Genomic DNA, 144179 nt, shown 5'->3' with positions numbered 1-144179 from the left:
ATCATCTCTTCATTGTATTTCCTGTGCCTGACTTGGTTTTGGGAAGGGCTGAGCACCAGTCTGATGCCATGTCACTAGAGCAGCTCAGTAAGGTTTGCTGTCTGAAGACTAATCTGGTTTTGTGTACAGTAATTCCATGTTCTGCACTTGCAGGAATGTGTTTTTGAGGCGATTCAGGCTGGGCTTCTGGCCTCTCCTTACCTAAAGGACAATGAAGATAAATTTTCTTGGCTCTTCTCTGCCTTTTGACTTCTCCATGGGTGAAACCTGGTTTTGTTAGTTGCTTTGTCCACAACCAGTAGCTTTAAGAATAGCTTTACTGAATAGGGCATTATTTATATTTAAGTTGTTAATTATCATGTGAAATGTCTTGCTTCAGTAATTCTTGAGATTGCTTTTATCCCAAGAAAAGTACTCAGCATAATTTGCAGCAATGCACATTATTTATTTGGTGGGGAACAACAGATGGTGAGGGATTTTATACACATGGAAAAAACTGTACAGTGTGTGTTGCTATGGGAGTTTTATGGTTCTTGCTCTGTCCAGGAACTGCCAGCCTTGCTGCTGTTGCTGGGCAGTGTCCAAGTACCTTCACACGTCCTTATGTAAGACATGAATTGAGAATCTGCTTAGCAAGCTCTTACACTGAGCTCCTGACAAAATGGGGCTGGTCTGCTCCATTCTTGCCATGTGGGCTCTGCCCTTTGCCTTTGAAGTTTTACAGATTTGGGTTGGTTTAGGTTATGCTTTTTCGAAAAGAAATTGTGTTGTATCACATGTATCAGCAACCAGCTTGGCTCCTTCCATAGCAACAGAATGGCAAGACTTTTTATGACTTTAGGGATAGAGCAAAGGAGAGCAGGGAATATTTTGACATCATGATGATATCAGCTTAGCATGTACTTAGCATCACAGCTAAGCTATATTAAAAGGCAGTGCCTGAGCTGGTAGTATATCACAGTGATCTTAAATTAAAGAAGGGCCTGGTGGATGATGTGGGTCTTTACCTTGCTGTTACCCCCACAGACCCACAAGTATCTAGTGCTGTTGCTGCAGGGTTTCAGTTTGGGTTTTTTTCCCCTCTAACCAGAGTCAAAACATTGTGGGTCCAGGTTTGGCCTAGTTATTGTTGACTGGCCTTTTAAAATGACCTTTTTAAAATGACTGAAGACACAAATGAACTTGTGCTGTCTTTCCAGCCTCAATATTGATCATAGAATGAGCGACAGAATTGGTGATGCTCCCCTGCCCTCCTTAGAAGGTGATATGCTACCAACAGTGAAAAGGAGGATATATTTTGCAAATGCTCCAACTCATGTTCTACTTGATTATATCTAGGTATATGTGTTGACTTCGATGTAGGAGGAAAGCTCCACTTCCTAGGCTTTTAGCAGAGCCATGGGGCAGGAGTTAATAAGATCTTCTCTAACTATAGAAGCATGTCACACATAGTTCAGTTTCCTGTTAAGGAGTGCAGTTTTTAAAGTACGTGTTAAAAATTTGCAATGTGGTGACTTGTTCAGGTTTTTTGTGGATTGTTTTTTTTTCTTTTTTTGATACTGCTTTCTAGTGCTAGGCTATAAATAGGGTTTGGTTTGTGATAGTGCAGGGAGAAAATTTGCTCTTTGTATCCTTAAAAGTGCCTTGTAAGTGGCAAACTGCAAAGGGAAGACTTTTGTAGCTGTAAAGTGAATTATCAGAATTAGGAAAATAAGTTGGTTTTTGGTTCAGATTTACTTAGATGAGGTGACAACAATTTATTAGTGGCAAGATAAAATTCTCATTCCTTTGTAAGTCAGATTTATCAGTCTGAGGAAGCATGATGGTGTGAGTGACTCCTATAGGTCTCAAGGATGCTGCACTGTCTTGGTTAATATGAAACTATTTCTTATGTCATTATTCTGTGATGTTAAACAGTCTTCTACAGTGACCTAAACAGAAGAAAAAATAAAAATTGATAGAATTAAGAACTAGGAAAAAAAAAAACAAACAAAAAACACAACAAAATGAACAATTTCTTTGTGCAGAGCTACTAATTCCAGGGCAGAAGGCAAGCCCCTTGTGATTAAAGTCTACTTTCCAAATACTGTAGAAGCTAGAATGATTCATTCTGCTGTACAGGGAGGTAGATGAAACTCCAATATCTGTAAATTACTGTTTGAAGCATCACATGACTTCTGAAATGTCTTCACTAGATGTCTGCTCCTGGATTTTGTTTGGGGTTGCATGTTTGGAGGCGGGGAAAAAAAATCTAGGTGTTGCTCCACAACTGGCAGCCACTTTGTGATGTAGTTTACTGGGACAGGTACTAAAAAGTTGATTAAGATGGCATCTTTGGCACTTCTCACTTCTGTCTAGAAGACTGAACAAGCCATAACAGAGACCCACTTGTACAAACACTGTGAAGAAGTCATGAAGAATTAGTCAGAATTAGTTTTAGTGTTCATTTGTAAAGCTTGAAAACAAACCTTCACACTACCTGTGCACTGATTTTGAACTAGTTAAAATCCATGGAAACAGAGTGCATTTAAGGTTATTGAGAAGTGATGTTTAGTCTGTGCACAGTCTGTTCTTTCATCTGGATTAAAAATGCCAAGATAATTCAATTAAGATCATAATCTTGTTTGGATCTCTGATCTTGCGTCACAAAAAATGCATCAGTGTTCAAGTGAGCACTGGTACACAAAAGGTACACAAATAAAGGAGGCTGTGAATGCCTCAAATGTTATCTTAAGGTTGAATATGACAGATTGGGATTTCAAAGAGTTGCAGACTGAGGTAGAGGATGAAATTCAAGAAAAGCATAGTCCTAGATGCCATGGTGCTGTGTCACTGTACCCTGGGGCAGCTGGAAAATGAGCTGCTTGGGTGAAGATGCTGTCTCTGCACTTCAGCAAGTGGGTCCACAGGTAGCAGGTGGGGTTTGGCTTAATGGGCAAACTCTCTTCTCCTGTCCTGAAGACAAAGGATAGTGAGGGCTGTTATAGCTTCTAATAATGTTTTTGCTGGCTGGAGCTTCACAAGGAAGGTGAGCCTGGAGCAGCTACAGCTTCTTGGCTAGATTGCTGGTGCCTGCTGCAAACGATCACAAATCCTTGGTAAACCCCAGTCTGTGGTGGATCAGCTTCTGCCAGTCTTTGCTTTATGCTCTCTGGTACAGTGCAGACCAAGATACACTGCCTTTTCACTCTTTGTTCTGTTACTGACTTTGCTAAGGTAGGGATATTTCATTGACTCTGAAACTTTTTTTTGGAGATTTGTTACTTCTCAGTTTTTTTCCTATTTACTACTGAATTTTCAATTTGAGGTTTTTCTAATAAGCAAAAAATTTATATTGGAGTTGCAGTTTCTCTGCCAAGGTACAGATTGTGTTACAGGAGCTTCTTTGGATGTGCATTATTTTGGTAGGTACTGATGATTTTGATTGTTGGTTGTACTTTTTTGATGAATTTTCTGTTCACCATGCCTTTGGTCACTCAGAAGCATGCCAGGTAAAAGACATGTTCATGTTCATGAATTTGTTGATCATGAGCTTGGTATCTATCCACATTGTAACTGGTCGTGTGTTGAATTGTTCCACCTCTAAGTCCAGCCAGTCATTGCCCACTGTTCAAGCTACTGATAATTTATCTGCCATCTCAGGGCTAAAGTGAGATGTGCTGATAAGGTATGTGCAGATCCCTCAGTCCATTACGTGAATAAAGAGACCTGTTCCAAGACATTTGGTGTATAAGGTTACAGCTGGATATACCAAGTAGAACTGAAGTCTCAGATTTTTAAAATTAATCTGGAGTCTCATCCTAGATCACTCATATACCAGGCTCTGGGAAAGCTTTGGGGGTTGATTTGTAGTTTGTGAAGGAAGGAATGAAGGAAGGTTAGAAGGAGGTTTCCCTTTACCACAAATGTTTGTTTTGTGGTGTTCAGAGAACATTGAAATTGGGAGCTCATGCAAGAAAGCAGTTCAAACTGAGAACCTTATGCTTAACTCTTGTTATACTGTCAAGGAAAAGTAAGGTGTAAAGGACAGTCTGAAAGATTCACACATGAGCAAAATGCTTCTGCACCCCTGTCACACATGTAGGACTTTGTTCAGTTTTCAGGGCACATGTGTTATGGGATAGTCACTTTTTTTTAAATTAATTTTTCTTGGCTTTTTTTCCTAGGATCACATGATTCTTTCAGCTACTGGGTTGATGAGAAATCTCCTGTGGGACCAGACCAAGCAACAGCCATCAAACATTTGGCCAGAATTTCCTTGGTTAGAAAGATCATGAAGAAATGGTCAGTGACTCAAAATTTGACTTTCAAAGAGCAGTTGGAAGGCGGGATCCGCTACTTTGATCTTCGTGTATCTTCCAAACCTGGGGAAATAGGACAAGAGATTTACTTCATACATGGCTTGTTTGGCATCAAAGTATGGGATGGCCTGAAGGAGATTAATAGTTTTCTTGAGCAGCACCCCAAGGAAGTAATCTTCTTGGATTTCAATCATTTCTATGCCATGGATGACAGCCATCACCACTTCTTGATTAACAGGATCCGCTCAGCATTTGAATCCAAACTTTGTTGTGTAGAATGTGTAGAATATGTGACGTTACTGTACATGTGGAAGAAGAAACACCAGGTAGGGAAAGGATGTTTAATGTTTTTCAAACCCAAGATGTTAAGATTTTAAAGAGACAAGCCTGGTGTAGCTCCTACTCACATATATTGGACCAAAGATGCTGCTGATGGTCAGGTTAAAGCCCAGTAGGGCCTCCTCTATGTGGTGTGCACGTTTGCCTCCATTTATATATAGCTGTGTATACCCTCATCCATGGTGTGGCCAGTCTGTCCTGCTCCCAAGCACATTTGTTAAATAATTAAACTATGGTGTTCTTGGAGCCTTGTGCTCCTTACAAAGGGTTTTCTCTTGTGGAAGGGCATGTAATGCAGACAGGTGTTGGTGAGGATTTGGTTAACTGTTGTCTTTCTGGCCAGTGTGAAGCATATAAGATTTAGCATGACTAAGGTTTGGACTGAATTTCTTACCTCCTTTGCAGCCATCCAGATCTGCAGAGATGAGGTTAATGCCTCTTCTCCCTGGTAACTGCTCCCATAGGTACACAAAAACTGAGAACAGGAATGGGTTTCAGCAGCAGCACATAATTCTTAAACTGGAAATGAGGCTTTGAGGAATTGTTCTGAACTAGTGCTGTCAGTGTTAAGCTTCAAGATGAATCTTGTGTAAGTGTGGGTGTTTGTAAAAAACATTGCCTCTTTGTGCTGTAGAGAAGCACCTTACAAGGTAAAAAATATTTACTTTGGATTTGACAGTTTTGCTGACAGCAGGACTGGCTTTGGTTTCTCATGCAGCAAGTGTGAGCACAATGCCAGTATGTCAGTCATGTGCCAATCAGTCCAGCAAGCTTTGCCCTCTTAGAAGGAGGTATTCAGAAGATGGCAAGACTGTTAAAATCTTTAACTTCAAGTACAGATACAGTATTTTCTGGCATTAAGAAGTTGCAATGCTTTTAAGCTGAGCTCTTTAAATGACAGAGGCAACTTTGTCATTTTAAACTGATGACCCATAAAGCCTGAAGCAATCCTGTCCTCAAAGCTGAACAAAATTACCTCCATCTCCTTTGGCAGTAGTGCAGCAAATATACTGACACTCATGACTCAAGAGCAACTTTTTTGCTTGGTCCTCTTCACTGCTATGCTAGCTGCAACAGCCTGTTCAAATAAAAATACAGTAATTGTGATCTTTTTGTTTTGGTTTGTGGTGGTTTTTTTTGGGGGGGGGGTTTTTGTTTGTTTGTTTTTTGGTTTTTGTTTGTTTGTGGTGGTTTTTTTTTTTTTTTTTTTTTGTTCTCTTAGGTTCTCATATTTTACCATCACCCTTTGTATCACGAATATCCCTTCCTGTGGCCGGGTAATAAAATGCCAGCACCATGGGCTAATACAACTAATGTGCACAAATTGCTGCAGTTCCTGGAGACCACACTTGGGGAACGAAGTCGTTATGGGACTTTCCATGTATCTCAAGCAATTCTCACACCTCGAGTGAAAACGATTGCACAGCATCTAATTCGTGGTCTGAAGAACACACTTGTTCATAGGTAAGGACTAATCTTGATTGTCTCCGTTCTTTATTTAACATGTCTCATATTGAAAGAGCAAGAAAGAAACTAGGAAATGTTTGCTTAGGGTTGCTGAAAGGCTGCAGTTTTGCTCAGTACTGTTGTTCATGAGAGATATTTGCAATCATTAAAAATAAAGAATTAATGCAAATAATAAAGCAACAGGCTATATATATGTTTCCTGGTAATTGGAGCTTTTTCTGAATATGATATGATTTCATAAAATGTAGGATGGATGTGTTGCTTCAAACCAATAATTCATTTCAAACTGGTTGAAGTTGGATTTGGGAGGGCAGGGGTGTTAAAAAAGCTTGTGCCACAGAGGAAAATTGTTAATTTCTGGACTTAGTGTTGCATTTGTCCATACAAATGTCTCAGTAATTTCAGTAACAGCCAGAGATGTATGACGTAGGGCAGTATTTTAAGGAGGCCGGGGGGAGGTTTTCCAAAAATAAGATTCACCATTTGACATTTTTAATACTACTGACCATTGTACAATTAATTTTCCTATGAGTAAGGTCACTGTAAGAGGGTTTTGCTTTGATTAGCACAAGAGTGCCAGTGATTTTTTTTAATAGCATTAACAGCATGACCAGGGTAGTTCCATATGACTTATTTTATAGAATTATTACCTGGTAGCCAGTTTGCTAAAAATTACCATAACTGTAAAAGTCTTCTTGGATATTAGGAAGAAATCTTTACTGTGAGAGTGGTGAGGCGCTGGTACAGGTTGCTTAGAGAAGTTGTGGATGCCTCATTCCCTGGAAGTGTTGAAGGCCACGTTGGGTTGGGCGCTGAGCAACCTGGTCTAGTGGAAAGTATCCCTGCAAACGGCAGGGGCTGTTGGAATGCGATGATATTTAAGGTCCTTTCCAACTCAGGCCATTCAGTGATGCTGTGAATAAGAAAACCGCAGGTTAGGTATAAATCTCGGCATTCTCAGTCCCGTTGCAGTTTAGAGGCGTTAGTCTGGCCCAATCCCGGTTGCCCCCGCTGCTGTTGGGTTCGGTGTCGGGGCCGCGCTCGGCACCAGGTGGCGCTGGGGGCCCGCGAGCGCCGGGCCCTGCGCGGCATCCGCTCCAGGGCCGGGCGGAATTCCCGGGCCAAAACTACCGAAGGATCGTTGCGTTTCGTGGAATGGGCGAGCAGCTCTATTTCGAGGGACTCCTGGCACAGATCTGTGCTCTAAGCCACTGTTAGCGGGAAGCCTGCCTTCACTCCATCCCTTTCCTTCATCCTTACCATTTGTTTGCAACAAGACCGAAAGTTGCAGATAGATGCTGATGTTTGCATAAGCATGGTTACTTTTGTGCATTTGCACAAGCTAGCTGATATGCAAATCTGTCCATGCAGTTTTATGTAGATGCCTGCCTTCTTGCTTGGAAATTTTGCCCTGGATTTAAATATTTAAATGTACTCAGCTCTTGCTAAAGGAGACTTGCAATAAGTCACACTTAGCTGGCTGAAGTCTGGTGTGTCCCTTGGCAGTAATTATGCCTTCATTCATAATTCTTGATAAGTTTTTTTTATTGTCCTGATGCAGCAGGAGTGAAGTGTTTTTAAGTTTTTTGGGTTTGCTTTTTTCTCTTCATCACCCTGTCAGCTAATTTGCTAGCCTACCATCTTCTCAAATAATGTATACATGTTACAGCACTAATCTAAATAAGGCTAACATATTTAGCCATTTTGTCTAACTACTGAAAAGCGTGGTGTTTCTTGTTGGAGTGCAAGAAAGCTGGTGCAGACTCCTGACTTGCACTGTTGTCCAAGAAATACTTGAAATTTCTCTTCATGGTAGAATTTCTAACTTGATTTATCTCAGTTCCTGACCCACCTCTCCTTTATCCAGTTATAGTGATGTATAGCAGGATGTTCAACCCCTATGGAGCGGACAGCTTAATTCTAGGTTTGGTTTCCCTGACCCCATTGCTCTGAGTGGGTCTGGAGGCTGGAGAGAGTTTGGGAGAAATGCAATGTGCTGCCTCCAACAACTTTTTCCTGCCCACCCTGAGGCAGAGAACGGGAAGGGAGCATCTTGGGCCATGTATAACCTTGCTTTGTGTTACACTGGTCTGCTGTGAAATTGAGCGTTTGACTTAATGTGTACTTGGGTGAAAACAAACCACGGTGGAGAAAATTGTAGTGCAGTGCTAAATCCTGAAGCACAGACTACCCAGTGACTATAGAGGGGTTTTGTCTGCCCACTAGTTGGGATTGATGACTGACTAATATGTCTGTTTGATAGCCAATGACCACGTGCTGGGTTAAGCACTCATTAGCCAGTTGCATTTAGGGTGACAGCCCTGATCACAAATATGAGATAATATATTTTGTAAACAGCATATTGGGTTTGAAATGAGTAGAGTATGTATAGAAAAGTGCCTCCTTTAAAGAGTTTAATTTTCTTTATTTCAATTTCTTTAGGAACCTGCCCATGATTTTGAATTGGGTGAAAGCACAGAAGCCTGGTGTTATGGGTGTTAACATAATTACATCAGACTTCGTGGAGCTGGTTGATTTTGCTGCGACAGTTATTGCATTGAACGACCTTCTTTTGGAAGAGGACGAATTTACAACTTAAATCCTGATTGCTGTGTTCCACATGTGCTCCTTAGTGGACATCTTTGAACTATGCTTAATGTTTTACTTGTCAAGTGAAACCTATTGTAATCTATGACAAAAAGTTTCCTTTAGGAAATGTGGTTAAGCATCACGTACAGCCAGGTCCCTTCTCCTGGAGTCTGTGGACCTGAGTGAGCCAAGTGCTGTGTGCATGCTGCTGTGTCCGTCTGTCTGTCTGTGTGTGCTCTGTTTGGCTGAGCTGTGCACACAACTGCTGCTGACAGGGGCTGGCCTCTGGAGCAGATGTACCCCATTGTGGCACACATCTCCCTGGTGACCACACTCCCAGTGCCCCTGTGTGTGCATCCTGGCCCCTTCCCATGGCCAGGGCTCACTCCAGGGATCACTGCTGATCCCATGGCAGTGTGACCAGGATGGTCTGCTGGCATTGTTCTTGGGCCACCTCTGGCATAGCTGGGCTTGGCTGGAGGCTGCTGCTCTGTTCATTATGCTGTTTTAGACACTACCTCTGACTTACTTTAAGAGACAATACTGCTGTTATTCAGGGGGAAGCTGTTAACACTGTGTTAAATATCCAAACTGTCCTTTGGGCCTGAGAGGTGAAGGCTTGGCACAATTTTTCTTCCTGACCTCTCTATTTTCCTTTATTACTTAAATAAATTAGTTGCAACTGTGCTTAAGTATATTTCTTTTCGCATTAATTTGAAGAATATTTCAGTCTTCAGATTTTGAGGATTATAACTCAAGTGTGAATTCCTGTTTCCTGTGACATATAGGAAACATTAATTTTCCTGAATTCCTGGGAAACTTAGGAAACTACAGCTCTTGGGTTTTTTTAGTCCATCAAATTTTCTTTGGGGAAGTCTGTTACCCAGGCAGCCCTTCTCTGGAAGGAGGTGGGCCAAGTGGGGGTTTGCTTGATATTCAGAGAACTGGAGCTGACATGGACTGCTCAAAGCCCAAATATTGGATCACTGTGATTTGTAATGGGACAGTGAATTCTGCAGTCAGACCTGAAAACTGTGCTTTTAGATAGAGAGCCACATCTTTTAAGGGAGAAATTTTTCAAGCCTTCAGCTGCTTGTGACAGAGTAAGCAATAATCACAGAAGCACAGGTGGGTGTTAGTACTGCTTCTTTCGTCACACTTATTTTTGTGCTGGTTCACAATGAAATGTGACCATGTATGTTTGAGCCAATGCAATCATATGTTGGTACGTATCAGCACTTAATTTACTAGCTGGTAGTATCCTATGGTCTGATTTATCATTGTTGTTTTTTTTTTTTAAAAGCACAAAAGGGACTGATTAGCAGATACTTCTCTGCTCAGTCATCTTCCCAAGAAACTATTGGTGCACCAATTATTCCTGATTATGAATTTGTATTTATCTCTAAGCTTATTTATTATAGAATGGATTGCCTTTATACCTATTTAATTCAAAGGAAAAATTCATCTCCAGATTTATTATTTCTTTTTTTGTTTTATTCTGTATCTGCCATCATGGTTTGACAGCTGTGAAAAATCCCAACCTTCTTTGTTTGCTTGTCACAACTCAGGAGAAATGTAAAGGTTTGCAAACCTACCATGTGAACCTTGGCCGAGTTCAGAGCAGGCTGTAATCTGATTTATCTGTTGTTTGCATGGCTTTCATTAGAGTTCCTTGAATTTTTTAACTGAATCGTTTCTCAGAGGGAGTTGGGGGTGGGGGAAGTGCTTGTCACTCATTGTCTTTCTCCTTTCCACTTGTGTCTCAGTGATAGGGGACAGGTCATAAAAATCAGGGTTTGGGAACTATGTTGAAATTTCTAGTTTAATACTTCCTTTTAAAACCACAGCAGAAGGTTTTTATTGGGTTTGGTACTTTTTTTTTTCTTTATTGATGAAACCATCAGAACCTGTTTTGAACAGTTCTGTTCAGTATGCAAGTTTATTTAAATACCTGGATCTCCCTTAGCTGAATTTTATGTTTACTTTACTACTGCTTTACTCATGCCCCCAACTTGAAAGTCCATGTGGATTTGGTTTAATTGATTTTCTTTTGCAAATTGTTTTGGTGCTCAGAGCTCAGTTGGGTGTTAACACCAAGGCTGTGGGTTTGATCCCTGTATGGGCCATTCATTTAAGAGCTGGATTCATGACCCTTCCAACCCAGAATATTCTGTGATTCTGTAACTTGGCTTGAATGCCAGTGAGGCAGAAATATTACCTTTGCAAGGTTCCCCTGCAGAACCGGAAGACAAAGCAAGATGAAGTGAGTATGATGTTTGTATTTGACCCTTAATATATTTTGTGCTGTACATATATATATATATATATATATATATATATATATGTATCTGCCTCAAAAGAAACTATTATTAGTCTTTCTGCTGTATTTATTTGAATAGAGATGGGATGGGCTCAGGGCTTTGGTTAGACATTTTTAAGTGCAAACTCAGAAGTTTCTCTAACCTGTTGGCTGTTAGTTCTTGCCTCTTGAAACATGCTGTGTGTTAAGAGTGTTAGCAGAGAGAAAAGAAATGAAAAATAGATTTAGTATTAATGATTTAAGTATGTGAGGGGGAACATTTCTGGAAGTTTGGCCTGTCAGAAGAGACTTGTGTGTCATTTCAGAGCAGTTCTTGGTGGTGTGCTTCCAGTGTGAGGAACCTGACAGTCTTAAATGGTGAGTTGGGCAATTGGCAGGTAACATTTGTCTATGACATGACATCTCCCTTGGCTACTCTGGCCAGCATTCATGCTGGTGTTTAGAACTGGTCCTGGGGTTGTCTGAAACCATCCCAAGCAATATGAACTACCTTTCATCTATTCTGTTACACAGAGAAAAGCTATCCATTATCTTGCTTACTCAACACCAAAACATATCCAGACTTCCTCATGCTTTGCAAAATTGAGCTCATCTAGGCTTGGACTTTGGGCTGTGGACTCTTATTTTCCAGCATTACAAAATTAAAAGGTGTGCTGGGCAGGAAGGGAGGATCAAGGAAGTAGGGCAGTAGTTTGCATCCAGTGCCCACATGGAAGGTGTGGAAGTGCTTAGCCCAGTTCTGGGCAGCAGAGTGGAGCAGGTCTGGCAGGTGAGTGACAGCACTGCAGGTCACACTGAGGTGCTTAGCCAAGTCTGGCCCCTGAACAGTCTGCCCCTGAGATCAGCAAATAACAGCCTGCAGGGTCAGGATGTGTGAGCTTGAGGAGAATAAAGATGGGTATGAGCACAGGAGAAGGCAGGGGGTTCTCCTGTGAATACAGGTGGTTTTAGTCTTGCTTGTATATCCCCAAAGCAGTAGAGTTCACTTTTAAACAGGCTGGGAGGAAAACCTCCCCAGAAGAATTGTTCTGACCTCTTCACCATTTGGTAGGTGCTGGGAGAGCAGAAGCCAGAAAACAAGCAGCTGTTTGAGGCAAAGTATTTAAACTGTATTATTGAATAATTATGCATATGGTTTGTTATTAAAGATCCAGGTTAGTTTATACTGTTTTATAACTGTTATTTCTCTTCCTGGTGTGCAGTCTCTGAATGCCAAGCACACTGGTGGCATTCTTCTTCTCACACTGATGGCTGCCATGTGCAATTGAAGGGCACATTTGAGGCACAGTAGACCTCTGTGTGTATCTCTGATAGGAAGTAGCCAGTGCTTGTTATGGAGCATCTATGAGGTTTTTAGCCTCTTACTGTGTCCTATAGGTGAAAACAAAGAGGAGTTAGTACTAGATTTTGCAGACTGACAGTCTGTTGGCTTTTACTTGGGGACAACTGTCATAATGTATTGAACTGCATAGGGAAATGGTGGAGTCACCATCTCTGGAAGTGTTCAACAGTGTGTGGATATGGCACTTGAGGATATACTGTAGTAATGAAAACAGCAGTGATAGACTTGATGGTCTTGGAGGTCTTGTCCAAGCTTTACAAATCTGTGATTCAGAGTAGAAATGCTGACTGCTCATATTCTGTTAAAAAGCCTCTTTGGAGGAAAGAATAATAGGGAAATGGTGTCTTTGCTCCTAACACATGCTGTGTCTCTTTGGAGAAAAGAATAATAGGGAAATGGTATCTTTGGTCCTAACACATGCTGGGTTTTGCTGTTGTTGCTACTGACTTAACTGAATGTTGGAGTTTAAAAGCACCTGAACTGTGAGGTTGAAAAACACTTTTGAGCAGGGATTTTGGCTCAAACAGGAATAGGGCTTCTCTCAACATGTTCATCTATTCTCATCTGACTAAGCCTTTGGAAATAATTTCTTTGTGTACCTTTCTCAGGTGTCAGAGATCATTGATGCATCATTTAGCAGACCAAGATTTAGGACTTTGGAGATAGAGGGCATTGATATTTTGATTTAGAATTGGGTTGCCTATGGAAGTCTTACTGAGCATTGTGTGGTTTACTTTGAGGTTTACTTGAATATGCAGTATTTAATATGGCATCCATATCTGTTTTCATAAGTCTTTCATCTTGACTTGAACACGTATTCACCCAATGCTAATAAGCAAATTTTTTGGTCAGAGGAGCACTGTTTGGGACAAAACTTCAGGCAAATTTTCAATGCTTGTTAAAGCACAGAGAAATTGTCTAATGTGGGGAACAGAACTGATTCAAAAAATTGAAGTATAGATTAGGTTTAAATGAAGTCCTTTTGGCAATGAAAAGTAAGAATTTTTTTCCTTCTTTGACAAATTCTTGTTCCAGCTTTGGTTTTTAGCTCAGCAGATAGGTAGAAGAGCCAGAGCATATGGTAAAAAGCAAATCAATTTTATGCTAGAGACATGTATGTAGGACTAACTGTGGTAAGAGTATGATATTTACTTAATAACACCTTTAATGGTAATCCTATCAGCTCTTTGGTTTAGGTTGTTAAATCAGTCTCTCTTTTGCATTTAAAATAATCAGTCCCACTAATTCAATACATCTGTTCTGTTGAAGTGTGTTTACTTCTGTATGCATATTTATTTTTCTAAAAGTCTTACCAAGTAAACTGTTAATTGTAGGGACTGGAATAGGAATGTGAACTATAGAACTGTATGGTGAATCTGCTTACATTTTGTATCCCTGAATATTTATGCGTTGTGTGTTGTCCATTTAAATAGTACTTCTCTTACCCTTTGTTAGACCTGTCATACCATTTACATTGAACTGCAATATATTCTTAATTTTGAAAGAAATTTTGATCAGCACATCCTATATTAAGGTAATTTAGAAGGTTCTTTGATTTTTCTCAATGTCAAATGTATTTTCCAGATGGATTTTTTAGAATTATTATTATTTATACTGTGGAAGGGTGCACAGGGGGCCAGGTGAAGAGGAGTTACCAATTCTCAGTATTTATTTTGTGCAGTTTGTTTTCTTTTGGCAGTTTGTGCTTTACTCACCTGTGTGATTCAGTTTTGTGAAACCAAGATGCCTCATCTGAACTGCACATAAATTTGGGGTTTACATCTGTTTCTTCTGCTTCATATCATTGGGGGTTTTAATCCTGAAAATAAAAAGTACAACTTGAGCTAATCATCTTTGAGGTGTGTTCTGTACTGCTGACATGATGATTACGTTGTGAGTCAGCTAACATCAGTTGAGCTGAGTAGCTTCTCTGATGCAGAATGGTGTAATGGAAGGTTGATTTGGGATTTTTTTTTAAGTGCTACATCTTGCTGTACTTGTGTCTGCTGAGTAGGCAGACCCAGACAACATCCTTATTTTTAGGATGTGCTGACAACTTCTCAGTGCAAGTAGTAGAGCAAAATAATTAGAAATTGGTGCGTGCTTGCACTTGTGTGTACACACAGCTAACGTCTTTGCCTGATTGCACTGAGACAAAAGCATGCTAATCCATGGATCCAGTTCTGTCCCGGAAGGCAAGTACCACTTCTGTGCAGCCTCTGCTGCTGTAGCACAGGTGCTGAAGCTCTATTGTAATACTTGATCAGGAAACAAAGCATTGATAATGATTCTTGGAGCCTGGGCTAATGTCGGATGCTTGTAACCCAATGAAATCAGACACACCCTTCTTTCAGCGTGCCTGTCTTAAAGATGTGGGAGTACTGGGGGTGGGGAGAGGGAGAGAATGGATGGTCCTGATTCCCTCATATTTTCAGACAGTGGTGACTGAGAGAAAGCTATCTGTAGATTTATTTTTTTAAATTTCAAAGTTAGGGCTGGAAATTCTGAGCTAATCACTACCTGTTGTTTCAGACCTCCAAGTAGGTGTTTGCAAAAGAGCCTTCATTAGCAGTGACTCACACAAAGCTAACCAGTGCTGTCAGTAATGTCTGCAGTGTGCTGTAGGCAGTGAGTGTGCCACTAGTTTTTCCAGAATATACATATGCAGCATGAATCTAAAGTGACTGCCATAAGCTGCCAGTGTGTAAAAAGTTGATGGTTAAATAGCTTGGAGTGGCACTATTGCTTCCACCCCCCACTCCCATATACTGTTTCCCCAGGCGAGGAAAATTATGTACCATAGAAGGGACTTCAGGTGCAAGAGTAAGCATGATTTCATCATATTGCTTCCCCAAGGGATTGAATGGATTTTTTTTTTTTTACTCTCTGTGCCTTTAGCAATGCTGGACAAGGTCACACGTGTATATACATGCACATATATGCATGGAATAAATTGTTATTTTGAAGCTTGCAATGGGACAGCAAAAACTAGAAGCATGTTCTGTGACAAATTTATGCACGCCCTTTATACCAAGTTTCCCTGTTGCCACAAACCTGTGATTAGTTGTCCAGTCATTCCTGAATTGCATGTCTCTTGCTATTCACCTCTTAGGGGATGTTGCTGAACCTGCATGCATTTTTGTTTTTTTTTAGCTGTGGAGGATAAACTTCTCCATGCTGTCTGAAGGACAGACAGTTTGGAACCTGGTGTATGCTGCCAGCAGCTCTCGTTACATGTCCAGCTGGAAGGTGAGCAAAATGCTGGCAGGCTCTGGAGCTGAGTAATGGTAAAGTCACTGATTCTTCTCATCAGTTAGGTGACATACTTGCATTAGAGTAGAAGAGCATTTGACCAAAAGCCTGTCTCCAATTTAAATGTACTAAGTGGGGTCAGTTTGTCACGCTCTTGGGTGAGCAGATGCTGGAAAAAGAAGCCAAGTGAATTTTGAACTACTGCTGGTTTGTGAGCCCAGCTACTCTTCTTGTGGATCAGGGTTTGATCGACTCAGCTGATTGTGCCACTGCCTCAAGACAAGACAAAGTGGATTCTGCTGGAAAAGATGGTGAGTGTGACCAGGATCATTAACAGGTAACTTGCTGTATGGATAAGCTGTTAATACAATCACACTGAAAATCAACTTTCCCTCAGTTTAGGGATTTGTTTAAACGAAAAGCAAAATTTGCTTAGAGTAGAACACGGTTTGTTGTTTTTGTTCTTTCTTGTATATCTCTTATCTGCAGTAGAAATAAAAATAGCTCGGGGGAAGTACTTTGGGATGGTGCAGAGTCTGCTCAAGGGAGAAGCTACTGTTGTACACATAACTGTGTACAGGTTTATATCTGCAAGTTCAACAAAAATTTGGCCTCAGAGTCACTACTGTTCCTTTCAGCAGCCAGTGAGAATGCATGCCCACAGCAGAACTGCTTACATGGCCAAATTTGTGGATTCAAGTTTCCAACATAATCTGTGGGCTGAAATTGCATAGGGCTATAAGTTGGGTAGTGCTTCAGAGAGGTGAATGCTTCTCATGTCTGCTTTGAGATGATTTTTTGTTCTCTATAGTTTAAAAGTAAAACAACCTCATTTGTTCTAAGATATGATTTCTTAGCCTGGCTTCTCACCTAAAATTGGTGCAAGGGTAATTTTCTGCTGCCTTATCTGTAGTGGGCCATTTCTTAGTGGAAAAAAGGAAGCAACTGGCAGTACCTTAGGCACTAGAGCATCAAGGGAGCTTAGCTGGTAGCTGCATAAAGTGAGAAATGTATGGTACAATGCCAGCACAGACTGTCCCTTTATGAGGGAGATGGATGAACCTTTAAAGAGTTCTAATGGCTTAGAAGATGCTGAACAATGTGTTGGTCTTCATGCAAAGTCTTCCAGGTTTCTGTGAAATGGCATAAAAGCTTGGCTGGTGCATGAAAAGTCCAGATGTTATCTCATGCTTGGGTTTGAAACGGTATTTTCTGTTTGACCAAAGTTGCAGGTGCCATTGTGGTTTCAATTCTATTATAATCATGAGGACGTTTTGATACAGTTTGTGCAGATGCTGTTTGTGTGACTCAGCAGAGGGACAGGAAAATGGCTGGCCCAGCCATGTCCCCCCAGCCCCTCACTTTATACTGTGGGACAGCACCTTGCCACTTCAGGTGTGTTTGCAACTCTAATACCAAATTCTTCTTGGACTGGACATTTGTGAATGCAAAATACAGAAGAAATTGAGAGCTGAGTTACTTCTATTGTGTTTCTTCTTGCAAATACTCTCTAAGAAAGGGAAAACAAAACACTGCCTAGGAGGTGTTGCTCCCTGCATCAAAGTCATCCTTTAGCAGATTGGGTGGAGAAGAATACATTGTTAATTTGTCTGTGTAAATGTGAATTAAAGGTGGCAAAAATATTTTTCGTTAATTTTTTTTACTGAACATTCATTTTTCATTTTGTTCATAGTAACTGAGCAAAGGGTTGGGTTTTGGAATTCCTGGGTTTTCTTCCAGCTTGAAATTGCAAAACCTAAAATCATGAATGCAAGAAAGAAACAAACTATCCAGAGAGGCTGGAGCAGTAGAAAGGGAGGAAGAAAGGTATGCAGCAGTGATAGTGCTGTAACTTGCCCTTTGAAACAGAAAATAAAGCTCTTGGTTTGGAATGCCTTTTTTTGAGACAGAGCAAATTATTACACCAAGTTCACTCTTTGAACCATATCCAGTACAAAGTTCATTTGATACGTTAAATGCAGTTCCACATTTGCAAATATGTTGAATTTTATTTGATTGTATCTTTTGGAAGGCTACACTGGCATGGCAGCAAATATATGTGCCAGGCATTTCTCTTGAGAAAAATAACATTTGCTAGTATTTCAGCCTAAATATCTCAAATGCCAACAGTTCTAGTTCTTTATTTCTGCTTTTCTTGAAGAATCATAACTTGAACTCTGAAGCAATGGAAGCAGCCAACTCATCCCGTGTGATAGTGGATAGTGCTGGAAAATGTGCTTTTGGTCATTGCCAAAACAAAAAATAAAGTGTGTACTGCAAAGATAATCCCCTTCTGGCCCTCCATCAATCTGTCTTGAAAATTGCCCTTAGTAACAGGGTTGTCTAAAGATCAGTGACAGACACTGTCTCACCAGGCTGACTCCTTTGCTGTACTGCACACCACAACCCATACAGGGAGTGATGAACTGGTATTTCTCAAGGCTGGTTTTTCCCCTGTCTGCTGGGTATGTTCACTGTGCAGGCATGCACATTGCTAGCAAAAACACTTGAAGCCAGACATTTCCTTCCAGGCATTAAGATCCAGAATTAATCTGAAACTCAGTGTATGTTTCCTGAAATATATCCACAAAGGAAGAGCAAGGCTGCTGCAAGAAGATTTTACACTAGCAGAGTCTATGTAATTTGGAGGATCCTAGAAATTCCTACCAAGTAATTGCTTGTTTGCACAGTGCTAGTTCTGGAGAAAGTTATGGTGGTGCCAAATGGGGAGAGAAAATTGGGGTTGTTCAGCCTGGAAATGAGAAGGCTTGGGGTGACCCAATTGTGGCCTTCCAGTACTTGAAGGGAATCTACGAGAAACATGGAGAGGGACTTTCTTTCCTGTGGTGACAGGACAAGGGGGTAATGACTTGAAACTGCCAGTAGGTTTACATTAGACGCTAAGAAGAAATTCTTTACTCTGAGGGTGGTGAGGCTCTGGCTCCCCAGAGAAGCTGTGGCTGCCCCATCCCTGGAAGTGTTCAAGGCCAGCTTCCATGAGGCTTTGAGCAACCTGGTCTAGTGGAATGTGTCCCTGCCTGTGGCAGAGGGACTTGTACTAAATGTGCTTTAAGGTCACTTCTACCTCAAGCCATTCTGTGATCTTCATATCACCTGGATTTTGTGCACAAAGGAGATTGCTTTCTCAGTTACCTGTCATGTCCTGGAAAGATTTACTGAAAACTAAGCTACTAAAAAAATTGGTTATTTATGGCAATAAACTAGATAATTGCAATCTTGTCTTCTTGCATTTTATTGCCAAGAACAAGAACTCTTAAGTAGCTTAATTTCCCTTCCACATGTTCCTTCCTTCTGTCTTGAGGTTAAGTTTGTCCCCTTTCCAAGGCTGAAGGATAATGTAGGCAGCATTAATAAATGTACCAGGGAACTTGCTTCTCAAGATCAGGATTATACTGCAATTCTGTTTACCCAAAACTAAAATGAGAGACTTGGCCAGTGACTTTTTTCTCTGCTGGTACAATGCTGTAACTCTTGGAGCAGAAGAGGGTGTTAGACCAAGATTTTTAGCAGAGACTGAGGAAAACAGCTGAAAATCAAGCTTCCAGAGAACACTGGAGTACCCACTAAACCTGTGTGCTTTTGTAGATGGCTAACAAGTAATCAGCTTGAAATCCTTGTTTTTATGCCCCACTCTCTGTGAGTGGTTGGTCAGGACACTTTAGAAAAAAAGAAAAGAAAAATCCTTCTCACTGTCCTTATACCTACTGAAATGCAGTATTTAGTAGACAGGTCTGTGCTGCTGTCCCCTCTGCTTATTGGGGTCCTGGGCTGGCAGATGCCCAGGCTCACCAGTGCCTGCCAGTGTCCCAGGTGCCTGCCATGTGTTCTGTTGTTGTTGATGTGCAGTTGCCCCGTTCTGTTCCTGGGGCCTTGCTTTGGGAACCGGTATGGCTTTAGCTGTTATCACACACCCTTTGTGTCTGTGGAATGGATAGGCAGGATTTCTTTCATGGGTCTCAAGCCTTACAAAACTACAAAAGGTTTTGGAAGTGACAAACTGAAAACCTGTGTTATTATGCTTGTTTAGAAGAAAACACTGACTGCCTTCTCATATGCTGCAAATGGCAGTGGTGATCATTATACCTGCTGAGATGACAGAGGTGTTGCACTACATTCATTAAAGCCTGAGGAACACTTCTGCTCCAGTGCTGAGTACTGCAAATCCGTAGCCTGACACAGGCACTAATCTGAGCAGACCGAAACTAAACTTCCACTTACAAACTCGAGAACACCCTCTGTGAAATGCTGGGGTGCTGTCTCACCTGTCTCTTCCTGTGACACACCTCCCTGGGGAATTCAGACCTCCAGGGTCAAACTTAGGCTCAAGCATGTGTTTTGAGATACCATCTCTAACATTTAAGGGCACCACACCTTATTCTTCTTTTCTTTAAGACTCCTGGATGTGGTAGGACAGGAGAAGGATGAGCAGACACTACCTGCTGGCCTAGCTCAAGCTTAGATGTCTGTCTTATTTCTGTCTATCAGAGTCAATCTGCTCTGTCCAGCAAGTCTCATCATTAATGCTGGTGTAGTTCCTTTCCTAACTCAAAGTTAGCTGGCACGTGTAACTGTGTCCCGCAAGAAAATTTAATGAGGTATGGCTTTCAGGCTCCAAGCTGAGACAGTATTTGGGCTGACTCGGTTTTTTCCAGATCTGATTGGTCTAGGAATAGAGTTGAAAGCTGCTTTTTAGTTTCAAAACACTTAACCATCCTATTAAATTATTAGCATTGGCAAGATGCCACCAAGTGGGACAGAGTCCAGTTCTGGCAAGGTGGTAGAACTGCTCTCTTACTTAGGTGTTTTTTATTGAATAACAACCACAAAAGACCACCTAATACTCAGCCAATTTTTTCCTTCTGATCTGATGGGAGCAGGGTGTATAAATAGCACTGAGTCTGAGGGAAATGTGGGTTCTTCTCTCCCATGCCTTTCTCTTTTGTGTGTGCCAAGTTAAGGAAGAGGACAATTCAGAAAATGCAAGGAATTCTCATTTCACTTTTCTCCTTGCTTGTTTTAAAGTGGTAGAGTGAGTGGTACCTTAACATGTCTTCCATTTATTGCCCTAGACACACTTCTTTGTGATTTTGATACCTGGAGAGGGAACATCCTTTCCCAGGGGTATTTTGTACTCCTGATATTGTATTTGCTGATGTTTGTAATACTCCATTTGTTGTCCTGTCTGTTAGTTGTTCTGTTTCAACACATCTGTAGCTGACCTGTGCTCCAGAGAACTGTTAAACATCGCAGGCATGCTTGAGGAAGGAAACGAATCTTTCTTTCAACTTGGAGCACAGCACTTAAACTCACTAGTGTGGCAGAAGGAGCAGTAGATGTGCTGTGGGTGGTGCTAAACTGGTTTGGAGAGAGTTGCGAACAGCATGAAGAGTAGAACAAAAAACTTTGTGATGGTATGGATAAGTTGGCATCTATGTGCTGGCAGACTTTGTTGTGTGGGGGTGTTAGAGCTTTAAAAGTATTGTGGGCTATAGAAGGAACACTTTGGAAAGTCTTTGAGCCACGGCTATGCCTTTGCCTTGGAGAAGGCAAAGGAGAAGGTCACCAGAGATGGTTAATAAAGCTTTAGCTGCTGAGCTCACTAAACATTCTTCCAGTTCAATGGCCTATGCAGAATGATGTGTTTAGTCAATGTTTAATTCCTAAGCAGCAAATGGTGATTGTCATACTAGAAGGCCCTTGTGGTGTTGACTGAAGCAATGGAGGCCAAGGATTTAAAAGGTCATGCAGGGAGATCACTTTGGAAGCCTCAAAGCTCTCACCTCTAGGTCAGGTCCCTTCTCAGCAGGAGAAAACAAGGAGAAGTTCATGCTCCCTTAAGGCCAAAAAAGGTTTTCCAATAAGAAAATAAACTAGCTGTTTAATAAAAAAATAATTTGCTGTAGGAAACAAAACAAAGGGAAATGTGAACTGTGCATAGCTGAGGGAAGGCAGGGGAAAGCACGAAATGAAGAGGTGTTTGCTCTTTCCCTGGTGATGGGAGAGCAGGAGTGGAGTGTGTAGCTGGTCAGCAGAGGCAGGCTGTGACTGACAGCAGGAGGAGAAATTGGCAGCAACTGTTGAGGAGGTTGAGGGCTGCTTTAATAGTTCAGATCTGGAGAAGAGATGAGAGAATTGCAAACAATGCCTTCACGGAGCAGGAGAAGACCTGGATGGGATGTCAGGCAGAAAATTCAATAAACTTTCTTGTTAAATGAGTCAGAAATGAGAAGAACCCTCTCAGCTGAGAGCATCTAACCCCATGTCACCTTCTGCCTTCTCCAATATCTGACTGCCAAGGCCTTGACCTTGGGCTCTGAGCAGCCACCAGGACTGTTTATTTCCAAGCCTGGCCGGGTTTTGTCTGAAGCTGCTTTATCCAAGGATTCTGTTAACTCAAGCTTGAAGGGGGGGCTGGGGGGCAGCATGTGACATTGCTGCCTCCTATGACACTAACTCAAATCATGTGAAGTTTACAAGCCTTTATAAAGTTTGGTCCAGGCCAATGAGACTATCTTGGCTGTTTCCTACATATAGCAGTTCACTTCTGTATCAGTGCTAGGAGGATTGGCATAATTTGCCCTTTATTGTTCTTTATTTTCCATGTTTTATACATCAACATGCAGAATAGCAATTATTTTGTGCTTTTCCCACTCTGCTGGGTAAAGTACACGGGGATTTTGTGATACAGACAGACAAAGAGAAAATGCTGTTCAAACCACTGCACTTTCCAGGTTGTGACTCATTCCTCGGGATTGCTTTGTCTTAAAGACAGATAGAGCTATAACCAATTTTTTGTTTTGTTTTGTTTTATTAGGCTGTTGCTGAGCCTAGAGATGTGTAATGCAGACCAGAGTTCTGCTTCAGTTTCAGAAGATTAAGGCAAGATTGAGTAGATTTTCTTTGATCTACCAAGACCTCCACTGCTGATCTACTAAGAGAGGGCAAGATTGCAAGCTAATAATAGGGCTTACTTGTGGCAGGACACACTGCTTCTTCCAAGCTGGATATTGATTCCAGCACTTATTTACTGGGCACAAGGAATAAGTTTTTGCCCATGCTATTTCCAGCTGCAAGATGGGTTGAGTTCTAAATTACTGATCTGTGATGATTTCAGTCATGGCAATGATGAATTTTGCTGATGAATTGATGGTTTTGTAAACATGTAGGGTAGCTCTGCAAAAGCTATTGTTTATGAGGTAATTGCTGCTTTTCCTTTTCAAATGTCATGCTGTTTACCTTGAGAATGAAGAATGAATGCTGTATAAAAGTTGCATGTCCTATGAGCCAGTATTACTTTGCTCAGTGTTAGCAGGGCTGAGCTGTTCCAGCAGTAAGGGTGCACATTCCAAAGCAAATAGAGCAGTTTCATAAGTAAATACTGCTCAGCAGCTGATAAAATGCCTTTCAGATGTCTTCATAAAATAGATTCAGGTGACCAGTAAAGAACTACTTTCTTTAATCTTTGCAGTCAAATGTGAAAATAGTTATTTTGTTTCTTAACAGCTTTTTCATTTGAAAATTGCTGTGAATTGAAAGTAGTTAATTTGTCTTGTAGAAATAACCTGCAACTGAGTCACAGGGAAAAGAAATGGTGACAATCATGGATTCCCCACCCTATGTGCTTCGTCAGGGTCTCTTCCCTCTCTGAGCCTAACCACACATTGAAATAATTTCATGCTTGGCTTACTGTGAGTATAAAGTCTTCTAGGGAGGAGGAAGAACAAGTGGGAGGGTGGAAACCTAAACAAAATTATTTCCTCTGCCTATAAACTGGTGTACAAAATTGCAATTAATCTGGGAAGCTCTGCAAACTGAAGCATGCCTGTTTTCTGCTCAGAACAAGCATGGCTTCGGTCTGCAGCACTGATTCCCAAACTTCTTGGACCAGCTTTTACCCATATTATCCCTTGTCGTTGAGCTTTGAATTCGCAACCTCAGAACAGGGGTGTAGTCTCCAGGCCCCTTTGCAGGCTCACCAGCTATCTGTATTTCCAGCTGTGAGAACACCTGCCCTAGGGCACACTTTGGGTAAATGCATAGGATGTTGTCCATTATGTATGACAAGACCAAAGCTAAAGATCTTTTTCTAGAAGCATTCTTTCAGAAACTAAACAAAACAGTCTTTTAGATGTGGGTTTGCTTTTCTGTTTCATTACCCCTGTTTTCCTGATTTTCATTCTCTATCTTTCATACCTCTTGGCTAGTGTTACTTTCTGGGGATTGTTTCCTTTTGTTTAGTCATAAAATAAATGGACCTTTAAAGGCTATCTAGTCAAAAACTCCTGGAATAAGCAGGGACATTCTCAACCAGGCCAGGTTGCTCAGACACCTGTCTAGCCTAACCTTGAATGTTTCCAAGAATGAGGTATCCACCACCTTTCTGGGCAACCTGCTCCAGTGTTTAATCACAGTCATTATTAAAAAACTTGCTCTTTATAGCTGATCTAAATCAGCCTTCTTCTCATTTAAAACTGTCACCCCTCGGCCTATCACAACAGTCCCTGCTAAAAAGTTTGTCCTTATCTTTCTTATAATCAGAGAATCATCAAGGCTGGAAGAGACCTCTAAGATTATCAAGTCCAACCATTAACCCAGCACTGCTAAGACCCCCTTAAGTTCTGAAAGGCTGCTCTAAGGCTTCCCCAGAGCCTTCTTCTCCCAGGAAAAACAACCACAACTCTTTTGCTTATCCTCACAGGAGAGGTGCTCCAGCCCTTAGATCACTTTCATGGCTTCTGTGCACAAGAAGGCAGGCAAGGGGGAAGGCAGGGCACTCACTGGAAACTCCATCTGCAAGGATGAAGGAGGCCAAACGTGAAGGATGTGTAGGGCTGAGTGCTGAGCCTAAGGAGCTCTAGAGAGTGGAGGTGGGCCTCAGGCAAAGACAGCTGAAGTTCAGCCTGGGCAGTGCATGAGCCAAACCCTAAATCTGTTTGTTTTGACTGGGTAACTTAAGACCTGCGCTTGGACTCTGTGGTCCAGGCCCTGGCTAAGCATATGGAGCATTAGCCTGTGTGAGTATGAGGAAGAAATAATCAGCTTTGGCAGTCCCAAGTTCCAAGCCTGTGCTTTAAGCACACCCTGAACTTTAAACCTATGTGTAGCCCTTTTTCCAGTACAGCATTTGAAAATGTGTCTATGCTCCAATCCTTCACCCTGATGAAGAAAACAGAATTTATAAAGAAGATTTTAAGCATAAAGTTGCCTTTTGTTCTGTATTGTACTGGAGCAGACAGATAGTAATCATACACAAAGATCTGTTTAATTTCATTTACTCCAGTTAGCATGTGTTTTTGTATTGGTCTTGTTCTGTTTTCCTGGGGGTGGTTGGATGTGATGTGGTAGCATGAGAATTGTCAGTCAAAGAACTGGCTTGGCAGTTTTCTGTGGATATCCAGGAGGTTGCTAATGGCATGTATCTGGCGAGGTTTCAGATGTGATCAACTATCAGAAGATATTCCTCCTGATTCTTGCCCAGATGCTTTCCTCCCCTTGCTACCCCTTCAAACTTTCTTCCAGAACAGGAGCTCATACTTATACTTGGTAAAGCCCATTTCTGCTGAAAACCTTGGCCAGCTCTGTAGAGTACCTCCAGCCTGATGTGATATCCAGGTGAGTCAAATCCACTTTTTATCTTCCTGCCTCTCAAGTCTAAATATAAAAATCTGTGTTTCCATGTAGTGTTTCTTTTATAATCCCAAGTTAAACTAAATAGAGAATCCTGTTGATTATGCTGTGCAGTTGGATTTATGGCATGATTGTCTTCCTCAGCTAGACTCAGCTTTTTAAAAATATAAAACAACGAACCAAGTATTTCCAGAATGAGGCGTCTAAAGCTTTCCAACACCTCTGGGGCCTTCAGTTCACAAAAAGTGTCCTGATCCTGGTTTGCTGTGAGTTAAAACCTAAACAAAATCTTAGGTCAACCTTACTTCCACTGCTGATCTCCACTACATTAGAGGCAAAGGTACAAATTTTACCTGGATTATTTACTTGGAAGAGCTTTAAAGGACCTTCCTCAGTTTGGAATTCTTGTGGAAAAAGTAAATTACGTTTAGTTTCAAGCAGGAGTCAGAGCCTTCATGGTATTTTCTGGCTTTGGTTTGGAAAGGGAGCTGCTTCAGCTATCAGCCAGCTGGCACGGGATAGCTTTCAGCCCTCCCCATGGAGCCCTGCTCTCTGCAGGTCAGCAGCTGAGCCACAGAGTCTGGCCACAGGCAGGAGAGTTGGGTCCTGGCCAACTTGGCATGCTACAGCTCTGCTGGGTAAGGATGCAGCAGGCCAAGAACTGAGCCTCTGGGAATCAGGAGAGGGCCTGTAAGGAGCCTACCCCTGCCTCCCTTGGGGGGGTGCTGCTGCTTCATACCAGCAACAGTGTGGCAGGAAGGAGTTGTCTACATCATTCAGGACTGGATGGGAGGATTTTTACGTCTCTTGTTTCCTAATCCCACACTAAGTGAAACAGGGTTGAAATCTGCAGCAAAATTAGATCTGAGTCCTACAACTCTGAGTGATATTCAGATTGTTAAAAAAAATTTAAGTCCTGTCATGGTTCTTAAAATGTGTTCTTACCTACTTCAAAGTTCTGGTGTTGGCATGACCAGCAGAAGTCCTATATGTGATCCCATATGACGAGCATTGTGATTCGCCTCCTGAGGAGGAACCTTCAAAGTCCTCTTCTGCTATAGAAACAGAATCATAGAATGGCTCAGGTTGGAAGGGACCTTAAAGATAATTTAGTTTCAACACCTGTGCTATGGGCAGAGATACCACCCACTAGACCTTGTTGCTCAGTTCTCCATCCAAGGTGGCCTTGAACACTTCAGTAGATGGGACAGGCTTCCCTAGGCAGCCTATTCCAGTGCCTCGCCACTCTCACATGAAACAATTTCTTCTTTCACTTTAAACCATTGCCCCTTGTCTTGTCACTATCTGTTCTTATAAAAACTCCATCTCCCTCCTTTTTATAAGCCTGCATAAGGTACTGGAAGGCTGCAATTAGGTGTCCCTTGAGGCCTTCTCTTCTCCAGGCTAAACAGCCTGGAGAACGGGCTCTCTCAGCCTGTCTTTGTAGGAGAAGTGCTCCATCCCTCTGACAGTCTTCACAACCCTCCTCTGGATTTGCTCCAACAGGCTGGTGCCTCTCCTGTGCTGGGGACCCCAGAGCTGGATGCTCCCACCCCAGGTGGGGTCTCAATCCCCTCCCTTGAGCTGCTGGCCAGGCTGCTTTGGATGCTTCTGGGCTGTGAGAGCACATTGCCAGGTCATGTCCAGTTTTTTTGTCCATGAGAACCCCCAAATCCTTCTCCACAGGGCTGCTCTCAATGATTGCTTCTTCCAGTCTGTGATTTTGTCTGGGATTGCCCAATACTCCATTACTTGAAACCTGGATTGTCCTGGTGGATCAATGTTGCTGTTTTGTTCTTTGCTGTGGGCCACAGTCTTGACTCAAGTACAAAAGTGTGTGGTGAGATCTGCAGCTTTGGAAGTCTGAGTGTGGTTACCCCAGCTAAACCTGGCCTGTGTTCCTTGTGCCTTGAATGCAATGGTAGATCTTTCTCATTTTTAAACTTGTTGGTTTTCCACTTTGGTATGTTTCTGTTTGAATTGTTTCCTGGGAATGAGAATGTTAAAAGCTGCTCTTTCACCTTCAATTTGGTAAAGTAGGCTGAGTGCTGCTAATATGACAATGCTTAAAAGGATTAGTTAGCACATTAACAGTTTCAGTTGCTAATCTTCTGTAGAACACAGAGGTTTAGAAGGGAATAACTGCTTCTCCCTAGTGACTTTCAATTGCTTGTTCTGCATGGATACAGGTATTTCCTCAGTCTCTGCAGAAGGCTAGCAAGCAGTGTGCTGAGGTAACAAATTGTGTGATGCTTCCACAAAAATTGTTAGTTGGCTGAGGTGCTGAGTTAGCGTTAAAATCATCCTATGGAAGACCACTGGTCATGGTCAAAAATACAAAATGCTTCAGGGCATAAGAATGTCTTCACTTATCAGGAAAGCCAAGAGCAGCTTCTCAGTCACACAAGGCCCATGATGCCTAATCACGTCTCATGACTAAGTTAGAACAAAGAGCAAAAATCAATTTCTTCTGAATTGCTGCTTTCACTTCCAGCTGGTTGAAAAATCTGTGCTTCCCACAGCCCCTTGAATTTGGTCCATGCATGCATGAACTAAATGGTGTTACTTTGCAGTTGCTTTATGTAAAGCTACATAGCTTCTGCATACACATTTTTCAGCTGGGATGGTAGAAAACTGCTCACTTTTCTCCATGTCCTAGATGCTTTTAGTTTCAAAGCACAATGATAATGGGGATCTTGAATCTCTGGGTTCCTGTGGAACAGCTGCCTGCTGCTCAGAGGTGATAGATCATGAAGCAGAGTGTTGGAGGGCAGGATACATTTGTGGTGGAAGATGGACAGAGGAAAATGAAGTCAAAGTTCCCTACTTAAAGAAGTCTTTACATGGTGTTTACATGTAGACACAAATTATTCACCCTATCTCTTCTGCCTTAAATGTGTAATATTTTTTTTTCCATTAGAGAAACAGACATCTCTGACTACTCTTTCAGAAGGAAGGTAGTGAACTTCACTGGGAAGCCAGAATTAAAATCCTCTTGAGATGTGGAGTGTGTTATGTAACCTCCTGGATTCCTTCTTATGTGCATTTCAGAAGAGTGTTTTCCTGTAATCCAGAGAATGTCCAATCAGTATCTCTCTGTGAATTGCACCATTTTTATTTTGGGTGAAGCTTTAACACTGTTTTCTCCAGTATTGTTTCCTGTTACTTCTCTCAGCCGTGGTCTCCTACTACTTCATCTCCTTAAAGCTCACTTGTGTTACAAAATACTTCACTGGAAATTAAATATTCAGGGAAAAGTGATAAAATGAAGGCCTTGCAGCACCTTCTGATGTTTAACAAAAGGTTAACAAATGCAAAAATGGCTCCTGAAAGCTGCGGGCAATTTCACGACAGGTTTGCATTTTTCAAATTCTTACTTTACCTTATTTGGCCATGCAAAATGGGATCCAGCAGTCCCCAGGGATTTGGCTTCACAGAGATTGGGCTTTGTTAAGAAGTATGTGTTTTTTCCTTGGGAGACACATAGCTAAATATGGGCTGTGTTAATAACAAATGAGTCTGTTCGCTGGCAGAGTTACAGATTCCCAATGTCCTCCAAGTTAAAAAGGCAGGCACACAGCAGCCCTCTAGAATCAGGCTTTTTGACTTTGACTGCGGCTGAATTGAAAGGTGGAGGAGTGGAAGGATGTGCTAACTATCATGGACCTTGGGAAGTAGTTTGGGAACAAGACAGCTACAGTTGTTTAAAACAACTTGAAATTAAACCAAACAGGTCAGAGAGTCAGAGTTGAGTGATTTTTGTGAGCTGGGGCTATTTATCTTCTTTTCTTCTTTTTTGCAAAATTTTTCTTTTTTTTAATAGTCTTTCCTGTGAACAATTCGTCTGAAAAATACAAGTAGATAAAGCAAGCTGGCCAAATAATATGCATAGTTTTAGGGAATAAATATTGATTTCGTATCTGATATTCGTCAAGTGACATGTTTGAGGTGTGCCCTATAAAATGTAGCTCTTGGGACAGGAGTGGTATCAGATCAAAAGCTCTGCTGACTGCAGGTTTTATTTACCTATTCACAAGGGTTCACCTCAGTGCTTTGTTAGGCATGAAACATGTTGATGCTTGGGCTGAGGTGAAGAGTGTATGGTGGACAGCAATGGAGAAGTATTGATTAAAGTATGTGCTGCATAAAGCAGTAACTATATAACCACTTTGTTAAAATCTAACAAAAGGTTAAAGAAATCTTGCAGGAACAGGGGGAGTCATAGGCAGTCAGGGAGCTATCAGGACCAAGGCAGACATTAGGAAAAAGGTGTAAGTAGTTAAAAAGCTCCTGCTGCTTACTTACAGGGCACTGCTGATGGGACAATATGAACTAGATCCTCTTGCTAGTTGGGCAATTTTTAGCTCTTCAGAAATGATTACAGGCCAAAATCCTTATAGATGATTATCTGCTCACAAAACCAAAACCCAGACCAACCCAACATATGAAAAAAGGCCGAAAACAAAAACCAGTGAAAGTTTAACTTTTCTATTAAGTGCAACTTGAGGCGAATCATGGAAGAAAGGCAGAGAGCGTAGGTCCCACTGAGACTTTGATTAGGAACACACTACATTTCAAGCTCAGTCACTTCACAAGCCGAGGGGATGAAAACATAAATTATCCAAAATGTTTTTTGAAGATGTTGGGAACAGGACAGCCCTCTTTTGATATCTGTTCTTTGTAAAGTAATTCTAAACCTGCTACAGTCTCCTCATTTGTTTATATATTACCACCTGGATTGTTTTCACTAGAGCTGCTTGAAATTTTCTTGTAGCCTTGCAGAAAAGGATTTTACTGAAAAATAAAAATTTCACAGGGAAAAGGAAAACTCTTCCTGGGACATTGCTTTGGACTATTCTTGCTATCTCTGTTCAAAATGTTTTCTGTGAAAAGAGAAGGATTTTAAAGTTAAGGAGTCTTGCTTTCTGACTTCCTGTGAATATTTGTACTTTGTGGTGGGATGGAGGGGAATATTGGTTCCCATAAGTGTTGTGTGGATTAAAGACTTGGCAGACCTGTGAACATGTGAAGCATTACAAAACTTCTTTTATTTTTGATGTGAATGACATTCTTAATTATCATGCAAATGGTTTTGAAAGCCAGAGAGCAAAGAGCTCCAAAAAAACCAAGTGTATTTGCATGTCCAAGGGAAACATAACTACCGACCACTGATCTTTTTGTTTGTTTGTTTGTTTTTTGGTGCTCAGGTTTGTACCTGAATATTTGTAAGAGTGAATTACTTTGGTTGGAGTTGAAGGTGGTTCAGGATTATCTCAAGTTATGCTGTGGCATCTCAAGCTCCACACCTGGACCAGGGATATTGCCCTGGAAGTTTTACTGCAATTTTTCCTCATAGCTGGTGCTGGGTTTTTACATCACTGTTTCAGGATAGTGAGATGATATTTGGAGAAGATGGCTGTGTCTACTGAGGACTAGTTTCACTTGGCTGTATGATTGTTATAATTTGGAAATGTGTGACCGGTTCTGGACTGAGGTCCTGAGGTAGCTGGAGAATGGGTGAATGAAGGGCTGAGAGCTGAAGACAGTCAAATACCCTTGAAATGGTGGCTTGTTTTACTCCCTATGGCCTATACCCAAGGCTAACAAATCTGACAATTTCTTCTGCATCCTTTCTATGGACAAGGTATAGGATTTTGATAAGCTCAATCTTCTCATGCCCTTGGAGACTGTCAAGGAACTAAGTACCTGTGCAAAAGTGGGGATGCAGCAGGCTTGTGGCTTTTCACAAGAGCCAATCTATTCCTCTAGCTCAGGCAAGATGTGCTACAGGAATGAAACCACTCCTGCAGTCCCTGTGGGCTTCTTAGTAAGATTCAGTCAGGCAGATATCAGATTTCTGCAATACTGATGTTATCACTGTTCACGCTGCCTCTGTTTTGATTCCGAGCACCTCCCACATTCTCAGAGATGGTTTGTGAGGCTTTCACCGCCATCTGCCTGTGCCAACATTCTGGGGTATGTTGGGACAAGGCTGGGATTCGTGCCTGAAATGCCTGGTGCATACCAACAAATCCACTCCCACTGCCTGTCTTTTTGGAGGAGGCACTGGCAGACCAAAGGGCTCTCGTGGCCTCGATAAGCTAATTACTGGTGGCTTAAATGTTTGTGGGGTGGAATGTGCCTCCCATTCAGCATCTGACCTGTGCTGAGAAGCTGCCTTTAACATCTTGTTTCATGGATGAATGGTTTAAAGTGTCTGTACAAAGCTGAAAGTTGTTTGAATGATGTCTTATCAGTGCTCCTTTACAACACTGAAGCTTCTTTGCTGTCTGATTTAAAATATGAATAAGCCAAATAGATTGGAGCTGGGGATGTAAGCTCATCTGGCATAAGGGTTTCTCTGAAGCAGTCGTGTAGCCCCTTCAAACCCAGTATTTTTTGTGTGTAATTGTGTTGTTGCTAATTACAAGGTAGTCATTGTTTCTATCCTCATCTGCCCTTCCGGCTTCCTCTTGGAAGAATGGGCACAGCTCCAATCTCCCTGAGGCAACTGGAGGCTGTGGCTGATGGTGGTTGGTGGCACCAGCCAAAGCATGACACTTGCGAGGGGAATGTCTGAGTTGGGACCCAGCAGTTGCCCTCCAGATCATCCTAACCCAGAGCAGGACACAGAGGAACGGCCCCCCATGTGGAAGGGGAGACTTCCAGGGTGAGCAGTAGCCTTAGGGAATGAGGTCTTGTGCAATGTACAAAGCCCTCTTATTCTGCAGTAAAATAGAATATGGATGCCATCAGAACAGCTAATTTGAGATAAATCAGTGGATAATTGATTTGAATTCTTTAATCAGGGAGTAGTTTTGATTTTAGTTTTTCCTAAAAAAAAAAATTGTTTTTAAGGAAATGGGAAGAAAGAAGGGAAGCATGCTTTTCCTTTGGAAACAATAATGAGGGATTTGGATTATTAAATAGCAGCTGTGTTGATGCAGACACAATAGCTGTCTGTCAACAGCTTGCAGACAGCTTACGGATGAAATTGCTGTGCTTCAATTTCCCAGCAAACACTGGTATCCACTGTGGAATAAACCGATGATGCCATGGATGAGGCACTTCCTTAGTAGGTTTCTCCAGCATTATAGCTTAATATGCTGGGAAATATTTTGATGAAAAGATTTTCTGTAGAATAGAGAATTCAGTTTTATCAAAACTAAAATACCTTCTATGAAACTGTGGATCCTGGGAAAAAAATTATTTGGAAAAAAAAAGAGTGATTTGTTTCCTCTGTTTGGTGAAAGTGAAATGTATATACCTAATCAACTGTGTTTTGGGAAAGCAGTGTGTTTCATTTGGTTTGTTGAAGAGTATACTCAACCCCAACTGCAATGGGTATCTTAAGGTAGATTTGAAAGTGAAGAAATAATGTTTGCCACAAGGTTTTGATTGACTGAAATCAAAAATGTGAATCTAAAAGATTTTTACTGATCTTAGAATTGGGAATTTTTCAGTCTTTTTTGCTTGTTAAGACTGAATTATTCTTCAACATCACAATGATTTTCAAGTACAAAACCTGATTCTTGACTGGCTTATCCACCATGAATCATTTCATTCAAGTAGCTACCTAAGTGCTAAACAGCTTTCAGGACACTAGTCCTGAAAAGCTGTTTATTTCCTTAATTATTTCATTTAGGCTTCTAACCCCTTCACTTGAAATAACACCCCCTCTCCCATCACAGTGTTTTGCCAGGAGCTTTTTGTACCACATGCAACAGGCAGAGAAGACAAAAGCACCCCAACATCACATCTGAGCTTGACTTGCTTTAGATTATTGGAAGAAAAAGCCTAAATAGTGCTGCTCTGGCAAGCTGTGAAAGATCAAACCCCCCACTTGTGTTAATGTGACTAGAACTCCCTTTTAGCAGCATCCTGCAACACAAGGGAACATAAAAATCATCACGTTTGTGGGCACCTCTTTGTATACTTGATATGCTCATTGTCCTCAGAGCATAGAAAAGACAGCATGGATGCAGGTCCTCTGTTGTGCTGCACTGGTCATGGAGGATGCCCCAGTCAGATGGAATAGCCATGAGAAGAAAATATTCAAAGTATGTTTGTGATGGGGAAATGAAATGTGAGAGACAGAGCAGGAGGGGAAAGAAGTCCCTGACCAGCATACATTGTGTAGAAGGAGTCAGTAGAGACTCCCTGGCAGCAGGACCCCTGGCTTCCAGCAGATTGAAAAAATATTATGGACTGAGAAAACACAGGGCCTGGGAAAGGGCATATTCTTCAGTAGGTTTGGGACAGTTATTTCCCTATGTCTATTCCTATCTTGCAAAAATACTTTAAACTGGCACCAGTCTGTAGCCAGTTGCAGTCGATGTTGCATATTTTTCATGTACCACATTTTGAAAATGTGACTCAGAACTGCCTTGATCTGAAATGTATGTTTAATTTTAAAACAGGAAGGAATGGCTTATAAGGCTTTGTGTAAAAGGAAATGTTTTAGGACACTGTTATTTTTAAAGATGTTATAGCATTGCAAAGTAGTGTGAATCAAGTGCTGATTCTCATGTTGTACCTAGAAATAGGAAAGTCTGTATTGAAGAGTCAAATAACACTGAAATGTAAAAGGTTAAACTAGGAGCAAAAAGGGGGTTAATGCAAGTAAAAAAATAACGTGTTTTCCAAGGATGCAGAGTTGTTTAATCAGACCTGGTGCTGTCTCTGCATGTCTTTTTCTGCCTGAAAATTCTTTTTATCTTTTGTTCAATTTTAGGTGTGATAGTGGGAGGAAGGTGTTCAAAGTGATTATTTTTGTCAACAAAATGCAGTGAAAGGGTGGAGAAGATACTGCTGTTCCCCAGAGAGAACTTAGAGGTGATTACAGTCTTGCATAGACCCCAGAGATTCCATGCAGAGGAGCACTTGTTGGCAGGGAAAGCCACCTTGGGAGATTGCAGAGGTTCCACCTGTGCAGTGAGTTAGGCTCTACTCTTTTAGCATTTTTATGGAAAAAGTTTTAGTAGGACAGTCACACAGGGATGTGCTCAGCAAAGCCCTGTTTGTTGGAGAATGGAGGTGGTAGAGTAGATGTCAGAGCAATGATGATGGGCGATGACATTTGCATGCAAGCCCAAAGGTATTACAAACTCAAAGTACTATAAACACAGAGCTGAGATTGCTCAGTTGTCTGAGCAATGAGCAGCATGGCATAGGGGGAAGAACTGTGCCTCTAGCAACAAATGTGAAGTCAAGATGTGCAAATTCCCACCCTGGGAATTTTTGTTTTAGAGTGTGGAATGGCTATTAAATTGCAGAGGTTAAAGGCTACCTCTGTGTTTAAAAGTTGTGTAAATATGTAAAAAATGAAAAAGATGATGCAAAAGAGTGTGTGACTTAGAAGGCTACATTTCACAGATGCAAAATATACCACATTTTTCACATTTTTGCAGGTTTTTCCTAGTACTGCTTTCCTGTTACTTGATGGTGGAGCTGTTCACTGGACCTGCTAAGGAGAGGTGCAGTTTAAATGTCCTGCATAAGTTGATTCCCAAGCTTTACATTGCAGGGCTCAGTTTCAGAGCACTGAATTTTTCTTGCCAGGGGGATTGGCCATGGCTGCTTTCAGGTGACATGTGTGACAGCAGTGTGACATGTGGAGTGCTGGGTGATGAGCCTGGTGTTGATATTGAGTCTTCCTTACAGCTGGTCTAAATCTCATCTTTGTGCTTACAGGGAAGAAACCTACTCCAAAGTATCCTATAGACTGTGTGAGGGCAGGATGTGATAGTGCTGGGACAATGCTCAACAAGACTGAACTTCAGGTATTCCACATTGTGGTGGCCAATACTGAAATGGCATAAAGCCTGTTCTTTAGCAAACAGAGCTCACCTATTCCTGATGATGGCCAAAACAGGAATATTAAGCAATGGCAGGAAAACCTTCTGGAAGCAATGGTACAGTATAAATGGTAGTTTTGCTGCTGACAGTTCTCACTGTGGAAATGCTGTGCTGTCTTTAAAGATTCTCAAACAGACCAAGTTACTACTGTATTGTTTATTTCTGACACTGTGGAAGTGATGTGCTCACCAGATTTTATGGAGTAATATGTAATGATGTTAAACATTTAGCTTTGGCAGAATGGTCGGATTTTTGAAACACTGAAGTTTACATGTGAAAGGAAAAATCTCAGGGCAGTAGGCAGTTTTTTAATCTTTAAAAAAAACCAAAAAAAAAAACCAAACTGCAGTAGGCAGTTTTTAAATCTCTTTGAACCTGTAAAGTTCTAGAAGTTTTCATTATGACCAAGTGTCTCCAGATTTCCAGCTTTAAATGCCTTTTGCAGTTAAAGATAATTGTTTTCTCATGCAAATCAATGAGAACCATGCTTACTTTGGTCCTCAAAGTGAAAGATCCACTGACTAGTGTTAATGAGAAATGATGCTAATAGAGTCAACAAGGAATAGTTTCTGTAATGCCATGCTTGACTGTGGAAGAGAATAGTACAACTGTGAACAGTAAAACAGAAAATTGCTGCAAAAGAGTTTAACTTAGCAGTTCTGGAAATCTGGAGATTTTGAGTTTCTCTGAGACTCAGATGATTACTCAAATAATACTTTTAGATCCAGACCTCTTAGAACTCTGGTTTTATTGTGCTATTATATTTCCCTTGGAAGTAAATGGGAAATAAAACCAAGCAACCAAGCAGACCACATTGATCAGGGACACTATCAGCTGATGTTTTTCAACTTGACCTGCACTGTATTTTTGGTACTGTTCCTTTCTTATTCTTTTTATGCTCTTCTTGGATCCTGGCTTTGTTGAAACTGGCCAAGTTGTTGAAAATTAAGCCTTTACACTTGTGAATGCAATTCTTACACTCTGCCTTTTGCAGGGTGCAGCAAGCAAAAATGTTTTTGTTCCACCCAGCACAAACACCAGACACCGCCTGGCTGTGCATGTGGGAAGGGGAGCAGGATCTTGTGTGCCAAGGAGCAGCGACTGCCTGCGAGGTGGGCTTGGTCCTTGTGAGCACTGCAGACATATTCTTTCTCTGCAGTTACTGTGGGCTGGGCTGTGAGCCAAAATTCCTTGAACTGCAGGGAGAAAAAGAGTTTTGTATGATGCACTGCAAGAAGCAAATCAAACCTCTGTGGTCCTCTTGAAGAATGACCATTATGATGAGGGTGGTGAGGCACAAGCATAGGTTCCCCCAAGATGTTGTGGATGCCTCATCATTGACAGTATTCAAGGCTAGGTTGGATGGGGGTTTGAGCAACCTCACCTAGAGAAAGCTGTCCCTGCTGATGGCAGAGGAGTTGGAACTAGATGATCTTTAAAAATTCCTTCCAATTCAAACCATTCTATAATCCTAAGAAGAGCATCTTGGGACCTGTATTTCAAGGCATTGGTGGAAATAGATGAGCAACAGCCAACCCCATTTGCTGCAGAGAAGCCTCGGGAAGACATATTAGGAAGCCAGCTTTTGGAAGAGAGGGCAAAAGGTGGCTGTGTCTTCTTAGAGGGAACGTGGGATACTTGTCACTTCCTCTTCTGCTTGGTAAATTCATGCTTGCTGAAGTTGTTTTAATCTGCAAGGTTTCTGTCAGAACTCTGCAGGAAAAAAGTCTTTGATTGTCCCTTTTCAACATCATAGTAGTTTACATCAGTCTTTAAAAGAGCCAAATGTGGATGTGTCCTTTGTTAATCAAACATTCTATCTAAATGTTGGTATTGTCTTGCTTGATAAGTCTAGGGAACTATGATCTAATCAAACAACAGATCAGAGAAGTGCTCATCAAGTACTAGCTGGAATCATCATCCAAATGAAAATATTTATCAGAGAGGTTTGAAGTCAGTATTTTCCCTAAAGATTTGGATGATGGAACAGTGATTCAGGATTAAATATATTTGATAAAGTAATATTTGGGCTGGAAGTGTGGCTCAGGATTTCTAGGCAATGAGTTTCTGGTTCAAAATAACTGAAAGAAATCAAAAAAAAAAAATTTGAAAACAGATTATGTAGACCAGGGAAAACAAATGTGATTTTCTTCACTGTAACAAGTAATAATTGGTCAGTTGGTCACAAGGTGGGAAACAAATTAATAGATTGCATTTCTGCAGAAAAAGATCTTAAAATGTCAGTGAGATGGTATGTGTATATATATAGTATTTTTTCTTGTACTATATTTATATTTATCAGTAATATATATTGTTAGTTATTCCACAAGGTTAAACTGACAGACGTGATAATACATGCAAAGGGATCCTGCTTCCCCTAAAACCCAGCTGGACAGGCTTGAAAGGAATAAGAAGCAAGACTGGGGCCCTACACAGGGAAGAGAGAGACATGGGTTGTGGAATTTAAGGAAAGTAAGGCTGAAAGACACCAAATGAGTTGTTTGCAAAGACAAAAGCAATGCTCTGTTCTCTGGTCCTTGGTGACCAGAATGGGCGTTAAGATGGCTTTGCTGAAAGTAACAGTGGCCAGAATAGGCAAGTTGCAGATTCTCTGTTCAAACCATGTAGGTGACATCTGTCAGGGGTGGTGTGTACTCAGCTGATTCTGCCTGGGAACATGACTGTGTGGTGTGAATTCAAAGTCCTGCTTGGTCTTGTGCTTCTGATCATGCTGGGAGATGGTGGGGGAGGGAGGAACCCTTAACCTGTGGTTGGTCTAATTTTTTGGCCAGTGTTTGCTTCTGCCTCTCTTAAACCTCATGCTTCTAATTCCTGAACTCAGACTCTGCATGCTTGTTTACATAAACTATGCAGCCAGTCCTTTCAGGCAGGGGCTGTGCTTACCTGCCTGTTTTTCTGGCATCAGTGGGGCTGCAGCATTGATTGGCGCTCCAAGCATAAACAATAACCATTGTCAGATTATTCAGAGCAGAGCAATCTGAAGTAATTTGGTTATGAAAAGCTCCCCAGAGCATTACTGCTTGCTGTGACCCAGAAATGTTGGCACAAAAATCGATTACATGGTAGAATTTATGTGGCAAACTTGTGGTTCTTCCTTGTGCAGACAGCACATGGTGTCATGGAGATGGCACCTATTGTGTGAAATGTATGTGCAGCCTTCCTAGAGGGAACAAACTCCAGCCATGGGAAAGATGGCTGAAAGCGCCTATTTGTTTGGAAAGGGGGTAAGGAAAAGAAAGTCTTTGGAGTTTCCTAAGTGCGATGATATGAAAAATAGTTGCTGGGGAGGGAGTGAGATATAGGGGCCAAAGATGCAGGGTATGAAGCCAAGTGACTCCCTTTGGACATGGTCTCTGAAGGAATGGCAGCTCTGCTGCTTGAGAGCTGATTACACAAAGCACTGAAGAATCCAGAGCTGTTTGAAATGGGCCAAAAGCCCTTTTCTTTTTCCATTTCTCTGCCTTGCTGCTTTCTACCTCTGATGAACGTTCCTGCCATATTCTGCTTGCTTTTTGGTTCGGGGGGAGAAACTGGGAAAAGTTATTCCTATCACCTGCCCTGTTTCAGAGAGCTTTGCTGCTGAAGGCACAACATTTCTTGAATGGGGATTCAGGCCCTGGAAACTGCTGTTATATTCCCCACTAAAATTGTGGAAACTGCTAAAGTCCTCAGCTGTTTTGCCGTGTGGGTTTCTCAGAGCTGTAAAGGACAGACACCTGGGCAGGCAGACTGTAGGTGCACTATGAAAAAAAAATTCTTTATAAAATTTTGATTTTTCTAAAATAGCTTTAAAATGCAAAATTTGTGCCTTTTTGTGCCAACCAAAACCCCCCAAAATCAAAACACCCCAAAATGGCTAAAGGCCTTTATGGATACTATGCTAAATCTTAATCTGAAATGATGAATCTGCCCCAAGGACTAAATCCATCTGAAGATGATCAAAGCCATTCTTCCAGTGCATTCTAACTAGCAGAGCAAGGGAATTTCCTACCAAGTCATTACTGGTATGTGAAAGTGCAATGTGTTGAATATCTCTAAAAGGTATGCTCAACTTGGAGCAAGGAAACTTGTCTTAATTTCTGCTCTGGACAAGTTTGAGAAACACAGAGACAAAGAGCTGGAAAAGTAAAGCAGCAAGAAGATGTGCATGTCTAGCATCCACATCTCCCTTTGGGGCAAATACCTGATTTTTGAGCCTACAGCAAACAAACCACTTACAGAGCTATGAACTTGTGTGATTGTTTCATATGCAGTGAGACACAGTTTCTTTCCTAATCCATATGGTGATCAGTTTAAACCATGAAGTGTGAAATGTGATTACCCTTGTCCAGAGTTTGAATTAGGGGGCTGCAAGGAAAGACTCAGTGCTCTGGATTGCATGAAGAAGGAGAGAACAGGCAAAGAGACTTGCTGCTTCTACATGTCTCTGTGAGGCAGGGCAGAAATATTCCTCTTCCATTTATTCCTTGATATTCAAGTACAGTGAAATAGATAACATTGCCTCAGCAGGGCTTTAATATAGATCTGCCATGCAGATGCAGTGCACTGACTTGGGAGTCCTTTCTCCTACCATGTCTTGAAAGGTTTTGTAATAGAAAAGGTTTGTTGTTGATCTAACACCGGTACTTTTCATACTACAAGACTGAGAAATTCACTTTAGGGTTGCATAAGCTTTCTTTTGGATCTGTGCTGCCGTTTGAGCTGTCAGATTCATAGAGAAACCCCACTAAACTGTATGTAAATCTAGAATGTGTAAATGAGAACAGTTGAAAACCAGTGGTGTTTTTATTGAAACACCTAGTGTAATTTTCTGTTGCTTCTTCACTTTCTTTGCTGTTGTAGACTGAATTTCCATAGTTCTTAACCATTTATGGTAACCTTCTAGAATAAGAAGAGTCACTGCCCTGCTCTGGAAGCAGCTGTGTGAAATGCTTTGGTTTTAAGTGTGGTTTCATCTTAGTGTGCTGGCATCCCGTGATTGCATTTAGAGAGACAAATCCCATCATAGCTCTGCGCTGTAATCTCCTGCTTGCAAGTACTTGACTCTGCAGTTGCTTGGACTTGGACGTGTTGTAATATTCATGAGATATTGATGGTATGTATCAAAGGAAAAGAATTCATTCTGCTAGCCAAGTCTGGAAGCTAGACTTAAGGAAATCCATACAGTACAAAAATCTCAGCTTTAGTTTGGTGGGCTGCTAATACATGATTGGTTTATCTGAGAACAGAATGGTGTTCTTCACCTGCTTATTAAATTTACACAGTAAATACATTAGAACAGTAAAGTAGTCTTTATGCTTATTCTCTCTTAGAGGCTTTCTACTGGCCTTTGAAAACAAACTTATTTTCAGCATTTCAGTATTCACTCTATGCAAGCTATTGTGTAGACTATTGGCAAGCTACCTACAAAGAAATCCCAGTCTGGTTGCCTGTTGCCTTTTTCTGTCATATTATTGATGTATTAATATCTTTCCAAGCATAAGTCAGTGCACTCAGAGATTTTTCATTCAGGGCATTTTTTCCCCAGTCTGCTGTGTCCTTGAGGAAATTCTGGAGGGATGCTGGAGAGCTGTTGTCACACTGGGTGAGTCTCACTGCTGAGCACAGGGATTTTCACTCGTGAGATTGAAAATCCCCCTCAGACCTGCCTCCTTGACCCAGTTCCGTGACTTTGCTGCTCAGTAAGAAAGGATGTTGGGAGAAACAGAGTGGCTTTGGGCTGGGAGCCAGAAAAGGTGGGGAGATCCCTGTGTTTGGCCTGCTGGAGACTTGGCTGGGGTTTGGGATGTCTTTCAGTGAGCCTCCCTATTCAGCAGCAACAGTGTTTCCTTCATTCATGCCCTGTCCTTGGTTTGAACAGCCAGCATGTGGCCCAGGCTGTGGATCCCGTGCTAATTAGAATATAAAAGGTCCATTGTTTACTGCAAAATAAGCAAGTACAGATAGGAATGATATAGCTTGAGCTATGAATCACATCTGACTCATGTAAAGGTTACAAGTCTAATTCTACTTTCATCTCTATCAAGTGCTGTTCTGCTATTGGTGCTAAAACAGGCATTAGTACAAGAAAGCATTTAATGTGAGGTATTAATCTTATCTTGTTTCAGACTAGGTATTTCCACTGTGTCATCACTTGTGTTTAACAGTTGTCAAACAGTTGAATATGGCAGAGGGGTTATTTCTCATCAGCAGACTTTGCAGCCTGCCTGACTTCAGATAATAAATCCCTTTATAGCATAAAATATTTTCCTATGGAGGAGCCAGTTATTAACTTTTGCCTTGCTCAAAGTTTTAATAATATGCTGCATACAGGAGACATCTGTGGTTTGGATAGGATAGAGATGAGAAGAAATATAGCAATTTATTTTTACATATTAGGCAATGTCTGGATGATGGGGGATGTGATAGAATTAATTATGTAGAGCTGCAGTGACAGCTAAAAAATAGAGCATTCAAATATGGATGTATCTTTGACTGTTGCTAGTTCTAGCCACCACAAATAATAGTGACTATAAAGCTGGCCCTGCTTGGTTTGTTCATTATTTCCAATTAGCTCTAATTTCTTCCAGATGTATGTGGCATTAGTCATTTTTGTATGGTGTGTATATATGGTTTGCTTCATTTTTTTTCAGATTATTTGCTATTTGTACTCTGGGCTTGGTTTAGTAATCCTGATTATGCTATTTCTATTTCCTTACTACATGACCAAAAAGTACTGGCAGAAGAGCATTAAAGAAAGAAAGGAAATGCACTTAGACTTCCTAAAGTCCATAATCTTGTTAATATTGATCACTGTTTTAGGAACCATGAACAGTTTTACAAATACTCGGTAATCTCCAAATATTCTCAAGCCTTTAATATTCTGGTCTGGTAAATGAACACAAATTAAGCTACAGGTTTAATTTCTTTTTAAAGTCATGCTTTATTTTAAGCTTTCTTTTCCCATGCTACTGTATTTGATGAAATTGCTGGTAGCCACAGGGCTTTGTGTTTGTCACAGGCTATCATTTTCCACAGGAAGCCAGGGGCCTTTGGGTTCTTGAGGCCAGGAGCTCTCTTGCTGCATTCCTGTGCTTTGTCCCTGGGGTCTCTGCCATGCACATGGTTACACTCACCATTGCTGCCCTGCCTGCTTTTCTCTTTCACTCTTGTGGCAGGAACTCGACTGTATTGGGCTTGCATGGCAAGGGTTTGGTAGCAGGGGGACTACAGGTGGGGCTTCTCTGAGAAGCTGCCAGAAGCTTCCCCCATGTCCGATGGAGCCAAAGCCACATGGCCCCAGGATGGACCTGCCATGGATCAAGGCTGAGCCCATTGATGCCTTGTGAAGGCTGACCTAGAACAGAGACTAGATGGAGCTAAAGAATAAAGGACGTATTTATTAGGAGGCCTCACCTCCTAATAAATAGATCTACCTAGATCCACCTCGGGCAGCACAAGAGCCCAGCCCAAAGCATGCTGTGACCCTGTGGCAAGCCTGTACCTTTTGCTGTATTTTCTCTCTCCTGCCCAGCTGAGGAGGGGAGTGATAGAACAGCTTTAATGGGCACCTGGTGTCCATGCAAGATTCAACCCACCATATCAACTTAGTTCAAGAAGTTCATTTTTTGGCAGTGGCAGTCACTCTTATGGTCCTTGTGCCAACTGGCTGGTGCACAAAGCACAGAAAGCTCCTGACCTGTTCCTCCAGGCAGCTCTTATGGCTGGTATCAGCAAGTACCATCTTCCCACATAAATCCTTATCTCCTTCTGCCCTCCACCATCTCCTAATTGTTTGCTGATGCATCTTCATTTAGAAGTATGGTTCTTAAAATTAGTTTACACCACTATTGAAGCTGGTAACAGCAGCAGCTTTGGACTCTGTGCTTTGTGCATGAGTAGTAAGAGATGGTTGTGGTTCAGGCAGAGCTTCTGTAACATCTGACATGCAGCTTGTCTAGAAAATCCTAATGAACCCTAATAACCCATTGTTCATCTACAGCTGGATGTAGAAATGAGAAGATGTCATGGACCTACCTGGAGCCTCAGCTGTGAGCCTCTCATTTTTGGTACCAGACTTCCATTTTCTGCTTTTCTTGAATCCATGAAAGAAAGTTAAGAAGCAACTGACATTTGTCTTGCACATCTCTTCAAATGTGAGTAAAGGAGCTAATGATTACCAAAGGAGACCTTGAGTGGAACAGGCAATAGGGAGGCACAGGCTCAACACTTTGCAAAGATTTTGACTGTCTAGCTCCTTGGGATGTTAGTTTTATTTGTGTGGCTCCTAAATTTTAAGGTTAATTATTTTAAATACAAGCTAAGCAGGATACATAATTATATAAGTCCCTTAGCATCCTTTGGAAATAAAAATCTTTTTGCTGCTAGATCCCACAAACTTCAAAAGGAAAACACAGCTTTATAATATCAGGCAATAAAATTAAACTTTACCCTAGAAGAGACATCTTTTGTTATTTCTACAATTCTGTATGCTGTCTTAGAAATGTCTGATGTATGCAAGCATAATAAACCTCCTGCAGTGTCTCAGCTGTAGGCAAATGGCTCTGTCTCTGAATGATCCTTGCAAGTGGTTTTCTATACTTGAAGGGCAAATTGTATGATTAGGCAATTAATAGTAAAAACTTTGCTCTTCTCCAATGGAGTGCAGCAATATTCAGCTGAGTGTATTGCTCATTTTTTCCTTGTAGTTTGTTTTTCTTTCGTATATGGTCAGCACTGGTTGAGTAATCATTTTTTTCATATGAGAAAAGCAGCTCTGATTGCGGAGCCACCCCTTTCTGTAGTCCCATAGTGAAAACATCTCACATTCATTTCTCCTTTTGAACCTACCTGTAGAGGAATCATCAGTGCAAGATATTGCAGTTACCTCTTCTTGTTCAGAGAAGGCAATTAAGCATGTGATTCTTCATCTTGTAAAGTGATGTTTTGTCTTAATGGGCCATTTTGCAAACAAATTCTGATGAGCCATGGAGCACAGAGTTTCACATGCTGCAGTCTCATGCTAATACTGCTGCAGCCATAGGTGGTAAATAGGGCAAAGGGATATATGGGCATATGATGTTGCTGAGGGAGAAAATATTAGCCCTGAAGAAAAAAGTAGTCTTCCATTCCTCACTGAGTCACTGATATCCATAAGTAAATAATTCACTGTCTCAGTCTATCCAGTGTCATCGCTTTTGATAATATGGACTTGTCTGTAAGAAGCAGTAGAACTTGCCTAAACAGACTCAGCTTTTGGCAATCCATTTCTTCTCCTCAGAAAGGATTATGTGTATTTGCTGACTTATTTGGCATAGGTACTTGGTTATTTTACTTTGTTAGATAGTATTTACAGATGGTTTTTAGAGACTATTTGGTTTGTGAGTTTAAACATTCCTTTCACTGGTGAAGGGAATAAATAATCTGGAGGAGATGTTTAATCTGTCATCATTTTTCATTAATAGAGCAAAATCTAAAGAAAAGAGTGAGGATGGACCTTAGTATGGCTGCATTTATTCTGGTCCTGTGAGGTATTGCCTGCTTAGGCTATCTAGCTTGGGTTTCTCTTGCAAGCAGAACATCTGCCCAGTGCCTCCCAGCCTCTAGGGATGGCTGCTTCTGATCAATTAAAAAATATGTTTTAATCATGATTAAAGAGTCAGTCAGAAAACCAGTCTTTTCAATTTTATAAGAACTGGAGATACACCTGCATAAAGCCTGCAGACAACTTAGGGTTTGAATCTATAGGAACATTCCTTAGGCTATTTCTGTTGATAGGTGTTTTTTTGAATAGGAGCTTCTTAACTTGTAGAAGATTGGTTTTCAGTTTTGAATATACACTTTTTTTAGTCAGCTTTAAACTTTGACACTTTTAACACATTTATCTTCTTAGTATAAGTCTTCTCACTCCACCTCCTTTTCTCTGCACCTCTAGAAGATATTCCAACAGGTCTGGCTATATTATTTGGACTCATGAATGATTCAGTGAACATGGGCAGCTCTGGTATATGGGGGAAGTAGAAAGGGAGGTGGTTGAACACCACTTTCACAGGAATTTAGAGGAGAGGGATGGCCTGAAGCTGGGAGAAGGCAGCATATGTATGTGCACGCCCATCACTTTTCCTGGGTTCTCTATAGTCCCTCTGTCACTTTTAGGGACATGAGCATGCAAGAGTTGGATGTGAGGACAGAAAGGCAGAACAGACATGAGGGGTGGCGGGAGAGGCTGAGGCATGTTGTAACCCCCTGTGCACTTTGGATGCTGTCAAGGTCAGTGACTACACTCCTGAAGGTGAATGTCAGCTGCCAAAAAATCCAGAGCTTGGGTCAGATGTCCGCAGATGTTTTGTATCTCCCCAGTAAGTGCCAAGGGCACTTGGTCCACTTAAATAGTGGGGCAAGGCTGAGAAAGCCTCCCTCAGGCTTGGTGCAGGAGCATTGCTTCAGAGAAGCACTTGGCTATTCCTTACACCTGAGATGTCAGGGGCCATCAGTGGGTGCAGTACAGCACAGCAGGGCTTTGTTTGCCCATGGCAGCCCCATGTGGCTCACACATAGGGTTCAGGCCATTGCTGCCCCAAGCAACCTGTCCCAACAAGGATCTGCAGAAGCAATTATTTCATGTTGTCACTTCCCCCAGGGAATTAAAATCCCCCTTGGACGAAAGTTATTCCATGGTATGGGAGGGGTATCTGGCAGTTCACAAAGGAAATAAGAAAGGATCCTCCTGACACAGCTCCTGCATACTGTATTGTCTCTTCTTCTAAGATGGATTAGTGTCACCGGTCCTTAATAGATCCTGAGTAGAAAGATCAAAGATGAGAGGGGGGTGCATGAGGATACTGGTCCTGTAATGTAACCTAGACAGTGAAATTACCCTATCCTTCCCTTGCCAATGAAAATAGCTGTTTACAATTTACTTTGAGTATTGTGACTGAAAACTGAACGTGTATTATGTGTAATCCATAGTGAAGTCACTGCTGCAGGCACAGGCTAAAATTGCATGGCGTAATTTTCTGAAGTGACTATTGGTGGTGTCTTCTTAAAATACAGTGTAAGATCTGCGTTTTCAGAGGGAAAGTCTTCAATGCTGTCTGAAAAACAAAAACATCTGAGCAGTTCTGTGTGTTGCATATGGCAAATCAGAGATCTAAACTCACAGGTACTTTAGAAAATATGGACTAAAATAGAAGAAAATTTATTCTTCACTGTTTTATTTCCAGGGTTAATTCTCCTGAGATCACCACTGACATAGATACTGTCAGTCTTTCAATTTCATTCCTGTTGCTGTGGATACCTAAGCAATGTGAGTGTTGTAAGCCTTCAAATTCTTGTAGTGCAAAGTAAATCCCAGCCTTTTTTATAAGGTTTCTTTGTTCTGACTGAAAGCAGAGAAAAACTGCAGCCTTTGGTTTAAAAGTTTGGTTACATGGTGACTTTTGGCAGTCTTTTTCACAGAACCATTTAGGTGGGAAAAGACCTCTGAGAATGAGTCCAGTCTTTGGCTGAGCCATGTGAACTAGATCATGGCACTAATTTTTTCTAGATTTTTCTTTATTTATTTTTTTTTCCAAATCTAGATTTTCTTGTATATCACAAATCAAAACCTAAGTGAAGTGTAGCAAGACTTCAAAAATATTAGTTTTTCCAGATGTGGCACTTGAGCAAAAGATGTTCAAAGAAAAAGCTTTTGGCTTTCCACCAAAATGTCAATGACATTTGTGATGAATTATAATAAATTTTGTTAGTTGCCAAAAACTAAATTGGAAGAAGAAAGCATTAGCAGCTATAGAAAATTATTCTGACTCCTTTCCATTACACTGGATGATAAGTTCTAAATTCCCTACTCCAACTGATGCAGATCCATAATAATTCTTCCAAAATCAATACCTAGCTCAAATGTACACATTTACAGGCAAGTGAATGGAATATTGCCCAGGTAATTTCTGCAACTTTGATAAAGATTCCAGTTTTCTCAAATGAATCACCTCAGATTAAACTTTTTAAATGTTTACATACGTCTTAAAATGTATATTTATATTTTCATCATTTCAAACTGAAAGTACAGAGCATTCTGATTGTGGAAAATAAAGCCATGGTTTAATTGATACTGGTTACATCCTGTTAAAATATTTTTTGAAATGTAATAATAAGTGGAACTATATACTTTAGAAAAAGCTGCTTATTTAGAGTCACGCAGATGTATAATATACTGTGAATTAAATTTTAACAGCCGGGTTGTAGGAATTGAGCATTAGGACTCATAACCAACAAGTAGGCAGACCTTAAAATGGCATTAGTGAAATTTCATTTTGGATTAATCTCTGAAAGGACGACCTGCTAGTTAAAAACAGAATACTGGATCTCTCTCCCCTTAGAATCCTTACAATGGTTCCCAGAAAAAGGGAGTTATTTGCTTCAAATACACATAGTAATACCTTACCAAGCTTCCCAGGCCCAGCAGGATACACCTTGAGCTCACCTGTGAGGTAAAAGCTAACATTTGAAATTCCCCTAAACCAGGTCACTCAGCCAAACTGCAGGTCCTGCGCCCCTCAGCGATTCCCTGGGGCCACCCTTCCCAGCAGAATCCCTGCTTGGGTGCCTTGCCTTTTGGCACAGCTGCCTGGGTGCCATGTGACAATGTGACAATGCTCTTGTCCAAGTGGTTCCTGCTTAGATATAACAAAAATCACAAAGGTTGCCTGCTGGAGATACTGATGGTGAACTCCATCCTTCTGAAATCCGACAGTAACAGGCTTTGAATGAGCTAGGCAGTAAAAATGTCATTAATTTGTGTTCTAAAAACATTCAGTGGTTTGATTATTTTTTCCAACAGAATGCATTTGGAGTCCACCAAAAGGAGCACACAAAGTGAACTTGTTGGCCCTTGTGCTCTTGTCTATTTGGCCTAAAATGTTTTAGCAAATTTGATCTGAATTTGTACTTTTGATTTGAATAAATTTCTCACTATTTTGTACTAATACTTATTCTCTTGCCAGTACGGAATAAGAAAATAATTTTATTTATGCATCAAATTTCATTAAGCAGGAGTGTAGAGCATGCTCTTGGATTAAATTATTAAATATAATGTATAATATAAGTGACAGAACTAGCAGAGTATATATATATTTAAATATAGTGTTTATTGTACATTAAACAAGAAAAAAAACACTTCAGCCATTATTAATACAGAGAATAAAATCAGACGGCAGAAGGAAAAGGGACACAAGGCTAGGTTTTTAAATATTAATTTAAGTTAATGATTCAACACCCAAATACCTGTAGGATAGGTTATGGTGGGAGAAGAAACCAAGTGATGACAAATCAGTGGCTGATGTAGTCTTAAGACTTAGAATCTCTAGCTCTCAAAACTCATCTTTGAAAGGAAAGAGTAGGGCACTTTAGTGAAGCTGTGCTGGTTTCGCTGGGTCCTACTGGCACGAGGCCTTCTGGAAATGTTTTCTGCTTTGGTGCCATTTGTGTGTCTGTTGCTCTTAATTAGGTTTCCACACTACTTTGGTGTTTTGCAGAAATTTGAGAATAAAAAACAAGTACCTCATCTTTTGGTTTTTTTCCACTTGATTTTTTTTAAATAAAAACCAAAAGAGCCTGCTTTCTAGTTTTAGTTATGGAAGAAACTGGACTTCTCTGAGGGACAAAACGAGAGAGTATGAGAAATGGCATGTTCTAGTACTTGTGTGTTTTACACTAGATGAAGATGACAGATATCACCTGTTTTCATTTAGAAGCATCTTTTAGTTAGAGCTACCCTTCTTTCAGAATGGGCTTTACCCTTATGCAGCAATTAACTGAGTAAAATTAATTAATTTAAAAGGTATGGTTTGTATTAAGGCCACAGAGGACAGTTTTTCATCTGGATCTTAAAAGAGTGTTTGACCTGAGCAATCTTCTTCTTCTCCTTTATATTCAATCCAGTGTTCATTCCATTTACCTCACTGCCTCATTCAGATACTGAAACACATACTATTCTTGTTTACCTTGGGCTGTAATTTCTGTACCTCTGTGGGGTTTTTCCCCACCCAGCCAGGAAACATAAGACATGGTGTGCTTTTAAAGGCAGGAAAGTAGCTTTAAATATCCTGATGGAAGAGCTGTGAGGTTTATTTATTTTCTTTTTTTTTTAAGCTATAATTTTCTTGAAGACTTTCCAAATTTGTACCTTTCTGAAACGTTTATTTTAGAGTCTCTTTATGAGTCTAGAAATTAAGCTTTTTCTAACAACATGAGCAGGACTTCCTTTTCTTGTCTCATCCCCCTGCCTTCCTGGGGCCTTAAAAAGAGCATTTTTCCTGTAGAATAAATAACTTAACCAAAATAGATATATAAACCCACTGTAGAACTCAGTCTGTTTATAGCTGAAACCCAAATGTTATTTTGCAGCTGGTCTCTGTAGTTTATGTTGAAGCTCACAAAAAGTTGTCAGCTTATCTGAGATCTTTGTATTACATGTTAGTTCCTTTAAAATGAGAAATCAGCCTTCCTCCTGACCTTTTTAAATGCTAGTTCTACAAGCAGTAGGTATAGGAAGACTCAATACTTTGTGAATACTTAAAATGTGTTCACCAGGTACACTTTCCTAATTGGAAGTTGCACCAGATGCAGGAGCTGGTGTCAGGCTGGATGCAGCTCTGGCAGCCATCAAGGTGATGAAGCAGAGGAAGGTGGCCAATGTGACTGTGTGCTGAAATAATACAGACAAAGAAAAAGCTCCACATAATTATCATTATTCCTGCTCTATTAAGATATGCTGCTTTGCTTTTTTGCATGTTTGAGGTGGGGGAAGAGAGACAGAGACGAGATTTACAAATTAATCTGTGCAGGACCTTTTGTAGGTGAGTTCAGGGCCTAGCAGTTCTGAGCTAGCATGTTCATTTTGTAAGCGACTGCAGTTTCTAAGCTAGAGGTCATGGTCATAAAAGGTTCATGATCCTGGAGGTGATGTTACGTGCCTAGAAGCATGAATAAGGAATGTATTTACAGAGCAACATTTTTTGGAAGCAGCCCTTTCTTTTTGCCAGAGCTACTTTTAGGTTCCTGACCACAAGAAAGCAAAGAGTGGAGACAACTGAAAAATTATGTTGCTGTTCCAGTTCAGGTGGTGTTGTCAGAATTTACAAGACCTAACAAGATTAGAGTAGTTTAGCCCTTTAATTTGAACAGATGCAAGTTGAAGTTACTAGTAGATCTACATCATCACTCTGGTTCAACCCTGAGCCATGGGATTATTTCATTCTGCTATACTCGTTTTTGATGAACCACTTTGCTCCTTTTTTTTGTTTTGTTTTGTTTTGTGAGGGTGGGTTAAACAAATGCTAATTCTTCAGTGAAATATTTCTCCCCTGTTGAAACTTGAATGGGATATTACAGAGTGCAAGATCAGAAGCCACCCATCACACAATAGCTGTGCCAGAAATGGCTCACCAGGAAAGTAGATTGCCGAGGGGTGGGTAATGTGAATGAGAGGGACAAGGGGGGATTTTTGAGGGGTCCTTATATTTTGATGTTTCTTGTCTTGTGATATTAATCTAATTTTTTTTTTACACTGAATCAAGTTGGATGTCACATATTTCTTTAATCCAAGCTGTTAAAATTCCCAGCTCTTGCTCAAGCATGCTGTCATTTCTGCTTTTCATTAAGGTTATTTGACTATTTCATGCCAGGAAAAAAGAGGTCATTCACATCACAGCTTTCCTGGTTGTAAGGAATAGATGGTGCTTCTAGCAGTATCTACCTGACTGCTAGAGCAAGTCCAGGACCAGGTCATGACTCTGGATTTTTACAAGAACCCACATATTCAGGTGCCTACAAGGCCAAACATGTAGGAGTGCAAAAGCACAGCACCCACCTCACCCCACGGAAGAGAAGGCTCAGGGCACTGTCAAAGTGTGAGTCATCTATGCAACTCCAGAGTGCAGCTGCTACAGCACCTTAGGAAAACACTAAACTGAACCTTGAAAACTAGGGGAAGGGACAAACTCAGTGTAGAAAGAAACTGTAAGTTAGTTGAAGGGTGCCAATAGAATTTTAGTAGAGACGTCTAAGATTTTCTTGTAACTTCTACCCTTCAATGAAAAGAAGAATTTTTCCCAGGATAGGGAACAAGATGCAGCTATGTGTATAGTCAAAGTAGGCTTGACCATGGTTGCTAATGCAAATGGAGAATGTTTTATTTTTTTTCAAGGCATATTTAAATTAGAGTTTAAAGTATGAAGAAAAATACCATTCTTGCCCAGCACTGATCTTCCCTTTGCATCTCACCTGCATTTAAATCTATTTTGTTTTCTCTCCTAGAGATCCAGTTCTCCCCAAAGCAGACTATGTAGTTATAGTCTGCTATAAGACTGCACTACTCTTGGAAAAATCTGCATACCTTTGTGCTTACATTCCCCTGCTTTTGCGTTTGAGCTGAGCCCCTGACAACTGAAAATATTTAAAGAAGAAAAACTAAACCCTAATGAATGTGAAAGGCATCTGCACAAAAACACAAGCCTTATTTTCTCTGTCTCAATTGAAATACATTAAAAGTCTTGTATAGTCTATAAAAGTAAACACAGCTACTCATTCCCTCTATGCTGTTTTGCACCAGTTTTGAAGGTCTTTGAAACTGTTTTTGTGTCCTTATTCTTTACTAATTATGATATTTCTATCCTAATAAAGATCCTTAAGTAAAATTTCCATCTGTGTCTAATCTCAGCAGCTATGTGGTCACATCTCTCTGTATCATTTTTCCTGTGAACTTTCCATTCCTTCTCCTTTACTTGGAATAAAATCAAGCATTCTGTTAATGGCCAGAAGCCTGCAGCAGGAGTGCCATACCACAGCTCATCTGGCCCTGTGGATGCAATAGGTGAAATGGTATCGGTCTTCTGGAATGGTGATAAGTATCTGTAAAGTCACTTTCCTAAAACAGAAACTTAGTTTAAGAGCGGGAAAAGCATTGGTCTCTTTCATGACTTCTCAAGACCTGTTTTTGCCACATACAGTCAACTGGCTGTAAGCTGTGGACTCAGCTTGGCTTCAAAGTGTGCCTGGCTCTTCATTCACAAACTAAATGCTCTAGAGAGCTGCCAAACTGTGGAGATTATTTTGTCTCATTTTCTGGCAAGCTGCGACTGCGTGTACCACTTCATTTATATGCTAATTGAGGCCAATCCTCAAAATAGGCTCCATACAATGTCAGTGTGACTTGGCTCTGACTGTATGGTTATTCTGCCTTCCGCAGCCTCAGTGTGTGTGCGCTGAGCTGGACAGGGTTTAATATGTCTTCATCAATGAAGTCCTGGGTCCTGACCCTAGCTTTTGGAGAGTGACAACTAAACTTGAGGAGTCATTCACACTGAGGATTACCACATCTCCGTGAAGGTGAGCTCATGCCACTTGTTGACCGGGACTCTTTACTTTTCAGGTCTGAGGAGAGGTTGATGTTTCTTAGGTCAGCTGGTGTAATAAGAGGTTGCAGCGGGCACAGCTAATTATGGGGACGTGTTGACAAGCCAGCTAAGTTGAACAGCCAGTCTTATTGTCTCTTCTTGAGCATTGCAAAAGCTCACTCTCTCCCAGACTGCCCATTATAGAAGCATAGTAAGCAACCATGCTCTGTCAGCCATTCCTTGAGGAGCGTAGTATTGTTATGGAAAGAGCAGATACAAATATGTGCATTCAAGGCTACTTTAAAAATATATACATTAAGGGTTCCATTTGACTGTTTTGGATGTTATAAATTCCAGAAGTCAAGCATGGACTACTCAGAAAGTGGACATATGGCTCATGGTGAATATTATAGAATGAATATCACTGAGGGTGTCTCAAATTAGTTTGGGAAACGTACATACCTTTTCAGAGAGGAATATTAGTACCTCATGTTTTAAGACAGAGATGTGACATATACTTTGCCATTAACCCTGGAGATCAGGGGTTCACTCTAAATTCTGAAATTTCTGTGTGATATAATTTCCACACTTTTTAAAACGTTCTTTCAGAAAAATATCAAAGTGTGTTTTTAGAATCTCATTAAAAGAGTACTGAGTGCTTAAAAATTAGAAAATTCGCAGCTGTCAGTCACCTATGTGCTTCCTCTGTGGGTCTACCCTGCAGCACATGCCATTTTGGACAGCAGCAGAATGGGAACATGGTGTTGCAACATGTCTAACTTTTAAAAACCGAGGGCTTGGGCTGCATTTCCAAGTGCTGGTCCAGGTGTCGAAAATGGGGCTACTAGCCATAGCCTACTGGAGAGAGCAAACAGCCCAGGAAAGGGGCGGTTGACAAGAACAAAAATATGCCAAAAATTTCTGTGCTCTCCCAAGCTGATTGCGTGCTCACAACTTTGGAATAAGGGATTGTTTGAAATCAAGATTCATGGCCTGGGCTCAGGCACTTGCATTGTCACTTTATATATTGGGGGATGTGCTGTTCTCTTTGGAGTTGTATCAGTGCCCATCTCTCATCCAGGAAGGAGAATCAGTTCAGCATAAGCTTCCTCCCCTTCCTGAGGCAACTCAAACTTACACCCCCTGTGCAGGATAATTGGCTTTTCCAGTTAAAGAATCAACAGAGAGGCTCTTCACCTCACCTGTGGATGTGAAGTCATGATTTTGCCAGAAAAGGAAGACTCATCAAGCCACAGAACAAAAAACTAGAGGTAGCATGACTGCTCTGCCTAGTGATGAGGCAATTTCCTGGGATGGAGCAGTAATGGGATCGGGTACTTCCCAGAATTATCTAAGTGTTTTTGCAATCTGCTTGTCATTCATCAGGTAAAACTTCCATGGGATTTCCAAAGCCTGCCCATGCATTCACTTTTCTTTGTTCCCATGAACAGCTTGTTTGCAACAGCATGTTGCCTCCAGGTTATGACCTGTTGGTTGACAAAAATAGGTGCCAGGTGAGGATCCTGCCAGGGCATGACTGCCAGGCTGAAGAATTCCAAGGAGGTGGCTCATTTATTTCCATGACACTGTGCTCCTGTGGTCCGTGGAGCAGGTCTTGGCAAGCGGCACTGAAGCAAGTCTCTATTTAAAGTGGAAAAGCTCCAAAGCTGATAAATTTCCTCTGTCAAATGGGTCAGAGAAAGGACATCCCTGCTCTAGGCCAGCCTGGTGTCATTAGGTAAACGAGGCTTGTTCCTCAGCCTTGGAAATGGTCCAACATAGAGCTGAGCATTCAGAAGCTAAAAGGGGATGATTGCAAAGGGCAGGATCAGGATGGAGGATCTGTAGCACCGCAGGAAGGAGAGCTTGCTGCTGCACTCAGAGCACCATCCTGTGCTTTGTGAAGCTCTGCAAGGGGCAGCAGTCTTTGTTCCATCAGGTGTCAGCTTTTGCCCAGGAAGCGAAGGCAATAAAGAAACCTGGACAAGCTGGGGAGAGACAAGTTGGCACAATTTGGCTTCTAGGAGACTCGTATCTGAAGAACCATCCAAAAGTCTGAAAATACCCTATGAACAGTGGAATCTTAAATGTTTCTGCCCAAACCCCATTGCTACCAGTGCTGCAGTTCTGTTACTGCTGGAGTACAATGCTTTCTCCTCAGCAGTATTGGAAGTTTGAAATTTGTTTATTCAATGCTGAAGTGAGAAGAGAACTGTTTGAAATGTTCTTTTTTACACATATATTTTTCTTGTTAACTCAGTTGCACTAATGTTTACTTTTGGATGCTAACGGGATGTTTTAAATTAATGAATATTTGTTTTGTGGTATCAGGCACTGACTTGATACAGAATCCCACTTAAAAGTTCTGCCCAAGTTGGACCAGAGGTTTTTACTCCAAACCCACTAAGATAAACAAAGCAGGAACTTGAATGTGGGTGTCCCAATGTCAAGAGCTTTCCAGAGAATGAAGCCAGCTTTTACTCATTGCCATAAAAGACAGTTTTGACTGAAAGGTAAAAATTTCTTTATTCTGGCTATGCTAGAATGCTATGTATCTTACCACATTAAGGCCATCTGACAATACAGGTTAATTTTGAAATGAGTAGAGTTGTGTTTCACAAAGTTATGAATCTACAGTTAAGGCAAAATCCAGATCTTTCAGCAAAGAGAACAGCCTGTTGGCATACTTAACTGGAAAACAGATTTAGCTGGGAATAGGAAAATGATTTATAGAGCAAGAGGTAGAGTGGAATAGGTCACTTCCTGTAGTACTCAGAGTCTAGTTTTGTCAAAAAAAGGGATCCACTGCATTTAAATACAGGGCTTCATTACTGTAGGAATGTTGAGGAAGGTGGCCTGCAGCTCTAGAAGTTCCCTGAGAAGAGATCTGTGTATCTGAGCAAACTTGTAATTCGTGGTTAGTGTCCTGCTGAGTAGTTCTGAGGGACATAAACACAGTGGCGTGCCTGGGTACTAAAAATGCGTATCTTGTGATGCTGGCAGTTGCTGAAGGTAGTGGGTGTAACAACCACTATTCATTTAAATCAACTGCAGAGTGCAATTAGGCTTTAGGGAATAGATAGCTGAAACAATAGGAGCCACCACCCCAAAAATGAGAGTATGTTGAAAGCTGTTTAAGAAAGTGTTGTGTAGGTGGAGGGTTTGACAGCAGGCTGAATTAACATGCAGGTGGCTGAATACTGTTAATGTGGAAGTGAAACCAGAAAGACAAGAGGGCAGCATACAGAGAAGGCATAAAGAAAGTCACATCCAAATAAATACTTTCTCTCTGACTGAGTAAAAGGTGAGTTTTCAGAAGTCAGGCATCTGGAGCTTCAGGAAAGCAAGGTGTTATCTGCTTTGAAGTTCAACTGCAAGAGATAAGTTATGCAAAAGTATTGACTGTCGCTGCAGGCCTCTAGTTGAGTAATAATTAGCATTGATTCTATGATTGTAGAAGGTTGATCAATTGCTTTATTATATCATCTTATACTATAATATATTATACTTATTAAGAATCTTAGTAACTTTTACAGCCAGTCTGATGCAGCTTTGACCTAATTGGTCAATCAATCTAAACACCATCCAGTGTCCAATTAAGAAATCACTTTTTGGTAAACAAATCTCCATGACACATTCTACATGTGCACAACAGCAGGTGCAACAAGTGGAGGTAAGAATTGTTTCTCATTCTTTTCTCTGATCTTCTCACAGCCTTCCCTGGGAAAATGCCTGAGAAAGTCTGTGCCTGCTCTCTGTGGCCAGAGAGCTGCTGCCACAATTGACCAGACAGAATGTGGCAAGGCTCTGATAGATCTCCTCATTATTGTAGTGGCAAAGAAGCAGCTATCTCAGGTTTTAACTGTAGTTAAGCAAGTGAACCTTTTATTTTGAAAGCAACTTCAGATTCCAGTGTGGAAAATATAAATTAACATCAATTAGAAGGAAAAGGCCAGGTCAAAATAAAACACAAACCAGACCCACCTAGCCTAAATCAATTCTACTGGAGCTCTCCACATAGCAATATTTACTTGTTACAGAGTTGAATTTGGTAAAGTGAGAGTTGCATTTGGAGGTTTGCTTTTTTTCTTTGCTGTGCAGTCAGCATGATCACAGTTCAGTTTTACTCTTTGATTACTAGAGTGTCCAGCATGGTCTCTCCCTTGAATGAGCTTTCCTTGGTTATTCACCTACCTCACTGCCTAGAAGGTTTTTTACACAATGTTTGTTCTGTTGACTAGCTTTAGCATGTGAATGGGTTGTCTGCTGTGATAGAAAGGCTGTCCCTTATGTCTTTATTTGAAAAAATAAGGCTTTTGACAGTTTATATTTATGCCTGACCTTAAGAGATTTCTAACATTGAGTTTGTGAGACAACGTTCAAGACTCTCTGAACTGTGCCTTTCACAGATAGTTCCTCTGATTTGAAAATGTCTGCAAGCTCCACACAATTTCCCCTGCAACCCAGTCTGACTTTTATTAAAGCACTGTCTGCATCTGCCTTTCATTAGTCCCATGAATGATCACTAAGTGTAGGTTTAGATTCTTTTTACACTGACGTTGAAGAAAATGAAAAGCAAATGGGTTCAAGGTAAGACTGAAGCAAGGCTGCACATGATTCTGCTGCATTCTTCTGAACCCCAGCTAGCTCTCTGGTGACACACTGGCAAGAGTACTGGCTTTTCTGAATTTTCCAGAATGCATTACCCACAGTTCAACATCTAGACATTCTTTCATGTGCATTAAAGAAGTTTTTAGTCAATTTTCAAAGTGAGAATACAACAGTACAACTATTTCTCTTAAAATAGTGAGCAGTGTGAGGTTTCATACACTGTACATGGAATAAGCCACCATGGTCATCCAATCCAATGCCTCACAAGCACAGGGGTTAGACCCAGAAGGTCTACAAATCACCCATTCTGCATACACCACAAGCCACAAAACCCTCCCCAGTGTTCTGTAGCAGCTTGAAGTTGTACAGCACAACCATTCAAAGTCACAGATTGTTGTTTGCCACAGTAGGGCCATTGCAATCACAGCAATCCAGCGGCATTTATCACATACCACAAGAGGATAGCAAAGACATCTAAGGCATTTTCAATATCCTAAGCACCAAACTCCCTAAAGACCTCTAAATGAAAATGCACTAAGCAATATATCCTACCCCACTCCTTAGCCCTATTTTTGCACGCTGCTGATATGACACATGCTTAGTATAGGACTAGTACCTTGCACTTGAGCATGCATGTACATAAATATAATTCCCAGAGAGCTTCCAAAAACTACTTTTCTGTCTTCACAGCACAATTGTGGTGTCTCTTCTTGCCTCTCCAGAGCCAGAGAAGAGAGGTGCCACCTCTCTTCCAAAGCCTGTCAGCAAGTCACCCAAGGCTCAGCAGCCTTGGACATGATTCAGTCCAGAGGCCAAAGGCTTTTTGGTATCTCTGATCACTGGAATAAATGAAAAACTCTGATCTATGTTTGAGGGAAATAAACTTTTGGGTCTCAACTGTCAGCAGACACATCTTCTGGGACTTCTGCTGCTCAAATGTAGAGCTTTTTTCCCTTCTCTTGTCCTGCTGGTGACTTTTATTTCTATGAATAATTATGTGTGAATTGCCAGGAATATTTCCTCTCTTATGGAGAACCACCTTCTGCAATTTCAGCAACAGCTGTGTGTGTTTAATATCGCCATATCTGAATGCTTCTACTAGAGTCATTGTGCCCTGCTCTCTGTATATGTGCAGAAGAAATGCAGAGTACTCTCACTTGCTTTTTCTCCCCCTCTCAGAGCAAAACATCAAATACAATAACCAAAACATATGTGCTATGCAGGACCCTACAGAAAGTATATAAGTACATATGTTTTCAAAATGATGTTTGGTTTAAATTTTGAGATTTAATCCAGTTTAGGTCTTCACTTACCCAAAACAGTCGCATCGACCTTAATTTAAAAAAATGGAAATAGCAGCTCTGTTAGTGATCAGAAAATTGATTCTATAAAGCTTGTTCCAAATGAAATTATTCAGGAAAATAAAATAATCTGAGAGCAGTACTCTTCTGGTAGCAGGTAGATGAGAGCTTTGCTTCACATGGAGGATAGGCTTGAACTATAGGCATCGAAAGAGATCTGCAATGTGACATTTGTTTCTCACAGGAAAATCCTTTCCCTAGGGTACAGACAGGAAATCCAAAATGAGAGGAGGTAAATACCAAAGGACCACTGAGGAAAGGGGAGGAGAAAGAACAAAAAGCACAGTGTTCAGTTGTTGTGTCCACTAAAGAAAGGCTCAGGAAAGAAAACTAAATGAGAAATAAGTGCTTATTTTGATATTAAATGAAGTGGTGTGATTGCAGGATGGACGACTTCTGTGCTGCAAAGCTGTAGTTCAGATCACTGCGCAGCCCAATGAAGTCTTTATTTACTGTGTTCTTTGTTTCCTCAAAAATCATTTAATTTCCTTGGGGAAAATAAATAAATCAAAATTCACCTTATCCAACTAAAGCATGAGATAGACCCTTAAGTTTGTTCACAGCATTTGTTTTTCTGAGTGCTGCCCACTGTGAACCAGCAACTTTTGTGATGCTCTTCACCATTTTGTGTTAGAAATTTTGGTGCAAGCTCAATGATCCAGTAGTGGATGAGGATTACAGCAGCACACATGTATTTAACTCGGGGACCTTCTGCTGACCCTACTGTGTCTAGGCTCACACAGCCTCTCAAGCTGCTTCCCTCTGAGTACAGGATGCTCTATTTCATTTGTAATGAGGGCTGGGAGGCACAGGAGCTGGCCCACTGTGCCTTCCTTGCAGTCACTCCTTGAACCCAGTGATGGGAGCTTTGTTTTGGATCAATGCTGTAGCATCAGCCTCCCCCAGAGCTCAGCGCACAAACGCCAGGCAGCAACAGGTGGGGAACGAGAGCTCAGCGCCGAAGCACAAGGAACAGAGCAAGCATAATTCACCTTGGAAGGAAGGGCAATGCAAGGCTCTTCTGTGTGGAGCTGCTGAGATGCTCTGTGACAGGGATCCTGTGAAACAGGGGCTCTCAAAAGGACATTCTTCATGCTGGAATTGCTGACTTGAGGTTTTTGTCAGCTGGATCTTTGGGCTTCTTGCCAGCTCAGAGAAAGCTAAAAAAGGTCATTTCTGCTGTTGCATATGATCAGGAAAGAACAAAAGATGGAAGAAAATAAATGAGGGACTGTAGTACTTTTAAAAGAGAAACATTTTTTTCAGATAAGTAAAAATGGAAAGTTTTGAAACTGAAGCTACAATCCAACCGTGGTAAAAACTTAGAATAAGACTGAGATGGAATTGTTTGAACTGGATTTGTTAATCAAAGGCAAATTTATTTTAAAGTGTTATTTTCACTTACTCAACTTTTTTACAGTTTCCTCCATGTTCTTTGGAGGGTTCATACTATCTTAGTGTTTATCAGGATTGCATTATTTCTGTGCTTTCCAATAAAGAAATAGGATACTCATATATCCCTATTTTTCTAATTTCCATTTGAGTTTCTTAGCCATTTAAAAGCTGTCCAACTGAGATCAAAGATTTCATGGTGCTCACAGCCCCTGGTCATGGTATATTTAACAAAAAGTTGAGCTCTCAGATAACCTTTCTCAAACAAATTCCAGTACAGCTACATTTTGACATTCTCTTTCTGAGCTTTGACCAGACACAAGTGACACCATTTCATTGCCAAATTCTATCCAACTTCTACAAAAAAAAATTGAGAAGTGAAAACATTTTTAATAGGGAAGTATAACTAACTGTTCCTGTCCCTTCTCTGTATAAACTGTTATCAAGACTTTGAAGTTCTGCCAGCTTGTTTCCATTACAAGGAAAACCTGATACCAGCTGGAATTTTTGGAGTACAGAGAGAGCAATGGCAATAGTCCTGTTGACTTAAAAACTATGCATAATGTCCTGGGGTTTAGGAACACAAAATAAAGAAACTGGAAACAATTTTCTTTTTAGAGGTCTCTGCCTTTTCAACACACTAAGCAGCTTCTTCTATTAAAACTTCTTTCTAATGTGATATCCGCAGGAACTTTTCTCATTCTCTCATTTTCCAGACTTTCATTCCTCATCTCTCCTGCCCATCAGTACTTCAGACTATCAAATGTTCCAGCCCTGTGCTTATCTGCCCCTCGAGAAGCCTCACTGCTCACATAGCATAACTTCATGGTTTGGGTGTTAGCTTCTGGGATTTCTCAGGCATTGCTGCTCCTGAGAGTCCTTCGGTTTGCTTAATGCAAGCCTGGGACTGATGAAAAGGATGACTTAACACTTTCAGCCTGAGAGCTGGCTGCAGCTAGGGACATAAAAAACAACTGCCATGTTCTGTTGATTGCATGCATCAGTGGGCAGGTAAAGCTTTATAATCAGTATAATCTGTGGTAAGAGTCCTTCCCTGTATACACACACAAGCTATAGCCCTGCTTCATCTGCAAAACAGCATTCAGTTTCAGCATGTGTACTGTATTAAGCTTTCTTTGCATCAATGTAAAAAAAAAATCTTCTGCAATATGTCATGATTTGAGCCATATGGTATGTAAGAAACAGGTGGAGCAACAAGCTCCAGAAAGAAGAAAACAGCCATTATTTTGAATAGTCAAGATAAAGGATTACGTTTGTGGCCATCGCTCTCCAAACAATTATTAACAGAATAGTCAAGCCCGAGATATGTGCTGCTAATAGTTCTGTGCTGTATGTTGTCTACAGGCAGGACTGCTACCGGACAGTTTTCTCTCACTTATATTTTGAGTGTTCACAATCTACTGGTTTTGTTAAGATTTTTTCATCTCCATCAAGGAGATTTATTTAAATGTCTCTATTGTGTGATTCTCAAACTCACTAATGCCCCTTCCAAAGTGGTCTCTGGAGCACTTGCCAAGTAAATATTTGTTGAAATGCTTATTAGCAAGACAATTCTCCTTGGATATTTTCTCTTTCCATGAATATTCATATTAGAAATGTTAACAGAAATAAGAGACAATTTGCAAAATTTGTTGATATTTCTAGAGTAGTGGAAAATAATGTCTTAATTGGGGCATTTACAAATGAAAGCCTCCTTTTTATTTTGCCTTTTGCTTGACATCTGTTTTTATAACCAAAAAAACCCCTATGCAGTAGTATGCTCATATGGCAAGTAAAAGCCAAAGCATTCATCCAGCTGTTAAAATTAGTGTTACATCTGAATTTTCTATGGATTTCCCACTGCATGGCAGGAAATCAGCTTTCATTAGAGCTTCCCCCTCCTCCCCATCCAGCCTCCTCTTAGATTAATACCAGAAGCATGAAGTAACGTTTAACAGAAAGTTGTTGCTTTTAGCTCTGGGAAAACTTGGCAGCCTCTCCAGAAATGAAGGGGGAGGGGGAACCTGAAGCCTCCGTTAACTAAAGAGGAGATTGGAAGCATAAATAAATATTTTTCTCCCATTAAAATTCTGAAGTTTAAAAAATACACTAATGATAAACTGTTTCTAAGTCTAATGAGGATCTGCTATCATTCCTCCTCTCTTTTTGTGCATTAATCGCCTGGCTCCTATGGGCTACTTTTGTGTCCCCATTTCATGTTGCTTAGTAATTTATGTCCTGTTAGCAAAGTGTATCACTGAAATAGTGCATTTCTCTTTCTGTTTAGAATGGGTTTCTAGTTTACAGGATGGTCTGAGAAGTTTGCAACCAAAAAGAAGGTTGCTCACCAACACTGAGATGTTTCCCCTTGAGTGCTTTAAGGTTTCAGTAGTACAAAGAAGAAAAAAAAAGAAACATGTAAACAAGGCATTATGACAAGTAAGCCAGACTACCCCCAGCTTCCTATCTCAGATTTTACAGTGGTCTTTAAACTACAGTACAAAATTAGAATTTATTAAAACAATGTGCTAAATATTGTCATATGTTAATTTCCTGTGATACTGTGGAATCAGCAAGCATATTTTATTGCTTCCTGTGGGCCTAATCCTACATCAGTCAGTGGGAATTTCATGGGAAACGTGTGGTGTCGTGGCCACAGCAGTGCAACCCAGAGCAAAGAGCATTGATGGGGCTCTGTGGAAAAGGGGTGTCCAAGCTCCAAGAGCAGCACGGCAGGACAGGGACAGGTGCTCTGTAGGGACCAGCGTAGACAAAGACATGTGCATATGACAGCAGACTTGACATGGCTCAGGTCCTGTAAAACAGCATTTTCAAACTACTCATATTCCCAAAATATCTCTGTTTATTTGCTTTGCAGTTTACCTTGTACCATTAGCTGGTGTGCTGCCTGTAAAGCTTTGGCTTCTGGTTAAAGAGCAGAGTTCCCACTGACCACTGGCTGTGCAGATGGAGAGATGCAGAGCTCTGAATCTGAAGTACAAGTGCTTTACTTTCTTTACACTAAGCTCAGGTACCAAATGCTCTTCCAGCAGTTTGCAGCCTGCACAAAGAGCAAGGTGATCCAGAGTCCTCCCACAGTTTTGTCCCCTGCCCAGCCTGCTGGAACTCGATCCTGTTACTGGCCTTTGACAGACCCAGTGAGGCAGGTGGCACATCCAACAGCAGGCACAGGGAACAGTGTTAGTTGTAGGATGGCTGGGCATGGTCCCCCACTATTCCCCAGGGTAACCCAAACTGGGACTGACATAAGGAGGAAAGGGAAGAACAGAATACAGATTTATCTGCCACAGGGCATATATCCTGGCCTCAGCACCCATCCGTGAAAAACCTATGGGGAAATCCTGGACCACCTTCCCCTTCCCCTTGTATATTCAGTTAGGACATGAACATATTGCATTCTGTGACATTCTCCACTACCCTGATATACTTTTAGAGTTGAAGGGGGTGCAAGTGCAGTGGGAAAGCCATGTGGTGGTGTGTTGTTGTTTGACTTCTATTTCGGTTTAGGCTGATTTTACCTTGGGTATTAGCGCATCTTCAGGATGTCTGTCTTTGGGTTTAGTATATTTTGTCTAAGCATTTAAGGCAAACTTAAGTAAGGGCTGTGTAAGAAGAGAATTGTTATAATTTACATTTTTCAGAAGCTTTTCATCCTGCCTCTGTTAGGCAGAAATCTGAGGCTAAAATATATCTCTGCATCTTCTTCTGCCCCTATTACTGTGAGAAAGTAGTAGCAATATTGTGTCATTATTTGTGCTCCTAATGGGACATAATTCCACATTTGGGGGCCATCTGCTGAAAAGAAAACCTCTACAACCCTTCTGAATGCACATATAAAAACTTGTCAGCAAAAACAGCTCCATGAATAAGTTGCGAGAATATATTTTATCTAAAACTCACTAGGCAAAGCTCTACAAAAGCCCAAATTACTCCAAAAAGAATGAAAGAGGTTTTGGCAACCATCTTTCTTTTTTGGTACAAATACATTGTTTTACCTCTTTTGACTCCATATCAATTAATTTAATTTCACCTTAAGGGGAAGCATACTTTTTTGTAGGAGGAAGAAAACAAAAGAGAGTTTATTTCAGCACAGAGAGATCCACCTTTACACAGATTAACTGGGAAATTAAATAACTCTGGTTCTTCTGTTCCACACCATGCCCTCACTGAGATTTCTTGTGTAACCTTGGGCAATAGCTTAAATTGCTTTAGATTTCCTCTCACTTCCTGCTAAAGGAAGCACTGTCTTACTGACATGACCCACAGTACTGTTATATACACATCCAGATTTGATAAATAGAGACCAAAGGAGAATAGAAAACTTCCCTGGTTTGGGATCAGAAGGAAATCATAAAGTCCCAAACTTCGGTGCATGTAAGGACTTATGAATCAGCTTATTGCTTGTTGGGTAAAAGATAAGACTAGAAGGGGCAAATATGGAATGAAGGTACCCATGAATCCAACCACTGAGTACAAAACTATTAGCTGTCTTAATCTCTGACTATAACTGTAAACCAGTGAAGCTACAGAATTTGCACCATGTCTTGTGCCAACTGCTTTTCTACTGCTTTGGCATCTATGAGGAGCACTGACCAAGATTTTGCTAGTGCTTGTAGTTTTTGATGTGTTTTCTCACAGATCATATATCAGAAATGTACTTGTGTACAGGAAAAAACACTTTACCAGCACTGTAGAGAGCTTAGCAGCAGTAGCAGAGCTGGCTGATGAAGCCCTAAGCCACCCCCACTGACCAGTGCACACGCTGATTCTAGGAAAGGGAAGCAATTAATCAGCTGTGAAGACAGAGAATCATACACAAGCTAATAGGGGAGTGCTCTTGTGATTTGAAGTAATGTCCATACTGTAGTAGCAAAAATTCTTTTGATTACTAAAATACCCTCTTTAATGAAGAAATAGTGTGCTCTTCTATTACATTAAGTGGTCCAGTTGCTTAATAAAAATGGTTACCTCTGACAAATCTTGTCTTGTTTATATCTTTAGGCCATTATGGATACAACACTGCTGCTACTTAAATGAGTCATTATGAGTTGTGCAATTATAGACAGAGGGATTTTTTTAAGGTAACTACTGATTATTAACAGAAAACTAACTGTCTAAATTACAATTCCTTTAATGGTAGTTCTGCAACAGAGTTATACTGTGGGCTGGGCAGTCAGCATAAAGGAAGAGCAAACCTCCCAAATGTACTGTGAATCTAGGCAAAACCTCACAGAAGTGCAACAAAACCCACCTACCAGACCTGTCCCTTAAGCTCTGAATTCAGCTGCAAAAGCAGCTAGTGCCTGATGATTCTGAAAACATGCAAAATATAATAACTTTTTTTTGCAAGCAATTACAACCCAGTTAATTGTGTACAACTGTGCAAAGGAAGAGAGTAAGGAAATTCCTTTCTTGACCCTTCCAGCAATTGACTTGTGTCCTGAAGCAAGATATTTGATTACTCATGTAACTTATTTTCCCCAGGCAGTTTCTTCTTGATAGCTCTTGTGCGACAGATCAAGAAAGTTTCAGGATGAGTCACAAGAACACTCCACTGGTTGAACCCCAACTTCTTTTATTACTGATATACATTTTTATTGAGTGCTGCATTAAGAGGTTTTTAGATTTTTAACTAGAATGACCAGTGTAGCTACAGGGTGTGATTTTTTTTTTTTACCAGAAGGGTACTGATGAATGCGGTCATCCTCCACGTTGCCTTTTGATTTTGCAGATTCCCAACGAGCCTTAAAAAATCAAGATTCTTTCATAACCTAGAATCCAGCCTGCTACACTACCTCAAAATGTCTTTGAGGAAGTTACAACAGAGGTATCACTGCTTACTTTGAAGTTTCACCCAAAGTTCTGGTTTTCAAGCTATAAACATGTGGTTCAAAATGCTCTGGTTACATCCTGAAAAGCACTGAATCATTATGATTTCAATTGTTGTGACGGGTTTGTTCAAAAAGGGTGCAATTTAATAGTCCATTGGTGTGTTGGTGATGCTGGTTCAACAAACAGAGGCTCAGTCTCAAGCACAACTGCTCAGATCTAGCTGTTTCTCTTCTCATCAATAACTCTAAAGCAAGTACTTTTTGGACCTTTTTCAGAAGACGTAGAGGTGTTGGGAAGGAAGAGGTTTCACCTAGATCATTTTCTTAATCTGTTTTTAATAAATAATTTCATCACCCCACCAAAGAATGTAACAAATCATAGACTATGAATAAAAATGTGTAGTTAAGGCACAAAATGGAAGACACCAGACCAGTTTTGCCACCAAAGAAAAGTCTGGTTGTAACAGCACCCAGTCATCAATGGGAAGCTTTATCTCAACCGATTTTGTCAGGCTGGGAATTGCCTCTCCTCCTGCAGGTAACACAAGGCTGAACCAACTCCCAGCTGTGGGCTCTGGCTCATTTGACAGAAATGCAGTCTTGTCGACACCTCATGTGGATAAAATCTGTGATTGTAAGGGACCAGGTAATGCAGAGGTTGTGACTGCAGGTGCCTGCTCAGAGATTACTTCAGTTCTGAAGCAGCTGAAGTGATCTCACCTATCTTACAGAAGCATGGTACTGAAGTATGGTAACAAAATGGCATTTTATTACCATTTGCAATGCTCCTGATTAAAGCATGCTTTTTGTAAACATTACAACATTTGATTTCTACTTATATGAATTACCATGGAAACCAAACTTTTATCGGGCATGCTTGCATACTGAAGGGTGGAGAATTTTAAAAGCCTCTGTGATATGTTGATGTTGAAATACAATTGCCATGAAAAGTGTTAATGCTAGCTAGATGGACTGTTGAACCCATCTATGACTCGTAGCTCTAATGCAAGTTTCCATATACTTTTTCCTGACTGTTTTTTTAATAGTAGCATTGCTTCTTTTGCTCCAACAAGAGTTTTCAGCTCTTTAGTTTATGGAGGTTTTCTTGTTTCCTAATTTTTAAGTATTTCCTACTGATAAAATGTAAGACGAGATTTTTGTTGTTTTATATTGCCAGGCTCTTGCCTGTTAAACATTACAACTTACCAAGTTATTTTAGAACCTCAGCTATAGCTGAGTACTTATTATTATTTTGAGTACTTACTAATATTTTAGAAATAAGTCTTATTCTGTATTTTTATTTATTTTGCTGAAAAGAAATAGATGACACTGATTGAGACAAAGTTTTCACAGCATACAGGTAGCAGAGGAAACATATGGTCTGCCTTACCCAGCTTTGCTGCCTCCTCACCTACTGGGTAGGAACTAAGTGAAGGAACATTTCAGCCAACATATCACAAGTCCTTCAGAGCAACTGTTTGTCCGCAAGAACAAAGTTGCAGCTTTCCATACTCCTAGGCTTCACATTCCCTAGGGAGATTTTTGCAGACTATTACTTACAATTTTTCCCACTTAAAAGGAAAAGGAAGATCATGTGAGATGAAGGGAAGGCTGGCTGCTTTTGGTTCTGGCTGTGGCAGGTCTAAAAGTAATTTTCAGTTCTACCAACTGTGAGCATGTCCTTAACTCTGCATTTCTTACACACGTATGCCTTTATTTTTTAAGTGTCTTGCTTGCTCAGTGAACAAAACAGAAGAGCGGGTTCAATGCTAGAGGAAAATGAAACACTGGGATGTTTGTGAAGGCATCACAGAAGAGACCAGCTAGGTTCTGGCCTTTTAGAGTAATTAGTCTCAATGCTTGTCTTTTTATAGTAAACCAGAGTAGACATTAGGACAGGCAAGGGCACCTTTTAAAAAATATTCTCTAGTATTGTGGGTGTCACTATACAGATTTCAGGTGCTGAGTTATTACAAAGTTTATATTGTAGTTACGGTTCTAGCCAAGTAAAATATCCCCTGGACTACGTAAGGCAGGAAGTGTATCACAGCAAACTCCGTTTGCTCGTGGCACACGGGAACAGGCAGCAGCTGCGGCAGTGGCTTACCTGGCCGAGTGCTGGGTGAGCTTTGACCCATCCCGCAGGACCCCTGCACAGCAGGTAAGTGCTGCTGTTCCCGAATTCCTTCTTTGGGAAACAAATAGGGAAAGGTAGAGTGACGAGACCACACAGCACGAAACAAGATCGCTATGCAGGATACTCTGGCTCACTGCCCTGAGTCCTCCAGTCTGGCTCGCATCTCTCACCGCCGGAGTTTCCTTTACCAAGCCTGACACTGCACAGGCGCTCGGAAAGCGAAGCTTGGTTATATACCCTGGGCTGCCAGCACCCAGTGATCCCGGGCGAGGGACGACCCCTCCTTTGTCCCCTTTTCTTTCCCCGTTGTAACAGCTCCAACCCCGCCGGTGGCCTCGCTGCCTCTGTCACTGAGGAGCCTTCTGAGCCAGCACCCCCGAAGGTCGGGACTGGCGCCTCCAGCCGCTTGCCAAACACGGGACGGGCCAGACTCGCTGCTCTGGCAAACACGCTTTGCCGAGCTGGTGCTGGTTTGTAGGATTGCTCTGGTGTGAGAACCCCTCCAGCAAGGGCCGGCCGGTCTCACTAGCCCGTTCCCTGCTTTGGGAACAGCAAAGAGCTAGTGATGGCAGCTACATCCTTCGGCGATGCATGGGGACTGGACGAGGGTCTTTTGGGAGCCCCGTGTGTGTATACACACGAGGGTGTCTGTGTATTACACATGTACTTTCATGGGTGTTTTTCTCACGTAAGAGAAAATCTTGAATTTCAGGACACCTCAGGCAGAGGCAACAGCAGGGTGTGACCCCGGGCTGGGTGAGTGGAAGGGGCGCCCCAGCCAGGGAACGGAGGCAAGCCGGCTCCGCTCCGGGATCCGGAGGGCGGAGGGCAGCCCCCTCTGAAACGCGGTTTCACCGGGGATAAGGAGGAGGAAGATGAGGTGGAGGGCGGGCGCAGGTAAAGCGCGCCCCAGGTACGGAAAACGGGGCCCGCGCTCTGCCAGCGCCGCCCTGTTCGCTCAGCTAATCTCGCGGGCAGGAAATTGCCTGGCGACTCATATTTATGGATCGTGAAGAGCTCCACGGCGACCCCTCCGGGGATATCCCTGTGCCAGTTTCCCGTTCTCGCCCGTCCACCCCTGCTCCATCCTTTCCCCCCATCCCGGCTGCCCTTTGCCCGGCCCGCTCCCGCGACCCCGGCCTGAGGGGAGCGAACCATTCAGCCCGCGGGGGTGCCCCGGCCGCGCCGGGGGGCGGGCGCTGCGGCGGGGGGCGGCTCCCGGCGGCGCTCCTGAAGCCGGGCGGGCGGCGGGGACCGGGATGCGCGGGGAGTGGCGGCGGGAGGCGGCGGTGAGTGCGGGGGAAGCGCCGTCCCGCGGGGTGGGTGAAGCCCTCCCGGGCCGCTAGGATGGAAAGAGGCGTCGGGGCCCCGCGGGGATGGGAAGAGGGTTCCTCTCGGGCACGCAGAGCCCGGGCTGATGCCGGTTCAGCTGCTTGCAACCGGCCCCGTGTTTTGGGCTACTTTTAAGGGAGTTTGTGCCACCACCACCCCCATCCACTCCCCCGCCTCCGGTCCCTTCGCACGTCTGACGGGTGGGGGCGGTGGGGTCCCCCCTTGCTGCCCGGCTCGGCAGGGACCCCGCTGCTGATAGAGACGGGGCTCCCTCCCTATCTCTTTCGTCGCCAGACGCTTCTCCCTCTTTGTCCGGGTGTTTCCCCCGGTTGTGCCGCGTCCCCGCTACCGAACAAAGCCTCTGCCCCGGGGAGGCTGGGGACATCCGTCCGAGGTCCGAGGAAGCAAGGGAGGAACGGCGGGGCTTGGCTTTGCTTGGTTTGGTTTTCCATCGTAAATAATCTACCTGGTGGAGGGGAAGACGTGGGACAAGGCTCTTTGTCCGCGATCCTTTGTTCGGCTGGTGTCTTATAAAGGCTCCTGCGGCTGTGCGGGGGCTGCCGTGCCCGGCGGGGATGGGTTCCCGGCGCTGAGCCGGCGATGGATGCCGTCTCGGCATCGCTGGAGTTTAGCAGCAGGAACCCAGGGTTACGGCGGATCGGCTTGCGGACGGAAATCGGGGGTTTGGGCTCCATGTCCCCTGAGAGATTCAGAGCTCCTAAGTCCCCCCTCGTGTAGCCCTGTCAGCAGCCGGGTGGGATTCGGCGGCGATCGGTGGTGAGTTCAGCTTGTAGATCAGAGCTTTTCTCGGGAAGATATCTGCTGCCCAAGAGCAAAGGGAGCGACAGGCTGGAAACTACGGTCCCCGCTCCTTCTCCTGCCCCAAAGCTGCCTGAGGAATTTACCCATGTGCAGAAGTGTAAATAGACTGTCTGCACTTACATAAAGATTAAAGAGATGGGCTTTCTGCTTCTGCCACTGAGTGCTTGCTTGATCCCACACACATGGCTTTTGTCACCAGCTCCTTTTTGCCCCAAATGCTCATCTTGTCAACCTGTCATCTTGTCTCTGTGCCTTGACTCTGCACGTGCCCGAATCCTCTCTGTCTGCATCTTCAGGGCATCTGGATGAACATGTTGCCAGTCAGAACATGGTGAATATTTCATTTTTGTGCCACACCTTCACTCTCTTTTGGAGGAAGAGTGACACAAGAGCAGCCTTTTTTGCAGATTTTCACGTTTAGTGAACTTTCTAGTTTTTGCATTCTCTATATTCTCGTGGATAATGTCCTCAAAAATGAGTTATTAACATGGGAAAGGATCAGAGATGGGAGTAAGTAAGGCACGATAGCATGGAATTGCAAAGGGTGAGGATGGGCTTGCTTTCCCACAACAGAAGGAAGTAGTGTAGGAAAGAAAGGAGATTAAGTGATCAGAAGATGGGAGAGTGCCTACCTTTGCTGTCACGGAGAGGGGTAATCTGAAGTAAGAGGGTTACAGAAAAAGAGATACCTTTAGGGGTGTCAAGTAGTAACATCCTACCTTTTCTATATAGTTCATTTTACACAGTTCTTTTTCTACGCCAGTAATTTATTCTGCTTCCATTTTGGCAAATGCTAAATCGACTCATTAGTGTGTCTCTTTTTACTGAGGAAATGGAAATCTTTGCCATCAGCCAGGGCAGGAAGACTGGTCATTTTTTTTCCATATCAGTTACTGTCTATGCTTCTCAGATACAATTATCAACCATATCCTTGGAAGTAGTCAAAGGCATCGGTTGACTATTCTTGAGAAGGAACAAAGCCCATCATGAAAAATTTAAGGTATTGTGGGTTTAGATAGGAAGTGGAGATTGGGTGAGCTAAATGTCGCAGATCATCTTGAGGCTGGAGCTGGATGAGAAGGACTGAAGATGTTTAAATGGGAACATCTTTTTTGTCTTTTCCACTTGAAGATCCAGAGACAAGCTGAAATAATCAAAGTAGGTGTGGGCAAGTGCTGGTGATTGTTAATGAAGAGATTAATGCTGTGTTCACTGCACATGTAGTGTATTATTTCCATTTTAATTTGTTAAAATGAACAGTTAATTCTGGTGTGTAGTAACTGCCAGCAAGGCAAAAAGTGTTTCCCACTGAATTAAACAAGCAGCTACAAAACCATGTTCTGGGTGTTTTGAGCAGGTGCTCAAACATTGTTCATTTAGGATTTGTTTTAGACTGGTGGAGCACATCCAAGATGCCACAGAAATCCAAAGGGATTTTTCCCCCGTAGAAAGAAGGTCCTCCAGAGACTACAGTGCAGAGTGAACTGTGTAAATATGACCAAGTTAGGGTTTTTCTCTTGCTCAGGTCTTGTGCAGGTGGAGTCAGTTTTTAAGTGAACCACTTCATTTAACTTCCATTATTATAGTAAACAGTGTGACTGCAGGTGTAGTACCTCTGTTTCTCACCCGAGAGAACTCAGTCCTGGGACCTGCTGATAAATGCTGCCCCGTGTTGGTGCAGGCAGACCCATGGCTTGGCAGCACAACAGCCACGGCGGGTGCCACTCGTGCTGTCACTGCCGTGGTGGGGTTTGCCAAGCATGTGTGATGAGAAGCATTTAGTCTGGGGGCATGCTTGCTGCCCTGAGAGTGCTGGGAAATGAAGAAGCGTTAAAGAGCTAGAAGGGACATTTGGAAATATGGGACAAACATCCCAGGAAGGAGGCAAATTGAGGAGAAATGGACGAGCGAAACAGGAGAGACAGAAGCTGTCGGAATAAGTGGGCACTGGAGAGAACTGATTAATGGAAGGAAGTGACAGGCACAAAGTGGCAGTGAAAGAAATCAGCACAGGGGAAAGCAGATCGTGGGCAAAGGTTGTCTGAGAGTGGGAAAAGCAATAGATGGGAGAAAAATGGTAAGGACATTCAAGAAAAAAAAAAAGAGTAAGAGTGGATGAAGCTGTTTTGATTAGTTTTTCTATTTGCTTAGATTTTCTGGGCCTTACCTACCTGTTCTCATTGGATTTCTCAGGGGCAAGTTTGTCATGTCAAGTAGGGTGGGAACAGCGAAACTTCTCTTTAAGGTCTTTCTGCTCTTGTATGGACAGAATTTCTGCTTCTGTATGATATGAATTTGGATACATAATTGTTCTGCACTCAATACTTCCCGATATTTTAGATGAAGAAAGTCTATTTATTTGGCTTCAGGAGTGAGAATTATATTGGTCTAGAGTGTTTAAGTTTATTTATTTGTACACCAGCTATGTTGTTAGGTTTGGGTTTTCTTAGTCTGCGCAGTAAGCAGTCACAGCCCACCAGCAGAGCTTTCTATTTGCCATCTCTGCATGAAACTTTAAAAGTTTCAGTTTGCAAATCTTTTGAGCATACTCAACTTTTCAATAGGAAAGGAGTTAATCAAATAGCATCAGAATGATACCAGGGAGCTTGTCACTACTGTCATGAGATGATACAGTCTTTGGGTCAGATAACTGACTCTGGAACTTAGCTACCAGAAAGCTACCAAAATAGAAAAGATGAGTATGGCTGGAGTTTGGCTTGTCCTCTGTCAACCCTGTCTTTCTGCATGATGAAAGGAGTTCATTGTTTTAACAGAAATCTCTTCTAGTATGTTTCTACCTGTCTGGGGCTTTTGTTCAAGCAGAAAAGAATTAACCCTCCTCCTTCTTTCAGCTTATCTCAGTGAGCTACTCCAGATGAAACCGTGGTTAGTGTGACTCCAAGGTAAGGAGGTGTCTACTAAAGTAATGCTGTTTGAGTAGGTGGTCTAGTATCTTGTCTTAGCAAATGCATAGGAATTAGTTTAGGTTAATTGAAATCAGTGCTTTAACAGGTTCAGTTTCAGGTAAGATTAGCTGTTACGGCACAAAAGTTAAAAAAAGCTAAAGTTAAAAAGCTTCAGCATTTTCCCCAGCATTTTTATTTGTGTCTCATATGTCAGTGGCTCGATCCTCAGTTTGTAGTCACCCAACCGTAGTGTTTACATGGTAATGAATGTTTTCATTCTTGATGCACATTTAAAATTGTCAGCTGTCGTGACCTGATTAAAATGATTATGTCCATCTATTGGAAAGAGCAATTGATGTGGCAATGCCTGCAACATCAATCCTTATCAAATAGGAGAGAATCATATTTTAACAGTAAGACAGAGTAATTAAAATGTCATATTTAAGTGCAATTTTGGAGTAGTCAGGTGGATTATTACAGTAAAATATATGTGGTTTATGAGTGGGATAATGTTACTCAGGGTGTTTTCTGTTGCACTGTTTTATTTCTCCCTCTTCTCCAGTATCCAACGTGATAATTTCTCAGAGGAAGAGGTAAGCCATAAGAGTGACTTCCTCTGCCACTCCCTTTTCCACATTGGAAACCTGCAGGATTTCAAGGGAGTCACTTAGTCAAATATGATTCACAGATACTTGATTTTTAATCTATTTAGTGTTGCTGAAGGTGCCAAGCTGTGAGTTTTAGGAGCTAAAACACTCTGCCTGTAACCAGACTTTATGCTCACTTGCATGCAAGGACCTAATGTGTTGCAGGATTTATATCTTGAAAAGACAGGGACTGAAGAGATTTCAGAACTATGCTGGCAAGAAATTAGGTGTAGTTTGGGGTCTAGTGTATTATGTTGTGGGGGAGGAGGAGGAGGAAATGAAGAAGGATGTTTAAGGCAACTTTTAGATCACAACCTTGCTGAATTGTCCAGTTTGTGGCAAAGATTATTTTGCTGTCTTATAAGGATGTGTCCATTCATGGGTACAGAATCTCCACCAAATTATGCAGGTGCTTTTCTGTAAATATATTTAGTATGATAGTGGGCTTGGGGAAAGGTGTATTTCCATGTGTTTTGGAGGTAAACAGTACATTCCAGTGAGTTTTCCTTTGCCATCAGATTGAGCCTATCAAGACTTTTGTTTGTAAATAAGCAGAGTAAATCAGGAATAAAAACAGGTTTGATTTAATCAGGAGTAAGTACATTGTCCTCAGATTACGCAGGGAAAAGGTAAATGAGCTTGGTGATGGAACAGTCTGTTTATGCACATAGGTGTGCTATACTGTGGGAAAATGAAATCTCCAGACACTGAAGCCATCAGCACTCATTCACCAAATTTTGTTCAGAATGTGAAAATTCGAGAGGCTTTCTTGTTTCCAAAACAGTGTGTCTTTTATTGGAATAGTTGAAACAGACCCTAATCATTTGAAGACCTTGTTGCAGAACAAATGAAACTCTAATGATGTGCATGCGGTGCCAGTGATGGGCTTTTGTCCTCACCCTCCATCAGTTGGGGTTTCATCTGTTTTCCAAGAGTGGCAGTACACTGCTGTAGGAGTTTCTGAACAGAAATGTCAGTGAGAGTAGAGGTGCCAGGAGTTGTAGGGAGCCACTGTTAATGTGCAGCAAGAAACTGAAAATGAAAAAACAATGAAGAGCAGAAAAGCCTTAAAAGATAGATGGCCAAGTTTGAGAGTTTTGTTTAAAACTGTTTATTATCAGTCAGAGAAGGGCCTTGGCGATGCCTGAGGCACTGCAACCCTATTGATTGGTAACATAAGAGCAAAGTGGGTGCCAGAGCAGACTCTGCTAAAGGGAGGTGGGTATCAGCCCAGGCAGAAGTAAAGAATAGGTGAGAAGCTTATGTGCTGGGAAAACTTCTCCCTAAATCTATGGATGAAATACTGGGAAGTGCTGTGTACACAGGTAGTGTACTTTTGACCTGGTTGAGCTGCAGCTTTTGGCTCCTACACTAAAGTGTCCTGGTTTTGGCTGGGATACAGTTCATTTCTTCCTGCTAGCTGCTACAGCATTGTGTTTTGGATTTAGTATGAGAATAATGTTGATAACACACTGATGTTTTCAGTTGTTGCTATGTAGTGTTTCTGTTGAGTCAAGGACTGTTCCCCTTACACCACACCAGTGAGGAGGCTGAGGGGCATGGGAAGTTTGAAGGGGGAACAGCTAGGACAGCTGGCCCAAGGGATATCCCACAATCCTACATCCTATGGCATCATAATCATCATGTAAAGCTGGGAGAATAAGGAAAAAGGGTCTCAAACATTCGGAGTGGTAGAACATTGCTTTCCTAGGGGTTTAATTCCTTATTTTTCTTTGCTTTGTACATGACTTTTGCTTTATTTATCCAACTGTCATTAATTTAATACATGTTTTCCCTCTTTTATGATTCTCTCATCCTAGGTGGGGGTTAGCAAGCAACTGGGGGACTGGAGTTACCAGCTGGGGTTAAACCACTGCACAAGGGAAAGGAGTTCTTACTGCAAAGCCACCCAGTGTTATAATATCTTAAAACTGGAATCCTTTGTTTGACTCACTGCTTGAGTTGTGAATCACTGTTTCTTCTGGTCATTAGTGAAACAAAACTTAATTTGGCCTGGGCACTGTAGAGATGAAACATGATTGGTAATGCTGTATACATTCACTTCAGATGACTTTATAAATCCCAGATGAAATAATTTTGCTTCATTCCAGACAAGGCAGAGTGTGGCATGTGCTCTGTAACGAGAGTCAGCTTTGTTGGACGCCCTGCATAACCTCATCTGAAAGAATATGATTTCATGAGAGCAGATACACTGTGGATTTTGAGCTGTTTGTTGCATTAGCTGGTTAATTCGTTGATTGTTTCTTGGTTTTGCTCACAGTGGAAAGTTTTTTAAAAAGTTCTTTTCCCCTTCAAATCCAGTTATTACTAAGTGATGACTTCTCTGATCTCTCATCCTCTAGGAAAGGAGGTGTGTAATGAGTTCTCAAACCTGAAATGAAACCATATAAATATTTAACCTTAAAAAAGGTTATTAGAAAACCCAAGTATTCACCAAACTGAATAAAAGATTGAATTTTTAATTGCATAGAAACCCTGCCCTTTCAGCTGTGCTCTCCTTAATGTTTGTCACATTGATTAAGTGGTAGCTGTCACCTCACAAGATAGGAAGATGAGGTTTTTGGTGATCTTTACCATAAATCAGTAATATTAGAGACATGGAAAATGCAATGAATCTTCTTGGTTTTTTAACCAACCCTTTGTTTAGTCTTCTAATTATAAGTTTTGTTTTTATGTTCAGTGATACAGTGACATCTTTGTTGCAGACAATTGTGAAATGCTGAGTGTCACTAGTTTTCTGTGTTAAGTTGAACATGGCTTGAAAAATTAAATTTTTGGTTCTTTTCTGGGAACGTCTGGGCACAAAGTGCACTATTTTTAATAGAGATAATACAGGCAATATGCCATGGTGTCAACATAGTGGCAGTATTAGCTGGATTTGTGATCTGATCCTTCAGTGTTAGGTCTGCAGACAAGTGGGAGAGCCCCTGTCATGTCTTGCTGGGGGTCCAGGGGCAGCAAAGCTGGGTGCCTGGAAGGCTGTGCAGGTTTTGAATTTGGAGGATCTGAGGCAAGCTGGGAGGAACTAGGGAAGGAGTCTATCCATGGGTTGGAAGATAAATGAGGTAAAAAGGATGGTAAATGTTTCATGTCAATAAAATAATCTTTTGAGGATGAAAATTGGGTTGAAAAGCTGTCTGCTGCCCAGGTTCTTCCCCATCAGCTGCTCTGGAGAATTTCAGTCCTGTTGTGCTGGAGAGCCTGGACATGTGGGTGAGTCCCTTCAGGAGCTGCAATGCTCTGGGGGGCTGCTGTTCTCTGGCTCCTTGGAGAGTAGTGCTGTTTTCAGGAACAGCAGATGATGTGATCTTAAAGGAACCTGCATCTTGCTGTGAGGGGCAGAATGCACAGTGGGGTTAAAACTTCCCTTAGGACTGAGAAATTACCTCTACAGAGAAAGAAAAAACATCACAAAGTGAGGCCAGCACAGGGGGATTCCTGGGGGAACAGAGGGGAAGGTCTGGCCTCCCTTGGGAGAGCAGCTTGTGGGGAGCAAGAGAGGCAAAAGCCAGAGGTCAGAGAAGGAGCTTCCCTCCACAAGGATCAGCAGCCAGCTCCCTTCTCCCAGGCCTGTCCTCCCAGGAGAATAACATGAAAAAGTGTGACACAGAAACTCTGTGCGCCACAGACCTGCAACCTTGGGGCTGTGATGACTGCACTTAATTAAATAGGTGGCTTGTCTCTAGACAGCCCAGACATCTGTCTCCATTCTTTACTTGTTTTTCTGACACATTTCTATTTGCCTGTCCAGAGCTAAGCCCAGAGGACGTACAGATGGTCACCATTAATTTTGTCACTTGATGCAATTAATTTTTTTTTTCTTTTAAAAATACATGTGTATAAAAAATAAATAAATCTGTTAATAGAGCAACTCATTAGAGGTCTTCTATTTGGGTTTAGATTTAATTTTAGTTTTAAGTGACTGGGATTCAATTTTGGCATTTCTTTTAAATCGAGTCTCTCTTGTAGCCATATCATTTTTTAAATGTGATGTTAAACAAACTTTCAAGTTTCCCTTTGCATTCCTAGTTTGGCTTATTTGGAAACTCAGAAATCATTGCATGCCAAAACATTTTCTTTGTTTTGGATCATGTACCTGGTTTTGCATAGGTTTATTCATGGTTGCAGGATGATGGTGTTGCATTGGCTGAACTTGGGCTGTGGGCTTTCCAAATAAAGTCTTCAGCAGTGAAGTGCAACCTTGTTAGTGATTTCTTAAGGAAGCCACAGGATTACAGACAAAACTCAGGAAATGTACTCTGCCTGTACAGAGTCAGGATCATAGATAATGGCTTGATCTCAAAATAATTATATGTACTTTTAAAAGGATAAACCAGCTGTAGACAGGTTTGGCACTTTTTTTTTCACGTATTAAATATGGAGTGTCCTTTCCAAATATCTTTTAACGTATTTCTCTTTGAGTTGTCTCTGGAAATTTTACTATAAGAAAAGCCAATTGTGTTCTATATTATGCACTCAAAAAATGTTACCAGGATACACTTCTTAACACAATGTCATTTTTCTTCCTTTTTTACTAATTTGCCAGTCAAAATTTATCTGGTTCACTCAAATTAGTGTCATTTTAACCATCCCATAGAAGAGAAATATGATGCCGAACAGAAGTAACCTCTCGTCCTTCCAGAATGTTGGATCAGGTAATCAATTAAAATGAAGTTTATTTGTAATGCACTGAGATATTTCAGAATTTCTAATTGACTTTGGCCCTTTAATTCTCCTGACAAAGGGATAAGATCAGTGCTCTGTTCTTATTCCATGTCTAACTCCATTTACCAGGCAGAACAAGGCCACAGCTGGATATGCTGCAGACAGCCAACCCTCCCCCATCTCTTTAATGCCTGTCTGGAATAGATATCAGTGACCCCCAGCTAAACAACTCGGGAAAGGAAGAAAAGGAATGAGGGAGGGAAAATACAATACAAATTTCAAAAAAGGGAAGAATTTCCTTCTGTAGTTCCAGGCAGCAAATACTTTGCTAAACAGTGGACCCTTGTGCTGAGCATGAAAGCTGGGTGTGACCTGGATGCAGGATGGGTTCAGGGCACTTCACCAGCAAGCTCCCATCCTCAGTCTCCATTGCTGCATGCAAAGACAGCATCAGCCAGGATGTGTAACATATCCTGGCATATTCATCAAGTTTCTATTCAAACATTACCCTAAAAATAAACAAAACAAACAAGTTCTGGTTGGTAGGAAGCAGCTATGATTTATTTAAATGTGTGCTGTCGTCCAGTTGGGATTTAACTGTATGTCTGTGGGCACTGTGGCACTGGAAGCAAAAACAGAAGAACTGGCATAAGGGATAGTAGAGAAAAGCTGAACTGGAGTGGCTACATGAAGGTATCGTGAAATTTTTTTACTGTACTTGCTTGGATTTCAAGTACAATGAACCCTTCACTGCTGTGGTGAGCAGGCATGAAAGTTTCCATGAGCTAACTTGTTTTTTGGCAAAAGCATCCAGTCTTTGAAGGTTTAAATGTGTCCTACTGCTGTTGCAAGGGAGTAATGAACAATTATTAATGTCCCATTAGTATGTCTGCCAAGCTATTTACAGAGGAGCCAGTGAAATTTATGCAAAAATATTTGAACTTAGTTGTGTTAGTTAAGGTTTGGACAGTACAATTTTCATATGAAATTAGATTTCAGTTTTAAGAGAGATTTGGAAGAGGGGAGAAGAGAGACTTAGATGGAAATTAGGGTCAATTCCACAATGAAGGTAAAGTATAAAATGCATATACATTGTGCTTTGCATCTGGGCTCCTAAATAACTTCTACATGTTACTCTTTTTCCTTAAAACACCACTAATATGATTAATGCTTGATTTATCCAGACAATGTTTTCTTGTCCTGACAAGAGTTCTTTTGAACTTGGGTCACATTTATCCTTTTGTTAATTTGAACTTCATCATTGCTGTTATCAAAACTTATGAAAATAGCTAAAAAATGTCAAGTAAAATATCACAATATAAGAAACTGCAGTTTCACTGGTCAAAGTGGTGATGGTGTAATGGAGAACTCTGTGAGCTCACTGGTTCAAAGGCAGCTTAGATAGTTGTATCATCATAGTAAGTGTGTTAAAATTATAAATATAATATAAATCCCATAATTACAGCCAGCATAAAAATATTAAATTCTGTGTAGTGATAGACTTGAGGTTTAGTTTTGAAGGTGTAAGTTAATGCTTTTGGCTGCTACCAGAGCTTGTAATTAACAACTGCTTAACCAGGTCCACTGTGGTCAACAAGGTGTTGTATTTTACTTTGATTTTTTTTTTCTATCCCCTAATGCTGGCTCCTTTTATCTTCTGCCTATTCAATTCCATTAGTAATGATGGTTGCCCTTGTTCTCAAACTTGTGGCTTTTTTCCTTAATAACCGAGGAGAAGCTGTAGTTGCACGCCTGGGTGGCGCAGGGGAAGTCTGGGCAGCAAAGCATGGCTGATGCCCTGGACAGTGGTGAATTCTGTGGCATTGTGCCTTATCAGCAAGGGCGGTCCCAGAAACCAGGACCCCTGTGAAGAATGTGTTGCCACCTTCCACAAGATCTGAACCTAGTGATTCTCAGTGAAACCAGGTCATGTGAGCTCTGGTGGCAGACAGGAGTCACAAATTCTGCCTCTTAGCTCATATAATTACCTGAAGGGGTACTTGGACTAAAGTATTGCCTCTGAGCATGTTAAGGGCACTTTACACATTAGATTTTTCCCACTGAGTGACAAGCTGAAATTCAGTTTCTCATGAGGAAGCTGAAGTCACAGGTGAAATGTAACTGAGCCCAGAGTAAATCCCAGATTTGACCCTTATTTTTCAGAAACAACACTTGCTGGCACTGCAGTAACTGACACTCAGGAGTGCTTTATTAGTTCAGAGTGTAGACTAGCACAAACCAAGAGCTGCTGTAAATGTTAATGGTGTCATTTTTACATCAGCTGAGTGTAAACCTGCTGGGGTTTACACTGCTGTTTATCTCCTGCAGTGACTGGCACTGTCAGGAACTGAATTCCTTTATTTGCTTTTGGCAAAGTGGAGCTCAGAACGGTATGCTAGAGCTTGATACGTTGTTGAACATCCACCACAGCAAAGGCTTTTTTGGCCTGTACTCTTTTCCTGAGTATAAATTGGATTTTTGCAAAATTAGGATCTGGAGCCTTCCCCCCCAGCAGCATTTTTAATAGTCATGTGGTTTTGTTGTTTTGAATTAAGTCATGCAACCTAGCATTCTACTTCCTTAAGGTTATCTTTTAACCAAAGTGCTCTTTGCAGATGTAGTTGCAGTCTTGTATTTTTAGAGCAATGAGCTGAAACACCTTGAAAATCGTGCCTTGGTTTTGTACTTTCCCATTAAGCTTTGCAGGACCATCCACAAAGTAAGCAGAAAGGTGACGAACTCCTACTGAGCTTTAAATTGAACTCACTAGTGTATTGGGGCTCAGATGCACTAGCTGCACAGATTAAAGGAAGAGGTGATCCACATCAGTGTCTTATCTCTTTGGTCCTGGGAGACCTGAGTTAGATTCTTTACTCTGCTGTCTGTGTTGCATATTCTCGCTGTGCTTCAGTTCCTTAGCTGTAAAACATCAGGACAATAATTCTTCCTTACTTCATGGATATCTCAAGAGGCTCAGGATTATAAAGGCTGAGCCATTATCCATTGTCCTGTCCTGCAATGGATGGGACAGCAAAGAAAGAGTCTAGCCTCTCTCCAATTGTGTTGCTGATTTGGGTATGGTTTTGTGCCTCTACCCTTCTTTTTCAGTCTCCCATCTTTTGCAGAAACAAATTGGAAAATTGTTCATCTCCTCCTCTGCTTAGTGATCTGAGATGCATTTACTACAAGCACAGTAATTATTGCAAAAAGTGTTCACATTATTTTGCAGGCATGCACATGCAAGAGGCTATTTACTTGCTAAATTTTTTTTCTTGTTTGGTCTTCTTTACAGATTCCAGTAAGATTATGGCAGACTATAGCCACTCACAAAACCAGATGGAATTACAAAATGCTAGTTTGGGAAAGGATTCTGTGGTGAATTCCCTTGAAAATGGTCTCCAGGATATTATGGAAAACCTCAACTCGAAGAAATATTCATCAACTCTTAAATTTAAAACAAATGGGGACTATGCTGGCTCTTATTTAACCCTTTCACAACCTATGCCAATTAAACCAAATCTTTCCACCAGTGTTAAAAATACGCACTCTATTAACAAAATTCAAGGAGGAAAGCAGTTCCCCTGTGAAAGCCCATATCTTCCAGATAAAAGCATCTCTGTAAAGCATTTGGGTTCCATATCAGGCATGTCTCCATCCCTCAGTAGGTATAGTTCAGGAAGGACAGATTTTGATATCCATGCCAGCAGAGAAAATGAAAAATCCCTTGGACACATGGATAAGTTTCACTACTCAAAGTGCAGTCAGAGAAATAAGTCTTATGACAACATCTACTTCCCAGGAATGCTGGAGTCAAAGAAGATCTCAGGCTCTCTTCTGACTATGTGGAATGGAAGCTCGGGGAATGAGCTGGTGCTTTCACCTGGTAGCAATTCTGGGGCAGCCAGCATGCCTTCCAGCCCAAAGCAAGGCAGGAGAATGAATGCTGAAAACAGTCTGGCCCTTCACATAAAGCCAGTGAAGTACAAGGATGGGATGATGGAAACTCTGGGCTCACGGCCTAGGAAATACTCTGGTGGATCTCTAAGTCATATGGGAATGTACAGTCGTTCCCTACCCAGACTTTGTAAATCAACAGAAAACCAGCTAGTGCCATTAAGTTTGCCTCCCAGAAGCTCTCTGGGTAATAGTAAAAGGAAAAAACTTGGAGAAAAAGATCTATCTCAGAATGCTTTCGATGCTGATAATTACCTGAATTTTTCTTCTTGCAGCTCAGGGGTTTCACCACATGGAAACTCTGTCTCCAGGAGTAATCCCTATGTCAATTCAACTCTTAGTGTTCCTGCAAGCCCTCGTATTGCTAAAAAAATGCTTTTAGCACCTTCTTCCCCATATCTCCGTGATGATTTTGATAGACTTGGACTCTCAGGAACAAGTCCCAGTAGTTCTTTCTCCCCAGTGGATTTTGACAGGTTGTTCTCTGTCCGAAGAAACCTTTCCACCAGTTCCATGGAATTTGATGACCCAGATCTGGAAAGTTACAGACAGACGCCAAATTCTCTGCAAACATCCACGCGAGAGCAGAATAACAGCATTAGCTCGATTTCAGGAAGGGAAGACCTCATGGACTATCACAGGAGGCAGAGGGAAGAGCGACTTCGGGAGCAGGAGATGGAACGGCTGGTAATTTTTTTGTCTTCTTCTTAGTTATCTCTGATATTTGGCATTTGCAAAACACCCATCCCAGTTCTAGCCATCAGGAAGGTACAGCAAAGAATAAGCTGCTCTGTTTTGAAATTCAAATGCAGCCTGCTCCAGATACCTTGTTTATTTTCACAGTCCATGAAGCTGACACTTGCAAAGCATGCTGATTGCATAGACAGTACCATTCAGCCACCCTGGAAAAATGTTGGAACCCAAGTAAATTGTCTTCAGTTATCCTGCAGGCTGTGTTAAAATGTCTGCATACATAAAACCCACAAATTACACTGCAGGGATCCTGCAGGACTTTTTGTTTTAGATGATGGCACTGTTTTGTGGTAAGTGGGCAAAGAAAAAGAGATTCTGCTCAGCTTTGTGTGCTGCAGAGTCAGGTATACATTGGTGTGGGCTAAACAGCCATCAGCAGAGTTTTTCTGCTTAGTTTTAATTTTTTCCTTTCGAGCATGTTCATTAAAATAGAGGCCTCCTTGCTTCTTCCCCTCCCAAGATGGAGAGTAGCAGAGGGGGACAGTTTCTTTGTCTCAGTCAGTGTAAAGTGGTGCATACTGCCTCAGCTTGGGATTTTCTAGGTAGTAAAATGTAATTCATGTATACTGAAACAACTTGGGGGTAGGAAAAGTAAAAAGGTCTTCAGAACCCACAGAGGTGTTTGAAACACTTTTGTATTGAAGCTATCTCTGGAAGAACACATAACAGCTCTTCCAAAGGGTTTTCAAAGTGGCTTTGGGACTCTCTGATCCTATTAACATATTTTATCATCCACATAGAAACAGAGGTCATTAGATGGGCCAGCTGGTATTCTTGAGTCTTAAATTTGAGAGACTAATTTTACATTTGTGTGCCTTAATTCACATCTTATGAATTTGAGCAAAATGGCAATAGGATACTCTTGAACCTGTCTAGTTTGCATGCAGACAGCAAACCTGCAGGAAAATTCACTTTTTGGGCAGGCTGAAGGTGAAAAGCCATGTGGAAGATGGATGCAGGGGTAGTGGGAATGTGGGAGAAGGGGACACCTCTCAATGACCACTAGCAATGACCTGTGTAGGGCCACAGTTCCCATCTTGAACCACACGAGTGAGCAGGTTCAGGCTAAAGAACTGTAACCCAGAGAGATGTCTCCCCCTTCCCCATTCTTATGTCCTTCATGCAAGCTGGTGAGGAGCCTGTTATGCAGACAGTCTGCCTTTTCTTCCCCATTCCGCTGATCACCATAGTTTATAAGAAACACACTGTTGTTTGCAGGATGTGAAAAAGTCTTTGCCTGCTCGAAGGCTGTAGTGTTGAGGCTTGAGTGTGAGAGGGGGGCAGGTACTGCCCCCTCCCTACTCCATGAGTGTCAGGGTAAGTCCACCCTTGCCCTGCTTTGCTCCCCAAAACCTCTGCTGGCTCCTCTTGAAGCTGCAGCTTCTTGGGAGCAGGGACTAGGCTCCCCAGGGCAAGAAGGACCAGCTGTGAGTGAAATGGCTGGGTGGCTTAGGACAAAGGTTTTGGGAAACATGTTTCTCCCTCTTCCTGCTGTCTTTGTCCTGCCATTCTTCTGCTCCTGCCCTTCGTCTGCCATTCCTCTGCATTTCAGTAATCTTCTCCCTAGTCCTGGTGTGTTGTGTGTGCAGTGGTCATTGCTTCTTTGCTGCTTATCAGAAAGTTTTGCAGGCAGTCATGCTGTAAAACCTGAGATTATCAGTCATAAAAGCAACGTATTTGTATTTCAAAGAGAACAGCCTTTTTTTTTTTTTGTTTTGTTTTAATTATTATGTGTAGTGAGGGATGAAAGATACTGGGTTGTTTCAGTATTTAGTGATGCTGATAATCCTTCTGGTTTTATATTTGGATGAAATGGCTAAATTCCCACCCCTCAGTATTTCCTCTTGCTCAACAATACTTCCTTCAAGTCCCAATTCTTCAAAAAGAGAATTTGCTTACCATTTTTCCAAAGCTTTTGAAAACAAGATGATGTTTTGTGTGTTGCATATTTGAACATGAAGGATTTTCCTCCTACTTGAGTTCATCTTATACTCAAGATACTGCTCCATATCTACTCCATTCTCCATTTGCCAGAGCTATCTGATAGAAGAGTGAAATATCAAAATATCAGGACAGCATCTCCTTCCAATGGTTTGAGAGTCTGAAAAACACCATAAGCAGGTTTCTAGATCTCTGAGAAGTAGAAAGATATATATTTAAAAATCCACACATCAGTTCTTTGTATATTAGGGTCTGTCCTATTCTGGTGTTATTTTACTTTGTCCTTTTGTATGGATCCCTGTCCAAAGGATAGTCAAGGATCTTGATATATCCAGGGTCTTGATATATCCAGCCAGGGCTTCCAAAGAACAATTTTGTTTGCCCTTGTGTACTGACATGGGCAAAGGATCCATGTCTGCTCAGGTCCCTCTTTTTTATGGGGTTGGGGAAGGTGTGAATAAAAAACCCCAACTAAAGAAGTACTCATGGATATCACAACTCTGTGTTCTGAGCTTTCAGTACTGTGTAAAAGCTCAGGCTGAGCAGCTGGTAGGTAAATGGCGGGGAAAACGTAGTCTCTCTGTGCACAAGTGTCAGGATTTTCCCTACTGGGTTTTTGAATCAGGGCAGGGAGAAGAACAGTGTAGGAATACTCAAATAAGTCCACCAGAAAAATAACATCCCTTTTTAGAGGATTAGACTGCTCTGTGGCCCAGATAAGAAGTGGAGAGTGTCTTTCTTTGCACCAGCACTGCCCCTGTAGCTATTCTGCTGGCACAGAGTGGCTTGAAAATGTCCTATTTGATAGCTGATATTCACTTCTGGATTTTTTTGGTAATAAAATCCATGCACTCATTGCAATCTGACCTAGTATCTGCCCTTGAACTCTTCTGTTTGCTTTCACTTGTTTACTTTTTCCGTTACATATAAATTATTCTATGAGTTTTACATGTGTTTAGTTTGCTTTTAAGTGTCAGAGGCTCCTCTGGAAGTTTGCACTTAGATCTGCTGCTGCAGCAGCCTGCATATGAAAACAAATGATCTGCCATCATTGCCCAAAGAAATAACCAGAGATTTAAAAAAAAAAAAAAAGTACAAATAGTAAAAATATGCAGGTTGGTTTTTTCTTTAATTATTTAAAAGTCCATGTTTTAATTTGTTCCTTTGCACCAAATACAAAAGGCACATAAGTGCTTGTGTAGGATATGGTGTTTTTCCATATCTATTTCTTTAGATCTGCTGTTTGTGGCTGGGTTCACATAAATTAGCTGAAGACTGGTGCCACTTCTGCTTTGCCAGCCTGTTCCTTTGTGGCTTGAAGAGCAGGGGGAGCTGGCATTCTGATTCCTGCCATTGCCCTGGCACTGGTGCTGGGGGCTGATGGGCTGTGGGAGCAGGTGGGGCAGCCAGGGCTGCTCCTGGCACAGGCAGCAGGGTCACGACCTGCTTCTGCTTCCTCTCCAGCCCAGCTGACCGGACATCGCATCCTGGCACAGGGATGTTTATACGAGCTGTACACAAGCAGAAGTTGGAGTAGCTATTGCTGACACTGGCCCAGGAGCTTTATAAACAAGGTAGAAAGCTGCTGCTGTAATCTAACAATGTTCCATGTGATTCAGTTAGCTTTTTTTTTTTAACTATTATTTAAAGAGGAAATATCACTCTTTTTTTCCCTATCTGAGATGAAAGCTCAATTGTAGCTGCTGGAACTAAAATGGGCTCTTTTCTTCAACTGATGAGGTGGTTGGGAGTGGAACTGCACAGGCGACATATTTGTGTAGTTATTAAGGGCCATCTGTTTTCTTTGATAGCTACTTGTTTAAATAGCACAAGTTTTCAGTGCTGGTTTTTAGGTAGTGCAGTGTATTTCCTCTAGATGGTGGTAGGAACCTAAAAATTAGATGTGCAGTAGGTTCATGATGCTTTCCATTGCCCAGCTGTCTGTAGGGATCTGTGAACATACATAAACATTGTTAATGAAGTTTTAGTAGACCCAGGATTTGTACTGGGAGAGGTTTCACGTTATCAGTGCCTGAATGAGCAGTAATAAAATTTAAGGGGCTTGTTCTATAGTCCACTTCGTCACAGTCAGAAGAGCACTGAATTTCATTAGTTTATTCAGAAGTAGGGAATAGTACAGAATAACCCTGTGCCTGGTTTGCATTGATGCCTTGCAATTTAGTAAGATGTGCTTATGCAAAGGGAAAATGAAATTAAACTATTTTGGAGTTTTTAAGATGGTACTGCTTTAAAATCATGGTTAATAGAGCTTATGTAAATCTTCATACAATTTGTGGAAAACCTCATATGCATGTTTTATAAATTTCTATTGGCACTGTGTCTTTCTATAGACCCTTTAAGCATAAACTACCCAAGCTGTATGTAAAACTGTAAGTGCTCTTAAAGGAGCCCCAGCCAAGTCGACAAAGGCCAGCTTCAAGGTAATTTTTCCCACCACTAGTATTTGACAGTCTCTACGGTGTTACAGAATAGCTACTTAATATCATTTAGTTTTGTGATTGAACAAGTGCTGTGTAAAACCCCCTGCAGAATATAACTAATATTGATGACTCCATAACTTTCCAGGAGCATTCAGTTTCAATTGTGTTGTGAAACATTTCTGTGGGGTCTTTAATAAGCCAAAATCTGGATTACATATGCTTAATTTTTGTAGCTATATATATTATGCAAATTAACACTATCGTTCAGGAAGAAATCAGTTACAGGATACCTGTTCTCGTTTACAGAACTTAACTAATGCTCTGTAACTCTGGTCTTCAGGCTCCTGTCCTCAGTGTGGTTCAAAAAGGAGCACCTGCATAGGTGCTACAGGGACAAAAGGGCTGAACAATGCTGTTATTTTGGCAGCCAGTGGCATTCCCTCAGGAGTAGAACACATGCCTCAGGTGGGTACAGGAGCTAATTCTCAGAAAGTCATCTGCTCTGCTCCTCCCTGCAGGCTGTCTCTGCTCTGTGCCACTGCTCTCTCCTGCTTTTACCAGTCAATTTCTCCTGTGCCTGCTCTGGGAAGGAAAGGACGAGGCACACCTGCCCCTCTGCTGTGACCTGGGCTCTCCAGACTCCTTCTCTGTGCAGGTGTCTTTGCTGTCAGAGCTGCCTCTGAGAGGGGGGCACAAAATACAGGTACTGCTTCTGAAAGCTGTGCTGCTGGTGGTAACTTTGGAGCTGAAGCACTAGCTATAGCAAAAAAAGGACTGGCAATGAGAAAACAAACTTGTCTGGAGTGAGAAACTGATGCAAACTGGAGGGAAGGGAAGGGAAAGAACACTTGGTGAACTGTTCTCAATCCCTGTTCAAGTTTATCATTGAAATAAGCTCCTTAGAAATGTAGGACAGAATGAGAAAGCTTTCTCCAGCCTCTCCTTTATGAGGTAGTGAATGTAAATGTAAGAAAGAAAGTTTGGGGCTCTTCTGCAGCTCTCTTCTCCAGTCTCTCTGCCTCTCTTCCCACCATCCTTTTTGACTGGCTACTGTTCCTAGCTTTTGCTGAGAAGGTGGCGGTTTGCCTGTCTGAGCAACAGTAGGAAACATTGTACTTTGGCAGCTGAAAAGTGCAACAGCTTCTTCAGGCAAAGGAAACCTGGCTGCATGGACTAGCCATAATTCATGTTAGTCTTTGTCACAAAGGATAGACTGCATATGTATTTTTAATGAAATTTGAGGTTATCCAGTTCCTACTGGCACTTACCTGAAAAGCTTCCTGTTTGCCACAGTTGATTAACCAAGGCTTGCCTTGATATCCAGATATAGCAGCACTTCTACACATTTGTAAAATTCATAAATGTGATATGTAGCAGATGAACAAATCTAGGAATCACCACATGGTTGCTGCTAAAAAAGTGGGATATTTATCTCTGATATTTTGGAAATTTTTTACAGTGTATCAGTCTATTAATATCACTGTTAATCAATAGCAGAAGAGGGTTCTTATCTCCTTATCACACCCTTGTCCTTCAACATTTAAATTTGCAGCCAAACATAGGTGATATGTAGCTTTCTGAAAGCCAGGAGTAGTGAAGCTGCTCAGGCAGAAACTGCACAAGACTTGTTACCCCTTTTTGTAGTGGGGAAGAGAATTACAAAAAATACACAGAGATGTTTAAATTAGTTAGAAATGACATTTTATGGGGAAACACACTGAACAGCTTACAAGGCTTGATTCAACATTCCCCCCCTCCCGCCAGAGCCAATTTTAAATCCATTTCCTGCTTTTGACATACTTATTTTTTTCCCTCTGCTGTATTCAGTATTACAAATAACTTGGGTAGTATCTCTTGCAAATTTGTTGACTGGATTCTTCATTGCAAGGGTGCTTTCCTAGCTTGCTTCTTCATTGAGAAATTTGTTCTGGAAACAGTTACATGCAGGTGTGCTGGAGCTGGAACGAGCTGGCTGAGATGAAATGGTGAGAATAGAGAGTATAAAATAACCACAGAGTTTCCCGTCCATAAGCCTCTCAGCACATGTCAAAATAGAAGTGAGAAATATCAATATTTCTGTAATGTATCTGAAAGCTCATCAGTAATTTTTTGAAGACTCGTTTTCCTGCAATTTTTAAGCTTCTTCTGAGCAGCTGAGACTTGACAGGGGAAAAAAGAATCCCTATTTTTCCTGACTGCTCTGCAAAGGGCAGTTTGCTGCCAGAGCCCCTCACCTGAGCACTTAGGCTGGAACGAGCAGTGGCCCTGCTTTGAAATTTGCCGTTTCCTATTATTGCCCAAGGGATGGAAGCTTGGCGTGGGGTAACCCGATACAGCCTGCTGTTGCAGGAGGGGTGGGACCTCCCTCGTGTCCTGGTGTCCGTGTTTCCCATCTAGAACCATTACGACAGGCCCGATGCCGTCACAGCAGGGAGAGCTGCATAGTTACTGGCTGTTCCAGCCAGCAAGTGCTGGGCTTTAGGAATTGGATTGCCTGGCCAAAACTCTTAGTAAGAAGGAGGATAGCAGCGTTTGGAAGAGTAAGGGAAGAGGCTTATAGGGTCTGGCAGTAGTTGCCTGGAGGGAAGAAGGCTTTGGAGAGTTGTAATTATGTCGACCGTTTGGGGTTGAAGGATGTCTGAGAATCTGCTGGACCTATTTTGTGGAAAATAGAAGTTTGCAGTTGCTGCCCCGGGCTCCGTTATTTCAGCGGCTCATCTCGTTACAGGAGGATTCCGAGGAAAGCTGAACTGGGAACCTGGTAATAAGCCACCCAACAAAGGCAAAAGTGCTCTCTTGTTTGGGTAGTGCTTGGAAGGGGCTGGGTTCAGACAGGTTCTCCAGCTCAGAGGTCTGAATCGCGGGTGATGTGCACTTGTGGTGCATACAGCCAGGTAATCTCTTGGTAGCCCTATAAACCTCTGGGTGCGTGCAACCAGTGTTGAATTTTCATACAATGCAATGGCTTGCTGCAGGGAAAGCTGAGGCAGTGCATTGCCTGCCCTGTTTTGCTTGATCCTTGTTATCACTTGCTGTTGGGCACAGGAAGTGTTGGGGTAGCTGCCATACAAATCCTCCTTGCAAATGTAATGCCAGGGAGAGCTGGGAAAGCAAATCTGTCTGAGGTGGTTCCTGGGGAGGGAGGCTGAGGACGTTGGTTTTTTGGCTTTCTTTTTAATACTACTGTAGAAGGATTTCCTAGAAATCAGAAACTAGATCATTAGTACAGATACCAATGTCAAGCATAGAACTCTCACAGTGGTCTTTTTTCCAGCAAAATTTTCAATAGACTTGTGGTAAGCAATTGTTTTGTTTTTTTTTTCTTTAACAATAGTAACATGAAATTACATAAATGCTTTACCTCTTAAAAATGAAAAGATATTTTTAAAATCCATCTGAAATAGAAGATACCAGAAGCTATGCATACAGTAAAATAAAACAAATATAACTTGCTAACAGTTGATAAAAGGTATCATAGAGATCTAGAAATCCTTCAGAAATTAAATGTTTTTCACAACTTGAGGCATATCAAGTCAAAGTGGAATGGCTACTCTGAGTCTCAAGTTTGAAATGTTGGTATGAATCCATAGGGAATTTGAGTAAACTGGTAAATAAAGATTTCCTCTACTCTGTGCATTTGGCAGATGTTGTATTTTAGATGTGATGCCTCTTTTTTCTGTTAATGCTCCTAAAACTGTGTTTTTCAAAATGTGGACTAATTCTCTCAAAAGGAGGAATCACAGTTAACAAAATGGAAAAATCTAAAAAAGTCAGGAATGTGTGAGTTCATGGAAAATCTGTGCAATATTTTGCAGCTTGATGGGAGTATAGCGTAAGTGTGAAGTGAAACAATTAGTGATTTACGTAGTGAGATCACTGGACGTGTGTACATACAAATGGGGTGTAGACACAGAAACCTAAAAAAAAATTTAAAATAACATTTCACAGAAATGAATAGCTGGTTAAATAAGATGTCCTAACACTTATTTGTCTTTGCAATGTAGAAATATAATTTCACATTAATTTTGATTCTTCATCTTGCACTGTAATTTATTTATTACAGTTTATTATCTCTAAGTGCTAGATGGGCTTCACATGGACTTTAATCCTTCACTCTAAAACAAAAAAAACCAAACCCAAAGCAACAAACAAAACCCTAATCCAAACAAAACAAAAAAGCCCAGCAAACTTTTTTTAACTTCATCTTTACTTTAGCTCACATGTGACATTCAGTGCTATTGTCTTTTTCTGAACCAGGAACGACAGCGGCTTGAGACAATCCTCAATCTGTGTGCAGAATACTCCAAATCTGACAGCGACCCTGCTGCAGCTACTACAGTTGCTGATGTTCAAAAAATTAACAAAGAACTCGAAAAACTTCAACTCTCTGATGAGGATTCTGTGTTCGAAGACTCCCAGATGAATCTGGAAATGAGGTTCAGAAGCCACTTGAAATCCTCTGCCAGCGACTCGGATTTCTCAGAGCTGAGCAGCCACAGCCGTGGCATTGCTGCTTACCTGCCCTCACGGGGGCTGAGGGCTGAGGAGCACTTCAGCGAGACCACCAAGCCTCCACCTTTTGCTGCTCCCAGCTTCCTGAAGGACGCCCCCGAGTCATCCTACCTAAGCATCACACCAAAGGTAATGCTCTGTAGGAGGGGACAGTGTAATCCAGGCTTGAAATCCCCCTCTAGGAGTTGACTGTCCTGACAAGGGCCGCAGTTACGCTGGCTTAGGTATGAGAATTAATCTCAGAACTCATACAGCTTTATAAGCCATCAAATGTAGAAAATATAGCCAGCAAAATGTAGGAGCCAGCAAAGGATTATTCTATATCTTGTAGAAACTAATGGTACTGGAAGTTGGTTTGTTTTTTTAGTGGGATATACTGTTCAGGAAGAGTTTTAAGATCTTCCAAGGGAGAAAGATTTGCTTGAACAATTATAGCTACTGAAATAAGGTTTCCAGAACCCTGCTTATCATCCTGCTGAGATGTAGGAGGGAAGAGATGCTCTGCTGTTTTCTCCCAACCTGAGGCTCTTGTAAGAGGAGTATGTTTTCTCACATTCACATGGAAGGTGAAGAGGAGTTGCCTGAGCCAAATTTACTGTCCTGTCTCTTTCCTGGGGTTGGACCTGAGCCACTTGCCAGATCAGCTGTTGTCTCGTGGGGGTGATGCAGTGGCAGCAAGCTTTCTGCCTCTTCAACCCAACTGCTGCCTTTAATAAGCTGCATCTCCTTTCCTGTGTGCTTCTCACTGCTGTTTCATTACCAAAAGGAAGTTGTCCTTTAATAAAGGAGCTAACAGCATTCCTAACCATTTCCATGCTAGTGCAGCAGCAGCCTCCTCCCGGCTGTGCCAGAGCAGCAGTGCAGCAAATCTCAGTGGCAGGCAGTGTGTTAAATAACTGGACTGAAGAGCTGGAGTCAGGAGTGAAATGAGACCAAGCAAAGCCATAAAAGCAAGTTTCTGTTTAACAAGTTCATACCTTCAAAATACTTTGTCTCTTCTATTTACTGTTATTACACCATTGTATGATCTTCAGCGTGGTTATATGCCTCAGGTGAATTGTATTTAACCTCTGCTACACTCACAACTTGAGAGTCAGTAGTGTGTGTGTAGAAGAAGAGAGAGGTGTGATAATAACATATTTTCATTTTCAAAGGGTGATCTGTCTGGAATTCTTTCTGCTGAGTCTTCTGCTCTGAAATTGTGTTGAACAGAAACATGCCATTATGGCTTGACTTGGTCTTTCCACATTGAAAATATGGTGACACATTTCACTTGCAAGTTGTTGTGGTCTAGCATTTCTTTCCCGTTTGTTGCTTTCTTCATGCAAGTTAGAGATCCTATTTAAAATCCTTATTAGGAAGTTGAAATCAAAGATGTTATGTCAGCATTATCCAAATAGGAGACAGGACAAAAAGAAGCTTTGCTGCTAGGACTACTATTGCTAAATCAAGGAATACCATTCATTCATTCATTCACTGTAAAGGGAGTTCTGTTAAGCCCTGAGAAAAGCACCAGCAAGCAACTGTGTTAATGAAGTGCAGCTCGTATTTAAATACTGAGCTCAGATTTGTTCAGAATAAAAGGCCTGCTCTCAGAGTAGCCATTCAGTAGCTGAACTGAGCCTCTCTTGAGCAAGGCTGTGTGGTCCAGAGGTGACTGCAAAGCCCTGCACGCAGCCCACCTGTAATCCTGGTTGGGGATAATGACCCAGCAGCCTTCCCAGAGGAAGTGGATTGCAAACCCCTGGGGTCATGTGAACGTGAAGAATGCATTTCAAACTCAGCACTTTTTGATGTAGTGTTGGATGGTGTAAGATCACAGGTATTTTCTTCATAATCTTGTTTATTCTTGACACAGGTATCTAGTAAGGAAATGGCAATGAAAAGAGGCACATTAAGGGTGCCACTTCCTCAGTGCTACCTGGAGAGATGGAACCAACTTTTGTCCTTATTTTACAGAAGCTGCCCATCTTAATGGCTGATTACAAAAATGTCCTGTCCTACCTCCTGGCCTGTATTAAATGAACAGCAAAATTTACATAAAAAGCATCTTCATCTGTCTGTGTTATTTTTATAAGTGTAAAATTGGATTTTCACAACCTAATAGCACAGCATATAAAGTATTCTCAAAGGTTAAGTTTTAGTAATTCCTTTAGAATGAATAGTATTTACTGTTCAGTATAGTATTTATTTCCAATGCCTGGAAGTAAAGTATCATGTTTGTTTCTCTTGTACACCTCCTAAATATAGAAATAGCAATACAGTAGATAGGAAATATGTAATGGGTTCAAAACCAACAGTGCCATACTTGTTTAAAATAAAAAACATATGAAAGGGGGCAGAAAAGACAGTTTGCTTCTTTTTCTAATGAACCTCTTGTGATGTGCAACTGCAGATACCAGAATGCACCAGTGAAGAGCAAAGAAGGCAGGAGCTTGGTCGACTGGAGGAGGAACGCATAGTAATACTGAATAACTTGGAAGAACTTGAGCAGAAGATCAAAGATTTAAACGACCAGATGGATGAATCCTCAAGAGAGGTATGAAAACATGTTTTTGGTTTTCAATGTGTTGGCTGTTACATATGCCTACATAGCAGTAGTCTGATGGGTTCAGCAAGTACAACATGAGGGAACTCATGGATGTGGGTAGCCTTCATATTCTGTGCTTTTTCACCTGGCAGTCTCCTGCTATGCAGGGTATTTTTCTCCAGCTAGGGGATACTTATGGTGCTTGGATTAGCCTTTCTCAGCTGTAACCATTACACTCTGAAGTGGAATTTGAACAATCATGCTTGTTTTGATGGTCACTCAGTTAATCCAAATACCTTGTGTCACTTGGGAGTTTTATGGTGGTATCTCCTGTGACTGTTTAAAGAGAAAGGAAGTGAGACAACTTCCTTTCAATCCTCCTTGGCTTTATTGGAAAGGGTAGGTTGGCACCCTGTTGACTTCTGGAATCTCACAGTTGCAAACTAAGCTGGCCAGGCATTTGGGTTGTGCCTGCTTCAATTATCAGCAACAGGAAAGAAACAGCTGCTCCAGAAGGGTTTCCTACAGAGCCTGGGCACAGAGACAGTATCATAACAGGAGGAAGCACAGAGAAGAGTTAGAAAACAAAAAGTTTTGGAAAAAAGAATCTTCAAGCTAAAGTTGGTTTGGACTTTATTTTGCAGCATTTTATGTTACAATTTTACTTTTTCTCAAATTTGTGACCTCTTTTTAACTTTTGTGGCAGAAACACTTATGGGGTTGTGTTTTTCCCCTTCCCTTTTAAAAAAAATATTTCTCTCTTGTGAACCAACTCATTGCCCTTCCCCCTGAAAATAACATGTATCAAGATTTCTTCTGAATCTGGACTGCTTCTGAAAGATGTTTTGTGTTCCTAGTTGGATATGGAATGTGCCCTTTTGGATGGGGAACAGAAATCTGAAACAACAGAGCTGCTGAAAGAGAAGGAAATATTGGATCATCTAAACAGAAAAATAGCTGAACTGGAGAGAAATGTTATTGGCGAAAAGACAAAGGTAATTAAGTTATTGTAGCCTGCTGTGTGCTCTGTTCCCCTTGATTTTCAAAATATATTTATATGGTTAATATTAATGGAGCTTATTTGATGAAATACTGCCTGTAAGTAAATTTGCTTGATAAATATGGAAGAAAAAAAAATTGTTTCACCATCATTTCCCTTTCACAGTGTTGTTTTCCAAAGTATGATTGACATGCAAAATACAGTAAGCTAAAATAGAAAGACCTGACCTACCGTGAAGATACTTTTATTAATAAAAACACCCCATATCGGGCTTGGACTTGTGTTATCTGTTGTTTAAAAGAACAGTATTAATTGAACTGTTCCAGTACCCTCCTTTATATAATTTGGGGGAAAAAATTATTTTCTCAGCAAAGGAACAAAATTTAAAAGGTTGCAGTTTTTATCTAATATCATATAGAAATATATAAGACATCCATCAATTATGTAATTTTAAAGTCATTATATTGTTTTGTTTGCTGACTGACAATTTCAGTACTGTAGAACTCTGTAATTAAGTCTCAGAAATTAATTAGTTTTGATATACAGTCACACATTTAATTGCTCTCAAGTACACAAGAAATAGATAGGCATATATTTCCAAAATAAGATAGCAGTGTAAGAAGATTTTAAGTGTAGAAATGGAAAGGGCCTGCAAATGAAGTTGCATCACTCAAGTCTCTTTGCTGGCCTCTTCAGGCATGCAGTTCCCTTCTCCACAGGGGATGTGCCATGGCCAATAATACCTCAAAGGTCAGGAAGTTTTTCCTGGGATTTCAGCCAGCGTTGTTTCCTTATAAAATTTCATCCTCTACCTCATAAGTTAGACCTGTCACTTGTGCGATTGCTCTAGCTAGTCTCTCTTTTTTTTTCCTTAAGCTTTCCAGAAATATCTGGAAGTCTTCTGCATTTTTTGCTTAGAAAAGCTGCATGTTTTTAGCACTTCCACAGTTCCACTTCAATTCACATTTTACAGCTTGCATTGTTTTATTCTGAGCTTTCTGTCATCGATTTCTGCCTGCCCTGCCAGGAGCCTGGCTGCTGTTTTGTGGCTCTGCTTATCAAGCCTGTGTCTAGACAGTGCACATCCAGCTTGAGTTTGAACCTCCCTGAACTTCCCTGTCTGCACTTTTCCTTGTGCTTGTGTACCCTTCACTGATCCTTCAGCTTTCAGTGTTGCCTGTGGTCACATTTTAAGTTGCCTACGGGACATGTTTCATACTTGCTTTTTAGCAGAAAGATAAGTTTAAAGTGGGTATCAGCAGACAGGGTGTGCTACCAGATGCCCTTCAAAAGGATGCTGCTGGAAGTTTTGGTTGGTAAGTGGTAATAAATAACACGTTCAGAAATTCAAGAGATCTTTTGTCTTTTTTATTGGCTTTCCAGTAGCTTGAAATTCAGTTAAACTAATTATTGTAGTTATTGTAAAATCTGGAGAAAATTTAAATTTCCTTGCAGCTTGTTAGTGTGTAGATAGCAAATGACAGGTCTAGTTTAAATTTTCAGGTGAAATGAAACATAGAAAGCTGCCTATAAAAAGCACTTTTTGTTTAAAAGGCAAGTTCACTCAAAACATTTTTTTCAGTATGAGGCATGGCACTAGTCAGATCAGCTACACAATTTTAGTTGTATTTTCTTTTGTGTTCCTCTTTGTTTTAAACAAAAAAACCAAACCCAACTGTGAATGTGTGCTCTAACTGTTAAGCCATGGCTCAATTAATACTGAAATTATCTTTGCAGGAATGCACTCACCTTTTTTTTTTTTTTTTGTGAATATGTCTTAAAGCATTGAATAAAAGTGAAAGTTGAAAATAGAAATGGGAGATGGGCTTCTAGAAAGGGAGTAAAATATAAAGTGACAGCTGAAATGTTCTGGGGAAAGTAGTGTCAGCCAGCAAAACAGATGGCACCAATCCTGTCAACAAATAAAAGTTCTGGCTGGCTTGAAATGGTAGCATTTTTAAAGCTTAAATATTGTATCTATGTTGAAGTTCAGCCATGCAGATCTGATGCAAGATAGTCAACATCTTGGCTCTGTAGTTATACAGGATCAACCCCCACCCACAAAAAGGAGGCTCAGGTGGAGCCTGATAGGTCGTCCCTTTTGCTGAAATAATTTGAAACTTAGGACAGAATTAAGGCTTGGGTTTTGACCAGGAGTTTCCACTCTGCTGATGGTACTTTTTGTGTTATGTCTTGCTAAAACAAATGTCCAGTGTCCACAGGTTGGTCACAGTTTCTATTAGTCACCTGAATATTTCACCCCTGCTGATACCTGGGGTCTTGGTTTTGGTGGGGCTTCAAGGCAAGAAGCTGCTGGGGTCCCATATCTCAAACAGTGGTTACATTTCTGCCAGGGTAAGGGAGTGATATCTGAATACACCACATGGTGTTGGTTGTCAGGAGGTGAGAGTGAGTTCATTTCACTTGTGAAATGACAGTGGGGGCATTAGTGCTGTATATGATGCCACTTGTCTCTGGAGCAACTTGAGCATCTCATGGAATTTGCCACTGATCTTGGCACCTGTTTGACAGGAAACTCCTGCCTGCTTGAGTCTCATCCTTACCCATGCACCTGTTTGAAAAACCTGTGAAATTCTTAAAAAGAGAGATGATAAACTACAATCTCATTTTTAGGGCATGTTATGTACTTGAACATAACATGTTCTTGTTTATAGAAGCTCTTGTACTACCTTTTACCTAACTATTTGGGGTTCTTTTTAATTATTTTTTTAATGCCCTCTGCACATTTAATTGAGGTGATGACACAAACTTTTGCCAACTTTTTCAGAGTATTAAAGCCACAATTTTTAGTCCTTGCAAGGCAAAGGAGTTGACTGGTAAACATACTGGAAGTCAGAAGGCAAGAGTGAGTTCGGTTTGGGGTGTCAATGTGCTCTTTGCTGTGGTGCAATATTTCCGTGTCCCAGCCCCTTGTTTGTTAACCAGGGATGTATTTTGTGAGTGGGTTTGTATATTAAATGTTAAGCTCCATGCTGGTCTCATCCGAGTCCCGTGCTCAACCCTCTCAGGTCATGAAGAGGGACTAATGGGGGGGGAGAGGACAAGTGAACCAGTGGGGAAGATGGTATAAGTGCACACCCTTGGGTGAGTTGAAAGCATTTCCCTTGCCTTTGTGATTCTACCACCACATACATTGTAAGGAGTGAAACAACTTGTGTTGGTTTACTTAGGTTTTGAAAATCAGTGCTATGGGTGATTGCAATTCCAAAAAGATGACAGAACCTTTCAGCACCCCTGCAGGACTTGGCATAGTTCTGATGTGGTACCTGGCCTGTCTGGCACTGATAAGTGCTGTCAGGACGCAGTTGTCCTGGCTGGAGTAGCTACTTCCAGAGCTGTTTCACATGCCCTGTGCTTTCAGCTATGGCAGAAACCATGCCTAGGATATGGAGAAAAGTACAAATTTGCCTTCTTGCCTGGCCTTCTTAAAAACAGCTTACAATCATCTTCCTTTCTCCTTCCTTTCTCCTTCCTTTCTTCTTTCTTTCTTCTTCTCTACAGAAAAAAATGACGACCTACATATGTGAATACCAGCTATTTAAGCTATTAATCACGAGTTCCATTTATGCAGAGAGAGCCCTGATAAGTCCTTGCTAACACAATTTGACAGATACAGCTTGAAGCTCTCTGGGAAAGAGCTTAGTTACGGATCTTGACAAAATTACTTTGAGCACAGCCTGCTCTAGAGCAAGCTGAGCTGGGCAGTAGCCGAAACAAGCAAGCAGGTGAAGCTTTTCCCTTTGCCCTTTGCCCTTTGCCCATTTCCCTTTGCCCTTTTCCGACCACCAGGGCCTAGCTCCCTGTAGTTACCATGGCAGTACTGTCAGTGTACAATAATGGTGCTGTTGTTTCCAGTGGAACAGCACCTCAGGCCCAGGGGGCTGTTTATATGTATGACTTCCTTCCGATGAACCCTCACTCATGAGACTCAGATCAGGACTGACGTTTGTCCATAAGAAAATTGGAGAAAATTGTATTTGCCTGATTGGATGTCATCCAGCTCTGCAATGTACTTTGTTTTCACATAGTGCCTCAATAATCTGTGCTATCTTAAAACATGCAGTCCAGCATATGTGGAGAAGGATGGTTAATGATTCCCTGTGTCTCCAAGTAAAGCATGAGGCTGAAAGTAACAGCATAGCCAGAGAAAGAAAAAATACATCAGTAAGCATGAATAAACAAGAATAACTGAAAATTAGTAGTGAATTTAGCAGATGTGCTGTGGGAGGTAATCACAGCAAAATGGGAGTTTTTGGAGACCATCTCAAAACAAGTATTTATGCAAAAGTTGAGACTCTTAAAAAAGATAGGGAGATTATTCCTTTTCTATTAGAGGATCTTTGCCTTATGTCATGGAGAAATATGTACTCTGGAACTCCTTTATCAACCTGGGTTTCCTATCCCTCTTCAAGAGCAGAAATCAGGAGCAGCTGACAGGGGATAACTCATCTTTTTTGGAATACATTTAATTTTGTCCACATGCTTTCGTGGAAATATTTTTTCAGCCATTAACAGAGTATCCCAGACATGCCAAAATATTTGAAGCTCAGCCTCTGCTGAATTTGTACTGCAAAGACTTGCAAGAATAGAGACAAGGAAAGAGCAGCTGTCTGATGAGCCATCAGCAATCAAAGTTAAATATACTGGTCACCTCTCTCCTCAATCCTTCTTCTTCTGGATGCAAAATTCCCGCTGCTGGATTTTACCCTGAAGAATGTGACAAATTTATGTCTTATAGCATAGCCTCTTAAATATTTACTGGTCAGATTCCAGTTCAGCAAGATGTAAGCAAGTATTTTAAAAGGATGAGCTACCATGTCCATAACATTATCTACCTCCTTAAGACACAATGCACAAGATTAAATGTTTAGAGGAATACTTACATCTGCTGGATATATCCACATAAGGATATCCTATAGAGAGAACACTAATGACCACAAAGAGGATTACAAAGACTCAAGGAGAAAAACCTGAATTAACGAGCTTTCTTTTAAAACATTCATGAGAGAAATATCAAAATGAGTTATACCCCTAATGGGAATCCTCTTACTGTCATCTAGATATTGAAGACTATAAGCATTTGAATTTTCTAATTTGAATGGTTTCTTCTTGTAGTTTGGATGATTGTTTCCTCATTTACTTTCATGAAGGAACAGTGCTGTAGAATCACGGGCTTTCTTTTGTTCCTCCATCTGTTCACTGGGACAACACATTTCAATGATTAGAGAATGAGCTTAGAAATTCCAAAATACTTGTGTTGTCTTAGTTGTTGTGTTGTCTTCATGTATGCACCTATTGGGATTTTTTTACTTGAAGCAGAGGGATCGCTTACTCTGATTTTAAATTCTTTTTAACAGTAGATTAATACATGCATCCGAAACAAAACTATTGAGATCTCTTGTATACAGATGCCATCACTGAATACAAACTGTTATATAATAAATTAGTTTCCACTCATACAGAAAAAAGAACTATTATGAACAGCCTTCTTCTATCTTATTATGCTCCTTTTCATATGCCTGGCATACCTGTTATTTTTCTTCTCTTAATTGCTTTTGTCATGAAACTGACTAGGATTTAGTGACAAAGAATAAAATTGTGGCAAGTTTAATGAATCTGTTCTTAAAGAGATGGAGGAATGCAAGAAAGAGTAGTCAGAAAGTACAAAAAAGGAGCATGTACAGATTGCACAGGAGACTGTTTTATTTCAGTGGGGTTTTCTGGTCAGTTATATGCAGTTACATTTCTCAGAAACCTGTGAGACTTTGAGACTAGCTGATTCCATACTAACAGGGACTGACTGAATGTGCATGTCTGAAGTTTAGTGCGAGTTATGAGAGGTTGCTACCTTAAAGCGTGATTATTTATAGGTGAGTTGGATTGAGGAAGATCCTGGAATACTTCAGACTAGATCATGGAAAGTATTAGAAGTGAATCATTCAGCTTCTTGGGTTTTTTCTTTCATTTGTCTTGTAGGCTTATTTACAATTTCTGTCTGAAACTAACAAATACCTTGGGTTTTGGAGGGGTTTTTTTTGTTTGTTTGGGGGGGTCTTGGGTTTTTTTTTGTGCTATTTTGGAGGGCAGGGAGATTTGGAACATTGGTGAGTGAGCCCAAATCACCTAGCCATACAATTTATTTCATAGTGAGCTGATAAAATGATAAGGTTCTTACTTGTTTGGGGTTTTTTTGTCCAGTTTTTAGCTGGGTTTTTTGAGAAGTTTTCTCTATTTCATCCAATTTAATTTAATTTCTTCAGAGTTTCTATGAGTTTATGCAGGAAGGTTGGTTCAGAGGGCACATGTCAATGCAGCCACATGTTGGTCTACAATTTTATCCAGCCAGCCTGCATGCAATAGCAAACTGGGATGAAAGACAAATTAAAAAGCAGCAGTTCTCTGCAGAAAGGGTGTGGAAAACCACTAAGGCTTAAAGTAGCAGTATTGATCAGGCATAGGGCATCTTCAACCACTGGAGACAGCACTGAAGCAATTTGTTTCTCTTTCTTCCTGTTGTACCCATTCCTGTAGGGGCTACAGTTGCCTTTAATACCATCCTTTTCTCTCCTCTCTGCCATGATCATCTATGAGATGTGTTGTGTATATATAGTCTTTTTTTTTTCCTCTTTCTTTGCCCTAAAATCAATTCTACCAGATCTAAAGATTGATTTCCTTTTCTGACCCATGTTGATCACATATGGTCAGTGTTCATACCATATGTTCTCTGCTGACATCCTGTCTCTGCCTTTGGAGACTGTGTCACACATCAATTCTTTCTACTGCTCTCCTTCACAGTTCCCAGAAATCCTCCAAAACTGATCCAAGCATTGCCCCAAGCATGATCAAACCCCAAGTCAGTCCTGCTTTGTATTCACGCTGACCCCAAGTTCGTTCATAACGTGCATGTAGAGGCAGACCATAGGCCAGGTTGGGCAGTAGGCCCAGGTGTTGCACTTGTTTTCTCTGGAAATAGGATGTTAAGAATTCAGCCAGACTGCAGCTGATATGCCTCTGGCATCCATGCTGGGACTGTCTGCAGAGAGGTATTAACCAAGTCCCAGCTCCTGCGGTTAAATGAGGATGAGCAGCAGGAGCATGAGTACTGTTCTCAGCCAGCTGCCGGCTGCTCTGGAGTAAACAGATGTCAAGTCAGCCACAGACCTGTCTCAGCTGCATCTTGCACTTGGCTTGCAAGGTCACAAATCTTTCCCCTTCTAGAAGAACTTGTCTTGATTCACTTACAGAAAACACTGTATGAAAAACTTCTCATTCACTTCTCTCTCCTCATTCTCATTCAATTTAATTTTTTATGAATTAAATGGACTTCACCAGTGCACAGCCTGAGATGTCAGCAAACTTAACTGCACAGCTGCAAAACATGTAATGCTCTCATTGCTGAAAGTGATATTTCCTGTTAAGACTGCACGTTTTGAAGGGAGACAGTTTGGTGGGATGCTAGCACTTCCTATGCTATAAATAGACCAGATGAGTATTGCTTTCAGTCTCAAAGGAATACATCTCTAATTTCTTGAGGCATGCAACAGTATCTCCAGAAGGATTCTCAGGGACTTTATCCTTGTTGATGATGTCTCCTCACACTCGAGGTTTGACTTGCTTGTTGATGAATGAGCATGCTTATAGCAGTGCATAGACATTTAGAGAGCTATTTATAGCTTCAGAGGCACTGCAGCTAAGGTCAGAGATGTCCTTGCTTCTTTGGATGGCTAGGTGGGCAGAACAGGCGAGTGTGAAACAAGGTGGCAGACTGTGGGCTGAACGTTAAATGGACAGCAGAGTTTGTGAGGAGGGGAACTACCAGTTTATTCATAGCTTTCCTTCCGTATATTGGAAGTAAGGATGATTCAGCAAATGAGACTTCTTGGGAACAGCGGTCTGGAGGTGACATTGCAGGAGTTGCATGCTTCTCCCTCATTGTGCTGCTCCCTTGTGTGATATCCTCTGTTATTTCTGAAGCCTGCTGCTGCTGTTGTAAGACAGAGGCTAGTACAGGAAGTTCAGGTCATAGAATATGCTGGCTCAGTTGCTCATTTTCACAAGCTTAATAAAATGTATTTGTGTTCAGCATAATGTTCATCTGATTGTATGAACAGAAGCTGCACGTGTAAATGAAAATAATGGAGCTGGGACTCTGGTTGATGTTGGACTTGAATAAAAATTCTTCCTGTTGTTTTTAGATGCCAGGAGAACTGAATCCCAGCCCCTGGTCCCACTCAGAGATAAAACCATAAAGAAAGCAGGCAGCTAATGCATGTTTATTACTATGTCTCTGCCATGCATAAGGGTTTGAGAAACACATCAGACATAGCAAAGAGGAAGTTTTCCCACAGTTTGAAATGGCAAGTACTGTGTACTGAGACCAGGGATGCTGTCCCCTGTGATCCCCATGGACAGGTTGCAGTTCCTATATACTGAAGCAAATTTCCTGGATCACTTGGTGTTTCTGCTGCAACAGGATTTCCTGGCCCGGAGTTATTTCTTTCTAATGCTCTGTCTCATTCTGTCTTTTCACTGCTTGCTAAATGTACTTATCTGTCTAGAGCAACACAGGCATGAAATTGATTCTCCTGGGAAGGTCCATTTCTCCCTCACTGCCAAACTGCAGTCATTTTCCATCTACTTTGCCTTCTAAAAGCTACTCTTTCTCTCTCAGCTTCATTAGTTACCTCACTGACATGGCTACAGTTCCTTTTTTATTTTTTTTTTTACATTAGGTGAGACAAGTGTTTGGGCTGGGGGCTTTAACAGCATCATCCAGGCACAGGCCCAAAGCACAGTGATGAGGGAGAGAATTAATCACCGCACTAAAATGATGAATGTTTTGTTTTGATCCTTTTGCATCCCACCCCTGCATTTCAACTAATGAGGTTTCCGTCTCTGACCTGCGTGCTTCAACTGTTTAGTAAGGTTTTGCCACACACTGTCATAATCACTAACAACTGCTTGGGTTTGAAGGTAATTGTCTTTATTTTCTGGTTCATGCTTCAGGAAAAATTAAAACTTGATGCTGAGAGGGAAAAACTAGAGAGGCTTCAGGAGCTTTACTCCGAGCAGAAGACGCAGCTTGATAATTGCCCTGAGTCCATGAGGGAACAGTTACAGCAGCAGCTGAAGAGGGTCAGTAGCAAGTTTCAAGATTGCACTAATTTTTTTTTTTTTTTTTTTTTTTTTTAGTCCAGCGTAACATTTTCTCTTTCAAGTTATCCAGTGTCTGAACATATTTGCAACTTAGAATTGTAATAGTCTTGAAGGTTGTGGTTTGGGCTTTTTTTGTGGAATGCTTGTAATAGATTATGTGCATGATCGCAAACAAGTAATGTGCAAATGGGTGGATTAGAAATCATTTGGTGTTGAATGTTTCTAAATCTTTGAGTCACTTGCCTGTAATTAGCCCTTTAGACCTGCTGGGTGATGTGGAAGCTGTTGTGATGTTTAGATGGATGGTGGAACACCATTCTTTACCTGTGTGAGCAAAGACAGGAATTGATCAGTAAATTCCCATCTCAGTGAAGCTATTGATAACTTCTTTTTTTCAATATATAACTCAGCTGTTTAGTTTGAAAAATTAATTTTGAAGATTCCACCACTTACTAAAATGGCTTTATTTTGTTCTACATTTTCAACAGTGTCACACTGGTATAAATACACTTTTCATAAAGTCTAATTGCTACATGATTTTAGTTTGTATTATTTGCAAGCAAAAAAACTAGAATATTGTCAGTGAAAGCACCCTTAGTTTCTGTGAAAAAATCTTAGCCTTAAATAGGTTATACAGCACATATGGTTAGCTTTAGTGGATGGGGGAAATAATTTTAAAAGCATCAGTATGGGAAGCTAAAGAGGCCATCTAAAAGTTAAATTTTTTTTTTTCTGTCTTGGGTTTTTGTATCAGGAATAAAGGCTGTAATAGCAATAATGAAAAAAAGACTTTTCTGCTTCATAGGAAATACTCTTTAGATGTTTTATTTGCAGAATTATATTTTTTTTTACAAAGAGCAAAATAAAAAGCCCAACATTGGAAACAACAATGTTAAATTCTCAGTTGCTACAGAAAGTTTGCTAGTTTTGAGACGCTTAAAGATTTTTGTGTGTTATCTTAAAAAAAAGGGGGGAATATTATGTAATGTCTCATACATATTAAAAGGAAAGGAAGCTTTTCCTCTGCAGTCACATGCTTGAATGTATTAATTTATGAGCTGCTTCAGTCTTGTTGCTGTGGGATGGTAGTAAATCTCTTTTCACTATTGACCACCAAGATGCTTCTAGAAATCTGTTTGGTTAATTTTTTTTTTTAATGATTTTTGTTCCTTGCAAGTTGTCCTAATAATGATTTTGGATTTGAAAGTGGGACAAAACTTGAAATGTGGGCGTATGGTTAAATGTCCAGTTAGTTTTACTGCATATTATTCCAGGGCATTTGTAGTGGGAGCTTGCTGTGGCTGCTGTGGTCAATGCAGTAGAAGTTATCACTGAATTATTGCCCAGTAGCTCTGAAACTGATCTCAAGTGTGAGAGCAGTCATGAAATGATTGTAACTATTGTACCCAAAATAGAGAAAATATCTTCCCCAAATATACCTGGGGCTCCCAACAAAAAAGGACATGGACCTGTGTCAATGAGTCCGGAGGAGGACACAAAGATGACCAGAAGGCTGGAGTGCTGCTCTTGTGAGGAATGACTGAGAGAGCTGTGTTCAGCCTGGAAAAGAGAAGGCTCCAGGAAGCCCTTAGAGCTCCTTCCAGTATCTAGAGGGGTTTTCTAGGGAATTGGAGAGGCACCTTTTAAAAGACCAGGTAGTGATAACCCAATGGCTTTAAACTGCAAGAGGGGAGGCTTATATTAGATGTTAGGCAGAAATTTTTACTCAGAGGTCAGTAAGGCACTGGAAGAGGTGGCCCAGAAAACTTGTAGATTCCTCATCCCTAAAAGTGTTAAAAGCCAGGTTCGATGGGACTTTGAGCAACTTGGTCTAGTGTAAAGTTCCCTGCCCATGGCAGGGGTTTGGAATGAGATATCTTTAAGGTCCCTTCCAACCCAAACCATCCTGTGAAATACCTGAGTCTGCAACATGTTCTGTTGTGCTACTTTACTGACAACAAGGAAGGCATGAAGGAGACAAATTCCCTTGTGTTCTCTGGGGCTTCAGTAATTTGTGCTCAGAGGAATGGGCAGCCAATTTCACTGTAGCAGCTGGCTGCAGAGTGGGTCTGGAGTTTGGGTTGGGATGGGCAGCTGACATTCTTGCTTCCTTGTGCCTGGAATGCATATACACTTTCCCTGTTGGGCAGGAAGTGTATTTTAAATGCCCCCAATTGGCATTTTCATCATCAGTTGCCTTCTCTGAAGACTGTTCTACTGCCTCAGTAGCAATTATTGTTGTGTACAATGAATTTACTGACTTTCATGGCCCAGGCAAAGCCCTTTTGGTTTTTTTGGGGATACTAAAGATGCCTGGCTAGTTCTATATTGTAGGTAACTGCTTTCCTGTAAATGTTAAGCCCACTCCTTTGCTTTTGATTTCTTCACTGTCTCCTACAAGTGAAGAGCACATCTTTGGAGAGTAAGGGGAAGATGTTTGTATTCCATGTAGGAACTTGGATTCTTCAGTTTCTATATCCTGTGCCTTTCTCTGGTACACTGGAACCTGCTTTTCAATTCCTTTTATAGAGACCTATCTTAGTAGTAGCTTATCTTGGCTGCTAACCTTTGCCTTAGGTTGAAATAAGAAAAGGAACAAGTTTGCATTCCTTCTAGGATGTAGGTTTTCTTGTGTAGCAAGTCATGTACAATGTGCTCGTTTTAGAGAGCCTTACCATTTACTAATGCTGCAATTATTGAATACACCCTTTTCTTCAGTACTCTGAAACTTGTAAGCAGGAATTCATGTTATGAATGCACAGATGTTGCAGGAGGAAGATTAGCATTCATTTCTTGTGCTGAAAAGCACCATGAGTTTTATCTCATCATCCCTAAGCGGAAGGCAGGTTGTGTTCGTATTTCTTGGTTCCTTTCTGCAGCATTCAAATTTTTCTTTTCCTGACAAAACATGATATCAGTTCAGGGGAATGCATAAAAAGTGGGCTGATGCTTTTTCTGAAGTACTGTGTGTACCTACTGGCTAGGGTGGATGACTAGAGTCCTTAATTGCACAGAGAGCAATTTTCAGCAGTTAATTCCATGTGTAGTTCTCCAGGGTACTGGTGCAATACTTTGTCCTTTTTGGTTGGAAAGCAGATGTCCTCTGACATGTGCAGAGGCATGTGACAACCTCACCAGGTAGGTTCAGGCTTTGGTGGTGTCCCAGCCAGGCTACAGCAGAGCCCAGCCAGCTTGGGAGGTTGCACTTGCTCTGAGTGCTGCAAAACAGCTCCTTCACAGTGCAGGTGCTTCTTACTTAGCAAGAGGCACAGTAGGAGTGATGGAGAAAGCAACATCAAAATAATAATTAGCCCTGTTTACTCAATTGTTATGAAAGAAGCTCATTAAAAGTATTGAGATCCTGGTGAGACGTGTTGTAGGAGATATATAAATGTAATGTTAGGTTGATTTTTGTGTTTGTTTGTAAGTACCTCTACTGTGGTGTCAGCGAGAGCATGATTATGTTTTTTTATATTACCTTTTTCTTTTTTTCCTTAAGGATGCTGATATTCTGGACATAGAAAGCAAGCACTTTGAAGATTTAGAATTTCAGCAGCTTGAACATGAAAGCAGGTTGGATGAAGAGAAGGAAAATCTGACACAACAGCTCCTGCATGAAGTAGCTGAATATCAGCGCAGCATTGTCAGTAGAAAGGTAAAAGCACTAACACTCGATGAATTTGTTCTTTGTTGTTGAGCATAAAGGCAAGGAACTGGATCTACAACCTGCCCATCTGCAAGAAATAATGCAAAATGTTCCTCTTTGAAAGAGTTTTTGAAGCAGAGTAAAGACAATGGCCCAGTGACATCCCACATAGATCAAATAATGCACTTATCCAAGAAGAAAGAAATTAATAACGGTTCATGCCCTGTTTGCATATTTCATGTGAAAATCAAACCCTTTAATTTGCTCCAAAAAAGTACCAAAGTTTTTTATTTTTCCTCTTTAAGAAAGGAGATTTGTACACCATGGACAAAACTGCAGTTATTTTAGGCTTGTTTTTTGATTTTGCTGTTAAATGGTTTTGTTAAAATAATAGTAAAATACCAAATTAAGAAAAGACAGTAATTTTAAAAATTAGTTTGAAAAGTCCTATATCACTCAATTAATACCACTTTTTTCAGAAATCAGAGGTTGGATCTCTAAACCAGTTCTGTTCAGTATATGGATGCTTGTCACTATATTATCAAAGAATACATGTAACTATTATTTTGTCTCTTGAATAAGTTTTCTCTTTGCTGTCTAATTCATATTTAATTATCTCCTTCAGAGCTGTGAGCTGTCTTGTAAAAACTTATTTTCCTGCTCCTTAGTCATGCATATGAATAAGTGAACTTTCATGAATAGGATCTTTGCTGCAGGTTGTCTTGAGATTTGAAAATAAATCACGTAAATTGTTATTTTCATACATTAGGAAAAGATTTCTGCTCTCAAAAAACAAGCCAATCATATTGTCCAACAAGCACAAAGAGAACAAGATCATTTTGTAAAAGAGAAAAACAACTTAATAATGATGCTGCAAAGGGTAAGTATTTTTTGTCTTTCAAACATTTTTCACAATAAAAGAGCATTTCATGAAATAAAAGAATGTAGAGCAGAAAAAGAGCATCAGTTGTGCAGAAGATAGCAAGTTGATAATAATGTGACAGACATTCACCTTAAAAAAAAAGAAATCTTTTGCAGTCAATCAGCAGATATTCTTAAGAGAAAACACTAGTGGCATTTGATAATCAAAAGTGTTTTAGAGGTGCCCTCTTTCCCAAAGACTCAAGCAGAGGCACCTACTCTCGTGCTGAAGCTGGAAGCCTGTGTTCCCTGTGTGGCTACTGGGACTGTGCACAGAGTGCTCAGATTTTTGGCTTGTAATAGCCCCTGCAAGGCCATGAGATGAGCTACTTCACATCAGCTAACATCTGGTTAATAAGAAGCTGGCATGAACCCTTCACGTCTGGTTTATGTTCTGCTCTTAATCATGGGAGAAACCATGTTTAGCTCACTAAGCAGAATCATCATTTTCAAAACACTGAAGCAGCACTTACTTGGTTTGGCTGTGGTTGTTAAATAAAGTCTTCCATTTGCTTTTTGTTCTATACCTCCATTTTTTGTTCAGTTCTGTTCTAAAAGGATGAAGCTGAAGCTCTGCTGTGCAGTTTCAGACTTCCATCCTAGTGTGTTTCTTCACATAGTTAAGGAAATGGCTAACATTTATTTTCACTACATGGCTGTTGGTATTTAATATAAAATGTCTGGTTTTAACAGGAAAAAGAAAATCTCTGTAATCTGGAAAAGAAATATTCCACACTTTCTGGAGGAAAGGGATTTCCTGTCAGTCCCAATAGTCTGAAAGAGGTAAAGAGTTTCTCTGCTTTTGACATTACCATAACTAACTTTTAATAACGCTTCATACAAAAGCACTTCAGTATGTAGTATTTAGTGAAGTCCTAGTTATCAAATCTTTACAAAGTAATTTAATACCATTTTTTAAACTTATTCATAGAAGTCTAAATTCATTAGTGAGCAAAAATAGCTTCTCTTGACATTTTTCCAAATGTAACTGGTATCTCTTTCATCTCTTGCTGTGAAGAAATTATTGGTTTTATGTGTGTGGAGTGTGTGTTTATGTCTAATTTTCTCAAAATAGCCAATTAAACCTAATTGAAGTGAAGGAGAATGAGATCTGGGAATAACTGTTCAAGTACAAATACAGTTTGGTCTTATTTTTGCACTGTAGATTTTATCATTGCCTCTCCTCCCTCATTCTAAGGCTCTTTACTAAATGATGACAAATGTACATTTTGTTCTATTTCAAAAGCATTGATTTGAAGACTTCAAGCTATTGTAGTTCTAAGATATGTATTGAGCTATTTATTTCCCTTTTTTGAACAGTTAGAGGAAGCAGAAAATTTAGCATTTAAAATACACTGACAGGCATCTATGGCTGCTTCCTTAACTTCTGCTTAAGAGTTCTAACTGAATTTGCTGGATCTGCTTGCATTGAAGCCCTGACCAAGGTCTGCCACATCTAATGATTTAGGTGTCACTCTGGGAAGTTGGGCTCTCAAAGTCTAAAGCAACCACAACCTTTCAGCACCTGGGAACTGGGGTCTTGTTTATCTGATCTCCAAGTTACTAGGGTGCAGTTTCACATGCCAGTGGGATTGAGCACCTTTCCTTGCTTGCTTAGACTTTTAGTGTCCTATGTTGTGTTCTGACCTGGACATCTGACCTCCCACCAGGACATCTGGCAAGTCTAAGCTTCATTTTCTTCCTTTTGAGATGGATCTGCCCATTCTCTCACTAGAGAGTGCGTGCTATCTGGTTGGTTTTTTCGCACATACTTCATGGCTTGTTTACTCACATACTTCAAAATGCAACTACATTAAGTGAAGCTACACTCTTTTTAATGAAATGGATTATTCAGTGGTGTCAGTCTGATCACCACAGTGAAGTCAGTCAGGACTTACTCCAAGGCAAATAAGAGAAGGAACAGCAAGGGTCTGTTTCATCCTCAATGTTTCCATAGGCTCTCTCCTACAAAATAAGTACTTTTGCCAGATGTCGTGTTTGTCTTGGTCCAGTTTAGTTGTTCTCTGACTGTCCTGGCACTTTTGAAAATGAGGCACCAAGGGCAGGCTTACAGAGACTGCTGGCACAGCAGTTCATTTCACCACAGTGTTGCTCATGCATCAGTTGAGTCTGTGGTCTAACATTTGCCAGCCCTTCTCACTGCATTTGTAACCCTCTGCCATCCACCGTGAGCTGACTCACAGCCTGCACAGCAAGAGAGTAACACTGCCTCATGTAAAGAAGCAGGATGCTTATCCCAGTACTTAAATAAGCAAAGAAAATCAATGCTGTTTAAAAGTTCAGTATTAAAAAAATTACTTGGATGACTAATCTGACTTGAAACCATTTATTTAATTAAATGTAACAGAGGTCTGAGCTAGTGCACAGCACTGTCATTTGTTCCTTACTTAGTTTTTTATCCCCCTTCTAAATCCTCACTGGCATTGTGAGTCAGAACTGAATGTTCTTCATATAAAGGTGAAAGTGTTTATATCTTTAATAGTAACACAATATTGCATTGCAAAATTGCTGAGTTTTGGTTACTGATAAACTGCCACTACAAGATGGTTAAGCAAGTTTTATGTTAACTCACACTGGATTCTATTTTACTGTAATATAGTCACAGGCTTTGAGGGATAAATTTAGTATCTTAGCCAGTTTCCTCAATTAATGGGTCATCAAATAATACAAGAATTAAGATCTGCCTCCCATTTGTAGAGCGCTTTGTTCACTGTATGATGCATAATTTTACAGGATTGTCTTATATGCTTGAAATAACTGATGTCATACATTGAAAATTATGCTAATAGATAGTAATGTTGGTATTTCTCTTCAAGTTGTCTTCTATGATCATTGGTAAATTTAGGCATTTCTAAAAAGAAGAAATACTATAGCAGTCTGTGGCTTCTCTTACGGAATTGCTGAAATATACACACTGGTATGTCACTATGTTGGTGCAGTAATAGAAACACAGCCCTTGTCACACACTGTCAGTGTGAAAGCAGCTTTACATCTTGATTTAAAAAATAATCATATTTCTAGCTCATCTTTATGGCATTGCTTCAACAGTGATTTACTTTGTATAGCCTTGTTTTCTATGGATAAGAAAATAGGACATTTGACTTCATACAGCCTGGTATCCTATGCACAATGGATTAGAATCCATATTTTACTTTAAAAAAACATTTGTGCAATTAACACTTAAATACATGCAATAACTACATTTTGCTGTCATATCTTAAATCTGCTTGCATAAATCTTCTCAGCAGGCAGCAACACACTGATGTTCCTACCATCCCTCAGTCCATCACTTTCTATGACTGCTTAATTAAAAAAAAAAAAAAAAAAAAAAAAATTGTAATGGCTGCAGGCTAACACTAACAGCATCTTACCTGGTTCTTCTGGTAACATATAAAAGTTATAAGTTTGCATCTTCCAGACGATGCAAATGGAAGATGTGTTAGTGTAATTTATGAGAATCGCTTGTCCTTATAGAAATTCTTCCCAGTTCTGTTAGTCATTTTATTTACTCAATTAGTCTAATATTTAGGCAAGAAATAAATCAGACTATTTAATTAGAGACAAAAAAAAATTAAGAACTCAGAATAAGATTTATTCTTCCATTTCACCCAATCTGCTTTCCTGAGAAAGAGCTACATAATTTCTAAAGGGTATTTGCATTTTAGTAAAATAGTTTGTACACTTAATGTACATTTGCATTTTGATTTCACAAATGTTTTTGGAATTAAATTAAGAACAATTTTCAGAATCCAATATTTAACATACAAAAATCTTGATGCTATTTTTATTTTATTTATGATTAAGTATTTCAATGATAACAAATATTTGGCAGAATCACCCTAAACTAACTTTCATTGTACTGGATACATTAATTCTCTTGCATGTCTTTTGGCCTTTGCTCCTTTTAACTTCTGAATTCCTCCTTTTAGGGCTATATCAGTGTAAGTGAAATTAGTGAGCTGTATGGCAATTCCACGAATATATCCCCTTCCACTCAGACCCCCTCAGATGTTGAAGCAGTTGCCACTGAGCCTTCCACGGCTGTGCTGACGAGCCAGCCACAAAATAAAGAGGTTTGTTTGAGAGACATTTCCCTTTGTTTGCATTGTTCTTTCATGGCTGACTTTTTTTTTTTTTTTTTTTTTTTGGTAATTCAACATGTAACAAACTGACCCTAAAGCAAACTGCCTCTGCCAGTTACCAAGTCAGATAACAGGTTAATAGTAAAGCTGAAGGACTGCTCCAGCTGTAAAGTGTCTTTAATGAGGTAGATGGGACTCTGAAGGCCAAGAAACTTGAATTCTTGTGACCCAGGCAGCACTAAGTGACAAACTTGGCCTGCCCAACACTATAATGTAATGCAGCTTTGGGAAACGGTCGGTGAACAAGCTTATGACAAATTGATTAGTGGTGTTCAGGTGTTCATTTTGTTTTGTAGCTTCTTTTTCTTCCCCCCCGTAAGGTGGTAGTAGTATATCTGGAATAGTTGTGGGATATGAATAGCTTCTCCCCATCTTAGCTTTTCCATAGAGTCTGTCCAGTCTGTTTTCTAGATTACTTTCTCTTCCTCATTCTTTGTGAAATTTTGAATAAATCCCCTTTTAAAGGAATGAAATAACCTTATAATTGTAAAGCCACGTACTTTTGCATTGCAATAAGTCAAAAACTGGTTTAGAATTTGGCATTTAAGTGCTGCTTCTGGTAGCTCAGTATGCATTGAGAATTGCAATAAAGTACACCTCCTTTCCTGCTAAACACTCCAACAAACACAGTGCTAAAACTGCAGCTTTTATGTGCCATACCTTTTGAGAAATTTCAAAAAGAAAACTCTATGTGTAATTTCTCTTTTTTCTATAAAGCTAAGATCACCTCTCTGTTCTGGATTTGTGTTTCCTCACTCTCTTTCTCCTCGCTCTATTGCTCAACTTCCACCAGTCCATTGGCCTGAGGTCATGGCTTCTCATGTAGATCCTATTCCTTTATCTGATACACCTCCACCTCTGCCAGCTAAGAAACACTGCAGGCAACAACAGGTAACAGATTCAAAGCTGATAACTTAGGATTATTTTCTTTTGTTTGCTGTTGTTATGGTGGCCACAAAGTTGATTTATGTATGAGGACTTTAATGTGATACACTGTAAGCTGATTGTGCTTGCAGAGTGTTGCACTTAAAGGCACTGCTCATTTAAAATTTGAACAATGCCTTTCAAAAGATGTATTGGTATTAAGCCACCAGTTCATTAGAATAACTTATAAGGAAAAGTTTTCCTTTATAATTGGGTTCCACTTGTACATTAGACTTGAAGATTTAACACAAAGAAAAGGTACAGGGACATGTACATAAAATGTGCGTTTGAATTTAATGCATTTTTTAATCAGTATGATTATAATATGATGGAAAGCACTGTGAAGCAGGAGGTGCTCTCTATGTTAGATTTTGCTTTTACCAAACTATCAGTATTTTCCATATAGAGTATAACTGAGCAAGTGCATCAATTAATTTTGTCAAAACTGTAACACATTCCCCGTGAAGCATTTCAGAAGCCTGGAGGAGCGCAAGAAGCAGCACAGGGAGGGCACATACCTGAGCGATACCCTGCCCCGCAAGAAAACGACTCCGTCCGTGTCTCCCCATTTCAACAGTGCCACGATGGGACGCAGCATTGCAAAGAAAGTATGTGCCTGCTGCTATTTACAGCCTTCCAGCCTCTGCAGGAAATCCTGCACTGGGTTACAGGGAAGGCTGGGTAGCACTGTAAGCATTATCTAACCCCCCAAATCACACATGAAGCTGACTTTGAAATGACTTGAGGTTTATTAACAAATGGGAATGTATGTGAAACCTTCTGTACTTCCGGCCATTCTTCTGACCTCTGGAAATGCTGTGCTGTAGAACAGCATTTTATTAATAATAAATACATTATTTCTGTCTCAAGGATTGTATTTTTGGGCTGGTTTAAATTGATTCTAGAGACACAGCTTCTTGTTTTCTTTCTTACTGAAGGCCTCTAAATGTTAAAGATAAAGCTATATGTAAAGCGGAAATACTCTTAATTTGTGATGTGGTAAATCAGCAAACAGCAGGAAGTTGTAGGTACTGCTTTGAAAATACTCTGACCTAATAGAGACTGTACACAGTTGGCTGATTGATATGACATGACACTAATATCCATGACAAAGCACATTATTTTGCCACTGCTGATTAAAAAAAGTCTTGAAATACAGTTTTAAGCACATATTTACAAAATTTCATGCAGGGACATTTACCATTAGGACAGAGCAACAGCTGTGGCAGCGTACTTCCTCACTGCCTGGCAACCATGACCAAAGAGTCGGAGTCAAAAGGGATGCACAAAGGTAAGACCTTTCAATTGTTTCATTTCTTTTTAAAATCAGTGTTCAGTTTTCCAAAAATAAGTCTGAAACTGGTGTTGCTGTAATCAACAGGTCTGCAAAATAAAAGTTTACTTCTTGGTGACAAAAGCAAGCTTTAAATGTAACTGATATTTTTGATATTGGCAAAATAAGAGGTTAATATTATGATGTAGGTGCATGTGTAGTTTTTAAATACATGGTCACCAAATATAATCCAGTAAAAAAGAAAAGTATATTGAAAATATACATTATGTTAACTAAGTAATTTCTGTGAGTGATTTTGAAGCAATCTATTACATGTTCTTCCTTTTTTTTTCCTTCTCTTTTTTTAATGTTGGGATCTTAAAAATGGTTTTTCACAGGCACATTTTTTTGCCTGGATAAATCCCCCAGAGAGAGATAACTTTGAGAAGCTGTGACTGTGGTATTATAAGTGGTCTTAAATATTTGGGCTACAAAACAGGAAGGGAGAGAGCTGTTCTGTTGTTGATAGATGGCTGAGTTTGTTAATAGGGACACAGCAATTCTGGATCCAAAAAAAAGCTACACCTCTGAAACATGATCTTGTAGGCTATGGGATTCTGTGTCTGCTGTATGTTGACTTGAGTTGATACATATATTTTTTTGCTTTAATGAGATGTATTATTCATATTCATTATTCATCCCATCTTCAAAAGGAGACACTCCTCAGTGCCATCTGTCAGTTTTCTTTCCAGCATCTGCATCACCATTATCAATATGAGTGCAAGAGGTCCTTGTGTAGAACTGCACTAACTGAGCCTGAGCTGGGTTAGATCCATCCCATTGTTACAGGACTTGGCAGAGCTTGCAGCTGTTAAAGGTCAGAGCAGAGACTGAGGTCAGTCATACACACCAAGATGACTCAACGCAGGGATGGAACGAGCAAGCTGAAAAAGGATCATGATGTGCCCCTTTCCAGAGCTGATCTTGTTGTGATCTGTTGGTTTTGAGCTTTAGCTATGCAGCAGGCCTTACACAAACCTGCAGTGTTGTGGCTAACTTTACATATTTCAGGTACAATACAAAATAAGCTTCATGCTCAGCTTGGAAAGTGTCTTCAATGTGTGTGCAAAGGTGGAATAGCTGGCAATTATGTTTAGAGTCATCATTGTGATGTTATTTCAGTCTAAAAATCAAGAGGGATGTTTTGGCTGAACTCTGACACGAGATCAAGTATTTAAAATTGGAAATATTCCTGTAAAATGGTTGCAAAGAGTGTTACTGTGTGACCTAAAACACAATTTTAAAGTGTTACCAAACCTAACACTGGCAAGGGTTTAAAAATAAATCACTTCTAATGTTTAATTTTTTGTCGCTGTGCAAGTAAGACAATCTAAGAGTAGGGTCAGATTTCTTGTCTTGAGACTGAGAAAGAGAAACCTCATGAATCAAAGTCTAATTATGGCCTGACGATAAAGAGAGGCAGGGGAGAAGGAGAGGGATGTATTCATTGGAGCAGGTGGCACAGCACTTTTTATATGCTGTTGAGAAATCAGGTGCTATACTACTTGTCATACTAGTTGGCTGATACTTTTTTAAATATCCAGCAGCTTGAATGGAAATAGAAAATTATGAAGAGAGCCTTAAGGGATTAATTTGTACTGGGAAAGAGGACAGTTCTAGATGTCCTTTTCTGAAACATCAGCTTTGCCAAAGGGAAACAGTGCTGCTGACAAGTGCTTTATTTGAACTGTCACAGGATTTTCAAAGGATCATTAAAAGGAAGGATATAGTAACACAAGGATCACTTGTGGCCCCTCTTAGTAGTTACTAAAGTGTTCATCCCCTTTTGGTTCAACCTCAAGCTCCTTGAATTTATTGCTATTGGAGGAACTTGAAGAGTGCAACTGCTTTTGCACTGCAGTGCCACGTTTCTAGGTTGGGGGAAGCTCCTTTGTCTGGGTAACACACCACAAAAGTGTTTGCAGGGCTCTTTCTGCACTGCAGTGCAGAACTCAGCAAGGACAGGAATATCCAAGTCAGGTGGATGAGGTCAGATCTCAGAATATTTCTATCCAGCTATACTGAAGGGCCAGAGAAACAGTCTTCAAGCACCTTTCATTCAGCCTTACAGGTAAAGCCTTAATAGAAGTTTCTTTGTGGTTTGAGCAGGGAAGGGACTGGGTTTAACTTGGTGGGATTTCTGGTTTCCCCTCACACTTCACAGCCATGCTCAGCACATGGAAGGAAAACAAACTTTCTTCAAACTCAAATGTAAAGAAAGTGCATTTCTGTGGAACAATGAGATTTGGGTAATGTTCTGAACATGACATACTTCTTCAATGCACCACACAGGACTATTGAAATGGAATATCATTGTCCATTAAAATTATTAAGTCTTACTTGTCTTGCACTAAAGTCAACAGGACTAGAGTCTGAGTAACTACGATTAATTTCATCAGGCATCTTTAAATACATCTTTGAAAACCAAGTCAGATGCTATGTCAGTGGTCTTAGATCAGGTAGATCAGGTTTGCCTTTTCAGAACAAGAGAATATTTTTCTGAAGATTTACTGACAAATCAGTGGAACTTTGTAAATGTATAGAGACTGATAATACTGATAAATACGAGCTCTCTAATCTTCCTGCTCCAAAAGTTAATTGTTCACCTAAAAAAAGATGATGAATAGATAAAAAGTGTTCTCTACCTGTCATGTGTAGTGAGTCAGCACTTGCTTTCCTTGCGTTTCTTTCCCCACTTGACAGATTTTTCACTCCGTCAGTTTTCCAAGGTGATCTATTGCAAACAACGTGGGCGTCTTGGCTTCCTGATACCTTGGGCACAGAGCTGCATCCAGTGCACTGGAACTGGGTTCAGTGGGGAGACAGGGTCTCACATGATAAATGCCACTTCGTCCAGTCAGTCTGGAGCCCTGGCTATCAAGCAGTGACCTGCACACTGCTATCCAAAGAGGATGATGTGCTCCAGATGTGGTGTTAGTAGCTTCCTGTGCTTCTTAGAGCTCGACAGCATTGAGCAAAGTTCTACAGCAGATGTTCTGGCGTGTGCGTGTAGATCTGAAAAGAAGTAGATTCAAGGCTGGCTGGAGGCAGTAGCAGCTCAGGTGGTTTTATCTGAGTGTTATCACTAAACTAGTCACGGTCTGAAATGAGTTTTCTCTAGTATGCTTTTCCTAGTTTTTCTTATTTCATTCCAAGAAGATAACTATAAAAGTCTGAGCTGAAAAAAAAGGAAAGTTAAAAGTGAAATCAGGAAATTAAGAACAGCCTCTTGGGTTTTAACATGGAGGTCATTCTCATTTTCTTTATGCAGGAACAAGCAATATCTATGAATAAATTTTAGGCTGGATGCAGTAATAAATATTTTCATGGATTTTTAAGTATTAAATAGTCCTTATTCTAGGATTACCAAACGGTGTTCAGTCAGTCATAGGAGTTCAAGAATTGTTACTGAAAGAACTAATCACAATCAGTAGTCATAGCCTGAGTTAAGGGCAACTTAAATGTTTTAGAGGACACCTATTTGTTATAAATCATTAGTGGAAAAAGGTATTTCTTAGCAGCCATTCATGAGGTATTTTTGACAGACTGTATTTATAAATTGACCTCCTGTGGACTTGCCTTTGTAACCAAACCATATGCAAAAACAGAGTGAAGAAGCCGCTGTTTGGTAGCATCTCGAGACCTCACCCTGTGCAGGTGGATGCCTGGAGCTCCCAGGGAGTGCTGGGTGCCAGAAGCTAGCACAAGGAGGGAGGGTTAGCCAATGCAATCCCACTGACTGTAGGATGTACTCCAGAAAGGAAGAAGGAATGGTTATCTGGGAGTTAAGGTGTGAGACCAGACACAGCACTGGGAACAAAGCTGTTGGGACAGAGAACTTAGGTACCAACAAGATGATTATTTGTGTCCTTTCTAAGCTCTGTATAAAAAAAACACAATATACTGCAAGCAAGGGATATTTGTACAAACAGTATAGAAACTTTTCAAAGAAGTCAGCCTTTTTTGTTTGTTTTTCACTCTTTTTCTTGTCAAACTCAGGAAAAACCAGAAAAGGTATGAAAATATCCCCTTTCCTGGCTGTATTTCTCATGAGATGTTTTTGCAGAAGTACCAGTTGCATCAGCAATGTCAAGTAGTTCGTAGACTCTTGAAAAACTTTTAAATAATTGTTCAATAATGACAGCATTTCAAAAATTCTTTTTTTCCTGCTGTCAAATAACATGTCACAACAAAACTTCTGACTCATGCTAATATCTGCAGAGCTATGGCTTTGCACAGGCCTAATTTTTGCCTCTTTGCTTATAGCCACACAAGTAGAGCAGAAAATTTAGAAATCTTTGCAGCTCTGTGAGTGACAATGATAAGGTAGACAGACTTGGGCTTCCTACTTTGGCATGTTTCCACACAACAAATGTATCTTGACATGATAATATCAGTCTTTACAAAGGAAAAAAAAGTGAAAGAAGAAAGAATACGAATAAAGGAAAAATGTAATGGGATCATTTTCATAAAATACTAGTGGGTTTTCTACATACTTGACAGTGCCACTTTTATTAACAGCTTTCACCTTTAGTTCTACCCTCATTATAATTTTGTGGTGGTATACCTGGATTTTGTGATTCTGCAGTAACTCCTTTGGAATATTTTTCTTTAATGACATGGCTTTATGGGTTTTTGCAATATTTTTCTCAACAGTATGGCTGTTAACATTGTTAAGTTTATATGTTTGCTGCAGAGCAGTGGAGCTCTGTAGTAAAACCAATGCAACAACAAATATTTTAGCTCTTGTATCAGGTTAGACTTAACTGATACAATCTTGGCTTGGGGGAAATTTCAGTTAAGTGCTGGATCTTACAAGGAGTCTAATATTTTTAAGTGCATGTTGTGTGAATAGGCACCTGAGCAGCTAAAAATTCCTTAAACAACAGGTTGTGCCTGCTCAATGTGTAGGTGTGGCTGTAATGGAGGCAGGTTGGTTGTGAAGCCTCAAGGTGTTGGTACGCAGCTGATCCTCAGCTTTGAGCTGCCTACTGCTTACAGTATGAAGATAAAAGGAGAACACTGAATTATGCTTTGTTTCTGTGAATGCAACCTAACAATTGTTGATTTCTTCCAGTGTTTAGTTATGTTTGCATGATTGCATACATTTGACTGATAAATGTTTTCTTCAAAATTGGGTTCTTTATCTTAAGGGGTGGAGTGTAGCACTGCTATGCTGCTCTATGTCTTTTAGATGGGTTTATTTTTCAGTGAAATATAAAATATGGAATTAAAATTAAAAGGCAAGGATTTGTGGAGGGCTCAACAAAAAAACATACATTTGAATAAAGTTTTTTCAGTAATTCATTTTTTTCTCTCTTTCCCTAATGAATCATTGATAACCATTTCACAGGAGCAATTAGTCATTCCAAGGGTTCAAGTATGAAAGGTAATTGCTTATCTGCAATAACAGAAGCATTTGCCAAACTAAGGGGGAAAAAGCAAACTACACATGTGAATCAGTAACACCTGTGTTGTGTGATGCTATTATTTATGACTGCTGAGGTGTATTTGTGTCCCTCTTGCCTCTTTTACTAATCAATGCAGCTGAATTTTTGATTGAAATTTAGTGTTCTTTTAAATAGCAAGTGACTCCTATTAGTTCCTTAGAAACCAGCTTTCACTGTCTCCAAGAAAACTTTGTATGGTACAGGGAAGTGAGGAGAAAACTACTTTGGAAATGCTTGTAGGGCACAGTTTCTTTGATGATGCTTTAATTATTCAGCTGAAGACACACTTTTCAGATAACTGCAGTTGTTGGCTCTCTGAACTGGGACTCTCCCAGCTCTGGCATGGCAAAAGGTACCAGAGAGTAACCTTGTATGCACAGATAGGGAATGAGAATAAGGCAGAAAAACACTGTGCTTTAAGCATGCTTTCTTAACATCAGTGTCTTAATGGTGTCTAGCAAAAATTTTTATCTGGACTTGCTGCATTTGTACATTTGTCTGCATTTTTCCCATGTCTGTTAATCTTAAATATGTGGAATGTCAGTGGCTGCCTGCCTGTAAGAATGTGAGGTTTTCATGTAATCTGTCAATCCTTCCTAATCTCCAGCTCTGCCAGCAGCTCAATATTTGGGTTAGAAATGTGCAGACAATATTGCAAACCTAACAAGCAGAACTATGAGAAAGTCTCATTTTTGCATTCATTGAAAGAAAAAACGCAGGAAAGGAGCAGTGCAGTTACTTTGGTGATCACATAGATCACAAATGGAACAACCTTAAAAGCGCACTATAAAATACTTCAGCAGTTAAAATGACAACTCTTCCTCATCAGGCAAGCTCAACAACCTCTCTCAAAGTCTGTATTACTTTCAAAGAGCAATGGAGACATGAGATAAAAATAATTGTTAAGAGACATTTTCAAAGGATACATGGCCAAATTTCAAGAAGTGTTCAAGAAGGATTACTTTTCAGAAAAAAAAATGTTTTTGTGGAAAAATAACCTTTGAATGAACCTTGTTTTTCTTCAGAATCATTGAGCTATAAGGATTTGCTTCAATCCCATAGGGTGAATTGCAATTTCAAAACTCCAGTAAAGTACCTCTACACTAGTAACTTTGATTCTATAACAAGCAGCCTGTATTATTTCAGCTGAAACTAAGAGTCCAATTGCAGTTATCAAAAGGCAAAGTTTCCCAAACAGACCAAAAAAAAAACCAAATCCATATTCAATAAAGTCACCGAGACAAGAATATTGAATATCAGGACTTTTTTCTAATTCAGTCAGTGTTATTTCTTCAAAATTCCTGAATTTAACTACATTACTTTCCAGATTAGGCCTAATTTTCATTTTAAAATGTAAATTTCATTTTTTCAAATTAGAGTTTTGTAAATACACATACAATAGCATATATTGAAAAGCCAGCTGTACTAATGTGCATATATTTGAATCCATCGTAGATAAAACAGGCATTTAAAGCTTTTATTTCAGGGTGATTAATGTATAAAATTAACCATAATATTGTAGTACCTCGGTCACAGTGCAGTAAATTCTGAGGTGATGTTCAAAATGCTTGTATTGCTAGCAAGTTATGGTCCCATCACATAATTTTTGTGTGAAATCAGTGTTTCCTCTGTACTTTATAGGGTATAACCATCAGCGCATCTGTGAAAACCAAAGGCAGAAGTCTCCGGAATTCTACAGCAGAACAGCATCGGAATCCAATGTGTATTTGAACAGTTTCCATTACCCAGATCATAGTTACAAGGACCATGCCTTTGACACGTTAAGCTTAGACAGCTCTGACAGTATGGAGACGAGCATATCAGCATGCTCACCAGATAACATTTCCAGGTAAATCTTCTTTCCTTCTGATCCTGCAATGGTCATAGGGTCATAATGAAAAAAGAGAGTATGTACATGTTGACACTGTGATAGTGTGAATGCTGCTGATTGGTTAAGGAAATGTAAGATCATTAGACAGGCATCAAATCTGTCTTGCTCTTTATAATTGGGTTTAACATTACATCTCACCAGTTTATTGAAAGATGGAAAATAAAAATATGGAAAAGTTAAGTGATAATGCTAAAGTTTACAGAGCAATTAGTGCTTCCTCACCTGATCACTGCAGGGAAGGAATTTCTTCTGATAGGAAATTTCTCAGGGACATATGCCATTGATAACATACACTTGTTCTACAAGTCCAGCATGTTAACCAACTAGATGCTTAAGCTGAAACACTCAGGCTTCCTCCAAAAGTCTTTTTGGCATTTCCTCTCCCTTTTCTGAGTCAGTAAAAAATGAAGAGATGACACTGAAAGGCTTGCTTTACTCATCTAAAGCAGAGATGAGGCTATTAGCTCAGACACCATTTCTCAGATGAAAGGAATTTCAATGATCTGTATTAAAGGTCCACATGAGTTTCAAAATTGTGTGCAATTTTCTCCTGACAGTCTGTTTTTTATTTCTGACATTATGGAAATGCTTTCATTCCTGCTCAGACTCCTGCCCCAGCAGTTTCACAAGCATAAATAGGAGCTGTACAAAGATTAAATACAGCTTTGTCACAGCACTACGGATACCTTGTGAACACAAGGAAAGCTTTTTTGGCTAGCATGCAGTGTTTTACATAGCATCTGTTTGCTGTGGCAGGGAAGCCCCCTGATTTCCCCTTTTAGTCATTATCACTGCACAGTGATAATGTGCAGTGATAACTGCACATATCTTATCACACAGTGTTAAGAGTTTCAGAAAATACCAGTGGCAGTTATTCTGCTGGCTGGTTAGTTTGGGCTTTTTTGCATTGATTGGTGTTGGTTTTGGTTTTCTTAAAAGACAAACATTAGGACTTGGGTTTTGAGGCTTTCTGTTTTAAATGGATAGTCAGCAAGTTTCTGATAGCTGGAGACAGGTGGGGAGCTAACTCTGTGCATTGAGCTAATGTGCCAGTGATATGAAACCCTTCTCTCTCTAATTTCTTGCTCTGACCATCTTAAGTCCAGTCAACCTGTAAGTCCAGTCTCCAGGCCAGGGCTGGGAAGCCACAACAGCTGTTGAATTTCACTGCTCTTCTGCTTCCCTCTGACTCTTGCAGCCAGTGCCAGAAGGAAAACAGAAGAAAGCAACACAAAGGAACAAATAGCCCAAAGCAATACAAAAACCAGAAAAAGACCCTTTACAACAGATCTTTCTGTTTCTCACAAGGCAAACTTTGGTGAAAGAAGAAAAGAGTGTGAGCTGATTTTTTTTTATACAATCTGGAAGATGAGCAGTTAATTTTCCATGACAAAATTTCCCTTGAGTAAAATTAATTCAGGCTGTTTTAGATGGTGTTTGAGCATATTTTCAAGCCATATCAGACTTTAAAGGAAAACAATTTATGATGCTTTTTTCTGACCAATTTAAAATGTATAAGTTATATTTTACCATGTTTAACGTGAGAGAAACACTTTTTTAATAGAAATGCACAAAGTGTCTGGGTGCTCAAAATACAGAAGAAACAGAACTGCTGTAGTCATTCATCAACTCACAAAACATGCCTGTTTTTTTGTTAGTGGCTACTGCACTGAATTGGATTTGAACACTGTCAAATTCTTAAATTATGTTGGACTGCAAAATATTTCTTTAAATACCAACTATTTTTTTTTAATAAGAAATAATAGGTTTTTTTTTTTTTTTGCAGTGCTAGCACTTCAAACATTGCAAGAATAGAGGAGATGGAGAGACTTCTCAAACAAGCACATGCTGAAAAGACTCGGCTGCTTGAGACCAGGGTAAATGTAATTTTGAGTAACTAAGAGTGGGCATGTACGTTTGGATAATATTCTCCTAATGCAACATAGAAACCTACCCAGTTTATACCTAATAGACACTTTAAAGATACATTTTCCCCCTTGGCTTCACTTCACACTACAACCTTGAGCCCATATGCAGTATCTGCTATCTCAAAGGACAAGCTGATGGCAAAATCCCCAGAAACTTGTTCAGCATTGGTTTGACACCTGCTGGGGAGCTGCTTAAGAAGAACCTTCATTTCTATTTGCAATTCTTACTCCAAATTTCAGTCCAGTGTGCTGAATATATATTTCTGCTTACTTAAGGGACAAAAAGGTATTTAGCCCTAGCTTAGAAATGACAATGCCAACTTTAGTTTTGCATGTAATTGAAGTTCTCTGTGTGCTGTGGTATTTAGGAACGGGAGATGGAAGCTAAGAAACGAGCTCTGGAAGAAGAAAAACGCCGCAGGGAGCAACTGGAGAAAAGATTGGAGGAAGAAACAAGCCAGAGGCAAAAATTAATTGAAAAAGAAGTCAAAATACGTGAGAAACAAAGAGCACAGGTCAGATATAGGGATATGAAATGGTTTTGAAGTGCAAGACTTTCCCTTCATATACAGAAAAGGACTAAGTGTATTTCTGGCAATGGTAAACAAACTGCTTTCAGCTGAACAAATGGATTTAGTATTTCTGAGGTGCAATTGTTTTGCTAAAAGTTTTTTTGGGCTCTTAGAGCCAAGTATTCATTTAAAGTTAGATAACAGCATAGGTATCTATTTAGCATTTTATATATAAAGTATCAATATTAATCCTATAAAGTTTGTTACAGAATAGAGGCAGAGCAGATTTTTTTGGACAGAACAACAGAAATTTGTGAGTATGTTAATTTTATAAACCATTGGTGTGGAGTTGGTGGAGTTTTTGCTTTGTTTTGCTTTTTCTTTTAATACCTAAAATACCTTGAAATGTGAATTATTACTTCCAAACATTTGACAGAAAATAAAAAGACAAATAAGGAAGTTTTTTCAGCTCCACATCTGTGGTACAGAGTAAATATTATTTTTTCTAAAGTTAATGGGACTGTACAACATGTGAAACATTACTTAATTTAAAAAGTGTTGCCTTCTACATATTTTTGCTTCTTCTTTGAGCTTAGAGTTACCTTGAATTTTCTTTAGGCTTAGGGTCTTACCTATTTGTTTATTCCTCCAAAACCAATACTATCTATAAGGTATCTATAATAGACTAGGTGGTCATTGCTAGTATACCAGAGCAAGACAATGTCTCCATGTTAATCAATGTATTTAGTGCATAAGATCCCATATCATATTGGAATACCTTTCTGGTTTTATCTGTGCTACCTTTGCTGATGTTTCACCAGCTGTTTCTAGTTAAATATATTCACTCATTTGTTTTTATATAAAATGTAGTCAGGAATGTTAAATTTTACTTGCCAGCCTCTTTTTTTGCTAAGAAGTTTGTTGAAACTCAAGTATGGTATAAACAATGCAATGCTGATATCTTTATCCCAAATTAGAGCACGCATGTGTTGTAATAGAATGTTCTGTCAGTTACTGCTAATTGTCAGACTTGGCAGAGAGAAGAAGACTGAATTGGCAGGAATACAAAAACTTATCTGTCAAAAATGACTGATTTTTTTTCCTTTTTTCTTTCCTTTGTACAGTGAGATCATTTTTTTGTTCCCCAGCACCTTCTGACACTTAGAAATGTAAACGAGAGGAAGGAACTCCACCTTTGCACTTGCCAGAGCTGGTGCCAGCTCATATCATACAAGACTGCATAATTTTAGAAGGGTGCTAAGAGTTCTTGTGAGCAACACAGCTCCTATTGCACCAAGAGGCTCTTAAAAATGCATTGAGGGAAAGTCCCTTTGATTTGAGATTCACAGTGGGATTTAACAGGCTAACTTGAGGAATGGAGTAGGGGCAGATTAGTTTCTCCAGGTCACTGACTTCTCTGGAGTCCAGGGGGAGAGAGACAGGGAGATGGTCCATTCACAGATCCTTGAAAGCATCTAAAATCAGCTTCTGTTCCAAAGTAGCATCTCTCTGCCTCAGCTGCAGCAGGAGCCTTCTCTGGGAGACCTGTCTTCTGTGTTTAAAATGAGGGGCTGGTGATTGTGCATAGACCTTCCAGGCAGAGAAAACAAGAATATTCCTTCAGTTGGCAGCGGTGCCAAATCATTATCTCCTCCTGCTTGTTCTCCCAGCTGACACTATCCAGGCTTGGTGCAGGGTCTTGAACTGCAATCAAGAAGGAGGCACCATCTCCTGCACTGCTTTGCTGTCTTTTGCAGAGGGATGTGAACTAGCTATCGCAGTTAATTTGTTCAGCAGAAAATAATTCTGTTTTGTTCACCACAATCTATGTGAAACTAACTGGAGATTATAGTTCATTCCCATTATTAATGTTTTCTGCCATAGCATGTTCTTATTATTTATATATTATACTCTGCATAAAAACACCTGTAGCAGAAAATTAAAGAGTGACATGGGCACAGTGAGTATTTAGAGAAATAAAGGATTTGCTTATCATGCTACATATGAAGTTCTTGGACTTCATCTAAGGCAGCAACACACTCTTACATTTAATAAATGTCTTAATTCTAAGACAGCTTTTCTGTGCTGTGGCCTCTGTTTCACCAGCTTATCAGCTGTTGATTTCAAGAAACTTCTATGCTTTGTCTGGCTTTTACAAAGATATCCAACACTGTAAAGTTAGAAGTTTAAAGGATTTTTCTTTTCAAGAAAATTAGAGCTGCAGTAAAAGCTCTTCATTTTTCTTGCATTTATTCTTAGACTCTATAAGCAGTTTTCAGTTATGTCCTCGCAGCAGAAAGAGTAGGAGATGATAAGGCTTCTCTTAAAAATAATATGATTTTCTTTTCTTTCCTGTAGGCCCGTCCCTTGACTCGCTATTTGCCTGTTAGAAAGGAAGACTTCGACCTACGAAGTCACATTGAAACAGCTGGGCACAACATAGAGACCTGTTACCACATTTCTCTCACTGAGAAGACCTGCCGAGGCTTTCTGATTAAAATGGGAGGAAAAATTAAAACGTGGAAAAAACGGTGGTTTGTTTTTGATAGAAACAAGAGAACTTTTACTTATTATGCAGGTAGGTTGCAGGATTGCTACTAGGGTACATCTGTTCTATTTTTTTTATCAAAATCAGCTGAATTATGAACAAGTAGGGAGTCCAGATAAAACTTAGATTTCTATTTCATCCTTTCCCTTAGAGGTCGTATGAACCCTTCACTATAGCATTCAATCCTCATGCAGGTAAGGCAGAATTGAGCATACAAAACAAAACAAAGGAGGAGATGCAGATGGACAAGGGAAAAAATGGAAGATGATCAGGTTACAAGTACACAGAATAATGGTCCCACGTATTTTATTTTTAAATATTATATACTTCCCCCAATGACTGAATGATTTCTTGTACCCTTCATACAAGAATATAATTTATTATACTTAACGTGAAAATTGAAGTGAATGCTTCCACAGTCCTGTGCTTAATGTGAAGAAAAGCTTTTCAGGAAATTAAACACACAGGGGTAGACTTTTTGAGTTTGCCTTATTTTGAAACTGTAAGGAATTTCAGATGAAGAATACACAATACTCCAAAAGTGTTTCTGTACATGAAGTTGTGTTACACAATATCTGGATCCATTATAAGCATTACATTACTTTGTTATCTTAGGGTAAACCCAGAAATGGGGAATTTAAGACCATACATACTTCTCCAAATGCTGTGCAAATATACACGTAGTTTGACTTTGAAGTTTCAGTTCTGAGGAAGCCACAAAAGAACATTGTGCTCTGAATATTTATTGTTCAGAGAGGCCAGAAAGAGGCATATGCAGGATGGTCATTGCTGAGACACAGAAGAAAACACCAAGTACAAAAACCACACAGTTTCATTTACTTTACTTACACAACTGCTTTCCAGAAACTCATAAGGAACTTAAAACTGAATTCATTACATTCATTTATTACATACCCACTGAATATTTTTTACTAGTTTGCAGTAATACAGTGAAGAATGTAACAGACATTTTTTATTTTGTTCTAAACATCTGGTTTATTGGTTAGGAAGGCTTGTAACACACAGTAGTGTTCCCATCTGGTACTGATTTTTTTGTCTTTTTTTAGTAGTTATGTTAACATTTAATGGTTTAACTTTTGAGTGCAGTATAGTTGCCATAATGTAATCTCAATTACCAAAGAAAACTTTTGCTAATGTCCCAAGGATTCCAGCCAACAAGCATAGTTTTATGAGGAGTCTCAGCTGCACTAAAATGCTGCTGCTTGTATGAGTGAGGATTTTTAAATCTTTAGATCTTTAAATACGTAGTAGATTTCCAAAATAAATATTGGTGCCACAAATTCAGAGTAATTGAACTCTTAAGTGAATGTCCTAAGATAATGCTTTAGTTCTGCCAGTGCACTGAACCAAGAACTTAGCTTGAAATCTGACAGCTTAGTGTGGTGACTGAAGCATCTCCACTTTCTGAAGTGAAGCATTCAGGGAACTCTACCAAGACACTTTCAGTGGGAGCTTGGGTACCTGAAATAGTCTGGTAACCAAGGCCCCAGGTGAGGCTTGAAAAGAGAGTGGGTCCCCTGCTTACTAGTAGTGCACAGACAGCACACTTTGTATAGTGCTGTGCTTATCTCAGTATAACATGTACTGTAATCTCATAATCCTGTATCTCAGTGCTTCACCACTGCTTCTCTAGGGGCTGGCAGGAAGATTCCCAAAGCTGCATTGTTTGCTCTCTGGGATTTCATTTTGCCATCATATGAAGGTTTAAGAATTGCTTGCAGCTACACACAGGATGTAAGCTGAGTTCCCCAAGTGTTTAAATGACAGCAGAATCCCTCATGGGACTGATAAAGATGTTCTGCATGACTGTTCAGTGTTGAGATGATACTATGACTTTGAGGCAGAAAGCATTATATTCCCCTAATACAAAAGTGCTGGGAGTGAAAGGAAGTTTGCCTTTCAGTGTCCACATGCAATTGGGTTGCTTCTTAACAATTTCTCTTTCCACTGCAGGAAAATGGAGGGTGGATGCTGCCCTGCCCTGCTCATTTTCCCTGTGAAAAATTATAGTGGTGATTCTTAAGTTCACATGTGAAGAAGCATTTTTTTAAAAAAGTACATGCACAACCTATGTTCTAATATAAAGGTTTTGCTGTCAGATTGTATTGAAAATTTGATTATCATTACAGTTCTCTCTTGAAGGCAAACTGGAGGTCTTAGCCTGTGAACTGTGTGAAGTCTGGCTGGTTTTCATGAAATTGGAAGAGTAGATATATCTGAGAGACATCTGTCTTTCTGTGGGCTAATACCCTCCATAACATTTAGACAACTTGGTGAAGAGAGTGACTTGCAAATAGATAAGGAAATTACAAAAGCTTTTATCCTTGGAAACTGGGTAAAGAAGAAGACATATTAAAGTCAAAAATGCATCTTCCAATAAAACCAACAAACTAGTAAGAAAAGTTGAAGGTTTCCATGGGATTTCAGAAGCAGAACTGTTAAGTCAGTTACTTATCAGCTGAATTTATATGGAAATGCAAAATAAGCTTTTGCTTCTTACTGTACATTTCAGTTCTGAAGTCATTATCTCTTTTCCATTTTAGACAAACACGAAACTAAATTAAAAGGTGTAATATATTTTCAAGCTATTGAAGAAGTCTATTATGATCATCTAAAGAATGCACATAAGGTAAACTTTGTTATTGCTGTTTTAACCACGTATCACATAGAATACCCAAAGTATGGTAGCTGCTGTAAAATTAAAGGGAGAACTAATATTATTGGGAGGGGAAAAAACCCAAACAAATACTAAAGAAAAAAACCCTGGAGTGGAGGGAAAGGAAGAGGAAACTAATCAGTGATTCGCACTGTTTTGGCAGCTTTTTCTATAGTGATGGAAGCAGAGATAAGTGTCTACCTGCAAAGTAGTTTTGCTGCAAGGAGTTCCTTAGTCCAGTGGCAAGACCACTGAAATCAGTGGCTTGGACAAGTCAAGGGCTGGTTGCACGCCTCTGTCCCGGGGAGGGAGTTAACTGTGCCAGCAGCTCATGGCACACCCTGCCTCTCATTTGTAATTTAAATGAGCTGTGAGCAATTTGTGGAAGTCACTGGACAGAGTGGGGGAGTTAGTTATTTGGGCATGAAACAGCTTGGAGCTCTGTAGTACTGTATAATTGTCTACTGGAAAAATGCTGTAAAAGGTGATTATGGTGGCTACAAACACTTTAAATGCATCTCTTCTGCAATATGAGATGCAGTGGTACAGCATTTTATCCTTCTTCTAAACCCTATTCATAAATATCCCTGTAAGCAAATCCACTTCTGATACCAATAAATGGCTTTGATTTCACTCTTCTGATATCTTCCTTGCGTTTTATTCTAGAGTCCCAACCCGTTGCTGACCTTCAGTGTTAAGACCCATGACCGCATCTACTACATGGTTGCTCCTTCTCCAGAAGCCATGAGGATATGGATGGATGTCATTGTTACAGGTGCAGAAGGCTACACCCACTTCATGTTATAATAAAAGGGGAGCAATAGGGCATCCTGCAATAACATAACTAATGAAGTTATCCATAGCTAGTGACAGCTGAAAAGCCAGTGAATACCCTGAAATGTCCTCCTTATGATGTGCACCCGAAACCTCAGATTGAGAGGAGGTTATAAATGCATTGAAAAGGGGGGGTTGTTACCTGTTGTAGTTGATCTTTATAGGAATGAACAAGCTAAAGCTGTTGAGAGAATCATAGTGCTCCAAAATGTATAATCAGGCAATTTTAATTACAGCATATTGACTGAATGATAAGTTTCTACAAATTCTCTTATACAGAGAATGTCTTCATAAATTTATACTGAACAGTTTACAAGTGTGTGTGTTCTCATTGGTATGCAAAAATTCTAGCAGTGAAAAAAAAAAGTGTAATAAGCATATATTTTAATATGCAACATTTGACATTTATAGATGATTACATGACTTTTTAAAACCTTTGGTCAAATATTTTATAGAAATACAAACAAAAAAGAAGCCATAAGGTACACACAGTTCTTGCCTTAGTAGTTAAGTGCTACAACAGAGCCAAAGAGTTACATGATTCCCTTACATTTTCATATTGTTATTTGTACCTAACTTTCTGTAAGGGGACAGTGCCAAAACTCTTAATGACTTTTAATTAAATTGTTATATTCTGTAGGTTCAAACACTTTGTGGCAACAACTGTAAGTTTAAAGTTTGCATCTACAGAGCACAACAAGAAAAAAACAAAAAAAACCCAAGATGGATAGCTTTATAAAGATGCTATTTTTCCACAAGGATGAGAAATGGAAACACATGTATTAACTTCCTCATAAAGAGGGATTTTTTTAATCCTCCCTATTGAACAGAATAAGCTGATTCTGGACTCTACAGCAATTTTCTTTTATATCGTAAGGTCCCAGTGTGGTTCCAATCTTATTCTCTGCCAAGTGAACACTCTATTGAAATCTCTCAAATATTGCCTGCCTTGAAGCCAGCACCAAAATCTCTACCTGTCTGGATTCTTTGGAGGCCAAGCTTTCAGTCCCAGAGAATTGTTTTGTTGTTTAATGTATATCTGCACAGAATAATGCTGTCAAATAGAATAAAAAGAGTGAGTTCTAAGAGTTTACACTAAGCAGTGTATGAATAAAAAACCCTGAAAATTTGAAGTAGTAGGGATTGAGATTCCTAAAACAGCAAAAATACTGAGGGTGCAGCAGTCTCCCATTTTAAAATCACCTCCAAGTTCTTGAATAATACTGCACAAATATAAATTATGTAATTGAAATGAACTTCAAGAAAGTGTCATATTATGACTTTAAAGAGGTTCCATTTGATTATAATTGAAACACGCTCTGTGGTTTGTGTACTAGAAGAAAGCACATTAGCCTTTTTTTTTCTTTGATGAAAAGTTAATGGCTTTTAATTGAACAAATAAACTGAAAACAGAATAGAAGTATGCCGGCAGAATATTTTTGTTATACTTTTTAAACCCTGTAACTGTAATGAACAGGTTTGTGGTATGTACAGTTGATGTGGCTGTTCTAGCATGACAAACATCAGTTTCTACTTGAATCATAGAAGAGACTGTTGTTGCAAGATAATTGTTATCATCTGTGCAGATCACAGCCTGTAATCTATAATTTAAAACACTATCAAATAAATTGCTTTTGTTTATACAGTTATTATTTTTTGCTGATGTATCTTGATTTTATTCCCAAGTATAGTTATAAAGGTTTTCTAATAATGATTTTTGTATCCTGCATGATGCAATGAAGGCATTTCAATAAACATTTTTAAAAATACACTTGTTTCAAATATTTTCTTGCTGCATTATCTTGAGACATTTGTGCTTGTTTTTTAAATAGTTGTATACAGTCATGCAAACACTATTTCTCAGTAACACTTAATTGAACTATTCAGTGTATTTTCCCATAAAAGAGCTATGGAAAATAATCTTTCGGAGGGCAGTGAAATTAGGAGTGTAGTTTGTTTTCTGCATGTACACAATATAATACCTTTTTCATTTTTTATGAACCTGTTTGAAAAATTTATTATCAGCTTTGGATATTGACTTTTTTTTTTTTAACTGCAAACCAGAAACTGCTTGAGTTTAAGGATTTCAGTGTTTTCCCAGTATTTGACTTAGACATTACATGAATGGGAATATTAACTCACTGTGGAAATGAAAACCACTGTGGTTTTACGACTGATTTGTTTTTGCTGAGTTTGCTGTCATCATCATGAAGTGGGGTGGGTTCTGTAGTGGTGTATATCAAGACAACATAAGTAGAGCATGGTGGTAGGCACCCCCTTCTATGATCAGTCTGCACTGATCATAAAAGCCCTTCAAGCTTACCTGCCTGGGAGTCAAATACCTGCTTACCCTGAAGGCTCTCAGGCAATTGCAAACCATGGAGTCTGAGTCTTAGAAACCTCCTCTGCTGTGTCCCATGACCTACTGGTGCTGGCCTGGTGCTTGGATGGTAAACACCCTTCCCCTGGCAGGCACTGGCCTTTCCTAGCGTTCATTTACATGTGCCAGGGGAGGTTGGACATCAGGAAGGGTTGTCAAGCATTGGAATGGGCTACTCAGGGAGGTGGTGGAGGGACATCCCTGGAGGTATTCAAGAAAGGAACTGGACGAGACCGCAGGCGATGCTATGGTCTAGTTGATGTGGTGGTATTTGGTCAAACGTTGGACTCAATGATTTGAGATTTTTTCCAATCTAAATGGAGATTCTATGATTATTTTCTTTGTGGCTGCCATGGCCTGTGTATAAAAGATGTATGTGCCTAAAGATGTTGTTTTGGCTCCTGTGCTCATACACCTAAGGCTGAGAGAAGACGAGGTGTGAGCCCGTTAATGAGGCCCCTTCTCAGCCGTCTCTTCTCGAGGTTGAACAGGCGCAGGCCTTTCCCTTGGCCTCTCCTCCTAAGAGAGATGCTTCAGTCGCCCTCGTAGCCTGCCGCTGGACCTCCCCAGGAGCTTCGTATCCCTCCTGTACTGAGGAGCCAAGACCTGGACACAGCACTCCAGAGGTACCGCACCAGTGCTGAGCAAAGGGCCGGACCACCTCCCTCGATTGCTGGCAGTGCTCTTCCCAATGCACACCTTTGGCCTTCTTGGCTACAAGGCACAGCTGGCTCGGGGGAAACACGCGCTGGGAAATGCACGATCAATGTTTTGGCTTTTTTAATTGAAAAAACTCAGCAGTTTCCCAGGGAGGTCCGGCCCTGACCACAGACCGCGCCAGCCCCGCCCCGCCCCGGCCGTCGCTTCACCCCCGCGGGAGGCGGGCGGCGCGTGCGCGGGCGGCGGCCATGGCGGGAGCGCTGATGTGGGCCGGCCGTGCCTCGGCCCTGCGGGGATCGCTGTCACCGCTGAGGGCGGCCCGGGCGCTCCTGGGTATGGGAACGGCCGCGGGGAGTTCGGAGCAGAAGGGTTGCCAGTCGGAGGGGAAAGGATGCGTGTCGGTGCCGGCTGTGACGGCCGCCGTGCGGCTCTCGAGCAGCTGCGGGTGGCACCCTTTCCTCGCCTTCAGCGCCGTCTCCATCGGGAAGGGCCGGGGCGCGGCTCTGGTGGGAATGGGCATCTTAAACTCGGTGCCCTTCCCTTCCTCGGTTCCTGACAGGCTTCTCCTCCCCGCCTGGCCCGCGGAGGAGCTCGGTGTCTGTGCACAGGGCAGGACAGCTGCTTTCCTACGTGTGTTTCGTTGGCTCTAAGCTCTTGCCCCTGGTGGGTTTTGAGGAGCTGGGAATCGTGTGCCAGTTCGCTTGATCGGGTGTGAAAACTGCCTGCCTGTAAAGCTCCGCCAGGCACCTGAAAAGCTTTGCTGGCATCCACCTCTGAGTGAGCTCGGCCTCTACCCAAACACTCAGTGTCCCTTCTTGATGTATCAGACCCCGTGCTTGTCTGAGCTGTTGAGTTTATTCATTGCCTTTAATTGGACAGGTCAGTCTCATCTTAGGCTGCTTAGTGAGTAAAACTTAATTGCCACTACGGGTGCGTATTTCATAGCTGCATAAAAGCTTGAATACAGTGGGATTTTGTTGCTGTGTTCTTCTCCCTTTCTGTGTATTTATAACAATAATATTATCAGAATATCTGTGTATTTGACTGTGTCTTTAGGTGCTCTGGAGTGCAGGCTAAGCAGCAGTTCCTGCTGGAATGTGGGTGGTTGCATGAAACCAAGTGTGGACAAAGTTGAGTCCATTACCTGTCACAACAGCATTAATCTGTTGCTTCTGGGAGTGGGGAGATCTCTGTGCAGGAATATTCCCAGAGCTGCTCAGGGAACTTCTTTGGCTTTGATGTGTAATGTAACACTGGTCTCAGTCACAGTTTCTGGTGTTCATAAAAGTGCACAATCTCTCCGATATGAAGAGAATTCCATAGATCAGGCAAGGGTCCTGTGGTCTTCCTGTAGTTATCACCTGCTGTCTGTAATTTGCTTTTATGAACACTAATACCTGCCTTGTACCCTTCAGAAATGCTTCCTGCTCTTACCAAAATCTTTCCTAAAATTAGGACGGGAAATTACTGGGTAGCTGCTGATGGTTTTGTCTGTCTAAAGAGAAATCTGAGAGGGTGACTACATTGATCTTTGCTTTTGGGTTGGCTACGGTGGTTGCTTTAGGGGTTTGCATTATTCAGGTTGGGATTGCTGCTGGTGCTTCCATTAACTCGTTAAATGGAAGAATAGTTTGTGAAATAGCTTAGATACGGGTTGTGTCTTTTAGCTGCAATTGGAACCCTGCCCAGTGTCAAAATAATTTGATGACACATCCAGAGTGCTGCAGCATGGCTGCAGCAACAAGTGGCTTCAGACATGGCTATCAGGGCTTAAGGGGGAGAAAATATTCTCAGTTATTTTTCTATTAAATTTAGCACTTCTTGGTTCTTCTCCTCCTACTGACACTTGCACTCTACTGGCCCTGAAGAAGTGACTGGCTTAGTGAGAGAGACACGCAAATCAGAAGCCACAGTGTGGATGCATCTTAATACCTTTACTGTGGAAGACATTCACCTTTATAAACAACTCATGCCTCAGTAGGAGAAATTGCTCCTCATTGTTTGAGGAGCAATTTAATGGTTTTAATCTATAGTTCAAATGATGTCATTTCTCTTGGACTGTAGGAAAGTTTTGAATGCTAGCTGCACTCTGTATCTGTTATGTATCCACACTTACTCACGCACATCCAATTTTAACAACAAACCAACCCCCCAAAACCATTTCAATGTAATTTCTCTGATAGTGACAAAACAGAATTCAAGGCTGCAGGACAGTTAAGTGGTGTGATACTGTCAGGCTTGGGTTTTGCACTATTTATCTACCCCTAGGAAGCCCCGAGGCTTTATTTTGGGTTGCATAGTTTCTTTGGCCCCTGTTGAAGAGCCAATGATCTTCTATTCTAAGAATTAAGAGTGTCAAGGGCTTAGAAGACTTGACCAAGCTTTCAGTTTAACAAATTACCTTGCTGAGTTGGATAATAGAGTGGATTAAGTCTCCTTAACAGCCCTCTAGGAATTACTTGGGTGAATTACTTGTCCTCACCCGCAGTAGAGGTAAAACTGACTGCTAAAGTTAGATTAAATCCTGTAGCAGCTGTTGAGATTCAGCAGAATTATTAGTTAGTTAGCATTTCCTCTGTTAATTTCCTTGTTTGATGTTATTTATTTAATTTGGTTTAAACAATGCTAATGTTTTATGCTCATCATGATGAAAAAGTTAGTCACAAGATTTTTTTCCCAGTTCTTGATTATGAACTTGCCCCTGTATCTCCATATATTGTGTGGATCCAGGGCTTTGATAAGGTGCAGTTTTATCCTTCAGTTTTAATTCTAATGAAAAATTTGTCACCTCATGTACTTGTAAAATTACATTGCACAGAGTACACTAGTCTCAAAATTATGCTTTCTGAAAATAAAAGTTTAAACTAAGCAGATATTAAATGGGAAAATTTTTTGGTGAAGTGAGTAAATGTATTCAAGATGGTATGAAACATGAGGACTGATGAAGTCTGGGAAGCCTGAGAGTTTGTTTTCAGTCAACCACTAATTGCTGAATGAACTCTAGGTGGTTGGCGTTTAATGATTTCAGAATGAATCACAATAAACTTTGCCTTTCAGGCTCATCAGTACTTGTCAATCTTTAAAGAATATAGGAGATGCTTTTTTCTTCTCTCTTGAGCCAAAATACCTTATTTTCACATAATGTGTCCATATTTGCCAAACCCTGGGTTTATAAAAGCTTGCATTTCTGCCAAGGTTATCATGATGATTGTACTAAATAGCTCCTCTTACTAGTTTGCAGGCTGAAGTCATCAGTCAGCTTTCTCACTCAACCAGATCGACCAAATATTGCTTATCAGAAACTAAAAGGGAGGAATCCAGGGGTTATTTTCCTTCCAGGCTTCAATTCAAATATGAATGGTCAGAAAGCAACTGCCCTTGAAGATTTCTGCAAATCATTAGGTCATGCCTTCATCAGGTACATAGAGGAGTATTGTTCTTGAGAAAATGAAACTAGTCTCATGGGTTGTGGGAAGGGGTTTTAACACAAATATGTAAACTTTGGCATTTGGATTGGGATGCTCCCAGTGCTAAGGGAGCTCATATAAAAGATAAGAATTCTTCTGTTTCCAAATGTAGGATTTCTGTCAGTGAGACTGAGGTAAATCAGGGGAATGTATTCTGAAAGTAATTCAGAAAATTCTCTTAATTTTCTGTAGTATAACCACTGCTACATGTTCCAATCAGGCTGTAGGCACAAAAATTAGAAATTAAGGACCTGGAGTTGTGTTTTTTAAGTTACCACTATAAGCACTGTCCTTATGTGCCAAGTCTGATTAAGTTACCCTGTGTCTTCTGTGGGTTTAGAAGATCATGCCCCTGCTTGGTGATGCTGTCCTTTGATAGATGAGATTGAATGCTGTCTGTCTGAATGTGTCATAAGTCTTCGTGTTTGGGTTCAGTGTTTGAAAGAGTTTGTACATTTAAAAATACCTTCAAAATTCAAGTCTCTGAGGGTTTTTTTTTTTTGTCTGTAAGGGAAATTTTTTGTCTATTGTAAATTGTGATGTTATCTCAAATTATAGAGAATGCTGCATAACTTAGTTGTGTTTGTTGTATTTAAACTGTTTTTATGTGATTTCTGGTCCTAGTGATGAACAGGACCAAGTAAGAAAATACTCACTGTGGTATCTTGTTCCCTGCTTATTTGATTATACAGTACTAGTTAGTTAGTGTCTGTTTTGCTGTAGACAGTACTGTGACTTCTGTGTTGATGGTTATTTTTTTCAGATTTGACTATACAGGATGTGGAAGTTCAGATGGTAAATTTGAAGAGTGTACAATTGGGAAGTGGAGAAAAGATGTTCTGTCTATACTGGATGAACTTACAGATGGACCACAGGTTATATTTTATTTTTAAATGTAGAATGCTGTTTTCCCCTCAGGTTAGAACCTTGATCAAAAATATGCCATAATAGCTTTGGTCAGCAGTAGCTTTTGCTGAACAGCTGGCACATACTCACTTGCAAGCTGAATCATTTGAGAGGTATTCATAGGTGCTCTTTTGCAGGCAGGTATGTCACAAAATCTTGGAAGCATGGGTTGGCAGGACCTTCTGGAGGTTGTTTATTGGAATCTCCTGCTCAGAGCAGGGCTGTTGTCCCAGAGAGTCTGAGAAAGCCTCATGGTGGAGGTGCTACCTGACAGGGGACAGGGAATTGTTCCTGTGCAGTGCAGCTCTGTTAATGAAAAAGTGTGTCACTGTCCTATGCTGATGCATTAATTAAAGGATTTGCAGGAAGATTACAAGATATGCCATATGATATGCTTCAAAAAACAGGCATGAGACCAGCATTTGATTTCTTCAGTTACTTCAGAAATTTCTGTGAGAAACTTGGAATCTCCTACAACCTAGAAATACCTAGTATTGTGTTCAGAACAATTTTGTATTATGAATTGCTTTTGTTTACTTCTTTCACTGTACTGAGTGTTTACCACGTGCATTTATCTTGAGAAGGAAACATAAGAGTGTGCATATGATACTGAAGTTTCAACTCTCATTTTGTTTACAGTGTTTCAGTCTCAGACAGCAGTAATCAGCCATGCCAAATAGAACAATAAATACCAGATCTTGTGGTGCTTACTCAGGCAAAATTTCCACTGGAGCTGACAGCAGTTCTGCCTGGGTAAGGACAGCAGGATTATGCCCAAGGTTTAAATAGTTAAACAAGTGAACACTGATATTTTGTGCAAGAAGAAAAAAATCTATTAGCTGTTTCCTGTAAAACACTGTATTTTCTTATCTGTTTTTTATTTTGTTTTCCAGATTCTGGTGGGCTCCAGCATGGGTGGGTGGCTGATGCTTCATGCTGCAATAGCACGTCCAGATAAAGTAGCTGCTCTGGTTGGAGTAGCTGTAGCAGCAGATCACATTGTAACAACTTTTAAGAGGCTTCCTGTTGAGGTAAATATTGATGGTTGGCTTTTGTGCAGTCTAAAAATCTTACCAAGAATTTAAGAGATTATGTTATTTAAACTGTACTTTTCCTGCAAATTTTAGGGTAAGCTTTCTGTATTTGATAAATGTAAGCTTACAGTATGAGACTAGTGTGAGCACTAGCCAGAGTGTGCTTATATTACTGTGGTTTAGTGGATATGAAGTCAGATCCCTGCTGTTTGCAGACCATTAGCTTTCAGTGTTGAATGTCTAATATTTGTATTGGAATTGGATCCTTGTGCTTCAAAGGATGGAAAAGTAGTCGAGGTGTCACTGAATGAGATGTGTATGGCACAGGTTATATGCATAGAAAGGAAATTCTTCAGATTAGTGTGTTTGTAAAGACTGTAAGATTTAGGTAGTGGGAACTACCCTTCTGAGATTCTTCCTTGATGGTAATAATATCTAGTCTTCAGGAAAGTAAATGAGGTGTTACATGGCAATAAATAATGTGTGCCTTAGAATAATGAAAATATTTTCCCATTTTGTTTGGGTTTTTTTCTAAGGTACTTTGTAGTGTTAGTATTTCTATTTAGGACTCAGAATCTTAAAATACTTAAGAATCTGGAAGTATAGTATTTAGAGACACCTACTGTGGCAAAGACTGAAAAGACTAAATGCTGGACAGTCTTTTCCCTAGGATTTCCCCTTGTTTGAGGATCAGTGAACTAATTGAAGCCAAGGAGATTTACTGTTCATGATGGCTATACATATTTTTCTTTTCTGATAGATTCTGGCTAAGAAACTGAATTTCATTGGTGAATTTTAACTAGATTAATTTGCAGGAGAGGTTTGGAGAGCAGCTTTTTTGGCATGGTAGGAGATTTGTCCTCTCAGATGCTGTAAGGAGAATGGGAATACACTTCTGATAATAAAAATCAACAAGGTGAAATTCTATGCTTAGGGGAGTTTTACTGCTTTTAGAACAGAAATAAGTTGAGGTACTCTTAAGTGCTCCTAACGTGTTTTGTTTATTCTTTGCTCTCTTTTTATATAGGCGCAAAAAGAAATAGAAGAAAAGGGTGAATGGAAGTATCGAACAAAGCAAAATGAGGAAGGATATTACTCCTTGACCTATGACTTCATCAGAGAAGCAGAAAATCACTGCCTGCTGAATAGTCCTATTCCTGTAACATGTCCCATACGCCTTATCCACGGCATGAAGGATGGGGATGTCCCTTGGGAGATCTCTATGCAAGTTGCTGACCGTGTTTTGAGCAAGGATGTGGATGTTATCCTCCGCAAAATCGGCCAGCATCGGATGAGTGACAAGGAGGATACAAAGCTCCTTGTGAATACTGTTGATGATCTAATTGACAAGCTGTCAACAGTATCATAAGCTGAAGAGTAGCATTAGTGCATGAACTCTACACCTGACTCATTTCCTTGAGTAACAGAAGCCTTGTTCTTACTCAGATGGTGGCAGGCCTGTGACTGTCAAGTAGGAACTGAGCTTTATCTGCTGTTTCCTTACCTCTGTTTCATAAATACAGGTATTGTATTAATGCTGCATTTGCACACAGTCCAAAGTGTGAAGGAGTGCTGCTATTGAGTTCAGAACCTCTCCTTCACCATTTTACCCATTTTTTTCACAAATTTCCTACAATTTTGTACTGACATGTTGATTACTTTTTGTTGCTATTGGCCTGTATAGTAAAACTTTATTTTCACATCTTGGACACCTGTTACTGTCCTTTCGCTGTAACATCATTGTATCTTATGTCTGAAACCATCTGTGCAAGGCAAAATACAACTTAGGTATTTACTGAAGTTAGTTATTAGAATAGTGAGTACCATGAAACACAATAAACAGATTTCAGATAAATTGTTATTTTGTTCTGAAATGCTGTTAAAAAGTGGAAGGCACACCCTGATGGTGTGCTTGGGGTACTACATAGGGAAGAATTAGACTTCTAAAAATGCAGGGCCTCAAAGCCCTGCCTCCAGGGTATTTATCTGTGCTTATTAGGAGGCTGTGTGTCATCGTCTCCTGCCTGCCATCTGTCGGTCATTTGTGGGCCTACTGCTAAGGAAACAATAAATAGTCCTGGTGTAAACTGAAACTGGATCAATAAGGTGACTTTAATAGTAACTTCTCTAAAGTGGGGAGTACAGTGCTATAAAGCACCGCTGCCTCTTTCCCATAATTTGGCAGCTGTGGATTGCTGGGAACAGTGTCTTCTTCAGCTGAGCGAGTCCAGCCCTGAGAAGTTGTAAATAGAACTTGACAGTTGAATAAGTCTTAACATGTAAATTCATAGAATTTAATAGGAAATTGATTTAATTGCAAATATGATGGTTACCTGGGTTTTGTACAGAAATACAAAGTTCGTACACTTGAGAGAGAGGCTGGAATTAGTTCAGGCTGGCCTTATGCATTAGAAAGTATATATTTGTTTCTGGGTTTATTATTTGAAGTAGTAAATGACATCACTATTGTTACCTTAAAAGACTAGAGCTGCTGGGGGTAAGGTATTTCTAGAGAGTTTGTCATTTTCAGTTTTAGCTTTGTCAATAGAAGTGTGCTGAACATGGCTTTGCTGAGGTAGTGGGTTTTAATTTAAAAAAAAATCACAAACAAATAACTAAAGTTAAAAAAAAAAACAAATCACAACAACAACAAAACCAAAATTTCAGATGAGTTCCTGTGAAGTACAGTTCTATTTAGGCTTGCAAAAAACAAGCTGTGATGTAAAAAAATGAATTTCGATATAAGTAAAAAAAGATGGCTCTTGTTTAGATGCAAATTTTCTACTTCAAGTGTACCAATTCCCTAACTCAGTCATAGAATGGTTTGGATTGGAAGGGACCTTAAAGATCATCTGGTTCCAACCACCATACCATGGGCAGGGATATGTTCCACTAGACCAGGTTACTCTGAGCCCCATCCAACCTGGCCTTGAACACTTTCAGAGACAGGGCATCCACTACTCCTACAGGCAACTTGTTCCCATGCCTCACAGTAAAGAATTTTTCCCTAATTATCAGATCTAAACCTACTCTTAAGTTTGAGCACATTCTTCCCCTTGTTCTGTCGCAACATGCTCTTATAAATAGTCTGTCCAGCTCAGGATGATCTAGATTGCGGTAATTGCTTGAGGAAATTAGAACATTTCATGATTTCTTGTTCCCAAGTATTTCTGGCATAGATTGTTCTTCTGTTTGTATCACTATGCAATTCACTTTAGCTTTAAAACCTCTGAAATATGTTTCTAACTTTTGAGAAAGTTAATGCAAATGGCATTCCTGGAGTTGAGGCTGTGTTCATGTTTATGAACTGTTAAGCAGTTGTCATCTTTATAAATGTTTGTATGACTTGAATCTGATAATACCTAAAAAACAGATTTTGTGGGTTTTAAAGATGCAGTCAAATCAAAATTATTTTAAAACTTTGTGCCCCAAGCCATGGTAGGTTTTTTTAATCTAGTTTTGTCTCATCTTAGGTTGGTTTGGCTCGTAATGGAAGAAGAGGCTGAAACAAGTGGACTGCAGTAATTCCAAAGTAGTTAATTTTAATTAATGCCAAGAGTTACCAGTTGTAATACATATACTTTTTCTTCACATATATTAAAGTTACTTCAGTGACTGAAAAGTTTTGAGATTTTTTTTTAATAGGGAGTTGTACCTGTAAACATTCAATTTAATACTTCAGACAGGGAAAAGGCTTTGTGTGCCTGCATAAACTGTAGCTGTGTATTCCTCTTGAAAGAGTTGCATTGATTCGTGTTTCATTTTAGCCTTTATTAAATGATATTTTACATGTAAGATGTCTGTTGCAGTGCCTTAGAGCAAGAGAGGTGAAGGCAAATGTGAAGTGGAGCAGTTGTGGTTTTTTTCCCTGTTTGTTGTTGGTGTTTTGTGTTGTTGCCCCCTCCATTATTCTGCTGTAATAACATGAGGTGGGAGAAATCAGTGTAACAGGGTTGGCATAATTGTTAGGAATACAAAACTGCAGCATTAGTTGCTGAAACCACAGCATTACTGAGAACTTAATCCTAGGGGAGTGGTTTTTGTTGCCACTTGTTTTGTAGTCCTGTTTTCCTTCTCTGCTGGCTAAATGGAGATCAGTGGTAGCATTTACAGTACAGGTACACCCAAAGTTTGTTACATATGGCCTAAATGCAAAGGCAGAGATGATCCTTTCTTCACAAAGACGATATTCCACGCAGTGTTTTGAAATTCAGGGAATGCTAGTGTCCTTCTCTCTGTGCTCACTTTTTGTTTTTGTAAATCTGGTCTGCTTAAATATGAAAAGGTAGACCTTGTGCAGACAGACCTTTGTCTCTGACTTTGCTGTAGTAATTCCATTGAT

The 144179-nt window shown here is 40.5% G+C and overlaps 3 protein-coding genes across 11 annotated transcripts in view; all 3 read left to right on the top strand.

Annotated features, from left to right (window-relative positions):
- The window catches only part of PLCXD2 (phosphatidylinositol specific phospholipase C X domain containing 2), an 18595-nt gene extending 9207 nt beyond the window's left edge, over positions 1-9388 (top strand). The window contains exons 1-4 of one of the 3 annotated variants that reach the window (XM_068180815.1): positions 54-87; positions 4167-4627; positions 5863-6104; positions 8550-9388. In XM_068180815.1, coding sequence (XP_068036916.1) covers positions 69-87; positions 4167-4627; positions 5863-6104; positions 8550-8706 — 879 coding nt within the window. In that variant the 5' untranslated portion in view covers positions 54-68 and the 3' untranslated portion in view covers positions 8707-9388. Of the gene's footprint in view, positions 1-53; positions 88-148; positions 261-4166; positions 4628-5862; positions 6105-8549 lie in introns of those variants that run through there. The other 2 variants (XM_068180813.1, XM_068180812.1) reach the window with 2 other exon arrangements.
- Positions 9389-69127: 59739 nt separating this feature from the next.
- Positions 69128-133159, top strand: PHLDB2 (pleckstrin homology like domain family B member 2). Of its 7 annotated transcripts, none has more exons than XM_068180806.1 (19): positions 69128-69151; positions 81548-82896; positions 91602-91985; positions 94252-94395; positions 95244-95381; positions 104414-104542; positions 108063-108218; positions 108979-109089; positions 109824-109913; positions 113081-113224; positions 114011-114184; positions 114685-114825; positions 115409-115508; positions 122642-122849; positions 124678-124768; positions 125188-125334; positions 127690-127909; positions 130444-130529; positions 131223-133159. In XM_068180806.1, the coding sequence occupies exons 2-19, from the start codon at positions 81562-81564 to the stop codon at positions 131361-131363; spliced, it is 3939 nt and encodes a 1312-aa protein (XP_068036907.1). In that variant the 5' UTR covers positions 69128-69151; positions 81548-81561; the 3' UTR covers positions 131364-133159. The 7 variants fall into 7 exon arrangements, with proteins under 7 accessions (XP_068036907.1, XP_068036906.1, XP_068036908.1 ...); XM_068180805.1 differs by lacking the exon at positions 69128-69151 and adding an exon at positions 78118-78245; XM_068180807.1 differs by lacking the exons at positions 69128-69151; positions 104414-104542 and adding an exon at positions 78118-78245.
- A 1457-nt stretch (positions 133160-134616) lies between these two features.
- ABHD10 (abhydrolase domain containing 10, depalmitoylase) lies at positions 134617-141692 on the top strand. The gene is made up of 5 exons (XM_068180804.1): positions 134617-134763; positions 137665-137848; positions 138661-138772; positions 139697-139834; positions 140865-141692. The coding sequence occupies exons 1-5, from the start codon at positions 134679-134681 to the stop codon at positions 141204-141206; spliced, it is 861 nt and encodes a 286-aa protein (XP_068036905.1). The 5' UTR covers positions 134617-134678; the 3' UTR covers positions 141207-141692.
- The last annotated feature ends 2487 nt before the right edge of the window (positions 141693-144179 follow it).

This window comes from Anomalospiza imberbis, chromosome 2, assembly GCF_031753505.1.
Source record: "Anomalospiza imberbis isolate Cuckoo-Finch-1a 21T00152 chromosome 2, ASM3175350v1, whole genome shotgun sequence".
In the NCBI taxonomy this organism is placed as follows: Eukaryota; Metazoa; Chordata; class Aves; order Passeriformes; family Viduidae; genus Anomalospiza; species Anomalospiza imberbis.
This window is presented reverse-complemented; position numbering and strand designations above follow the sequence as displayed.

Bases quoted from the DNA above. Each gene is read 5' to 3' on its own strand.
- ABHD10 (XM_068180804.1), top strand. From the start codon at position 134,679: ATGGCGGGAGCGCTGATGTGGGCCGGCCGTGCCTCGGCCCTGCGGGGA. The intron at 138,773-139,696 runs GTTATATTTTAT...TTTGTTTTCCAG, and splicing joins AACTTACAGATGGACCACAG to ATTCTGGTGGGCTCCAGCAT. The intron at 139,835-140,864 runs GTAAATATTGAT...CTTTTTATATAG, and splicing joins TTAAGAGGCTTCCTGTTGAG to GCGCAAAAAGAAATAGAAGA.
- PHLDB2 (XM_068180805.1), top strand. From the start codon at position 78,197: ATGATGCCGAACAGAAGTAACCTCTCGTCCTTCCAGAATGTTGGATCA. The intron at 109,090-109,823 runs GTAAGTATTTTT...TGGTTTTAACAG, and splicing joins TAATAATGATGCTGCAAAGG to GAAAAAGAAAATCTCTGTAA. The intron at 124,769-125,187 runs GTAAATGTAATT...TGTGGTATTTAG, and splicing joins CTCGGCTGCTTGAGACCAGG to GAACGGGAGATGGAAGCTAA.